The sequence below is a fragment of the Talpa europaea genome (genome assembly GCF_964194135.1).
Source record: "Talpa europaea genome assembly, chromosome: 1".
Classification (NCBI taxonomy): domain Eukaryota; kingdom Metazoa; phylum Chordata; class Mammalia; order Eulipotyphla; family Talpidae; genus Talpa; species Talpa europaea.
Genome location: NC_140073.1, coordinates 66,892,209 through 67,036,387, shown reverse-complemented (window position 1 = coordinate 67,036,387; position 144,179 = coordinate 66,892,209).

Below are 144,179 nucleotides of genomic sequence, written 5' to 3'. Positions count from 1 at the left end.
AAACACAGATCTGACATTGATTTCTGGCCCAGAATATACAGTAAAATGTGGGGATCTGTAGTTGACCCCACTTCAGATTACTGATACCATGTCTAGTAAGAAAATGGGAAATGATGATGTCAAAGGGTAGTCAAATGTTGTTCCTAATGTTCCACCTGTGATACAACTATAAACCCTGTGACAAGAGAGAGGATATTAATTCAGGTAATGGGTTACTTTGGCCTTTAAAGATTTATTAATTTATTTATACAAGGACTGGGTATAGACAGAAGCGCAGGAGGGGGAGAGAATTCACCAGAGCCAGAGTGGGGAACAGAACAGGCAGACCGATGAAGTACACTGCTGAGGGGAGCAGCGGGTAGCGGGAGAGGTCTGCACACCATGTGGGATCCTTGCCCAGAGCCTGAACTGGCGCTGCAAAGGCTGTGGGCAACTTCACAACCCAGCGCTCAAGCGCTGTGCCACCGGGGAGGCCCTACTTTGGCCTTTACAATTGCTTAGCTATATGTATCAGAAGTAAAAGTAGGTAAGTCACAATGGACATCTCAGAAAGTCAGAGGATCATAAGAGCTTATTATGAATGTTTATATGTCATTAAGTTGAATAATCAAGAAAGATGGACATGTTCTTAGAATATACAACCATCAAAGACTGAGTCAGAAAGAAAGGGAAAACTTGAATAGACCAATTACAAGCAAGAACATTCAAGTAGAAATCAAGTGTTCCAAAAAATGAATGGCCAGGAACAAATGGTTTCATAAGTAAATTCTACCAAGCCTTCAAAGACAAGCTAGTATCTGTATCTATCCTTCATAAACTCTTTCAAAATATTAATAAAAAGGGAATAACTTCAAGCATGTTATATGAGGCCAATGACCTTGATACCAAAACCAGACAAAAATACTATAAAACAATAAAAGAAAGAAAGAAAGAAAGGAGAAAAAACAAACAAACAAACAAAAAAAAAAACTACAGCCCAATTTCCCTCATGGGCATAGGTTAAATGCCCTTAACAAAACTTTGACAAATCAAATTCAAAAGTGAATTAAAAGGATGATAAACCATGACAAGTGGGATTTATTCCAGGGATGCAAGGATGTCTCAACTTCTGAAAGATCAATCAACATAATTCACCACAAAAGCAAAATAAAAAATATAATATGATCATATCAAATAGATGCTAAGAAAGAATTTGTTAAGATTCAACATCCAATTGTTAAAAAAACAAACAAACTCAAAAACTGGAAATAAATGGAATATACCTCAATATAAATAAAAGTGACATATGACAAAATGATTGTATATTCTAAGAACATATCCATCTTTCTTGATTACTCAACTTAAAATCATTCACAATGGTGAAAAACTGAACATTTTCCGCTAAAATCTGGTATAAGACAAGAATTCCACTTTCATCATCACTATTCAACATATTAGTGGGAGACCTAGTTAGGGCAATTACTCAAGAAAAAGCTACAGAAGAATCCAAATCGGGAAAGAAAGAATGCCATCACTCTTTGCAGATGACGTGATAGCAGTTCTAGAAAACCATAAAAACTCTACCCAAAAATAACTTAAAACAATAAATCAGTACAAAAAAGTGACAGGTCACAAAAGCAATTTACAGATTTTATTTTGTTCCTATATGTAAACAATAAACTAGAAGAGTATAAATCCACAAAACAATCCCATTTAAAATTGCATTAAAGCGCCTCCCTGGTGGCTCAAGGGGTTAAGCACCACACCATGAAACAATCTGCAGCCTCTGCTGCACGAGTTTATTCCCCGCAGGCTGGGGAGCTACCCAAATGGCGCAGCAGACCTCTCCTGACTCACCTGCTGCTCCCCTCAGCAGTGTATTTCAATTTCAGCCCATCTGCCTATTCTGCTCCCCACTCTGTCTCTGGTAAATCCTTTCATCCCCCGCATCTCTGGCCTGTACCCCAGTTCTTGTAAGCATAAATAAATAAATCTTTAAAAAAAATAAAATTGCATTAAAATAGTTAAATATCTAGGAAACTTAACAAAGGATGTACAGGACCTATACGATGAAATATAAAACATTGTTAAAAATAAAAGAAACACAAATAAATAGAGAGATATTATTCCCTGCATGTGGAATGGAATAATTAATATTGCTAAAATGACCATCTTTCCAAAAGAAATATACAAATTCAATGCAATCCCTATTCAAGTACTGATAGTTTACTTCAAAGAAAAGGAGCAAACATAACTATTCATATGGCCGATGAAAGACCATGAATAGGCTGAAGAATTCCTGATAAAAAGAGGAATAATTGAGGTATCTCATTCTCAGACTTCAAACTACATGATGAAGCTATGATACACATAATAATACGGTACTAAAACAATAACAGAGACATAGACCAATGGAATGGGATTGAGAGCTCAAAAGTAAATTACACTTATATGGACAGTTGTTAATCTATGAAATGAGTCAAGAGTTACATCGGAGAAAAAAAAAAGTCTACTTAATAAACGGTGTTGGGAAAATTGGACAGCCTCATGTTAAAGAATGAAACTGGACTATTATATCACATCATATACAAATGCAAGATGTAAAGATTTGTAAGCAAAACCTAAAGCCATAAAATGCATAGAAGAAAACAGGCAAAACAGTGCATTGTATGGGCCTCTTTGTGGATTTGTCTCCAAAAGCAAGAGAAATAAATAGGGATATAAATGTCTGGGACCATTTCAAATTAAGAAGTTTCTGCACACTAAAACACAAAGACATCTCGATGAATGGGAGAAAGTACTTGCACATCATACATCTGACAAGAGGAAAATATCCAACATGTATAAAGAGTCATAAAATCCCACAAAAGGGGGGGAAATCCAATAAAAAATTGGCAGAACAGTGAAATAGGCATTTCTCTAAAGAATACAAACATAGTGGGGCCTTCCTGGTGGCCTAGCAGTTAATTCTCAGCATTATTACCATTACAGCCTGAGTTCAATCCCCAACAAGGGAGGTGACCCATATGGTGCAGCAGACCTCTCCTGTCTCACCCATTGATCTCCTTAGTGGTGTATTTCAGTAATCCACCTGTTCTGTTTTCCCGCTCTGTCTCTGGTGAATCCTCTCACCCCCAACCCCCAGCACCTCTGGCCTATACCCTACCTCCTCTATGCAAAAATAAATAAACAAAATATTTTAAGAAAAAGAATACAAACAGATAGCCAACAATTTTGTGCTCATTACAAGCTATGCCCATTATCACTTACTGTCAGGGAAATGCAAATCAAAACCGCAGTGCGATGCCACCTCTACCTGTGAGAATGGCCTGTATCAAAAAAACAGAAACATCAAATATTGGTGAGAATGTGAGGAAAAATGAATTATCTTACACTGTTGGTAGGAAGGTAGACTGTCTTGTCTCCACAGAAAACATATGGAGATTTCTCAAAATATTAAAATTAGATTAAAATATGATTCAACATTTTCACACAAAGACATCTACCTGAAGAATACAAAAAGACTAATTTGACAGTAGATGGGAACTCCTACGTTATGTGGCACTGTTTATAATAGCCAAGTTATGAAGACAACCTAAATGCCCAAAGACAGATGAGGAATTAGGAAGCTATGGCATACACACAACTCAACCATAGAAAAAATAAGCTTTTGCCATTTGCAACAAGATGGTTTGAAATGGAGAGGATTATACTAAGTGAAATAATGACAATGATGTAAAATAGATAAATAAAAATAAAAAATAAATAAATCAAAAGGAGAAATACAAATATAAGATGGTTTAATCTATTTGTGGATTATAGAGAAACAATACAAATGATCAAATAAAGTCAAATTAATAGCAAAACCTACACATTTGACAATAGATTTGTTGTTCAGAGGTGAAAAAAGAGGAGAGAGAGCAAATTGTGGATGAAGCACAGTGAACCATGGCAGAGTACTATAGGTGCCTTGGTGGTGGGTGTGGTTTGGTAACATTTTACCTGCAAAGTTTGACACTACAGCTCTAAATTCAGCGTAAAACAATGTTACCTCAATTTCTGTTTTAATTTGCCTGTTTATAAATGATTCTATGGAGACAACTTCTGGTATGTGTTATGCTGACTTTTATATATAGGATCTAGGAAGAGCTCCATGGAACCACATGCACAACTTGACAGTTAGAACTAGGATGTATCTGTCGTGGCAAAGGAACACTGGGAAAATATAACCAAGTGAGTGATGCAAACAATCCGTTAAAGTTTTTAAATCACTAGCCATCAAAAACCCTTATGACTGCTCCCTGTTCTCTTTATGGAGATACTAGTCAGATAAATTTAATAGAATTTTACTGATCATGTCTGGATTTTCTGCTTCAAACAGAAAAGTCAGGAAGTCTTGTGGGGTTTACCATATTAGCACACAAGTTCAATAGGAATGAGATCAAGGGCTCCAGACACCAATCCTTGCTATTTATGAACAGGTGCTCAGTTCTCTCCTTATACTCCAACATGTCCTAAAGTATCAACTTTCTATATCTAATGTCCATAGATCCAGCCAATGTCCCAAAAAATTAAGATAAATACTGCATTCTAGAGAAGAATTCTTGTGTCTTTGGAGAAAAACATCTTACTTCCACTTCTAAAAGAAACATTTTCCTCCTGTTCCATGGCAGAGAAAACTAGATGGGAAAAAAATAACTAAATTCAATGTCTGGAAGACTACACCAAGGTGACTAAGGGGTGAGATAAGACAGAGAATGACAAATTAGAAAGGAAAAATCCCCATTGTTGCTCCAAAGTATAAAATGATGAGCAATCTTCTGAGCAGTTCAGTACCGTCTTCTTATATTTGTATGGTATAGTCTTCAAATAATAAAGATTTTTCATTATAAGTTCCGATATCTTCACAAAATTCCCAGTATTGTGTGAGGTGCTCAGGGATTAAATAATTGACTGAAGAATAAAATTAATTTTTTGATCTGTTGATTTGAATGAAATACATCCTTACCAATCCCCTAAAATGTTTCAAAGGTGTTCTTTTATTTCTTCACTGTACACCAAAGATTTGTAAATAACTAGTGACTACTAGACAAATGGTAAACTGTGAGCGTTTTACCCCACTTGGATTCAGGCAGAATGTATATTTTAAGGACCATGATTTGAGTGTGTCCTTGCTCATTCATTCACTAAAACAATAATGAAATAACCAGTAGCATGACGGCTTAATAAAGGTGTGCGAGTGGGTACTCTCTTACTATCTGCAATAAAACAGAAACTATTAATAAAGTAGTTGGATGATTTCTCTATGTTTCATTACACTCATCTAAGCTTGAAAGATCCATTCATTCAATTTTCTATTACTGTTTTATTATAGAGTCTAAAGAAGATGAAAAACCAAAATAGTGATAGCTTGGCCCCAACTAATGACAAGATCTCTTTGTTCAGAAGCTTCTAATGCAAAAGTCACTTCTATACAAACTTTCTTTTCAGAAAAAGAAAATCTTTCTTCTTTTGATGATGAGTCATGTAATTTTTTTTATTTTTAATTTTTTTAAGTTTATTTTCTTTTCCTTAGAAGTCATGCTATTAAGAAGATTTTCAGGCTTCCTTGTGGTCCAAGGGATTAAAATCTAAGAAGCTATCGCCAGCCTCTGCAGCATGAGTTTGATCTCCAGCTGACCAGGGAGCTACCTGCATGGCACAGCAGACCCCTCCTGCCTTGCCCACTGCCCCCCTCAGCAGTGTATTTCGGTAGATCCATCTGTTCTGCTCTTCACTCTGTCCCTGATGAATACACACACACACACACACACACACACACACACACACACACGCACCTCTGACCTTCACCCCAGTTCTTGTATGTATAAATATGCATACAATACAAATTGTATGCATAAATACAAATAAATCTTTAAAAAAGAAGTTTTCCCCTTTGATTATTAAGCTTTCTAGGTTTGAGTATCTAATTTGGGAAGAAGATGACCCACACTCTCAGTCTGACGAATGTTGATTGTTGCTCACACATTAGGAGACAGATGGTGACAGTTGTTCTGAGCTCTGGTTTTATGGGGAAGCAGGTATTGGCTGGTCAGGGTTTTGTGCTTTTGATAAAAAACAAGGACTAAGTTTAATTCAATATAATAGGAAGATAAGGTAACAAACAAGAACCAGGTTCCAGGGGTATATAATATTAACATTTAATGGGCGGTTTAACCTGTAGTAGGAATGAGAGGAAGCTCTGAATTTCAACTAAGTCACACGGAAAGCAGGTATCTCTGAGGAAAGTTAAAAGAGAATTGAAACTGGAGAGGACTGTGCTAAGTAAAATAAGCCAGAAGGAGAAAGATAATACTGGATGGTTACACTTATATTTGGACTCTAGAGAACCAAAACAAAGGGCCAGATAAAGCTAATGTGCAAAGGTAAATTGTTTTTCTATATGCCAGCTGTGAATAATTAGAATTTTGATAAATGATTTTATCTTAAAAAACACAAAAATAAAGTCAAAGAAAAAATAAGGAACCAAAATTTGACTGGATCTTCCAAGACAGTGCAAATATCAGTTGACATACAAGAAGATACAGAGTGTGAAGAAAAGGGAAGTCATGTTTTCATGAAAGCACTTTATTTATTTATTTTTAAGATTTATTTATTTATGCAGACAGAGCTGGGGTACAGGCCAGAGGTGTGGGGGGTGAGCAGATTCACCAGAGACAGAATGGGGAACAGAACTGGCAGACTGACTGAAATCCACTGCTGAGGGGAGCAGCGGGGGAGACAGGAGAGGTTGCTGAGCCATGTGGGTTGCTCCCTGGCCGGGGATAGAACTCGTGCTGCAGTGGCTGCGGATTTCTTCATATGTTGTGTCTTAATCCCTTGTGCCACCAGGGAGGCCTCTAAAGGACTTTATTTAAAGCATCACAATGAAAACTTTTGATCAGTAATATTAAGCATTTTGATAAGTCATACTAATTTGACAACCATTAAAATATATTGCAACTGAAATAAATTTATTCAATGTTTCATCTCATTTTCACTTAATGCAAATAAAAGGGAAAATAAAATGTGGGTATTTCAGAAAAATGAAAAAAATTACATATCACAAAACTTAGTAGCTCATTTTACTAATGAGAAAAATAAAGTGTAGATGTAAGTGATTTACCATGGCCAACTGGCAGCAAAGTTTTAACAGGATGTTACATCTCCTGACAGATGGAATTGAAACAGAGTAATCCCCAGATTCCCTTCCCCAACCTAAGGAAGGATGGTGGTGGGCAGGGAGGCGTAGGACTAGATAAAGAAGAGTAGAGAGGGAGAAAGACGACCAGAGGAAGCACATGGAACAGAGAGACATGTGAGGAATTCGACTTTCTTCTCAGAGTTGGACTTATACCAGGGAATTGGCAGACATAGAAAGATATACTTGGGGGCCTCCCTGATGGCGCAAAGGGTTAAGATGCAAACTATGAAGCTGTTCGCAGCCTTTGCAGCACGACTTCCATCCCAGGCTAGCCAGGGAGCTACCCACATGGCACAGCAGACCTCACCTGTCTCGCCCGCTGCTCCCCTCAGCAGTGTATTTCAGTCAATCTGCCTGTTCTGCTCCCCACTCTGTCTCTGGTGAATCCTCTCACCCCCCGCATAGCTGGCTTATACCTCAGTTCTTATGTGCATAAATATTTTTTTTTTTTTAAAGAATGACATACTTGGAAGAGACATGGGTGAGAGATTCATGAGATGGCTGACAACGGCAGCTGTTACCTTTATTTGCATTTTGATTTTGCTCCTTCCTTCCAAACTTGCCTGGTCCCACCTTCCCCTTTCCTGTGGGTCCCCGCCAGAAAGTCCAAAGATTTGTGGCAAACTTTTGCAACTCAGTTGCCCTGCTTTGGTCCAGCCCTCTTTAGCTGGGCATTTGCCCATGAAGGGATGAGTAACTTTGGGTGTTTTATGGGGAAATTATTCTTCCCCTTCACTTCTCTCTACTACAGACTAATTGTATTAAAGTTATTTTCCATAAGAAGTCTTGAATGTTATGAGTATGTTTATCTTTTTATGGCAGATGACATAAGCTATTTAGAGCATGCAGGTTTGGGGGTCCTGGGGTGCAACTTACCCTGCCCATTAATAGAACCAATGACTTAATTACAAAAGTAAGTCTCTGAAATCTTTAGATTCAAAGCTCTGTATTTCTGGGACCCCCTTCTATTCTCTATTTAAAAATCTATATTCCAGGGCCTCCCCGGTGGCACAGCGGTTGAGCGCTGGCTTGCAAAACTGCCCGCAGCCTCTGCAGCGCCAGTTCGATCCCTGGCCACTGGGCGAGGGTCCCACATGGTGCTCAGACCTCTCCTGCCGCCCGCTGCTCCCCTCAGCAGTGTATTTCGTCAGTCTGCCTGTTCTGTTCCCAGCTCTGGCTCTGGTGAAGTCTCTCACCCTCCCACGCTTCTGACTGTACCCAGTGCGTGTATAAATAAAAAAATAATAATAATAATTGTTTCTAGAATTAAAAAAAAATCTATATTCCATACTCTTTCTGTTTTGTGTGCCTACTTGTATTTCAGGAAACCAGACCCTTAAATTGGAAAGTTAGTAGCAGGTTTGAGGGTAAGAATTAACAGAAAAAAATATTTTGAAAAGGAAAAATCTAGGAGGAAAATGTATTGGGTTGTCTCAGAAGTCATGACATATTGTTTCTATGTTAGAATAACCCAATGTATGCATAGTTGTACAAATGTACGCATATGTGCATAAATGCATGTATGTATTATTCTTTGGGTTATTGAAACATTATTTTAAAATCAAAACACCTATTTCTTTGCTGATAAGAATGGGGTAGTGTAGGGTAAATGGTTTTTCAGGCTTTTCTGCCCTCCCACCATCAGGATGGCCCTGTGTGATGTGGTACCTGTAGTTGTTACATTGTTGCAAACTCTTATTTGCTTCTGTGGGCCATGGGAGGGATATTAAGATAGTCACTGAGAGAAGAGAAGCAGAAGAGAAGCAGAAGAGAAGCAGAAGAGAAGCAGAAGAGAAGCAGAAGAGAAGCAGAGGCAGGAGAAGGAAGCCCAGAGAAGCCCAGAGTGAAGACTTGCCCCCCCCACCACAACCCCTCCCTACCATGTACCTGGTTGCTGCACTATATGTAAAGCTCAATAAAAGCCTGAGAAATCCACCCAGGGCTCCAGGACTCTCCTTTACCCATCTGCCAGATCATAAAACCTGCTCAGTGCCCATCCTGCCATGACACGTAGGAATTCACATCAGCATTTATTCTTGTATGATATGAGTGTTTATTGCCTAGGCTCAATTCCCATTCCCTCCACTTAGTAGATATGACCTGAATGAAGTCACTTTTTTGGTCTCATTTCCATCTTGTATGCAATATGCATAACAATAAATCCTCCCTCACTGTGTTTCTGGGAGGCCTGCACATGTTCATATACACGGACTTAGAACAGTAACTGCAGATAGTATTGCTCAATCTTGTCTAGGTACAAGGCCGTATTTGCACTGTCACATACTTTCTCTGGGGAACTACCTGCTGAAAAGGCCTCTGTCCTCTGTTTCCATCACCAAATGTCTTCTGTTCCATTCATTTTTGGAAGGAATCTATCAAGTAGTTTATGTTACAAAAAAATAAATAAATAAATAACCTAAAGGCAAGTAACCTGACATTTAGTGGTGAACTTCTAGTGCTACTGATAGATTAATGAAAATTTAAGGGTGTGTGTGTGTTCTCTTTTAGGATAAAGCATTTCTTTTTCATTTACAAACTGAATCAAATTTTGACAATTCTATGCACTTGCAACTTTTGTTTCATCTTTACCATTGTTTGTACTGCTATGTGCACAAGCAAAAGGAAGCAATATTTTCCTAGTCTCACTTCTTTAAAATACACAGAAAGGAAAAGAAAAAGCTGAAGGAAATGTTTCTACTAGGAATCATGAGGATAGCAGTTAGGTTTAACTTCCAAAATATCTACTTGTGTGCATCAATTCAGAGGTCGATACATTCACTCATTCAACAAAAAAGTACTTAATGTATCTGGTTCTATTCTAGGCTGAGAGAATGAAGACCAAAGCAAGACAGAGGCCTTTCTCTCCAGAACCTACCAATAAATTGTCTGTGGCTGTCCATAGGCCTGAAAGGATTGAGTATCAAGCCAAGTGAACATTCCTGTTATTCGATCTCTGCAAAAATCAACTGTCAGAGCAGATTCCTACACAGGTCTGACTGAGCAATCCCTGCATTTTCAGTCAAGATGGAAATGAGGACCTCTCTGGTGGAGCAAGGGGTTAAGTACCGCACTGTGAAGCAATCCACAGCCTCTGCAGCACAAGTTCTATCCCCAGCCAGCCAGGGAACAACCGACATGGCACAGCAGACCTCTCCTGTCTCACCTGCTGCTCCCCTTAGCAGTGTATTTCAGTCAGTCTGCCTGTTCTGTTCCCCACTCTGTCTCTGGTGAATCCTCTCAGCCCCCACATCTCTGACCTGTACCCCAGCTCCTGTATGCATAAATAAATAAATCTTTTTTAAAAAAGATGGAAATGACATTGACTGCTTTAAAGTTTTGTCTTTTGGGGTTTAGGCAGGAACACTGTCAATCCACAAGGAAGGATTTAAGTCAAAACTTTCTTCCTATTATAGTGTTTTTGCCCTCCTAGCATCATCATTGTTCAGTTTCATACCTTAATTTGTTCATTGATTCAGTCAATAAATTTGGGGAAGCCAGTCATATAGGCAAATTAATACAATGCAATAAGCACAGTAAGAACATTGCTGAGACTTGAAGAGAAAAAATACAATAGCCAGGGGAGTCAAGAAAAGCATCAGTGAAAAGAGTCATAAGAAAATTGTAAACACTAGAGCCTCCCTCATGGCACAGGGGTAAAAGTCTCAGCACTATCAAGTTATCGCCAGCCACTGAGGCCTGAGTTCTATCCCTGGCCAGGGAACTAACCCACATGATGCAGCAGACCTCTCCTATCTCACCACTGCTCCCCTCAGCAGTGTATTTCAGTAGATCCTCCTGTTGTGCTCCCCACTCTGTCTCTGGTGAATCCTTTCACCTCCCGCACTTCTGACCTGCACCCCAGTTCTTACATGCATAAATAAATAAACTTTTTTTTTTTTAAGAAAATTAGAAACATTGAGTCTGGGTACTTTTGATGTACAAAATGGCAGCATTCAGGCCCCTTCAGGAGAGACAGAAATGGCCTCATAGGGCCCGGGTTTGCGCCACAGCACGAGACACATGCTGCATAAGTAAAGATGGAAACAGCACTCATTATCATAGACTAGAGACTCAGCTGACCTGTGACAGACCTAGAATCTCCCAGAATGACTTGGACAGAGCATGAGCAGCTCTAGATTATTGTAAGATGAGAAACTGGCTGTTTGGGAATCATTGCTATGACTTGGTCAGTCAGCATACAGCCCTCTCTGGTAAGATGTCTCTCCCTGAGAGATGAGAAAACAGAGGCCAAGGGACACTGAATGACCTGCCCATGGTCTGAGATTAAATGGCAGCGCTGTGAATAGAACTCAGCATTTTTCAGCTTCCAAGTCCAAGAGGGCTTGTGTTAAGTACCACAATATTTTCTTTTGTTCTCTGAACTGCTGACAGAATTGCAATTTTCCCACTGTTCTCTAACGGATGCTTCTAGACCCAACCCGTTATTTAATATTTTTCTTCTTTTGTAAATAAGAGTGATTTTCCAAATAAATCCAAAGCATGTACTTTTACAGATATTTTCCCCTGAGACTGAATGAAATAATAATTCTAGGGTGCTAATATTTTAGAATTGCTCTTATCTGTTTTTTGATATTCTTCAATATATGAGACCTTAAACGTATGACGGAAAGGAATTAAGACCAGATTAATAGGAGTACCACAGTCTATTTCCACAGACCTATGTTCTAGAACAATCTTGACTGGCAATGTTCATTCAAGTAAAAAATAATTTATGAAAGGTTTTTAGCCCTCATTCATCTGGAAGTGACATTGGTGGTTACAGAGAGCTAGTGGCGATGAGGGACAGTGCAGGTCAACACAAGGAGAATGCAGCAGAAATCTCAAGGACCAAAGGCCATGCCCTCATGGGTCAGGTCTCAGTAAATCTCCACACCCCTTGTTATGAACCGAACTATTGTGTCCCCTCCAAATTCACATGCCGAAACCCTGGCCACTACTTTGATGCTATTTAAGCAGAAAAGTTAGATGAGGTTGTGATGCGTGGTAATGGGACTCTCCAGATGGGCTTGGTGGCCTATGAATGAAAGGACAGAGCTCTTTCCCCGTCTACTCCCATGTGCCTTGCATTGAAGGAAGTCCAAAAGGCCTGAGCTAGGCAGCTTTCAGAAAGAGCATCTCACCAGACATTGACCATGCTGGTCCCTCAAACCCAACATCCAGCCTCTAGAATGGTGAGAAAAAAAAACTTCTCTTGTTTCGGTCTCTCAATCAATGGTATTTTGTTATTCAGCCTGTGCAGAAAAGTACACCTGTCAAACTTGCATGGGATATCAGAATCAAAACAGGGAATGCAAACTTCTAGAGAGGAAGTCAAGACCAGCACAGTGGTGAAGCTGACTTCGTGAAATCGTATTCAATTGTTGAGAAATGCAGCTGACATTGTTTCATTTCCTTTTTATGGTGTGAGAGTTTTTGTTTGATTCAGCTAATCAGAACCCACATAGATGGGGCTAGTCCTCTTTACTTCCAAACAAGTTCCACAGGTTATTCTTAGAAGCAAGTCACTAAGAAAGAACCTTCGTAATTATTTACATTTAAAAAGTATATAGGATAGAATGATATGTCCATTCCCTGTTGTTTATGCCAGTAAGGCTTTGGCTATTTGCCTGGGGGAGGTGGGGAAGCAAACACTGTTTATTTATTTTTATTATTTATTTTTTTTTTATAGAGGCATGGTTTTTATTTATTTATTTATTTGTTTGTTTGTTTGCTTGTTTTGTCTATACATGCACTGGGTACAGTCAGAAGCGCGGGAGGGTGAGAGAATTCACCAGAGCCAGAGAGGGGAGCAGAGCAGGCAGAAGGACCGAAGTACACTGCTGAGGGGAGCAGCGGGCGGCAGGAGAGGTCTGCGCGCCATGTGGGACCCTCCTCCAGTGGCCGGGGAGCAGCTGGGGATCGAACCGCACCGCAGAGGCCGCGGGCAGCTTTGCAACCCAGTGCTCAACTGCTGCGCCACCGGGGAGGCCCGCAAACACTGTTTAAAAATGAACAATGATGTAAAATAAATAAATTTAAAAAAATAAAAAAATAAAAAGTATATTGGAAAGAAGCATGAGAACTAATAGCAAAGAAATTTGAAAGTTCAGAAAGACCAGGGAACCTCAGTAGAAAGCAGGATTCTCAAAGGAGGGACAAGTGTTGTGCAGAATTGCAGCAGAGCAGCAGAAGCTGCGCAGTCATGAAGATGCAGGAGAGGGGAGAGGGCTGATGCAAGGGGCCTAGACCTTCACAGAAGTTAACTGGGAAATGGAAAATGATGCATTAAGAGAAAGGTCAAAATCAACAAACAACTCTGAACCAGAGACACTCTTTGTGGGGGGGCAGGGGGAAGGAGGGATTGGGGTCAAAATCGAGGTTGCAATTGTATGGGGAATATAAAAATTAAAAAAATAATAAAAAAAAAAGAGAAAGGTTGAAGAAATGTTCTCCCCCTCCCTCCTTCCCTCCCTCCCTCCATATATCCCTCCCTCCTTGCCTTCCTTTCTCTTGCTTTCAGTGCTGTTTTAAAATGTTTGTTCTTTCCGGGCCTCCCTGGTGGCCTAGAGGTTAAGTCTCAGCAGCGCTGTCACCACAGAGACCTGAGTTACATCCCCAGCCAGGGAGCTAACCACATATGGCACAGCAGATCTCTCCTGTCTTGCCCACTGCTCCCCACACTCTGTCTATGTGAATCTAGTCAACCCCAAGTCTCTGGCCTACACCCCAGTTCTTCTATCCAAAAATAAATAAATAAAATCTTTAAAAAAATAATATAAACTTTTTGTTCTTAGGATGGCAGGGGTCTGTATGGAAAAGTTCTAATGGGTGATTTTGGAAAGTGAGGGCATTGTGACCATATAAATGATTGCTAATGCTTATTTATGCAACGTGTCCCCTATGCCTGGAATGGTTTTTAACACCTTACTTATAAAATCTTACTAAATTTTATAGCAAAACCTACAAGTTAAATACTACCACTGTAAATTTTTAAATGAAACATAAACATATGTACCCACACATGGGTTAAATGATTTCTAATATGCACACCTAGAATATGGCAGATTTGGAATTGGAGCTCAGACTTGTAATTGATACCCACACCCCCCAATCTGAGTGTCCAAGTATCCCAGAGCAAGCTTAGGACTGTGGTGAGGTGTTTTGAGTTTTGAGAGAAACATAGTGTTACTTGATGTCTATGAAGCACCCTGTGAAATTCCTGGGTATGTTTGTGGACATTTCTAACTTTAGACTACACTGTGCCCTTCTTGATGTGAAGCTGTGTTATTTGCTGCTATAAAAAGTACACACTATGTAAAAAATCACTGTGAAACAGGTTACCAGGGTGGTGGGATCCAGGCTAATTCCCATAAGGTTGAGAAGTTGTCCGGCACCCAACTGGTATACCTGTACCATTAATAAATAATAGTGGACAGAAGAATTAAAAATGATTTTATTTCAATTTACATATTATACATACACATATATACATACACATATATGTCTCTATAATAGTTTTTTAACAGATAAAAGTTATTAGAATGTAGCTATATGTTTTTAGATGCAGCTGCTTAAATGACACCATTGGGTAATTCCTAAGATTGCAATGAAAAAGTTACTGAGACTCACTAGCACTGAGAACCCAGAAAGTTTAGGTCTGGCATATGTTGAAAATTGAAGGTCAAGATGTAGAAACTAATCTTGCAATAGAAAAGACTATATCTTACTCTTTGACAGAAGTAAATATGATCAGAACATATAAAATTCAAGTGACATTTTCAATTAAAGAGATGTTAAATCAATTTTGCTCCTTTGTTCATGATCTACTCAGTGAGTAGACAGTGAAGTTGTCTGCTTTAATCAGGAGCTAAGACTGAATTAAAGGGTTGATAAAACTAAAACAGTTTCTGAGGTTGAAAGGCAAAAAGAATCTCTATCTTCCTGTATATCTAACTGCATAGTAAGGGTTCAATAAATGCATAGTTATTTATTCTATTATCTATTTTAGTTAAAAAAATATATTTCATCAGAACTTTTGGAAAAATATGTAAAAGTGAGGGGAATAAAAATCTATGATTTTGCAGTTTACCATGGCATATCTGAAATAGATGTTTCTAGTGATTTGATGAGATGTTTTGTATACAACGCACACACCTATGCTTTCTGTGCAAATCAATAAGCACAAGGAGCTGGATTCTCTGAGATGAATTCATGCTGACTTTTTCAAGAGGCACCTACAACTGCTGAACTAAGATGTGCTGGATAAACAAATATTTTAAAAAATGTTTTAATTTGAGGCTTCTATTGACATACCCCTTAACTCTCTCCTCACCCACCCTGTGCCTGAGACTGTGGATAACCTGAGCAGGTGCAGCTTTCTGCTCCAACTTGATCTATTTTGAGATCTGAGATAGGTCAGTGAGAACTAGAAGCAGAAACCAAAAAAAGATATTCAACCCAAAGAAAAATCAGTGTTTAGAAGGAAGGTGTTTAGATTACATATGGAAGCTGCAGTAAAAAATGTCTTAGACTTAGAATTAAATCCCATTTTAAATAAAATTTTAGCCAATTTGTTTGATCCCATGCCCTTCCCAGCTTTGGGAATTTTTTTTCAATGTTTCTGTATAGCTTTTAGAATAAAGTCTATTTTTTCTGTTTGGAATTTTAAATTTGTCCCAAATTTTTGAAATTAAAATCACAAAAATCCTGCTCTCCTTTAAACAAAAACCACCTATTTGTAGGGAAAATGATTTTGTGTGTAGGAAGAAATAATAAAAATTCAAACTTTATAGATAAATAAGTTATCTGTAAAACATTTATATGAATAGCCCATCAAAATCTACAAGGGTATGCCCCCTTGAAATGTTACTTATGCAGATTTCCAGACACACCACAAGATGAGTTTGGAATGTCTTTGGAAGACTCTGTCATTGATCAGGTAACGGATTCCTCTTTTAAATGGAAGCGGAAAGGCAGAGGTAGAGGAAAACCTATTCTACCTCCACAAGAACAACCCTGGTCTAGAAATCTTCCCTGATCTCTGCCACCAAATCCATCTCAGCCTCTTCTGAGACGCTCCTTGGTCCCAGTGAGGCCTCTGCCTCCGTGACTTTCTTTTTTTTTTTTTTAAGATTTATTTTATTTATACAAGAGCTGGGGTACAGGCCAGAGGTGTGGGGGGTGAGAAGATTCACCAGAGACAGAGCCGGGAACAGAACAGGCAGACTGACTGAAATACACTGCTGAGGGGAGCAGCAGGCGAGACAGGAGAGGTCTGCTGTGTCTTGTGAGTTGCTCCAAGGCCAGCAGGGATTGAACCTGCACTGCAGAGGCTGCAGAGAGCTTCACAGCGTGTCGCTCAACCGCCTGCACCACCAGGGAGGTCCCAACCACTGTGACTTTCAAAGCCACTTTCATCCTTGTATTTGGCCCAGTCCAAAGTGATTTTGTTTCCATAAATTTTATGTCCTTCTATGGCCTCCTTCACAACAAATGGCATCTTCTTCATTGTTGAAATCTACAAAACCAAACCCTCTGGAGGTTCTGGCAGTCCGTTTATTGACTATCTTCCCCTGAATAAAGAAGTTGAAGTTCTAATTTAATATCTCTTCTGGTCTCCCCAACACGTTTGATAGGTAGAGTTTTGTATGTCTAGCTGTTGGTATAGCATGACCTCTGGGTACTTGCAACAGCAGCCTGAATGCGGTGCCTTCAATTTTACTTTTATTACAGAATGTAGAGCTTCCTTAGCATCTTCAAGTGAAGCATCTATAAATGCTTAGCTTTATATTTGCCATTTTGTTTCTGGGGCAATTTGATAAATCACCTTCTCAAATGCTTCCTGAAGAGTTTCTTCTGTTGCACCTTAAAAAAGGATGTTTAAAATTAAAGGTTTTTTTTTTATGGTTTTATTTATTTATTTATGCATCAAAAAATGGGAGTATAGGATAGAGGTTTGTGGGGTGAGAGGATTCACCAGAGACACAGTAGGGAGCAGAGGAGGAAGATCTGCTGAAATGCATCGCTAAGGGAGTAGAAGGTGAGACAGGAGAGGTCTGCTGCACCATATGGGTAGCTCCCTGGCCAGGGATCCAACTCAGGACCCAGCAGTAGTAGCCTGATAGAGCTGAGACTTAACCCCTACACCACCAGGGAGGCCCTAAAACTAGAGTTCTGGATTCACCATTCTAAAATGGTATTCGTTCCACCTCTGTCGTTTTGGCCTTGACATTTCTGTCTGGTGTGGGACAGGTAAATGGTTTGTCGATATATTTCTCCCTTCTTTTCTCCCATAGTTTTCTCTGCATCAACTTCTATTTTAAAATTCAGTATAAGTTACTTACCTTTCTTGCTGCCTAATTTGATCTCTAGAGCCTCTTAAAACACTTCTTTCGATTTGTCCTGTCTTTGTAAGGCAGATTCTTAACCAAAAGTGTCTTTGCATCTCAATCTTTCGCACTGAATTTCCATCTCATTGCGTGGGAGTTACAAGGATTTTTAACAGATATGCAGATCCACAATTCACACAATCAAATATCTTAGACAAACAAATTCTGACGTTCACAAAATAAGGTCATTTTTAAAAAAGATTTCACTGATACTAAATTTTAATTTTGGAGCAGATTTGTGTAGATTCCCAACAGAGGTGAGCATGCAGCTGGCCCTGTACGGTTGGCTTCTGCTTTCTGTTTCTTTGTTTGGCCATTTTTGTTCTGTCTCATCAGCATCCTCTTCACCATCCTCGGTCATGGCCTTGGTCTTCGCAAGAACAGCTTTTGCAGGCACTTTTTTTCATGGAAACTTTCCTTCCTTCCTGCCTTCTTTCTTTTGCAGACCCCATAGCTGCTACATCACAGTCATCTTCATTCTCATCCTCATCATCATCTGAAGCCAGAGAAGCTGCTGCTTTCATCATGTTGGCTCAAATTTATCTTCATTTTCATCTTCTGCATCACCTTCTCCGCTTCCATCTTCCTCGTGGCTGCCTTCCTTCTTGGCATTCTTGTTGTTCTTTGCTCCTGTTCTCCCCGACTGTGATGGGTGATCCCTTCTTTCCAGGAGTTGCTACCTCTGCTTTTCCTGGTAGGGCTCCCTTCATGCCAAGTATTGTTACTCTCTTCTTGGATGGTGTGGCTGCTGTTTTTTTGCCAATGGGGACAACTATTTTCTTGACTAATATGGCAACCACACACTTTTTTTTATTGTTGTTGAAGACACTATTGCCTTCTTTGTTGGAGTTGCTGTGGTACCAATGACAGGCACAGATTCTAATGGAATAGAATTTAAAATGCAATAAAAAAATAATACACTTTGACAGTTAATTTACAACAAAAGTGTCAAGAGTCTATAATAGGGAGAGGAAATTCTAGTCAACAAATCCTGTCTAGAAAATTGAACAGTCACATGCAAAATAATTTAATTAGACCACTAATTCACACAATAATTAACTCAAAGTAGTTTAAAGACTTGGACATAGGACCTAAAACCATAAAATATGTAAAAGAAAATATAGGCAAAATAGTCTGTGACATTAACTTCAGGGATATCTTCAGATACTTGATTGAAATGGTGAGGGAAACATAAAGAGGGATAAACAAATGGGACTACATCAAACTAAAAAAAAAAAAAAAAATCTGTCCAGCAAATTAAACTCTCATTAAAAAGATACCCCAATGTGTGGTAGAATATATTTGCACATATATATACATCTGACAAGGAGCTAATATCTACAATCCAAAAAGAGCCCTACAACTCAGCAACAAACATAATTTAAGAAAAATATGAGCTAAATAGGAAAAGAGAGCTAAATAGGCATTTCATGAACAAAGACATTATCAAACCTCAGCATATGGGGAAAAAAAGTCATGTTAACTTATTACCAGAGAAACACAAATAAAAAAATGACATATCATCTCACGCCTGTGAGAATGGCCGGTATATTGAAGTGTTGAAGAGGGTATGAATAAAAAGGAACCCTCATATATTACTGGTGGGAATGCAGAGTGGTACAGATCCCATACTGACAAAACAGGATGGAGTTTTCTCAAAATATTTTAAATAAAACTACCAATTCCACTCTTAGATATCTGCCACAAGCATGAAAATCAGTAAATGGAAGAGATATATTTTTCATTGCACTCCCTTAGTGTCCAATGACAGGTGACTGATAAAGACAATGTGGTAGGCATACCCAATGGAATAGATTCAACTCTAAAAAAATCAAAAGCTTGTCATTTGCAACACGGTACATGGAACTGGAGGGGATTATGCTAAGTCAAATAAGTCAGAAGGAAAATGAAAAATACCAATGATTTCATTTATGTGTGATATATAAAGAAGCAAAGGGACAACCTAAATAACCCCAATAAAAGATGATGTAATTAAAAAAATTGAATATGTCAAATGATTGTGATGATATTTACAACTGAGTACCCTAAAACTATGTATTGCACATTTTAAATAAGATAGTATTTAAATTGTATTTCAATAATTCTGCCACTTTTAAAAAGAAACAAACAAAAGATCCCTTCTGCCATGTAACCAAATATGTTCATGCTTTATAAGGATTAAGGCATAAACACCATGGAATTCTGTGCTTACCACAGAAGCATTATAAAATCCAGGAAATATTTTTATATTTTCAAACTTATTTTCTTAGTTCCCAATTCCCTTATTCATAAACTTGTGCTCTGCTCTCCATGATAAACAATCCACAGTTACAGTTTTCTTGTTTCATATTAAACATGCATATTTGTACGGACTTCTATAGGAAGGGGGTGCAAGACCTCCTTCAAATGATCCAGTTTGGGAATTTCCTGTAGTTTCCTGACTAAAATAAAGCATATGCTTAAATACCAAACTATGTTGAAACATAAGCTTTCTAACCAAAGTAAGTGTTTACTTTCTTTTAATATTTTCCCAATCAAAAAAGATCTCACATTTCAAACATGTAAAGGGTAAAGATACATAAATGAAGGTAAGGTATCCATATGTCACTAACTAGTATTATTAATGTATTAAAGTATAATCACTGATCTGTCTATACATACACACCATAGTAATATATGTAAAAGTTGTACAACAAAATCCACTAGGGAAAAATGTATACATAAATAAAATGTGTTTCTAAAACATGTACAAATAACCTGCACATAAGGGTGAAAGAAAGGAAAATACAGAGTTAAAAAAGACATAAAATAAAAAATGTCAGATTTAAAAATTAGATTAACAGCAATTATACTTAACCTTATCCAAAAAAAAAAGTAGAGGATGCAAGAACCCCAGTTTATTTTATGAAGCTATTGTTTTTCTGATACCAAAAATAAAATCTTAATAAAAAATAAATAAGGAAGGAAGAAAGGAAGGAAGGAAGGAAGGAAGGAAGGAAGGAAGGAAGGAAGGAAGGAAGGAAGGAAGGAAGAAGGGAAGGAAGCTACAATAATGGCTGAAATATTTTCTTCAAACTACAATGCAAAGCTGTAGTAAACAAAACAATATGACATTAGGCCAAATGCACAAACACAAACCAATGGGTTGTGTAATAGACAACCCAGATATAACTCACACAAATATGAACTGTTAATATATGAAAAAGGAGCCAACACCATATGATGGATAAAGAAAGGCCTTTTCCAATAAATGGTGTTAGGCAACATGGATAACAATTATGCCAAAAATAAAGAAAAGAGAGAGAGAGAGATTAGATTAGATAATTCCACATACAAAAGTTAATACAAAATGTATTAAAGATCAAATATAAGACCTGAAACCATAAAATACATGAAAAAATATATAGTTGATAAAATATATATTTTATAATAGTGACACAACTAAATGTTGGTAAAGATACGGAGAAAATTGATAGCAAGTGTGGTGTGGTGATATACATCTGAGGAGGTGTGCCCCTATTCCTCTGCAGTTTGTGTTGCCTTGATAATGTAAAAATAAACACAAGCTATGCATGTCCATTAATAAAAAGAATTCATTCACACATTTTATTTTATTTTAATTGAAGTGACATTGATTTATAACATTATATAAGTTTTAGGTATATGCCACTGAGAATCAATGTGTATTTTAAAATACATTAAGTTCACCCAAAAGCTTCATTTTTCTCTTTCTCCGTATCATTGTCCCATAAATGTATAATTATACTATAGAATACAGCATGACATTTACTTAAAAATCTAAACATATAACTACCATATGACATAAAAATATTATCCCTGGGCATTTATCCCCAAAATGAAAACTTTGGTCAGGAAAATAAATCTTATACCTGAATGTTTATAGCAACATTTTTTTTGTAGAAGTCTTAAATGAAAGCAATCTTTATGTCATTAAACAAATGAATGGTTAAACCATGACACAGTCATATCATGGAATATTACTCAGTAATGAAAAGGAGTGAACTATTTATGCACTCTACACCTAAGATGATTATCCAGAGAGTTATGCAGAGGTAGAAATACCAAAAGATTAGAAAAGGTGTGACTTGATTGATATTTCATTCTTAAATGGCAAAATTTTGAAAATGGAAAACAGACTGTGGCTTGCCAAAATGTACAGAGTATATATGAAAGGAAAATGGATGTGGTTCTTTAGGAGAAATCCTTTCTTGTGGCTTTGGATAGTCCAGTCCATATCCTGATTGCATAATGCAGACCAGGTTTGCAAAGTGGTGTTATTGGGGAAAACTGGGTAATGGATAGAAGTGATTTTTTGTATTATCACTAACAAAATGATTGACAAATTAAAAAAGAAAACTAAAATAAAAGAAGATGTAGTATGTATACACTATGGAATGCTACTTGGCTATAAAGAAGAAACCGTGGCATTGCAAAACCATGAATGCAGCTGGAGGGGATTATGTTAAGTGAAATAATTGAGAAGGAGAAAGGCCAATACCACATGATTTTACTCCTACGTTGCATATAAAGAAACAAAACAAAGGAAAGGACAAAGCCACACTAACCCTTGACATCGGACTGGAGAATTAAGGCTACCAGAAGGGTTAAGTGGAGGGTGGGGTACAAAGAGGGGAGATGGAGTCCAATGGACTCTGTTAGAGGATTGTGGGTGCCTTGGTGATGGGAGTGTTGTGGCAAAATACATCATAAATGGTGTGAACCTGCTCCCCTAAATCATACACCGTGTTGCAAACCAATGAAACTCAATAAAAATGAAACTCAAGCAAAAATTATGCAAATACAAAACTGAATCAAAATTTAAAACTTTTTAAAAGAATTTATTCTCTTAATTTCATAAGCACATTTTCAAAAGGAAATATATTGGAAAATACCTGTTTTAAGCCTGGTCCTTAGTAAATATTCAATTGATCTGAAGTGTCCTTCTCTCTTCTAACTTCCCGCTCCTTTATAAACACCTCTGACTTGTTGAAAACTAAATTTTTCCTCCCAGTGGATATATTACACTGTCTCCAAGCTCTCAACTTTGATGAAGTTGTCTGAACTCTTCCAGGAAGAGGGCCTGCTCTACTATATCTTGGGTGTGGGGGTATATAGGTAACCTCAGATATAGAACTGGTAAAATATGTAAGTATATACATATATATATATATATTTACAATAGGCAAAAGCTCTGAAAACAATAGAGGTTAGATTTTGATAGGAGATATATATATATATATATATATATATATATATCTCATTGTGGCTATAGACTGTGTTTTTTTTAAATTTATTTTTGTGTAGAAGAACTGGGGTGCAAGCCAGAGGTATGGAGGGGAGGTGAGAAGATTCACCACATAAAGAGTAGAGAGCGGAACAGGCAGATGTACTGAAATACACTGCTAAGGGGAGCAGCGGGGGAGACAGGAGAGGTCTGCTGCGCCACCTATGGGTTAGCACACTGGCCAGATATTGAACTCAAACTGTACAGCAGTGATAGTTCTGAGACATAATGCCTAGCCATCAGGGAAGCCCCCTTATAGAATGTTTTGAATCAATAGCGGGGAGACAAGAAGGCTGGTTCCCACCCTACTAAGCATCATACTCTCCTGTGAAGTTCTTCAGGACAAAGAGAAGACTAAGGCGCTAAGTACCATCTTGCTGATAGTTGTCGTATTCCAGAAGACAAGTGAACTGGAGCACAGATCTCAGGTTCCAATCATCACAGGCAGAACTTGTCCATTCAAGTTTCCCGAGTGATGATCAAACATTTATACCAGCAGATAGTAGTTGGCAGTTACAAGGAGAATAATGTCTAGCCCGCAAATGTCTAGATGCATTTACCCACTGTGCTATGTGACCTCGTAGCTCCAAGAGTTAAACTAAAATTAGATCTTTTATTCTAAAGTGATTCATTTCACTGTGAACCACTCCAAGCAATCAACAAACATCCATGTTTCTATACAGGATAACCTCAGCTACCTTCATCCCCAGAGTTAAATGAGGGCAAAGGATTCTCCGCAATAGGTGATGTAGAGGTGCTGAAAGACATTTCATCTGCACTTCAAATACGGTTTCTGTTTTGGTAAAAACTTTCCTACTGGCCAAGGGCAGATGCTACTTTCTACCTTATTTCTCCTGAGCTATGGACAGGCGTGAAATAAGAGGAAGGACCACATAACCACATAACCACATCTGTGACCTGTTCGTCAACTACAAGCACCTAAATAGCCTTTCCCAGAAAATGACACCAGTGTTCCTTTATATTCCATAAGAGCCGAGGTCGTCAAACTTCCATTTATTAATAGTGGATGGCTTCATGTGTTGCCCGGGGCTTTAGTGTCGATGTTTGCTTACATTTCAAAGTAATAGAGTCATTTATTTTCTTTATAGTTGCCCAGCAATTTTAGGTAACACTTTTATATCTTTTCTCTTGTGAAGGCATCAGTGTTTTTATTCAGAATATACCAAAACTTGGGAAGGCAGGCAGTCCTTTTTACAGCAACCATCAGGGAAATCACTGATTTTGATAGATTCAGGTTCTTTCCTCCAACCTCGGTGTATATTTTCTGTTTAAAAAAGCCTCAGTGGGCTTAGAACTTTTGCTTGGAATTTAGAAACCCCATAGGAAAATACTAGAAGGACAAGAGAAGCAGTCCTTCTGATTTAATTAAAAGACACTTGAGAAGAAATTAAAAATTCAGAAATAGAAGAACTGGTCACTGGCCCCATGTCAGTGTCTTTCTCCCCAGGCATCTTCCCTCTAGTCCATTTTCTATAAGAATTTCTCCAGAGACTTCTTAAGACAAATTTCACAACCCAATTTTTTTTTTTTTTTAGAGGCATGTTTTATTTATTTATTTATTTGTTTGTTTGTTTGTTTGTTTTGTTTATACATGCACTGGGTACAGTCAGAAGCGCGGGAGGGTGAGAGAATTCACCAGAGCCAGAGCGGGGAGCAGAGCAGGCAGAAAGACCGAAGCACACTGCTGAGGGGAGCAGCGGGCGGCAGGAGAGGTCTGCGCGCCATTGGGACCCTCCTCAGGTGGCCGGGGAGCAGCCGGGGATCGAACCGGCGCCGCAGAGGTCGCCAGCAACTTTGCAACCCAGCGCTCAACCGCTGCGCCACCGGGGAGGCCCCACAACCCAATTTTTTTAATTAAAATCTACCAGTGATCAATTTTGAGACACACTACAACAAGCTGCATACCCCTTTTCATACATTCGAGGTTCCCTACTTTGTGGACCTAGCCATCATTTTCAGTCATTCATTATGACTTCACTCTTCACCCCACCAACTCAATGATTAATCAGTGCTAACAAAGTTGACCACTTTTTAAAGACTTATTTATTTATGCATAAAGGAACTGGGGTACAAGCCAGAGGTGCGGGGTTTGAGACGATGCACCAGGGACAGAGTGGGGAGCAGAACAGGCAGATCTACAGAAATACACTGCTGAGGGTAGCAGTGGGCAAGACAGGAGAGGTCAGCTGTGCCATGTGGGTAGCTCCCTTGTTGGGGATTGAACTCAGGCTGTAGTGAATGAGGAGAGCTTCCTAGAGCTGTGACTTAACCCCCTGCACCACCAGGGAGGCCCAAAGTAGACAATTTTGCTGCAGGAGGCCTTGTTGCTCCAGCCAGATAGGATACTGACAAGCAGCAAAGAGAAAGGGCCTCACACCGTGGGGCTGAAGATCTGGCATCCCTTTGCTTTTTGTTCTTGGTCATAGAGAGAGAAAAATTTATCAAAAAGTATATTAGGCAATAAATTATATGTATCAGCATACTGTAAGTAAATAGCACGAAAAATTGTTTGTTTAGAAATTAGTTGTTGGGCAGTTTGGCCCACTTGACAATGGGAGATGGTTTATTGAACACACCTGACAAGCATTACAATACAATAATTATAATAGGTCCTTCTTTTGCCTTTTCTTGAAGTTTCTTGGGAAAGTTTTTAAATGAAGCTATTTGAGTTAAGGAGTTTCTAGGTAAAGGAAGTTCTGATAGCTGAGTAGCAGCCAGCCCCTGCTGTGAAGGCCATTGAGAATAAGAAAAGTCTTTTTTTGCTTAGGCTTTGGCTGATAGGGATGTACTGGTGGCTATCAATTGTCTTAGGTTATTGTTTAGCTGAAACAATGAATTTTAGTGTAAGACTTAGTTTTTTATTAACCTTGAAGGTTGCCTTCTTACTGAAAGCACGTAGTGGCCAAAAGCCCATAGAAAAAGAGATGCACTAATTGTTTCTGCTTTGTTTCTATGCACTTGATAATGTAATCTCAATGCTTGCAAAAAATGTATAAATAAAGAACCTGCTGAGCCTTTCGGCAGAAGATACTAACACCTCACCAAGTGTCGGTGTCTTCTCATTCCCTTCCCCTCAGTCCCTAAGTCTCAGATCATTCGTATTCGCCAAGGCCGTCTCATCCTTTCAGGAACCCTGACACGACATTTTGCTGGAGGCTGGTCCCCGGCACCATTTTGTATTTCTGTCTGTGTCTTTGCACTCATTGGTGCTACTTCCTTTAATGCCTCATCTTTATCTCTGGACTATTGTACATGGAAGTTTAATCTGATCATCTTTTTTGCTTTTCCTTCCAGGTACAGACTTACCTTTAGTGGCCTTCATTTGTGGGTTTGTTTGTAAGAACTAGTAGGGTAGAGATTAAAGGGCTGAGTTTCTCCATCTTCTTAGGAGTTTAGGATGACAGCATTTTTTATCCTTCTCTGAGATAGTGAGGTTTTAATCCAGGCTTGGCATGAATTGTAACAACTGACCAATATCTGAAGGTTCTGATTCCATGAGAAGTTTCAAACACCGTACTCACCCCCCAAAAAACATTTGTAAGAGCAGAAAGAGTGTGTGCATGCTCGCTCGCTCTCTCTCTCTCTCAAGTCTGACATGTTCACTTATTTTTTTATCAATATTTACTAGGCACATAATTTGTGTTGAATCTTGTTTGGGTTTTGTGGCTATAATAGTCACTCTAATACAACAGAGCAATTTCTATACTTGAAAAGGTTCCACTTGACTAGAAGGATAAATAAGCAAAGAAAATGTATTTTCATAACATGACTTAGAGCAAATACCACCACAGGGAAGGGCAAGACTGACCTGGGTTCCAGCAGACAGCATTGACTGGACAGTGTCTCCCACAAATGAGAGCACAGCTGTCCTCCAGAGTGACCTCTAGAGGGTCCTACTCACTTCCTCAGTCTGTTGCAATGTTTCCTATCTTTAACCTACATTCCTTCTGCTCCAATTTAAATCATTCCCTTGAGTTCTTCCTTTTAGAACCTGAGTTCTGAAAGACTCAAAGGGCATCAGGACTCCTAAAAAGTTCAGGAAAAAGGTTGGAGAATGGAACTTCTCTAATTTAAACTACAGCAGAATTTGGGAGTTAGCAGAAAGCAATTATATTGTTGGCCAGGGACCAGGGCCGTGGGGCCAATGCCTCCGCATCACCTCTCTAGCAGCTGCTCCAAACATTTAATAATGATTGATGGTAATATTGTTATTTACACATCTAATTTTAACCTGTGTAGTATTCTATTTAATAAAAAATACATTAAGAACACCTGCTAATCATCTGTTTCAGCTAATTTAAGAGGAAAAATTCTAAGAGTACTTTTACATTTTCTAATTAGGTAAGAGGTAGGAGTGTTAATTAATGTCTTAATTAGAATATATTATCTACTCCTGACACTGTGAATTATTTGAATCCAGGCCTGATTACTATATTGATATGTGTTGTTTTTCTACTTTTTTTTTTCCCCCCAGAAAATAAGTAGAGGATATATTTTCCTATTTAGGCAAATTTCTTTGCAGCAAAACAGTGCCGCTGCTCAGCCATATTCTCAGGAGCTTGGTTTCCTAGTCTCACTCCTACCTGCCTTTCTCTGCTCTGCCTGGTCACTGGCTTGAGGCCGTCCATGTCCCTGGAAGCCCAGAGCTGCATATTTGCTGTGTAACCAGGCGGCTCCTGATGCAAATCTGAGGATTCTAGGTTGGCAATGAGGAGACAGACTTGTTTTTGTTTTGTTTTCAGAATCCGATTGAGAAAAGAATAACCATCCTCCTAGAGTAAACAAGTGAAGCATGATGTGGCACCCCTACAGAAACACAAATGTAAAAATTCCTACAGTAAAATGTAGAACTACTTCGCAAGGTCACTCTTAAAACGACTTCGACTATGAAAGGTTGGTGCGTCTGAAGAGCAAGCGAGGTGGGAGCTGGCCAAGACCTTCCAGAAAGAGTCGGGTATGCCCATCACGTGGAGCGCATCATGCCTGGGAAATCACGTCTTGTTGATTTGGGTGTTTACAATGTGACTGTTCAGTATAATAGAAAAGAAAAACCACTTTCTTTCTGTGTATTTTGTAGACGTAGTTGGAGTGAGATAAAAAGTTTATTGTATACGATTACAATGCTTTGCTGTCAGAGAGGAAGCAGCTTTCGGTGTGACAGGAGTAGGAGTGACGAGCAGAAGGCTGCAGAGAGTGAAGATTTATGAAAAATGTGTATGAAATGCATGGCCCTTGTGCTGCATGTGGCTGATTCATGTTTTCAATCCTATCCTCCATCTTGTATGACTGCTAGGGCAAAAATGGCAGGGAAATTAAAACTATATTTTGCAGACATTTTATTAGCTCGACTTCCTAATTTTATTTAGATTGGGTCAGTCAGATGTCCTTGATCCTTTTTTTTCTGATGCAGATTGTGGAGGGGTGTGGATCTCAGGCCCAAAGCTGGCATCCAGGGCACAGTACCCTCTGTGGCCATGCCCTAATGCATGTGTTTTCTGCTGTTGGAGCAGAAGCAGCCAGGACCCATAGGCTTTGGGAGTAATACTCTGAAGCTCAACCTAAAATGTATTTTTTATCTCACCTAAACCTCAATAAGCATGTGATACCCTATAATAAATTCCTTCCAACTAAAACCAGCCAGAGTAAAATCGGTCCTCTGCAACTGAACTGTTGCAAGGACAGTGTGAATCCATTTCCATATCAAACTCTTCTACATTAATCCATTATTTCTTAGTTAATAGAACTAGCAAATTCTGGTAGTATAGTTCTCAGAAATTGGATTTATTTGATCTTTTGTTTCTCTTGGGATGGCAGTTTTACTTTGATCCCATACCTCTGAATCACATACGAAGCTGTAAATCAATGTTATTTCAATTAAAAAAAAAAGTGCTATTTTAACAATAAATACCTGGAGAATACGTTGTAGATAGTACATGCAAATACTTTCAGTAAGGGAATCATTACTTGGGTTTTCTTCATGCCATTTCATATATTAATTATTTCATCCATATTCAAGATAGCTCAAGGCAATAAACAGGGATATAATTAATTTGTTCCCAACACCATTCCTTATACCTTTGAACCTTTTCTCTCCCCCCCACTTCTTAATCTCAAAAGACTAATGTATTAATAATCATTATATATTCTATAATTAATTATATATTAACACATTACATATTAATAAATGTATATTAATTGTATGGCAATAAAATATTCATTTAGTGTCCATTTGCTATTTTTCTGTATTTTGCTTTGTTGAATCATCTGTGTAATGCTCAATATAGGTCTTTGTCATCCTGACTGACTTTACTACACATAATTCCCTCCAGCTGTCCCCATTTTGCCATAAATAGCAACTTTTTCTCTCTCCTTATGGGTGGGTAGATAATATTCCATTTTGTGAATAACCCAATGACCCAATGCTGTCAGGGGGCACTTGTGTTGCTTGATTCCATGACCTAGCTATTATCAATAATGCTGTAATAAATATCATAGAGTATATAACTTTTTGAGTTGATGGTTTCATGTTTTTTGGAATGATGCTTAAAAGTGGGGTTGCTGGGTCATATGGTATTTCTATCTTCCTGTTTTTTAAAGATAAATCTACAACATATTCTCCACATATTCTTTCTCCACATATTCTCAAGAACCTTGGGGGTCTTTTTAATATTGCCAGTCTCATGGTATGATATGATAACTCACTGTGTCTTTTTAATATTGCCAGTCTCATGGTATGATATGATAACTCACTGTGATTTATATCTATATCTACTTTATTGAAGGTGATGATGAACTTTTTCCCATTAATCTATTGGCCTTCAGGGTATCTTCTTTGGTGAGTTGTCTTGTCTCTTCAATGTGCAACTCATTTATGAATTCATTTGTTTGTTATTGTTAAAGTGAATAAGTTCTTTACATTTCTTGGATATGTGTAATGAGTGTTTTTTTTTTCCATTGAAAGGATGAATTTTTAATCTACTTATATATTTTTTTCTCTGTATAAAAGATTTTCATGAGATAATCCCAATTGTTTATTTTTGTTTTCATTTCCCTTTTTGTTGGGTTCATTTTCTATTCTCCAAAAACCTCTTCATCACAATGACAATTTTTGTACTTTATATTATGGAATTCTTCAAATATAAAAATAACATAAATAATATAATAAACATCCAGATACCCACAAATGACTCAAAAATGATCAAGTCATTATGTAATCTATCCCATTTACCCACACTTCCCAACTTTGTTTTCAAAAAAATTATCAGATCTTATATATCATTTCATCTGTAAACATATCAGCTTGTATTTCTAAAAAGTAAGTGTTTTACTTTTAAAATAACTGCTTTACTATCTCAATCTATAATAAATTATAAACCTACAATAAATTATAATTTATAAATCAGTGATTTAGGTAGTGCTCAAATTTCTCTGACAGTCTTTTTTAAAGTTTGCTTGTTTGAATTTGATTTTCAAATACATGCTAAAGACTGATATGTCTCCTAAGTGCCATTTGAAATATTGATTTATGTTCTCTTTTTTCACTTTCCCTTGCAATTATTTATTGAGGAAACAAGGTATTTGTCATGTGGAATTTCCATCATCATCTCCCTGATCTCATATAATTGTTTTCTGTTCCCAGTGTTTCCTGTGATTTGTTTTTACACCTTATAAGTCTCATAGAGATTTTGGAAAAATAATGTGTATGTGGGGTGTATATCTCCAACAGAAATCACACGCTATTGAGTAGATTGTGTTTGTGATGATGTTGACAACTCTTGACCATCACCTTCTAGATCCATTACTGTATTAGTGATTGCAATGAGGTATTCCAACTTTGTCACTTTTTCTTTATTATTCATTAGTTAAAACCCATAAAAAATTCATGTTGGTATTTCCAGTTCAAATTCCAGAAAGCATGAGTGTGTAGGAGGGCAAAGGGAGAGATGAGAACAAAGAAGAAAGGCGCATATGGATCTATGGTGGAGAACTTGGGTTCTTCAGTGGTGGGCACACTATGGCATCAGTACCTGTAAAGGTTGGGGGCAATCCTACATTTCTATAGTGGAAACAACAATGTAAACCAATATTGGCTCAATATCTTTTTTAAAAGGATGTGTGAACTTAACCTGGGTGACTTCTTATTTCTTTTGTCTTGATTTTTAATGAAATCAAGAAAATTACTCTTTGCTTTATCTCATAATACATATTTAACCATCTCACAATAATAATGCCAATGTCTACTTTAAAAATATGACTACTAAACTGCTAATATGCATTTTTCCTGCAATATAATCCACTGGATTAATAGTAACATTATTGTGCTTTACATATTTGGAAATAATTCTTCTTGAATCAATTAAATTACCACTTGAGTCTGTTTATTTGATAGTCTTTGGGGGGTATTATCTTATTTTATAACTATGCAAAATAGTTACATGTTTACAAAGTCAAATGTGGAATACATTTTTTCTTATTAATCATTTTCTTAAATTTTCTTACATTGTTGTTCACTTTTGTTACAATATTTGATTTTTCCCCTGGTGTAGTCCTCACAAATCTCCCACCACCACATCACCTGTGAACCATTACCATTGTCTCTAGTGCTCTTCCCTCCCTTTTTTTTTACTTCTCTCTCTCCCTCTCCCTTGCTGTATGCTTCAGGCATAAAGTTTGCCTACAAGATGTCTCTTTTTTTTTTGTTTTTTATCCTTGTTCAGTGCCACTATATTCCTCTTACCATCTAAGTGAAACCATCTAATATTTTTCTTTTTACTTTTGACTTTTTTCACTGAGCATGATTCCTTCCAGCTCCATCCATGTAGCTGCAAATGGCATGAGTTTATCTTTTTTTGATTGCTAAATAACATTTCATTGTGTATCTATAGCACATCTTCTTGATCCAGTATCTGTTTTTGGGCATTTGGGTTGTTTCCATATCTTAGCTATTGTAAATAGTACTGCAATAAATGTCGGAGTGCAGATTTCCTTTCAAATTAATGTTTTTGTGTCTGTTTTGTGTGGATTCCTAGGAGTGGAATCACTGTATCATATGGTAGATCCATCTTTAGTAATTTGAGGAACCACCACACAGCTTTTCATAGTGGTTGGACCAGTTTGCACTCCCACCAGAATAAAAAAGATTGATTTCCTTTTTCTCCACATCCTTGCCAGCATTTCTTGTTTGTTTATTTGTTTGTTTTTTAATATGAGACATTCTCACCAGTGTGAAATGGTATCTCATTTTGGTTTTGATTTGCATTTCCCTGATTGTAAGTGATACTGAGCATTTTTTTCACAACCTGTTGGCCATTTGCATTTCCTCTTCGGGAGAAGAGTCTTTTTTGCTCGTCTGTCTATTTTTTGCCTGGGTTGTTTGCTTTCTTTTTTGGTTGAGTTGTATAAGCTTTTTGTAAGCACTTTTCTACCTCCACTATAATCACCCATAGTTATATCTTTCATAGGAAAGAGGAAAAATGCACATTTTTCCTTATTTAAGAACCCCATAAAAATATAAACTGCAGGTTTTTGGTACTTACTCTTCGAAATTTCTGCTTTTCTACCTGATGGACTGCACATGTTTTCATTTTTTAAAAAAAAAATTATTTATTTATACATGAACCGGATACAGGCCAGATGCGTGGGAGGGTAAGAGGATTCACCAGAGACAGAGCGGGAAACAGAACAGGCAGAGTGAGGAAATACACTGCTGAGGGGAACAGCGGGTGAGTCAGGAGAGGTCTGCAGCGCCATGTGGGCATCTCCCTGGCGGGCCAGGAATCGAACTGGCGCTGCAGAGGCTGAGTACAGCTCCACAGCGCTGTGCTCAACTACCTGCGCCACCAGGGGAGGCCTTCCTGTTTTATTTTATGTACAATGCTTTAATAATTTTTCTTGCAAGTATAAAGATGTTGGTATGTGTGATATATACATGAACTCAGCACATAATTTTTCTAGAAAAATGAAAGAGGATTATTATATTTATTTATAATAAATTACGTGTTTTTCTTCACTTTGTCCCCCACCATGCACTTACAGTGGGGACACTACTCATAATATCATGAAGCGGTATTTCTCATTCCATTTTTCTATATAAGTAGTATTTATTTATGTGTAGAAGAACTGGGATATAGGACAGAAGTGCATGGGGTGAGAGGATTCAGCAGAGTAGAGCTGGGAGCAGAACAGGTGGATTTACTGAAATACACTGCTGACCGGAGCAGCAGGTGAGACAGGTGAGGTCTATTGCTCCACGTGGGCCAGCTCCCCTAGCCTCGATCGAACTAAGGCTGTCCCAGTGGGCAGTCACACTGGTAGCACTGAGACTTAACCCCTAGGCCACCAGCTAGGATAACAGCTACCTATTATCTTTTTTGTAGATCTATCAGAGTTTATTCAGCTTCCCCTTTGTAATGGACATTTGAGTTATCTCCATCTTTTGCTATAACAAATACAATTTCTGTGCATGTATCCTTTGTGTATATGTTTCGTAATTTTGTAATCTAGTCTTGAAGTTAGAATTGAATCAAAAATAATGCACAGGTCAATTTGATATACTACTACTAAAGGTATTGTATAATTTTCTATTAACATTATTTTCCTGTAATTTTTAGAGAAAAGCATGTTGTAAACTTTTAGATTTTGCTATTATAGTGGCATATAATAAGAAATTATATATCACTGTATTTTAAACTTTCTGTATCACATCATTACTCATTTTGAGAATGTTTTTATATAATTAATAGCAATGACTTTCCTTTTTCTGTAAAATACATGTTCACACTATATCAATTTTCTATAGAAGTGTTGTATTTTTTACTTACTCTCTTCTTTCTTTTAAGAAGATTATGCCTGTATATTAAGCACATCAATCTTTTGTGAGTCATATGTCATAAAACACAAAGAAGTTTCATTGCCATATTTAAGTATCCATTGTTAATGCCAATGAGAAGCAAACAAATATGAGTAACAGCCATTTTTTTTCCAGAACAGAAGCTAACCTAAAGTTCAATGGTGAAGATGTATAAATATGAAGTCTTAAAGCTTATGGATACTTTATTTATAAAATAAAACATGTGCAGGGCCTCCCTGGTGGTGCAGGCAGTTGAGCGCTGCACTGTGAAGCTGTCTGCAGCCTCGGTAGTGCAGGTTCGAACCCGGCCGACCAGCAAGAATCCCACATGGTGCGGCAGACCTTTCCTGTCTCACCCGCTGCTCCCCTCAGCACTGTATTTCCTCACTTTGCCTATTCTGTTCCCCACTCTGTCTCTGGTGAATCCTGTCACCCTTCCACGCATCTGGCCTGTATCCGGTTCATGTATATATAAATAAATCTTAAAAAAAAAAAAAAAAAGAAAGAAAACATGTGCAGTCCACCAGGTAGAAAAGCAGAAATTTCAAAGAGTAAGTACCAAAAACCTGCAGTTTATATTTTTATGGGGTTTTTAAATAAGGAAAAATGTGCATTTTTCCTCTTTCCTATGAAAGATATAACTATGGGTGATTATAGTGGAGGTAGTAAAGTGCTTGTAAGATGGGAGAATAATTGAAAAGTATAAATGTATCTATAGGTCTGTCAAATGACCTGTATAACAGCAATGCTGAAACACAGAGTTCCCAGGTAAAATGCTATTTATACTCAAGCAAATAGACATGAATGCACCTGAAGTTTGCAACCTCATTAATACAGACAGGCTTTTTAAAAGTTAGATAGAAAATTATGGTGAAAACTGGATAGACAAAATCCCATTAGGTTTTTAACCTTGGTTCGGAAAAAAGCTTGCTCTTCTTTCATTGACCTTAATGTTTAATAAAAAATATTTTTGCTTTATCAACATTAAAAGGGAAAAACAATTTGGGCAATCTGAGGAAAGTATTGCTAACCTTTATTGTTAGCCTGAATATTATTATAGATTGAATCAAATGCTATTTGGGATTGGAAATCATGCTCTTTCCCAAATATAATGTGTTTCTTAATGGAAATTTATTCCACTGTGTGATGGATGGAATGTTAGACTTTCTCAAGAGCCTGAGGTTGTATTTTTCTACATATGTTGCATGACAAGATATTACAAATATATGGAGTGAGAGAACCATGGGACTTTTTTTCAATCCGAAAGGGAACTTGGAATCTTCTGTTCTAATCTCTTAATTACCAAAGAAAATTAAATAAGCCCAGTAGTTTGCATTATGTGGCCCTAAGTACACTGCTATGTATTAGAATAGCAAAGACATCATGCATTTAGCTATTTTAGTTCCATTACTTTGTGATTTTTCTCCTATAATGAGCTGCTTCTCCTGAATTAAGAAAATACTCAGAAAATATACACATATTTGTCACAGATCCAATGTGTTATAGAATTAATATATTTAAAAATGGAACATTAATAGTTTTATATTCACCCTCAAATCTAAATATACAACCTTCTAAATTTTATAGGTGGAGCTCGCAGGGATAAGCATTGATAGTTAGTCCATCCTGGAACTAGATTTGAAAATCCAAACCTGACCTATACCAATTCTCCCTTCTACCTGCAACCTCATCTTTACAATTCACTGTGTTTTTTTGAAACATGTGACTCCATTATCACAAAGGAAAAGACATGTACAAAAGCTGTCACTGAGATATCTCTGAGCAAAATAACTTGACAATTGAGCTATTTGCTTAAACTGTCATAGTTTGTGCCTGCTAAAGGCCCAACACTCATCCATCTTCATTAGTTGTTCTAGACACAACAGAACAATTTTAAGAAAAAATGCAGTTAACTTAAAGGACAAAGAACTAAGCATAAGCTTTTCACCAGTCAAGGCTCCAAACATATTATTTCGATGGTCTAATAATTCCTCTGTGTGTGAAGGTAACATATGAGTTTACAAAGTTTTCACAGCATTGTAGACATTCTTAGGTCCAACAGCACACACACTTTTGCCCCTGCTTCCTTCATGATGAACGACAAGGGTCTGACCACATCTCTGAAGCAGTAAGGCAGTCAGTGGTCCTCTGAGCTCAATACCCACAACTTTGCTCTGTCATCAATGGTACCCTAAACCCACTGTGAACAGACCCTAAAAAATAATTTTTTAGCTGAAATGGCCAAACATCAAAAGCTGAATTCTATCCTTAACACTGTGTTCACCTGCTGCTTCTCTTGTGAAATATGGTTAGCACAGCTAGCGGGAATGTATCGATCACAACTGAATGGTTCAATCTGAGGCAGGTTGTGGTGAACATTTTGTAATGGTTTTATATCCCAAACATACACACACAAAAAAAAATCGAGCACAGTACTGGGGTCTCAAGGACCTGGCTAAAAAAAATCAAAACTCACTATGACCTCAGGAAATTTGCTTCACCTCTTTGAACTTGATTTTGATTTCTTTTCTCTAAAACTAATGAGGTTTCCTCTGCTTGGAACCATTTCCACCTTCTTTCCACTTCTTTTTTCTCTCTTATCTCCTTTATTTAGGTCTTGGATCACATGCCCTAGTATCGAGGGATATTGTTTGAACTGAGTGAAATCACCTATTCAGCAAATATTATTCAGAACTTAGTTTATATGTGTAGGAATCTCCATAGCTACTAGTGACATAGCAGTTAAGATTAGGAAGATTTGGGCCTTGCCTTTATTTATTATCACAACATAATAAAATATTAAAATACAAATACAATTGTAAATTATTTAATCGTTTTATACGTACTATGAAAAGGGATGAGAGTGACAACAGGGAAACTTTTTAATAATGTGCAGTCAGGGATAGCTTCACAGAGAAGCAATGTTTAACTTGAGACAAGTGCGGGTATGTGAGTTTTTGGAGTTCAAGTGCAGGAACCATCCCACAGAATGAATAGCATGTGTAAAATCACTCAGGTGAAAGAAATGTGTGAATTTAGTTACCTGAGAGGAAGTCAGAATGACTGTAACACAGAGGGTGGGGACACCTGTCACTTGGGAGGCAGCAAGACAGCTAGGTCCTGGGACAATGTCTGTTGTATAGAGGCTGCTCACTTGACAGTCTCAACATAAGTAACAAACCCCCACCCCATACCACGGTTTCACAAATTCAGAAAAAAAGTAATGATGGCTGGTTATTTGTGCAATGTGACACAAATAACCACTACATGTGTCAACATCTAGTCAGGAAAATAGAAAACAATCTAGGTTTCTCAAGTAAAAGAAATTCAATGCATAAATTTGGTGATGAGAAATTTATTTGGCCTGAGAAAGCAGAGAGAAATATAGTTATTAACAAAACAGGAAACCACTAATGCCAAAAATGGATGTAGCAGGAGAGAAGACAGAGGTACTGAAACCTGGGAGAAGACTACAAGGACACTTTCCAGACTGTGCCCCGTCTCTAGAGTATAAAACAAATGGTGCAATGCATAGAGAAAATATGTATAATATACAAATACTGCAAGAGTTTCTTAATATCTCCTTAATAAATGTAAAATCTTTAAAAATATTTTAAAATGGTTCAACTTATATAAAATGACAATTGAGGAAAGTTCAAAAAATCTCAGAACAGTAACAGAAAGAAAAATATATTATAAATGCATTCTTACTATTCAAGGGTAGTTATATTAATCTATTGTTATAGAGAAGATCCTTGAAATGCATTAATTTACATAATTTTAACAATTGGCTTTAATGACAAAAGTATCCTGACTTAATTGTGATTTTCCTGGGATTTGAATTTGAAGTAGGCCTGCATAAATAAACAAATTTTTTTTGGTTTTGTTTTGTTTATAGACAGTGGGTCAATCCACCAAGATGCTTGTTGAAGTTTTGTGATGTACATTTTGTGTATTCAATATCAGAAACAGATGAATTATAGTTACTTAAATTTGAGTAAAGATGAAACTGATTACTTTGAATAACATAGAGCAGTTTAGTAAGTGATGTAGTATGAATGAAAGTTAAAGAGTTGTTAACAGTGGTATGAAGAAAAACAAAAGAAATAAGATCTCTTAATGGAAGGTCATTTTAGGACCAAGTGAAGAGTTGGTTAAATGTTTCATTTTGAGTTGGGAACTAATCATACAATAATCCAGATGAATATGAGGGTTAATAAATTTTCTACCAATCTCTTCGCATTTACTTTTTATTCACTAATTTTATATAGCTGGGAAAATGAGATTTTTTTTCCTTAAATTTATATTAATATGGTAGGAAAATAGTATATTATTTTCTTATTTAACATTATTAGTTTTTAATAAGTTCTTTCCCTCATGTCTTCAAATTACACACAACTAAAACTAATGGTTTCAGTTCAGTTTTAAGTCACCATGATCAATGGAATTTTCTACTTGAAATCCTACTGAAAGCCGAGTTTTATTTTTAGCTAAATGAGAAAACATTTCAGAGTATTTACTGAAAACAATCAATAAGTCCCTCATAAGTGTAAGTCAATATATATGAAGTCAAAAGTACACTATTACTTTGAAGTCAATATGTTTTACCAAACATACAGAGAATTTACATTAAAACAGACCACTGGCATTTCCAATCCATTATTTTTTTTTTTTTTGGTGGTATAATACATGATATCTCTAGCAAAACTAAGCCCCACTGAGTCACTCAGTTAAAAATTACATGTAACAACTTTCATGAAAGTGATATATTATTTGCTCTAAAACAACTACACAGGGGCCTCCCTGTTGCCTCTGGTGTTAAGTCACAGTGCTATCAAGCTATTGCCAGCCACTACAGCATGATTTTGATCCCCAGCCAAGGAGCTACCCACATGGTTCAGCAGACCTCTCCTGTCTCGCCCACTGCTCCCCTCAGCAGTGTATTTCATCAGTCTGCCTCGTCTGTTCCCCACTCTGTCTCTGGTGAATCCTCTCGCCACCATCACCCCCTGTACATCTGGCTACACCCCAGTTCTTGCATGCATAAATAAATAAAAATAAAATCTTTTAAATAAATAAATAAAAGAATAAAATAAGATAAAATATTTCCCCAGATAATGTTAATCCATCAGGATACTTTGGAGCTCCCCGTCCTTCTCCCCTGAACTTTGCAACAATCACATAGAGGGCAATGGTTATGAGGACGGGTTCCAGAATCACCCAGCTGGATCCCAAGTTCACTTTTGTCCTGACTAGCTCTGGGATCTTGGGAAAATCACTTAATCTCTTTAAACTAATCACTTTAAACTTTTGACCCCAACATTGACATGATTTCACACAGTAACTTTTAGCTTATACTTTTCTATTAACTAAATATTTTCTCATGCATCCTACTTTATAAGAAGGAAAATTCTGATAATTGAATGACAGAAGTCTCTCTTTCCTCTCAAAGGTGGTCTTTCCTTTATTCTTGAACTTGCCTCTGTGTACAACTATTTTTAACCTCCTATCATTTTTTGAAGTCTGGCGGTAGATGTACTTTTTGGCTGCTGTGTGTGAAAGACAAAGGTCAGATTGGAGGGTTAATGCACAGCAACAAGAGAAAAATTTCCTGGGAGATAACCAAGCTCACTAACCCATCAGAAACTTGACTAAAGCTAATATCTATTGCATCCATCTGTTACTAATCTTGTTTCTTAATCAAATATATATCATTTTTATTTTTTAACTTAGTGGGTTGATTTTTTTTTAAACTGAAAAGGAGACTCACATATTCTTCTATAGAGTGGGTGATGGTCTGCATTACCCCAAAGGTAAGTGTCATTCCCAACAAGCATCAGTAGGCAAAGGATAGAGAGTCTTACCAACAAGACAGGCTGTGAAGACAGGGCACCATGTTGCTTGTCCTAATCACTTTGTCCCCTTTAAAAGGTCAAAAGAGCAACAGTTTAAGGACATGAATGTCCTGAATTCGAGAAGAAGACCTATCCAGAGGGTGCGATGGAGATACACAAAAGGGAATGTTTACTTTTCCCCTTTATGGAAGGGAAAAGAAGAATGATTTTGTGGAATTGGGGGCCTGGATCCCAGTAGATTGTGGAGTTTTAGGGGCAAAGTAGAGGGAAGGGGCATTCCCTCTACTTTTTTTTTTAACATGTGTTGCATGGGAGAAAGTAAAGATTTCTTCAGAGATAGGTTTTTGTGAAAACAGAACCAAATGAAGTAAAACAGAATTTACTAGTACAGGATATATTAAGGAAGAGATAAACACACTTAGAACTTCCTGAACTAGTTTGAGAGTGGCAGTTCCCTTTAAAGAGACATCTTGCAGAATTTTTGTCTACAGATCTCATTTTGCAACCTCATGGTTTCTGCAAAAAGGTATACACTGTGCCATTCGCTCCTGCACAAAGAACACTCTGTGTTGCTAACCTTTGCATCCTTCATTTCTACAAGTTTACCAGAGGTGAGTCCTCTGGAAGTGTGTTGAATGAATTGACCTAAACTAGAATAAGGGAATGTAAACAGAAAACAATATTGAAAACTTGCGCTTGCCTAGTTCTGAATACTACTTTGTTCTCTAATCACTGTTCTCAGATTCAGCAATTCAGATTTGGAAGATATGTTTATAGGAAAGAAACTAGAAATGATAAATATTGGGCTGCGATAATCTCTCCAGGTACTGCCTTGTTTTATCCAGAACCTAAATCACTTTGTTTTCAAAGGTCATCTACAAAATGGAATATTACTCAGTGATCAAAAAAGATAAACTCATGCCATTTGCAGCAACATGGATGGAGCTGGAAGGGATCATGCTCAGTGAAGAAAAGAAAGATATAAATATAAAATATAAAATTATAAAAATAAGCCAGAAAGAAAAAGAAAAATATCGGAACGAAGGAAGAGGAATGTAGAGGATCCAAATAAGGGATCAGGAAAAAAAAATAGTAATTATAATAAAGTAAATATCAAAATCAACAGGCAACTATAAACCAGAGACATTCTACAAGTAGGATCAAAACAAGGGTGGGAAGAGCACAAGGGACTATGGTGATGGTGCACGGGTGAATGGGTGGTGGTTATTTCATGGGGACTATAACCGAGATGATAAAGCATACATTGTACAAAACTGAAGAATGATGTAAAAAATATGTAAAATTAATTTTAAAAGTCATCACTGAATATCTCTTTGTCAAAACAGCTTTCTTGTCCAATATAGGTGAGCTAGAATTTACTAGTTGTATAAACAATGAATGACATATAGCGAGGCAAAGAAAGACAGCTTAATTTAGTGAAAAAGCAGTTTCAGAATTAGAAAGACTTTATTTGTATGCTAACTTTCCTAGTTACTAATTGTGTGGCAATGGGGAAGATGCTTGTTCATTTGAATTTTACTTTTCTCATGTATAGAAATGTATATAGAAATGTAGAATTATATGAGAGAAAGAGAGATAAAGAGAATGATATTTGAACATATAAAATGAGGTGATATCTGAAGTTCTTAGCGTTGTGTTTGGGTCATAGTAACTTTCCATAAATGGATTATAAATACTTTCATGGAACTGAGAGAAATTGCAGAATTAGTCTAGTTGGGAAAAAAATAAAAAAACAGGGCCTCCCCGGTGGCGCAGCGGTTGAGCGCTGGGTTGCGAAGCTGCCCGCAGCCTCTGCAGTGCCAGTTCGATCCCCGGCTGCTCCCTGGCCACTGGAGGAGGGTCCCACATGGCGCGCAGACCTCTCCTGCCGCCCGCTGCTCCCCTCAGCAGTGTACTTCAGTCCTTCTGCCTGTTCTGCTCCCCACTCTGGCTCTGGTGAATTCTCTCACCCTCCTGTGCTTCTGACTGTACCCAGTGCTTGTATAAATAAAAAAAATAAATCTTAAAAAAAAAAAAAACAAATTACAATTGTGCTCCAAGGAGAGTGATAACCCCTTGAATGCCATCAATGCAAAAAAAAAATAATAATAAGATAAACAGAAGCACTTTTGGTTCAGGAAAAAGACAGTAATCTGATTTCTCAAGGTATTTTCAATATATAGGATTTGTATACAAAATTGCTTAAGTTGTGTGAACAACAAGCACCCCTTGTTGACTAGACAGGGTGAAAATACCTTTTGAGACAATTCTTAGACTGATCCTAGAAATTAGATGGTATTTGTGTCCACCACGGTTCCAGTCCAATTCACTATATTTTGGGGAAACAAAAATACATATTTCTTCTTTGTGAGAACACTCCCAATTTATGGCAGTGAATCAAAAGCCTCCATACAAAGTGCATTAACATTTGAGGTAATTGTAATTTGCTGTGGCAAAAGATTTTGAACAAAGTATAGGAAGCGATAAAAATGTAAGCTATCACGGATGATTGAATCTGGATAGATCGTAACGAGATTGTGGAAGGGATATGAACCAGGTTCAGGTATTTGTACTTACTCCTGTGGGGAAGGCATAGCTATTAAGGCTTTCTGAACTGATTCTGAACAATATGGGAGTGATTTTCTTTAGAAGACTCAATCTGATAATGGTTGGTTGTCTGCAGTGATTTGATCAGATTAACTGGATAGGCTTCTCAGCTTCACATGGAAATTATAAGATCAAGCTCAGGAGCTTGTTTTCCTTCTGCTTTGGTCACATTTTGTGATTGATTTTAGAAACTAACCATAATCTGAGTTAGGTGTTGAGAGCAATTGCCCTGGAGCTAGCCTACACCTTTGCAACCAATCAGCTGTGTGACCTCATTTAAATTGCTTCACAAATTCTCATCTGTTAATTGGGAATGCTAGTGTCATCTTCCTTATGAAAGAATGTTCTATTAACTAACAGGCTCGGTATCCCTGCTAAGCACACTGTAAATGCTCAGAAGTTGCTAGATCATATTTGTACTACTATTATTGCAATCCTGGAATTTTTCTAATCAACCACCCACTCATTTTCATAAGTTATCCTCTAAGGGACATTGATCTTCCAAATGCATAGTGTCTTGGATTTGCAATTTATCTGTACTCCCTTGCTCTCATAATTAGTGTTTTCTAATAAGAGATGTATTCCCAGAAATAGCAGAATTCCTTAGCTTTAGAAATTTCCTAAATATCTTTTAACATTTTTGTCCTGTTTTGATTTCCTTTTACCCAATATATCTCCTTTCTCTGCATGCATGCATTTTACCAAATCACCTTCACTTCTCTCTCAAAGCTTCACAAACATGCTAATTTAGGAAATTAATTCAGCAGTCATACCTTTGAGTATTGTGAAAAGCATAAAAACTGGGAAACTAGTAGCTATTTTCTGACCCTAAAGCCAAAAAACCCTGCAAATTGTCTATTTTCTTTGATCTGAGGCATAATATTTGCAACAGTCCTGTTTGCTATGTGCACACGTCCATTCATGGTAACTGGAATCAAAAAAATCACATCAGATCACTTGGGATTTGCAGAGTGCCTTAACCTCCACATACCTGGCTCTCCCCTTGGCTCAGAGTAAAACAGTAGGCAGCAAACCCTGGGCGATTGGCCCTCACGTTGTGTGGGACTTTTTCAGAGCTGGGGCTCTAGGGAAATGAAGTGGACCAGGACTCTTTGGGCTGGAGCTGTATGACCTCCCATGTGTGACTGGAAGTGCCACGATCAGCTTTGGTTGGAATTCTTTTGGATGACAACATACTGACAGTGAGTAACATATAAGCCCTGCCCCCGCCTTCATGAACATATTTCATATTTCATTCTTTTCCTGAAGAGGTTTGTGTTCCTCGGCATCTCATCATTCTTGTCTGTGCTGCCATGTTGATGGACCAAGATGTCCAGGGAGGTTTGACACAGACAAAATGCACACTATTGATGTGCTTTTGGAGACTCCTGGCTGCTTTTTTGGTTTTGTGTTTATTTATTTATTTTTATTTATTTTTAAATTTTCTCTCCTTATTAGATTTCCTCTTAGCTTTCTGCTTTTTTTTTTTTTTTTTTTTTTTAGCTACACAGCCAATTAGTCCTGTTTACCTCATGTTTATCCTCACTACATTTCAACTTACACTTCTAATAAATTATTCCATGAGCTGGGAAATTCAGCAAATTCACCCTGCCAATCCCCCACCCCAGAGAATTATATCAGACAGGGGAAAAATGGTGTCTAAATAAAGGTTTCAAGAATTCTGTTTTGAGTATGTTTCCTTCCATTTGTCTCCATGACACCACCTCACCTCCCACATGCTCGCTCCATTGGACTTGCTCCTTTGTAATTCTTTCTATTCAAGGCTGGCCATTCAAATAGGATCAGGACACTTTTCTACTTAAAGTTGTAAGAAGGTTTTCCACTGTCAAACAATAAAATGTAAGCTGCCTTCCTGAGTTCTGGCTCCTTCTTACCCTGCTGTTCATTCTTACCTCTCACACCCTGCATGGGAAAACACTGGGGAGTGCTTCCATTTCCATAAACAAAAGCCTTGCCACATCCCTAAGCCTTGCCAGGTGCTGCTCTCGCTATCCAGAAATCTAGGTGCTGATGAGAATACAGTCAAGGGGCTCCAGGCTAGGTACTGTCTCTACCAGAATCTGACGGGCATCTGTCATTCTGCAGTTGAATTGTCCATCCTCTCAGCAGACTCGGCTGTTGGGCTTCAGAAGCTCTAAATGGCAGCATCACAGCTCTGCCTTGCCTCATGCAGCCCCAAAGAGGTTCCGTCTCTAAGAGAATGCCTCCCAACAGGCCTACCAAAGGATTGACATTCCCAATCATGTCAGGCTGTTCTGGAACTCCACACCTTTGCCTGGTATATAAACACCTCCCCAAGAGTAAAAATTTGTCACCAGTTTGGTTTTCTTAAGTGTTTCCATAAAACTTCAAGTAGAAATTATTTATTTTGCTTTTCAATCCAGCATTTTTACTGATGCAATGTCCATTCTGCCTCAGGGGATGGGGTTGAATTTTCTGTTTACTTTAATGGATTTGGACAAATTTCCCTTAGGGGCCTGATGAACTTTTTTATTTTAATCTTAGGATTTCATTTTTACTTCATATATGCATATGTTCCACTCACCCTCTACCAAGTTACCTGTGGCAATGCTCCATCCACCATCCCTTCTATATCCCTTCCTGCCTCCTCCTTGTTCCCTCTGATAACTATTAAATTCTTTCAAGTCCAAGATTTATTCCTGAGTATTTTGCATGTGTATTTTTTTCTTATTTATATTCCTCAGATAAGTAAAAAACATTCAAGTTTCACAAGTCTTTCATTTTCTGACTTATTTCACTTAGCATAATTATCTTGATGTCCATTTTGTCAGAAAAGACATAGTTTCATCTTTTTTTTTTTTAAAGATTTTTTTATTTTATTTGTATGAGAGCCAGGGTACAGTCCAGATGCGCGGGAGGGTGAGAGGATTCACCAGCGACAGAGCGGGGAACAGAACAGGCAGACTGACGAAATACACTGCTGAGGGGAGCAGCGGGTGAGGCAGGAGAGGTCTGCTCGCCATGTGAGTTTGCTCCAAGGCCGGCAGGGATCGAACCGTCACTGCAGAGGCTGCAGACAGCTTCACAGCGCTGCGCTCAATGGCCTGGGCTACCAGGGAGGCCCAGTTTCACCTTTTTTTATAAGCATCTAGTAGCCTACCTATGTTCATAACAATACCGTCCAGAATTGCCAAATCATGGAACCAACTTAACTGCCCATCAACACATGAGTTAATAAAGAAATTGTATAACATAAACCAAATAGGGTTAAATTTTGAAAATTTTTTTAGAAGTAGCATTCTTTTATCACATTATACAGGTTTCAGATGTGAATCTTTGTAAATCAACATCATATGTAACACATTATGTTTACCATTAAAAATCCAATTCCTTCATCATAAAATTGACCTCATTTTACTTGATTTACTCATCCCCTTGCTCCCTTACCTTCTGGCAGCCATTAATTTGCTCTGCAGTCGAAATGTTTGTTTTGTTTCATATTCTGATTGATGTTTCTCAAACAGAGGTGAACATTGGAAAAACATGGAGATTATTTAGTTAATATATTTACTTCTTTTTGTTATTGCTGTAATATTGCATTAAAGTAGCATATAAGGGCCTCACCGGTGGCGCGGCGGTTGAGCGCTGGGTTGCAAAGCCGCCCGCAGCCTCTGCGACGCCGGTTTGATCCCAGCTGCTCCCGGCCACTGCAGGAGGGTCCCACACGGCGCGCAGACCTCTCCTGCCACCCGCTGCTCCCCTCAGCAGTGTGCTTCGGTCCTTCTGCCTGCTCTGCTCCCCGCTCTGGCTCTGGTGAATTCTCTCATCCCCCCGCGCTTCTGACTGTACCCAGTGCATGTATAAACAAAACAAACAAACAAACAAACAAATAAATAAAACATGCCTCTATTAAAAAAAAGGGGGTATTCTTAAAAATAAATAAATAAAATAAAGTAGCATATAAGATTCAGGTATATATTATCAAAAATCAATATCATTAGGGCCTCCCTTGTGGCGCAAGCAGTTGAGCCAGGTACTGTGAAGCTGTCTGCAGCCTCTGCAGCGTGGGTTCAATCCCAGCCAGCTGGGTAGATACCCACATGGCACAGCAGAGTCTCGCCTGCTGCTCCCTTCAGCAGTGTATTTCAGTCAATCTGCCTCTCTGTCTCTGGTGAACCCTCCCACCTTCCCACACATCTGGCCTGTATCCCAGTTCTTGTATAAATAAATAAATCTTAAAAAAATATTTTAAAAAATCAATATCATTAAAATAAGCATGCATTATTAAAAGATCAGCATGTATACTACATGAAATTCACCACTAAAAGTCCAGTTCTATCTACCATACAATTGACACCTGTGCAATGTCCTTCATTGTATTGTTAGCATCTTGTTTCTGTCAGCTGTTTGTGAGTTTATCTTCACTTATAAAATTATATCTTCTCAAAAAGAAAAAAAAACTATGTCATTCTGCAATTGTCCTACTTACCCATCCCCTGCCCCCCTTCTCTTCTGGTAACCATTAATTCTTATAGTGCAAATGTTGATTTTGTCTTATTTAGTTTATTTATTTGTTTTCTTTACATGTCACATATGAGTAAAATTATTAAGTATTTGTTTTTCTGTCTGACTTATTTCATTAAGCAAAATAACCTCTTGGACCATGCATATCATTGTACATGGCAGGATTTTGTATTATTTAATAGCTGAATTATGGTCCATTTGTATATTTAACACTTTTTTTTTAAATCTAGTCATCTGTCGGTAAACATCTTTGACTAGTGTTTCTCAAATGTTAACATATATCAGAACTCATAAACATTGTGTAATAACACAAATTCTGATTCTGTAGATCTAAGGTAGGACCTGTGATTTTATTTTTTGCTGTAAGCTTCCAGGAGATTGGCATGCTCCTGACCTGAGATTACACTGCATGGTGAGCCAAGACATCCTGAATCAGAATTGCATGGAAGTTGGCCCAGTAAAAACATAGTTCTAAGAATTTCCCAAGTGACTCAACTAATAGGATGTTTTGACAGTTTATGTTTTTCTATTACTTGCCCCATTCATATACTCTGTGATATTATTGAGCAACTGGTGAGATACTGTGCCAGAGACTGTGGCTATATCAGTAAAGAAACAGGAATGAGCCTGACCTCATAAAACACACAATCTTATGGGGAAAACAGATTTAAAATTTTTGTTAAACAAACGTACACACTGAGATAAAAATATTCAAGGTTTTCACATGGTAATAAGAAGAAGTATCTCATATGTAAGCTAGTATTTGAATGATAATTGCATCAGCCAGGGCAGGGTTACTAAGACAGGGCTGTTTTTTAATAAAGTTAGGAGCATATCAAGTTGCTGAGTCAGGAAAGTGACTGGCAAATCGTAGGGTCTCGCCAAAGACCTGTGGTTGGAAAAGAAAGCACAAATGAGAGAATCTCGTGGGGTGAGGTAGACATGGATCATAAAGACACATATAAGGTGTCCCTCTAACCCAGCAGAGAATGTGGGCAGAGTGAAAGACACTTTCTCTAATCAACACCTGGGACAGGAATGGTAAGGAGGTGGACACAGTCTGGTTTGATCCTTTTGAGATACTCCCCAGTTCAGAATAGCATAAATAATCTCCTGAGCCATCTACAAATATTTTTATTTCTGAGTTGCTAAAAATATTATTTATTCATTGAAAGAATTTTATGGATATTAAATGTTTTTAACCCATTAATATTTAATTTATTTATTTTTCATTTAAATTTTATTTTTATATTCCCCATACAATTACAACCCCTTTATTTTTACCCCAATCCCTCCTTTCCCTCCCCCCACCCCCCATAGAGTGTCTCTTGTTCATAGTTGTTTGTTGATTTTGATATTTTATTTCTTATAGTTATTCTTTTTCCTGGTCCCTTATTTAAGTTTTCTAGATTCCTGCTATGAGTGAGACCATCTGGTATTTTTCTTTTTCTTTCTGGCTTATTTCACTGAGCATAATCCCTTCCAGCTCCATCCATGTTGCTGCAAATGGCATGAGTTTATCTTTTTTAAATACTGCGTAATATTCCATGGTGTATATGTACCACATCTTCTTGATCCAGTCATATATTTTTGGGCATTTGGGTTGTTTCCAAAGCTTAGCTATTGTAAATAGTGCTGCTATAAACATAGGGGTGCAGGTGCTCTTTGGAATTGCTGTTTCTGTGTCCTTTGGGTAAATACCTAGGAGTGGAATTGCTGGATCATATGGAAGCTCTATGTTTAGTAGGTCAAGAAATCTCCACACAGTGGTTGGACCAGCTTGCACTCCCACCACTAATATTTTTTTTAGTTGAGGTAGCAAGTGTCCAAAACGTTACATAGGATTTAGAGGTATAGGATCACACCCTTCAGGTGAATGTTATCACATCACACCCATCACCATGGGACTGAACTTCCATGTCTTCAATACTTTTTATCTTTTGTTTTCTGTTCATCTGCATTAGTAATCAAGAAAGATTCTTGTGAACTTACAGTTGAAACTAAAGTGCTCTAGAGCTAATGGCTTCTTAAATTTCCTACTTTTCAATCCACAACAGGAGTAAAGCATGGAATGGCATGTTCATGATCTGATCAGACATTCCTAATATATTGGAGCCTCCATCATATGCCAAATTCTAGGTCCCATCATATAACATAAAAACTATGAAATGGACCAGGATAAATGCATCTTTTATTAGTTCTGTGCCCTGCATTCTATATATTGGAGATGGGATGGAATTTCTGATTCATTCAATTATGGATTTTCCCCCTAGCATTCTCAGTGCCTTTAAAAAAAAAAAATACTCAGGCCACCCTAGTCTTGATTCAAGAATAAAATCAAAATTAGCATTTCAGTGATTATTTTATCAACCAACAGGATTTGCAACTTGCCTCTTATAAAGCTCTCTAGAGCCCTCAAAATGGTTTATTCTGAAAACTTATTTTCTAAACAGCTCATATTTTCCTAGTGCAGATAATTTTTAACCAATGCTATAACAAAAACATGTTAATGTGCATTGAAATAGCTAGTCAAATTGGTTTCACAACAAGTAGCAATAAAATAATCAAAGATAATAGTTTTATTTATTCATTCTGTTCTGTTCTGTGCATATTTTATTTCTGAGTAAGCACTGTACATTTCACATTGTTACACATCATATCAAATTAGCATTGCAAATTTTTCTCTAAACACTTTAAATTCCAATCTTTGAAAATATTCAAGTTAAATAACATAATTAGATAAAGGAGTTTAATGGTTGGCACACAATAAGCACTTAATAAATAGTCGTTATTTTTATTAATACTATTATTCCCTCTTTAATACCATTATTTGAGAAGGTTTTCCATAACAGTCTTGAGAGTCTTAACATCTGTTGGAGGGGAAGTGACAGGAGATCTAGATGGCAAACCCAACACTGAGATGATTCAAATTAGGAAGAAAATAGTTTTAAATACAATAAAGAAAATACCATTTTTAAAACAACAGTTCCTCTTTACCACTGAAGATCTAAAGAGAAGGAAGCAGAAATGAATGTAAGCAGAAAATCTATTACATGTGGATGTAATGGGTGTTTCATCCATTATTTCATGTAATCATTAAATGCTAACAATATGTCCAGTTTTTGCAGCTGCTAAAAGCTGAGATTCAGGATATTAGGGAAGTCACATAGCCAGTAAGAAATTGACCTAAAACTCAAGCAGACTTGCTTAATAAACAAATCTACAACCATAACTTGACCCAATACAAGAGCCCTCCTAGGAAGACAGAATGAGAAATCTGGGCAAACATCTAGTTAGATCAACTCTGGAGGACCTCTCTATCAGTTTTCCCTGCCCACAGTCCACCCACCCATTGTATACCTTAAGCTGGGTGTGATAAATAAGTTGTTTTGTCTGTCAAACCATCAAATGGGCAATGATTCCATTTGGTACAAATCACCAATAAAGGTAATCCCTCTCATAGATTTCTAGTTGGAATCAATGGCAATCACAGTCTCAACTAAAATATATATATACATATGTATATTATTTACATTACATTGAATAGCAAAACACCATTCAAAACTTTTAGTAGTATACACTATTAAGCTGAATGATTAAAATATTAACATAATCTTACATCTCTCAATTCTATTATCTATTCATCTGCATCACCCTACAACATATTATGTTCTATGGGACATTAATTTTGTCCCATAGCATATTTTGTCAAATAGCATATGCTCAGTCAGACAGTCTTAAAAAACTTTTCTTTATAATGAGACTCTTTGGCACTTCAATAAGTGAACATGTATGATTTTCAAACTTTCTCTGGGAGGAATACCACTAAACATGAATAAGGAATTTATATTTTATTCTGGGAAAGGAAACCTGCCTCTATATTTGACCCAAGTGATTTGATATTTAAATTCTTCAGTTTTGGGGTTGCTACATGCAAAAGAATGAAGCTTGACCACTACCTCACACCATACACAAAAATCAACTCAAAATGGATTAAAGAACTAGACATAAGACCTGAAACCATAAAATACATAGAAGGAAATATAGGCAAAACACTATGTGATTTGCATATCAAAGACATCTTTACAGACACATCACCCAAAGCAGTAATAGTGAAGGCAAAGATAAACAGCTGGGACTACATCAAATTAAAGAGCTTCTGCACAGCAAAAGAGACAATAACAAAAACAAAGAGAAACCCCACCAACTGGAAGAACATTTTTGCACACAACACTAATGATAAAGGACTGATCACAAAAATCTGCAAAGAGCTGATGAGACTCAGCAACAACAAAGAAAATAATCCAGTCAAAAAATGGGCAGAAGCGCTAAAAAGAAACTTCTCTGAAGAGGAAATGCAAATGGCCAACAGGCATATGAAAAAATGTTCAACATCACTTGTAATCAGGGAAATGCAAATCAAAACTACCATGAGACCATCTTACACCAGTGAGAATGGCACATATTAAAAAAACTAGCAACAGCAAATGTTGGCGAGGTTGTGGAGAAAAAGGAACTCTTCTACACTGTTGGTGGGAGTGCAAACTGGTCCAACCACTATGGAGAGCTGTGTGGAGATTTCTGGACCTACTAAACATAGAGCTTCCATATGATCCAGCAATTCCACTCCTAGGTATTTACCCAAAGGACACAGAAACATCAATTCCAAAGAACACCTGCACCCCTATGTTTATAGCAGCACTGTTTACAATAGCTAAGCTTTGGAAACAGCCCAGATGCCCAAAAATAGATGACTGGATCAAGAAGATGTGGTACATATATACCATGGAATATTACTCAGCATTCAAAAAAGATAAACACATGGCAATTTGCAGCAACATGGATGGCGCTGGATGGGATCATGCTCAGCGAAATAAGCCAAAAAGAAAAAGAAAAATACCAGATGGTCTCACTCATAGCAGGAATCTAGAAAACTTAAATAAGGGACCAGGAAAATGAATAACTATAAGATAGTGAAAATCAAAATCAACAAAAAACTATGAACCAGAGACACTTTTTGGGGGGTGGGGGGTGGGAGGGGAGGGATTGGGGTCAGAATGGGGGGTTTGCAAATGTATGGGCGAATATAAAAATAAAATTTATTATTAAAAAAAAAAAAAGACGCAACCTATGAAGCTGTCCAAAGCTTCCGCAGCACGAGTTCAATCCCCGGGCAGTCAGGGAGCTACCCACAAGGCACAGCAAACCTTTCCTGTCTCACCTGCTGCTCCCCTCAGCAATGTATTTCAGTCAGTCTGTTGTTCTGTTGCCCCCCCCCCGTCTCTGGTGAATCTTCTCACCTCCCCCACCTCTGACTTATACCCCCAGTTCTTGTATGCATAAATAAATAAATCTTTAAAAAAAAATCAACATATTTAAAATAAATAAATAAATAGATAAATAAATAAATAAATAAATAAATAAATAAATAAATAAATAAATAAATAAATAAATTCTTCAGTTTTATTGAAATTACATTTCTACTGTGTTTGGTTACTTACGATGAATTTATTCTAGTAACAGTTTAGAACATCTCCTGAAGGAGTTAATGTTGGTCACTTCCACTATTTCAAGTCAAAAGATAAATGTAGCCAAGATAACTGAAGTTATCAAAATTGCAAGATTGAGCTGGAGCTAGAGTTGTGAACACAGAAGTAGAATAATTCATCACTTCTTTAAAAAAAAAAGATTTATTTTTATTTATTTATGCATATAAGGATGGGGGTGAAGGCCAGAGGTGTGGGAGGTGAGAGGATTCACCAGAGACAGAGTGGGGAGCAGAACAGGTGAATCTACTAAAATACACTGCTGAGGGGAGCAGCAGGGAATAACAGAAGAAGTCTGCTGTGCTATGTGGGTTTGCTCCCTGGCTGGGGATTGAACTCATTCTGTAGAGGCTGGTGATAGCGTGATAGTGCTGAGACTTAATCCCTTGTGCCACCAGTCAGGCCCCAATTCATCACTTCTGGAGTTGCAAAAGGTTGACCAATGATCACTGAATCCTTTTGATTGCACATGCTATCAGAAAATAAAATGCAAACATCTCTAACCTATAAGTATAGGCACTATCCAGGAGAATTTGGAGCCAGAAGAATCAATGAAATTAACAAAGTTAAATTACTTAAGCTGTTATTAAATATACCTGAAGTCATTGAATCACAATCTCTATAGATTCACACCACCACAAAGGTAGGTTAACACACCACAGCCACCACAAAATCCTTCCAAATCTTTTTTCATAGTCAACTGTGTCTTCACCTCCTTTTACTCCCACCCAAGCTTCTGGTAATCTCAGTTCTGCTGTCAGATTTCAAGGATTTGTTTAATGTCCGTCCCAATGTTTTTTGTCTTTATATTCTATATATAAGTGAAATCATCCAGTTTTTGTCTTTCTACTTCTGACTTATTTCACTTGGTATAATTCTCTCAGTTCCATTCATGTTGGTATGGCATGATATGGCAATATTATATGTTTTACTTTTAAATAAGAGTAGTATTCCATTGTGTATATATGCTACATTTCATAAATTCACTCACTTGTCATTGGGCATTTAAGATGCTTCCATATTTTAGTTACTGTAATAAGTGATGGAATGGACAAAGGAGTGCATATAACTAGTGTTTCTGTATTCAGATAATTACCCAGGAGTGAAATTGTTAGAAATATTATAACATTTTTAGAAACTTCCATATTTTTACCACAGAGGCTGGACTAGCCTGCATTCCCACAACAGTTTACCAGCCAGGCTCCAGTTTCTCCACACCTTTGTCAACACTTGTCATTTCTGGCCTTTGACATAAGTTGTTCATACAGATGTGAGTGTATTCCATATTGGTTTTGAGTTCATGTCCCTCATAGTAAATATTGATGAACAGTTTTATTTATGTACCTATTGGTCATCTGCATTTATTCTTTGCGATCTATTTAGGTCTTTCTTTTGTCAATTTTTGATATGTTATTTGTTTGGGTTTTGTTTTATTTGTTTGTTGAGTTGTATGAGTCCTTTGCAGATTTTGGAAATTAGCCTTTGTCATACAAATGATGCACAGATATTTTCTTTCACTCAGGAGGACATCTTTTAAAGATTCTTTTGCTATGCATACATTTTTTTTAATATATAGTCCCATTTGTTTATTTTTGTTTTTGTTTCCCTTGTTTTTGTTGATAATTTCCAAAGACATCACTGATGACAATGTCACTGAGTTTTTTTGATTACTTTCTTTTCTATTTGTTAATGAGGTAATCAAAGAAGAAATTAAAAATGCCAGGCCATACAGAAAAGCTTTTGATCCATTCTGAATTAACTTCTTTGTGTGATGTGAGATAATAATACATTTCTTTCTTTTGTATGTGACTGTACAATTTTCCCAACAACATTTGCTAAATAAACTTTGCTTTCTCATTTTATTTTCTTGACTCCTACATTATATATTAGTTGTCCATCTGAGTGTGGGTTTATGCGCGCAAAGAAATTGAATCAGTAATCACAACTCTCCCCAAAAACAAAAGCCCAGGACCAGATGGTTTCACAAGTGAATTCTACCAAATATTCAGAGATGAACTAAAACCTATCCTGCTCAAACTTTTTCAAAAAGTTGAGAAAAAAGGAATACTTCCAAATACATATCATGAGCCCATCATTACTTTAATACCAAAACCAAATACCACATTAAGAAAAAGAAAACTACAGACCAATTTCCCTAATGGACACATATGCAAAAGTCCTCAACAAAATCTTAGCAAATTGAACCCAGCAATGCACTAAAAAGATTATACATTAATCACATACTTATACATTAATCAAATGCATAATTAATCATGACCAAATGGGATTTGTACCACAACAAGAGTACGGTTCAACATCTGAAAATCAATCAACATAATTCACCACGTCAACGAAAAGGAAAATATAAACCAAATGATCATATAAACAGATGGCAAGAAAGCATTTGATAAGACTGATTATCCATTTATGATGAAAACCCTTTAAAAATTGGGGGGAGGGCCTCCCCGGTGGTGCAGCAGGTTGAGTGCAGTGCTGTGAAGCTGTCCACAGCCTCTGCAGCGCGGGTTCGATTCCCAGCTGGCCAGGGAGATACCCACATGGTGCGGCAGACCTTTCCTGTCTCACCTGCTGTTCCCCTCATAGCACCTTCAGTCCATCTGCCTGTTCTGCTCCCCACTCTGTCTCTGGTGAGTTGTCTCACCCTCCTACACTTCTGGCCTGTATTCCAGCTCTTATATAAATAAAATAAATCTTAAAATAAATAAATAAAAATTAGGGGGAAATGGAACATATCCTAATATAATAAACGGCATAAATTACAAAGTACAGCTAACATCATTATCAATGGTGAAATACTGAAAGCAAATCTTTCTACTAAGATATAAGACAAGGATTTCCACTCCCACCACTACCATTCAACATAGTATTAAAAGTCCTAGCTAGAGCAATTAGGAAAGAGAAAAACATAAAAAGAATCCAAAGGGGGAAAGAAGTAAAGCTATCACAATTTGCAGGTGATGTGATAATATACATGGGGAAAGTCCTAAAGACTCCATGTAAAAACTAATTAAAGCAATAAACCAGTTCAGCAAAGTGGCAGGTTATAAAATCAACAGACAAAAATCAGTTTTCTTCCTATATGCAAGCAATAAGCTAGAAGGAGAAACTAAGAATGCTGCCCCATTTACATTTGCACCAAGAAAAAAACAAATACCTCAGGGTAAACCTAACAAAAGAAGTGAATGACCTATAAATGGAAAACTATAAAACATTTTTAAAATAAATAGAAGACACAAAGAAATGGAAAGATATTTCCTATTTATGGGTTGGAAGAATTAGCATTGTCAAAATGGCCATCCTACCCAAAGTAATTTACAGATTCAATACAATCCTTATTAAAATTTCAATAGCACTCTTCAGGGAAATGGAAAAATATTACTAAATTCATATGGACCCAAAATAAACCCTGAGTAGCCAAAGGTCTCTCGACAAAAGAAAGGGGGGTTAGGGATTGTGGTGGTAATTTATTTCCATATTCCAAACTATACACAAAACCATAGTAAATAAAACTGCATGGTCATGTAACAAAAACAAGTACACAGATCAATGGAAGAGGTGAGAGCCCAGAAATAAAAGCACACATATATAGGTAGATAACACATGGCAAAGGAGTGGAGAATATATACTGGAATAAGGAAAACCTCTTCAATAAATTGTGTTAGGAAAACTGGATTGCCACATGCAAAAGAATGAAACTAGAAGACTATCTCACACCACACATGAAAATCAACTTGAAATGGATAAAATACTTGATGGTAAGACTGAATAAAAGCAAATATAGGCAAAACTCCATAAAAGCAAATATAGGCAAAACACTTCACAACATAAACTTCAGAAGTATCTTTGCAGATTCATTGCTAGGAGCAAGGAAAAGAAAAGAGAATATACATGCAATTGGAAGTTCATCAAACTTAAAAGCTGTTAGACAGTGAAAGAGACTGTAACCAAAATGAAGAAAACACCCTACTGAATGGGAGAAAATATGTACATGACGCACATGGTGCTGAGAAGGAACTGATAGCAAAGATTTACAAAAAGCTCATAAAAGTTAACAAAAGGAAAAGAAAACAACCTAAGCAAAAAATGGTCAAAACTGCTCAGAAGGTATTTCTCTAAAGAAGACATACACATGGTCAAAGCACATGCAAAAATGTTCATCATTATTTATCATCAGGGAAAAGTGAGTTAAAACCATGAGATACGACCTCACACCAGTGACCTGGTCTATCCCCAAAAGACCAGTAACAACTGCTATGATTAAAGCAGATTATTGTCATAGCAGCAATTGACTCACAATACCCTGCATTCCTTTTCATCTTAGAGGACTAAAATCAGACAAGGGGATTCTCTCAAACTCAAATGCCTCCAGGTACCTGGTGACAGGAGTAAATGACAGAGCAGAGAGAATCAGTCACTTTATTTTTTTTTAAAGATTTATTTATTCATGCATACAAGAACTGGGGTACTGGCCAGAGGTGTGGTGGGTGAGAGGATTCACCAGAGACAGAGTGGAACAGAACAGGCAGACTGACTGAAATACACTGCTGAGGGGAGCAGTGGGCAAGACAGGAGAGGTCTGCTGCACCATTGGGTTGCTCTCTGGCCAGCCGGGGATAGAACTCATGCTGCAGAGGATGCGAACAGCTTCACAGGCTGTGTTCCAACCCCCTGTGCCACCAGGGAGGCCCAAATCAGTCACTTTAAAGGAAGCAAATACCTCCCAGGTCCAGCTGTAGCCCTGGTAATCTTGAAGCATCATAGAAACCCTGAGACCAGGCCCAGTGTGAGCAGAGGTAAAGTCCAACAGGACGCAGCAAGAAGAGGCTATTACTTCAGTGAAGAGGGAGGTTGTTCAGGAACACAGGGTGTGGGCGCCATCTACCAGTCAGTCATCTATCGCTTCTCCCCGGACATGCACGAACCCCCGCGTGAGGACGCCCGCCACACAGAACCTGATGCAGGGGAGGAAGGTCGGAGGGCTGCTCTCTGTGCCTCCTTTCATTAGCACAGCCAAGCGGGCTGTCCAGCCTCACTGGGGTGTGCTCAGGGGGTGGAGAGGACAGTGAAACCACTTGAAGGGTGTGGAAATCTCCAGTTTTCAATATGGAAAGCATGCAGGTGAAAATTAAGGGGCTACAGAGGATAACTGCTGTGGCCTTGGGCTAGGGAATGCTTTCTTAAAGAAGACAAAAATAAAAAAAATCATTGAAAAAAGTGTATTTTTTAAATTATCTATCTTAAAGCTAAGAAGTTCTGATCTTCAAAAGAGATGACAGAGAAAAAAAAAAGAAGCAACAAACTAGAAATAGAAAAATATATTTGCTAAACATACTTGAATAATAATTTGCACCCAGAATATTATTTTAGACAACAAACCCAAAGGAGTCTAAGAACCAGGAAGCAACAGACACAAGGCAATGGATTGAAAACTAAAACCTCCTACTTCCTGGGAAAGGAACCAGGAAGGCCAGTACTTTTGTAAGAAGCCCAACCATATTTGTTTTCAAGGAAACAAGAAAAAAATGCTAGCAGTTTCACATTCACTATTAGCAAAAAAAAAATTTTTATTAATACTATGTTAGGCGCCTCTCTGGTGGCGCAAGGGGTTAAGCACAGCACTGTGAAGCAATCCGAAGCCTCTGCAGCACGAGTTCAATCCCTTGCTGGCCAGGGAGCTACCCATATGGCACATCAGACCTCTCCTGACTTGCCCACTGCTCCCCTCAGCAGTGTATTTCAGACAGCTGAAATGTTCTGCTACCCTCTCTGTCTCTGGTGAATCATCTCACCCCCCTCATCTCTGGCCTGTACCCCAGCTCTTACATGCATAAATAAATAAATCTTAAAAAAAAATAATGCTATGTTAGGAAAAACTAAGAAAAAAAGGACTTTCATTTCCAGCCTTGAAAATGTAAAATGGTATGATCCACCAGAACCTGGTGTGCGCGACCTAAGTGACAAAGGTGGACAGCTCCCAGGGGGCCTCACAGCGGCCCAGGAGTCCTCTCCCTCAGGTATATGCCCAGGAGACCCCAAGGATGTGTACACCAGGACCTGTGTAAAAGAATTTGTAGAAGCGTTGTTTGTAATAAAAAAAAAAAAATCCAAATGGTCCCTTATTGGAGAGAGAATGGGGGAACAAAACTGCATGTTCCCCAGTGGGTTAGTAGAAAACAGAACAGGAACAGACTGTGCACACACCCAAGAACCCCAAATCTAATATTCTTACACATGCATAGGACTTTGTTTATATATAGTTCAAAAAACAGGTAAAACTAGATGATGTCACAGGCCTCCCCGGTGGCGCAGTGGTTGAGCGCTGGGTTGCGAAGCTGCCTGCAGCCTCTGCTGCGCCGGTTCGATCCCCGGCTGCTCCCTGGCCACCAGAGGAGGGTCCCACATGGTGCGCAGACCTCGCCTGCCGCCCGCTGCTCCCCTCAGCAGTGTACTTCAGTCCTCCTGCCTGCTCTGCTCCCCGCTCTGGCTCTGGTGAATTCTCTCACCCTCCTGTGCTTCTGATTGTACCCAGTGCTTGTATGTATGTATGTATCAATCAATCAATCAATCTATAAAAAAAAAAAAACTAGTTGATGTCAGGCCAGACTAAGCTAGTGTTTCTCAATCTTTTTTTTTTCTTTGTCACTTCCCAAAGGAGCCTTTTTAGATATGTTTTGCCCTAAAATGCCGACTTCTAGTGAAATTTTAATTCCACAGATATACTGTTAATATATAGTTGTTCATGTACTGTGTTTCCTTAGGACACCGCAGCCCATTATATAAAAATCTCAATTTTCCCTCGATTGGTCCTCACCAAGAACCAATTTTCACCCCCTTTGCAAAGAACATGGCTTCCACTGAACAGGCGCAGGTTAAGTATCTGAAATCCCTGTGTAAACTTACATATGGTTCAACCCGTTCCACTGCTTGCAACTGCATATGCAAAAGGGGAAACTGTAAAGAGAAGTAAGAAATGATTAGTTCAAGTTTGAGAAATAGGAGAACTCCTAATAGAGTTGGAGGGCTGTGAGCACAGAGGGGAAGAGCTGGTACTAAATACCTGTGAGCTCTGCACCACTACGTGTGGTAGATTGTTTTATTGCAAATCTTTAAACAGTGCATGTTTAAAGACTCTTGTTTGTATAAGCCATTTTAATTTTTTTAACTTAATAAGGTAATATAAAACAGCACTCATTTGTTCCATGTTTTTATTTATGTCCAGATGTATGAAATACCTGTCAAATACCCATTGCCTACCAGCTGTGTAATTGTGAGCAAATTCCTTATCTCTCTGTCTCAGTTTCCCAATGTGTGAAACGTAGAGATTTAAAAAAGCTTCTACCTCAGAGGTTGCCATGAAGAAGAAATTAATTAACATCTGTAAAGTGCCTGGCACAGTTGCTGGCATGCTGATCCGGGCTGGGGCGTGATCTGCGCAAGCTCAGCAATTGAGGCCCCCAGGGGCCTAACTAGCAAGGGCTGTGGAGCTGTATGGACCCCGTGTGCAGGGAGTGTTCTCTCAATCCAAACTAAAGGAATCATCAGGAACAATTTTGTGAACTCTGGTCCCAGAAATACACTCATTTATTCCTTCTCTGATTCGTCTAACTCCCTGGCATCTCCTACACGCCCTTTATATGCCTGGACTGGCACAGACAAGGGAAGAAATTTGCAGCCCAAATCTCTTTAATCAGGAGATACCCTCAGGCCCTGGAATTGGCTCTTCAGTGACTGCAGTCTCCACTGGATGTGATAAAAAAAAAAAAAAGCTGTGCATACTATATACCTTCAAAAGTTTACTGACATATATTAAAGAAGACCTATACAAATGGAGAAATAAGCTGTATGAATTGATTGGAAGACTCAACACTGTTGTCAGTTCTCAAGTTGATCAAAGATTAATGACATCTTAATCAAAATGTCAGCGAGCTTTTTGCAGAAATTGACAAGTATTGTGATGTATATAAAAATGAAAAATACTTAAAACAGTAAAATAACTAGGCAAAGGGACTTACATGAACTGATTTTAAGACCTGTTTTAAAGTTGTGTATTTTTTTTAAGATTTATTTTTTATTTGGTTTTTTAATATATAAGAACTGGGGTGTAGGCCAAAGATGCGGGGAGGGGGGCGGTGAGAAGGTTCACCAGAGACAGAGTGGTGGACAGATTTTGTGACTCACCTCTAGAGTGTGGCAGAAGTGAGGGGATGTTACTTCCAAGACATATTACATGTGTGCATATTTGAATATTACTCAGTCATGTGAAAGTAGGAAATCCTGTCATTTGTGATGACCGAAAGAGGCCTGTACATAATATTCTTGTTGAAATAAGATAGAGACAGATACATAATGCACAATATCCCTGATAGGGAAAATCTGAAAATAAAGTCAACAAAGATAAACTTGTCAGGCTAATCTGGGGTTACCAAAAAGAAAGCCTAAAGGGGTAGATAAAGTGGAACCATGGGGTAGTGGTATGTTGAAGGATAAAATTTGATTTGTAGCAGTGAACTTAATGCAATATATACACACATTGATTCTCAAAGATGCACATGCAATACTTATATATGTTACAATACAATATTACTTCAATAAAATTTTAAGAAAGAATTAAACAAACATATAAAAGCATTTCTAAGAGTTATTTCAGGACAAGAAGATAAAAATTAAAAAAAAAAAAAGTCAAACTCATAGCAACCGAAAGTAGAAAGGTTGAGGGTTGAGGAAAATGAAGACAAGTTGGTCAAAGGGTGCAAAATTTCAGCTATATAATTAGCAAGATCTGAGGATCCTATGTAAAGCATGGTGATAGCAGTTGAGAATACTACTGTAAAACTGCACCTTGCTAAAAGAGTACAACATAAAAAAAGTTACAAATATGAGATGGTGGATTTTTTAATTAATGAGAAGGGGGTTCCTTTCAAAAGATGCTGGCATGTTTATATAGATGACAGCACAATAGGTCGAATGGGATAAAACAAGACTGGAGAAGAAAGCTAAATGTGATGAATAGAAGTAGAGTATACCCAGCGACCAGCCAAGTCCAACACAGAGTCAAAATATATCCACTAAAAAACATTAAAGTGCCAGAACTTTAAACAGAAAGGGGATCTCCCAGAAATCAGATAATCAAAGTGCATCAAGCAAATTGGAAAGCCAGGTAGGGGAAGCAGGTGGGTTTCAGAAATGGTTGAAGCAGACTTTTGAGAGTGGAAGTCCAAGAAAGCTGTGATTCATTGTAATAGGACACAATACCATTTTTACTGGCTGCCTATGTAAAGTATGATGCCAAGCCATGTTGGCCTCAGATAACAGTTAAAGTTCTAATAAAGGTTAAGCCAGATTCTGAAAACAATGACTGCCCAACCTCGAGGTTCACAGTTCAGCATTAGAACTTTAAGCCTGGGAGGAAAAAAAAAAAATCTAAGCACAACAGAGACTCTGTTATAGATGATCTAGAGCCTGGGGCAGGAAGAGGAGTTATAGAACATCCTTGTGAACTTGGTTAAGTGGAAAAGGACAAAGGTGAGCCATAGTTGAAGTTAAAAGACAGAACAGGTAGGTGGTAATGAAATTCTGAGCTCTGAACTGAGATTATTAATGTGCCTTTGTCTTGAAGAGGCTGAGCAGAATTCCTCATACTGGAAGGAAAATGAGAACTCCTGGTTGTGGGAATTAATGGGACCCTAAGGTAGAGAGAAAGGATAGGTGTTGCTCAAGGTGTGAACTATAGTTTTGCTGACTTTTATTTTCAGAAGAATCTGGAATGGTTGCCTCACAGAGTGCATGTCTCCGCTGTGGAGTTGGGGTTAGATAGAGAATGATCTCCTGTCTCTCCCTACTTTCTTCTTCATTCTCAGCCCATTAACAGGACGGGGAGGGGAGTAGTCTGAATGCTTCCTTTAACCAATGACTCAAGAACATGTCTTTGTGCCATCACCCCCTCCTGTTTTTAATAAGGTCAGTGGTTGCCATTGATTCCTTTCAACTAAAACTTTGTATTTTTCAGAAAAGCTTAATTATGATCTTTTGAAGTGCCCAATTAAAGATTTAAAGACATAGTGAGTATCCTGAGATGTCGGTATGCCCCAGGATTCTTTACAAATGAAAGAAACTATTCTTTTCAACGATGGGAATTAATTGTAGAGCTGACTGCTTTATTCCTTCAGCTTCATCTCCAGTTGCTTCAGTCATTTTCTTCCATCTGAAGCCTGCTTTGAACAGCACCTACCTGATCCCTTGTTTATTTATTCTTTTATTTTCCCTTTTTTGAGGAAGCAAATTAAATCCAAAATTCCCCATTCTGTGGGAGCCCCAAGGTCTCCAGAGAGAAGATGCATGTGGTTTCCAGTCAGCTGATTCAGAAGCCTTACACGAAAGAAGTTTGAAACATCTATTCTCTTTAACATGGTTCACTTTGTCACCTTTCCAAAGTGAAGTTTTAGCCTTAAAGGACTTCAGGCACAAAGTACATGTCTACATGAAAGCTTTTGTCTAGTCCCACAGAGAGTGGGTTTAATTTACCAATACTAATGCCTTTACCTCTGAACACGACCTCCTATGTCCATAGGTCATTTCTATGATTCCTACTATAACTATTCTTTATTTCAAGCCATACAGTAAATCCCTGAGAGCAAAGATTGTGTCATTCATGCATCTGTTTATTTCTATAGACAGCAAAATAATTGCCCCTGTGTGCCTTCTTCTATCAGGTGTTGCTGATATAGCTCTTACCAAAACCACATGTGGCTTTTGTTCATATTGTGCTTTTTGAGTTGCAATCTCCTAGGAATTTCTCCAGTACAACCTGGAACCAGACTCCACACGTGTAGAGAGACAAAAGAAAGAGACAGACAGATCACTACAGATTAGTAGGTGGCAATTTTAATGAAAAGGGGAATTTTACAAAGCTTGTTTTGATGACCACAAGATCGGGTGGTTCCATGAACCCCCCAAATCTTTAGAGAAGTCTTAACTGGGTTAATGCAGATATTCTCATTATCATGTTACTCAGGATTATGTTCTTAGGTAGATTTTGAGATAAAGGAAGCCAAGAAGAATGTACTTTCCATGGGGAAAGGGTCCAGCACCTCTGATTGCCGAGGTCCAGCGCATAGATCAATCAGAGGTCATGCCTTCTAGATAATCTCCTCCAACAAAATAGTATAGACTTCTAGGGAAAAGGACATTTATTAAATTGTTACTGGAAAAAAAAAATGTCTATGCAACTGAATACATAGTTCAATGAGTGTATAGTCGCTAGTGTTTAGAGAGTTCAAAACTGTCTTGAAGCAAAAACTTAGCTGAGATCTGAAGATTAAGTGTGAATTATCTTTGTAAAAAGAGAGGGAAGGGGAATAACATTTGAAGGAGAAAAAACAAATGAGCAGACTTAAGATTGCTAAATCTGTTTATCAACAGAGTTGCTATTGAATGGAAATGTTGCTTACTGCCCTGGAAAACATTTGATAGCTTTGTCTTCATCCACTAAAGGCAAGAATCTTAGGGCTGAAACCCCACCCAGCCTCTTGGAACAACCAAATTTTCCCCCATACATTGAAACATATTTTAATGTCTCCAGTTCCAAACCAATACAGAAAGCTTTAAAAGGTCTATGTAAAAGTTGTGTTGTGTGGGCCTCCCTGGTGGCACAGCGGATTGAGCACAGTGCTATGAAGCTGTCTGCAGCCTCTACAGCGCGGGTTCAATACCCGCCAGCCAGGGAGATTCCCACATGGGATAGCAGACCTCTCCTGTCGTGCCCACTGCTCCCCTCAGCAGTGTGTTTCAGTAGATCTGCCTGTTCTGCTCCCCACTCTGTCTCTGGTGAATCCTCTCACCCTCCCACGCCTCTGGCCTGTACCCCAGCTCTTGTATAAAAATAAATAAATCTAAAAAAATAAGATGTTGTGGTGTGACTTATTGGGTGGTGGGGAGGCATTAGTATGACATGAACAGAGTAGCAATGTACATATCAGTCTTGGGAGACAGAGGGAATAAGACAATTCTCCAGAAATTAATTCCAGAGGCAAATGTCCTAAATCTATGTGCTGAATGACCATTCACATAACAACTGGATGACCTGGTCACTGGGTCTTATTGAATGTTTAGTTTTGCCTCATCTCTGTGTTTATGTTTTGTATTTGTTTACTCTGCCTCTTTATGTTTCCTGGATTTTATGGACATAAATAAGAGCTTACAAAAATACAGGGACAACAAAAAGAAAAAGAAAACTTTCAAAGAAACTTTAATAATTCAGCAAATGTTTTTTTGGTGAGCTGATTTTCCAGCTAATTGATTACAGCTTCCTAATTCACCACCTCAAAGTGTTATATAAAAACAATGGAAATGTTGTTTGAGGATGTTAATGGGGTGGGGTGGATTAATTGCAAGAAATAGAATAGATTAGAAAAAGAACAGATTCATAAACATCATTTAGGAGGTTACTGTAATAGTTACAGATTAAGAACAATGTTAGCTTAGAATAAATTGGTTGTCTTAAAGAGAAATGGATGTATTCAATTAATATTTAGGAGGCAAAACAGCAGGATGTGATGACATACTAGGCATAAAAGTACTAAAGATGTAATGTGTAAACCTTGATTATAGCTAGATATTGCTAGGTGAGTGGGAATACTGGAAATATGACCATATTTAATTGAGAGAGATAATTAGTTTGATTTTGCAGATCGGTTTTTGAAATATCCTAAAGGAGACATCTTGCAGTTGCATAAACAGATTTTGAGCACAAGAAAAGAGACATGATTTAGAAATATATTTTGAGCATCACCTGCATGTAAGTGGTGTATTATTCTGATAGTATTACCAAGTAACACAAATAGTTTGGTTTAAACAAAAAAAATTATTTCCTCAAAGTTCTAGAGGATACAATTCCAAGGTTGATTCTTCTAAAGATGCTTTATTTGTATTGTAGATATTTATGTCATTTGTTGTCTTTACAAAGTCTTTTCTTGCATACATACTGCGTCCTAATCCAATTTTCTTGTGAGGACACCAGTCATATGGAATTAGGGCCTAACCTGATGACATCATTTTACCTCATTTAGCTTTTTATTTATTTTTATTTATTTATTTTTTAAGATTTATTTATTTATATATTTATTTATTTATACAAGCACTGGGTACAGTCAGAAGCACAGGAGGGTGAGAGAATTCACCAGAGCCAGAACCAGGAACAGAATAGGCAGAAGGATCGAAGTACACCGCTGAGGGGAGCAGCGGGCGGCAGGAGAAGTCTGCGCGCCATGCGGGACCCTCCCCCGGTGGCCGGGGAGCAGCTGGGAATCGAACCGGCAGTACAGAGGTTGCGGGCAGCTTCGCAACCAAGCGCTCAACCGCTGCGCCACCGGGGAGGCCCTCATTTAGCTTTTTAAAAACTCTATATCCAACTACAGTTTCTGAGCTACTAAGTCAGGACTTCAGTATACACATTTGAGGGGGACACAATTCAGTTCACAACAGATGGTAATTGAAGCTGAGGGTTTGTAATATTTCCAATGGGAAGAATGTGTAATAGGAGAGGCCCTATGATTGCCATATGAGAAAAGCAACATTTATTACCCAGAGAGAGGAGAATGAAAGAGAGATCAATTCTTAGAGAGGTATCAGAGGAGATCTAGGTCGTACGTTATAGAAAGCAAGGAAATTGAATGTCTTGACAAGGAGACAGCTAAGAAGGTGTAGAAAATTAAGGAACTATATAGAAATAAGACTGAAGATGTAATCTTATTTTCTGTATTATTAACTAAAAAGCTAAACAAATGACTATGTAATTAATTATGTATTGCCATATGGGGTTTTTTTTAAATAATTTTTATTGTGGTAGCATTGGTTTATAACATTTTATAAGTTTTCAGAATACAGCATTTAAATTTAAAATCGGTATGTAGCACACAGTGATCAGTCATATTTGAGTCTTGAGGGAGATGGATGAAAACAAGGCTGACTGAATATTATTGAATTGGCTAAACATATCTGCAAACATGAAGACTTTGCAATTCCAAAAATTGTCAAATAAATTTGATAATTCCTCATAGTGTTGAGATTATACATCTGGCAACATATCAAAGAAACATGGTGCATATTGCTCTAGATGGCCATTGGAATTCTTTAAGCATTGTATTCAAATAGGTTAGAAGTAGAAAGAAATAGAAAGCGAATCTATGTCAAGTAAACCTCTTATTTTTGTTTTTTGTTTTTTAAGATTTATTTATTTAGTAGAAGCACTGGGTGGGTAGGCCAGAGGAGTAGGGGGTGAGAGGATTCACTAGAGACATAGTGGGGAGCAGAACAGGCAGATCTACTGAAATACACTGCTGAGGGGAGCAGCAGGGCAGACAGGAGAGGTCTGCTATGCCATGTGTGTTAGCTCCCTGGCCAAGGATTGAACTCAGGCCATAGAGGTGATGGTGTTGTTCACTCTTAGGTCACCAGGAGTCCCTGAACCTCTTATTAAAGAACAATATGGATTCTCTCTAGGGAGTCTATTTTCACTTGGGGGAGAAATGGGATACTCTGCCACACTGTTAAAGAAAGAACACAATGGCAATGGAGCAGTTCAAACCAAGTGTCTCAGCATGATCAGATGGTGACGTGGGCATCCCTGAATGGGACAGGATAATTTAAAAATTAAGTGCAAAATAAGCAAAGTCAGAGGTGGAATTTTTTTTTTCAGCTGTGATATTTTAAAAATCAATCCATCATTCAAAGGCATAGTTTATGGACAGACATGAAACCTTGAAAGAAAGAATTGGAGATGACAGATATAGCTAGCTACATATAGATACGTAGGTATAGAAAATGTTGTCAGTGTTGTGATATGTTTATTATGTGCATCTATATCATCTATCTCTATCATCATCATTACCATCCATCTAGTCTAGCTGCTGTATCAATACTGCAACAACTTTATAAAAGTATTCATATGCAAATACATGTAAAGGCACAGGGAACCAAAGGGCCTCTGCATGGACACTTTATGTTTGGGTACAAATAGTTAATGAGACAAAGACACAGAATATTTAGAAGCCTGTGACCCTTTTCTGGCATGGATCTGCATGAGTATCAGTATTTCTTACTCTGGGTATCGAGAGACTCATGGAATCTAAATTTTAACAAAAAGGAGAAAAGGGAGATTCTAGTATTTTGAATTTTTTATGCAAAATGCAGTGCTGGGGACTTTCATTTATTATCTCATCTGGTTTTTCCATCAGTACATCAGGGAGGTTTCAGAGTCTCCAATTTCCAGGTAAGGAAACTAAGAATTAGAAGCATCGATTTAGAAAACTCAGAGGAAGAGCTGATGGGACATGTACACAATGATGTGATGGATTTGACTCCAGTTTGCTTTCCATTAGGTGTTTATCTTCCCAAGTCCACATTGAATGGATGTCATGTTGGTATCTCAAAATTGACCTTGGTGAACTTATTTATATTGCTAATATCAGGAAACTATAAATCAGTATTTTTATGTTTCTTTTGTTCAGAGATATGGTTGAATATAATTACTGAGATTACACTCCAATTTCTTTTTGAATAAAAATATTCCTTGATGTGTCACTACAGCACAGGATATGTCCTATGGTGATCTCTCTCTCTCTATCTCTCTCTCTCTTATCCTCCCTCCCTCCCTCCCTCTCTTTCTCTCTCTGCTTTCTCCCAATAACAATTACCTCATTTCTGTCACCATGCCCATATTTGCATTAACTGCCATCTTCTATTTAACAGTTTGCAAATCCACGCCATATTCCGACTCTACCGCAGTCCATCCCTACAGGGAATCAATCTCAAAACTCCTTTGGAGACATTATTTGTTAATACACTTAGGCCTTTTCCCTGATGCAGGACCTGGGCTGTCCAGGCGACAGAGTTGACGAGAACATGACCATCGGCACATTGACTGAAAGCTAGAGGACAGCAGAGTCCAAAGATGCCTTTTAGAGAAGTGGGTTAGTATATGACTGACTGACGTTTATTTAATACTCAGTGTGTGGCAGTTATTAGTCCATGGAATTTACACACATTAGCACATTTAATCCTTATAATTCCGTCAGAGAGATATGAAGAACTCTATTTCACAGAGCCAGTTTTGAAGCCCAAAGAACTGACACAGCTGGTAATGAACAGAACCAGGACTTGTGCTCTGAGCTTCTAACTGTGTTCCTGGCGTAGTTAGGCCCTCATTCATATTTATTGAACACAAGGCCAGATGCATGGCACAGATCCCCTGGACTGTTCTCCTTTGCAGCAATTTTGGGAGTATATTTTCTAAAGGATAATTTTCATAAAATCAATTCCAAATCTGTTTGTCACTCGAATCTGATCCATTAAAAGATGACATTTGATGGAAGAAAGAGGAGATAAATTGCATGAGGCTGTGATAAAAGAGAAAATAAAGTATAAACAGATACACAGAGGAAGACAGAGAGCTACTTCTCAAATATTCATTTATTTACCCTATGTTGCTTCTTACTACTATGCCTTCATTTTCAAAACACATCTCCATAAAGACTAAAATTCAGTTTGCTGGCCATGAAAATATTATGATATTGAGCCAGTTCTCAAGGCATAGGGGATGACTGCCCATCGGGAGCCACAAGGTGCAGCATGAAGGTCTGAACTACTGATATGCTTCATCATTTTGAAATATAAAAAGAAAATAATCATCTTTTAGTCACTCTGCTGGGCTTCCTCCAAGAAAGATGGTGTCAGTGCCGGAAAGCTTCTCCTTCCGTGCCAAATTATGTTTCCCCTTTCAAGTCATTCTAAGAGCCTGTGAATTACAGGCTGGGTGATACCAAAAGTCCCAACCCTATCTCCAACTTCCTGGGACCTAGGATAACTCCCTGGCTCCCAGGTCTCATGTTCCCATCTCTAATGGACTATAAGGACAGATGATGAGATAATGAGTAGATTCCCTCCCAATTTAAGATTTTATAATACAAAGAGTGTACAGGCTGCCCAAGCTGAAACATTTACTTGCTCTGTATGAGCAATTTTATTGCTGTGACCTAAAAAGACTTGAAAATAACCGAGGAATATCTTCACCATGACAACCATTGATTTCAATGAAGTTGATGGGCTGATTTTTTTAATGTCAAGTGTATTAGGGAGCTTTAGAAATTAGGTGATGGTCAGAGCAGACATAAACATCAACTGCTTGCCTTTGTTCTGGTTCTCTGGTGCTTGCAGTGCTACTTGTTAAAGTTTCCTTAGTAGCTTTTAAGAAAAAATATCTATCCCGGCTTCCCTTCTTGCTTCTAGCCCTCTCTTGCTTTTCCCAAACTATGAGAAACAATCCCACTATCCGAAGCTATCTCAGGTTTAATGCCATCTTTGCTGGTAACACAACTTTTCTTTCCTAATTAGGGCAGGCTAACATCTACATTAAAAATAAAATACAAAATAACCAAGATTCTCAAGCAATAGAGAGCTAACTAAATAGCCAATCACTGTGTCCTCCTCACTGTGACCTGATTACAGGCCAGGTTAAAATGCTCAGAGGGCCATGGAAATATATCTCCATTTTTTTTACCTCTAACCATTTTCTCTCAATTCAGTTATGAATGTGTTCATTTTCCAAATTAGCAAAAGATGATGTGCTTGCACCTCTTTCAAACCTGTTTCCCAGTCTCTTTTATACAAGTTGGGTTTGAAGATACCCCAGGGCTTAGGAAAACTCACACACACACACACACACACACACACACACACACACACACTAAAAGGATGGAAGTTAGAGGTGATTCCTCAATGCCCACACAAATATATTTATCCATTTCCTGTGTATTTACATGATGTGACTTTTATTCAATTGTTTCTAAATTCTATTCTGACATTGATGAGAGAGATTACTATCCATGTGTTTCATAGAATCCAGGGAATCTTGATATTTGGAGTACTTCCTCCTCATCATCATTAGAGCCTACTAATTTAACTCCAAGTCTCTCATTTCCCCCTGCTTTTCCAACCCACACTTCTGGTCTTACTCTTTACCTGCCACTTCCTCTGATCTCTTTCTACTCTCTCTTTTTATCCTACTGTTTCTTTTTTCTATCATTCATCTCTTTTCTTGAGATCAACTCACTTAAGAAAAATAATCCATGTAAGAGTCACAATATTTGGAAAATAATTTTGAAATTGTTTTTTAAAAAATATAACAACTTCCATGATTGTGATCTTCCAACTGATTTCTTTTGTGACTGAGGGCTGGAGTCCTAAAATGCCTTGGCATCACCTACGACTTAGGGTGACATGTATTGCTTTATATTTTCCAGGTATAAACTAAATATTTATTCAAAATGTTCAGATTCATTCTCCATAATAATGGTCTCTCTACCATCATGGAGATATTTCTCATTCTAATTCATTTTAAACCAAAAATGAGAAAAATTACATTTATTTGCAAAAGTCCAACATCTTTTGCCATTTAACTGTTGCCAGTCAAAAAAGAACTTACAGGTAGCTTTCCTTTGGTATAAAAATGAACTCACATATTTGCAAGTAAACTTCTTATTCTACTTCTGTCTTTAGAGTGGCTTCTTTGCCTGGGCTGTCTTCTCTGATGATAAATTTGTTTTGTTAAATCACCAAACAGTAAACAAACTGGGTGGGTTAAATTTCAACCTAGGTCAGCTATATTGCTTTATACACATATGTTTTATAAATGCTTTAAACACCTGTCTAGCAGATACATGTCTATGTTCAACTCAGCATCCTACTGACATATATGACAGACAGCTTTGGGCCATTATCAGTCATCCAAATACCAGTTGCAGACTTAGTGCAATTGTGCCAACCCTATACTCATATCCCCTTCATTATGTACCAACAAAAATACCCCACCACACTAAAAATGACAAATAAATGGAATTTAACTCTAACCACCTTTTGTTCACTCTTGCCTTTGTCTCCTCCCTCATGATTAACAAGAAAATAGTGCCACCCGCATTCCTGGGAGTTTGGAAAATTGATTGTGTTACATCCCTAATAAAATTTTCTGTGCCCCTCATTGACAGTGGCATCAGAAACAAACATTTACTGATTTCTGACAAACACCCTGCTGGGGAAGTCAAGCACCTTAACTCATGTCACCTAGAATGCCCAGTACCTCCATGGACCAGGAAAAGCAAATCCCTATACTCTGTTTCCTCCCTCTGCAATTTATATTGAATAATTCTAGCACTTCCACCATTTAAAGAGCTAACCAACTCTCTTGATAAATAACTCAAACTCTTGTGTAAAGTCATTCCTCATGGTTCAGAATTTAGCTTTTTGGGTGTGAGTGAAAATTTTGGGTTATTCTTTTGCAACCTGACCATACAGCATGTTTCATGTGATGCTTCAAAAATTGCAGACACTTGCATAATTGGGTCCCATCCAATGTATACCAATCTGATTATCCAGTGGTAGGGTGCAGGCATCTGTGTATGTAAGAGTTTATGTTCTTTAATTAAAAAATAGATGCATATTGATAATTAGAACTGTATATCTACTAGATTCCAAACAAGTAGATTAAGATATATAAATGAGGGCCTCCCCAGTGGTGCAGCGGTTGAGCTCTGGGTTGCGAAGCAGCCCGCAGCCTCTGCAGCACCAGTTCTATTCCTGGCCACTGGGCAAGGGTCCCACATGGCGCGCAGACCTCTCCTGCCACCTGCTGCTCCCCTCAGCAGTGTACTTCGTCACTCTGCCTGTTCTATTCTCCTCTCTGGCTCTGGTGAATTCTCTCACCCTCCTGTACCTCTGACTGTACCCAGTGCTTGTATAAATAAATAAATCTTTAAAAAAAGAAATTATTTAAATAAAAAAAAGATATATAAATGAACTGGACATGACCTCTGCTAAAACAGCCAGACAAATATTATGGTAGAGCTAAAAGCAGAACTATGCAAGAGGCACAAAAAGACCCATAAATAAAAACCAGTGCTCAAAGGTAATTCATACCCCAATTATACATGGGAAGAAGGAATTATCCAAGCCAAAATGAGATAAAAATATATTTCAAAGAACTGAAACAAAGGTGAAAAGGGAGATAGGGACAGATGCTAATGGTTGAATTTGACAGAAATAGATCCTGAAGTAACGACTCAAAGTCAAACTGTTATCCTCTGTAGTTATTATGGATAGAAAATAAGGTTGAAATATATCGCCTTAATTGGGAAGGAGAATAGTCATCAATCATGTGTCATTATCCAGTGGCTGACAAAGATCAGAGAATAATAAAGCCAATACTTGCGGAGTTTCTTCTGTGAAAACAGCCACCCATCTCATATGTCTGAGATAGCACTGTTTCACTAAGTTTCCGCAAGTCCTAATGTGAGCTGCTACCAAGGACATCATGAAAGAGAAAACTTTTATTTTTTGACGGACTCCATTGGGATGTTAACTTCATCAAATTTAGACTTCATTATGTAGCTTTTTTGGAAACAAAGATTCCTTGAACAGCCTCACACAAATAATTTAATGAACCAATTATGTGTCCTTCAAGTACCTATTGTTAAAAGTAGCATTTTGCCCCTTGCTTTTGATAAGATTGCCTTCCTCCTGTCAGGATGAATTAATTTCAGGAAGGAATTCCTTGCTTGCACAGAATAATAGTATGCAATGTCTATCATCACTCAAATTTTGTCTTTTACAAATCAATAAATAATTGCATCAGGAAAGGGAATAGTAAGGCAGCTGATTTTGTGGAAAAGTGAATGAAAAACTGTGAGATGACCATAAACTTTTGTTTTCTTTTCTCCTTTGCTGCTAACTTGACATGTGGCAGTGAAGGAAGATGCTACATTCCATTTTCTCTAGTTCTCTCATGAATAGTCAGAGAAAATGAAGCACATTCTTTACATTGTTAGATCACTAGACTTGTTAAACAAATGTATTCTAAGAATAAGATATTTTTTTATTTGCTGTAAAAGGTTGAAGTCCATATAAGAGAATAACGAGAGGAGGAGTTGACTAGCTCTACCTGTGGTCTGATCTCAGTGACTACAGACATTTCAACATAAGAGTGCAATGGAATGAAATTTACTTAACCTCAAGACAATGGGTGCAATGGCAGAACTGGAAAACAAAAATGTACTGATAATAAATTGATTGGCTTTTATGGAAAGCAATGTCATAAAGTGCATCCAAAATCTTCAAATAGTGTCAAGGCTGCATTCAGTAATCCTCAAGAAATAACCACATATGAAAATAAAAGATTAAGGGCCTCCCCTAGTGGCGCAGGCAGTTGAGCGCCGTGCTGTGAAGCTGTTCTCAGCCTCTGCAGCACTGGCTCGATCCTGGCCTGCTGGCAAGGGTCCCTGGCCTGCCGGCGCGGGTCCCACATGGTGCGGCAGACCTCTCCTGTCTCACCCGCTGCTCCCTCAGCAGTGTGTTTCGTCAGTCTGCCTCTTCTGTTCCCCGCTCTGGCTCTGATGAATCCTTTCACCCTCCCACACATCTGACCTGTACCCTGGTTCTTGTATAAATAAGTGAATAAATAAATCTTAAAAAAAAAAGAAAAATTAAAGCACAGAACTTAAACAAGTTATTTGAAGAGGAAAGCTGGAAATGGCCTAGATATTCAGTAATTTCAAAAGCATTAGTTAAGAGTCATATCACTATAATTGATTATTTTGCTTTTATTTAAAATTATGTTTACAAATTGTTTGATGACCTGTGGAAGTCTTACACATATAATCATGTATACAGAGAGTTAAGTGTATACAAGTTGACTTCTTGTAGTGTGAACATTGTGTGTGAGTTAATAAGTGTCTGTGGAGGTCCAGAATAAAAAGAAATGAATGAACGTATTGTTAGCTACAATGTTCCATGGATGCTTAAGAGGTTGTGGTTTTCTACCTTAACGTTTTTCCTGCGATTTACTAATCATGTACCTTAACCACTTTACACGTTTACGCTCAGAAAAAGTGAACATCCTGGCAACACATGTCCCAATTATTTCCTGCAGGGATCCCACGTCTGTGCATGCAACTGACTGACTAATGGAAGAGAGCAAAAGTGGCAAGTGCCATTGCTGACAAGGATCCTGGAGAGCCTCCATGTATTTCTGCTTGTCCATTCCCATAGACCTCAAACAGGTGGTTCTCCTTCAGCTTGGATTTCAGGATAAACAGATGTAAGAAGCAGGGCTACAGGGAACCCACATGGCATAAAGGAGCATCTAACTTTTTTTGGTAGAAAGTCATAGAGAATTAGGTATAGTTGTTACCATAGAAAACAAAAGAGAACTTCAATACATGACATATGTTTTATTGCAGTTATTTTTTATTGAAGCACCATTGTTTTTACATCCTTATTAGTATTTTTGACATGGGGGATTTCTACTTTATGAAATTTTCCATTTCAGAGATTACTTAAGCATCTTACTAAGTGGTTATCTTAAGAAAACCATTTATTAATAATCTCAGAGATTCAAATAGAGACAGGTTCAAGTGCCCCACAAGTAACATTTTTTCTTTAAAACAAAATTCATCTTGTCGAGATTATCCTGTTATTTTTTTCAATGTTGCTTATGAGATGCATGAATGAATAATTTCTTTGTATCTTCACTTTTCACTTCAACTCCTTGATATTTTGAAATATGATTTCTACCTTTGTCAATGTTAAATGCATTTTTTCATATTTATGACATTTTTAAATACACTAATTATTTTCTAGCCTATCCTTGTATTTCTTTAATATCTGATATTGTCCCAGAACTAAGCTTGTTCATAAACTTTCAGTAGGAATGCCAAAGAAATGATGCTATTTTCTTTGCCATAGTTATATCAGGAGGCACAGAATGTCAGTTTATCTAATCACTGGCAATGGTAACCTTAATCTCTTGAGTAAGATAGTGTTAACTACTATTTTCTGTTGTAAATTTACTTTTCTTCCTCTTGCAATTTATGAGCAACATGTAGGAAGATAATTTAAGGAAGATAATTTAAGACTATTTAAATATCCCATTTCTCACAAAACATCTATTAGTTTTAGCATATGTTGTGATTTTGTGGAAAACTATTCCCTATTTATATCAGAATAAATGCATGCATTTTCTTTACAGTGAATGGGTTATACCTTGTAACTATGGTTATCTGTTTGGATGTTCAAATTATCTAAGTTTGGGCAAGGAGAGATCTTTCAGTCTGGCTCCTGTATTTCCATGTGTTTCCTACCACTCTTAAGATGATAAGTATTTCTTGTCCAACCAGCGATAATGTACTTTTCCAGCCCTATATTTGAAAGCAACCATTTTTTCCCCAGGAAATATGATCAGATACCCCTTTTTTAAAGATTTTATTTATTTTTGCATGGAAGAACTGGGGTATAGGCCAGATGTGCTTGGGGGGGAGGGAGGAGGTGAGAAAATTCACTAGAGAAAGAGTGGGGAGAACAACAGGTGAATCTACTGAAATACACTGCTGAGACAGTGGGCGAGAGAAGGGAGTTCTGCTGCACCATGAGTGTTTTTAGCTTCCTGGATGGGGATCATCTCAGGTCATGGTTGTGATAGCACTGAGACATAACTCCTAGGCCACCAGAGAGGCACAAAATATGATTCCTTTTGATGGAGAAGAGTATTGAGATACCAAGCTGTGGACTTTTGGTGTGCTTCCAGGCTCAGTGAGCTAGGAAATATAGATAGATTGAAGATTTAAATATATAGACATTCAGACAACTATTATCATCTCTGAAAACAGACATCAGAGAAAACACATATGTAGTAGGAGACTTCAACACGCCACTGTCAACAATGGATAGATCAATGAGACAAAAAATAAATAAGGACATTAAAGCTCTAATGCGGATCTAGACCTCATAGGCTTAACAGACATCTATAGATCACTACACCCAAAAATTCTGAGTATACATTTTTCTCAAGAGCACATGGATCATTCTCCAGGATTTATTACATACTGGGACACAAGACAAACATCAACAGATACACCAAGATTGAAATCATATCATCTTCTCTGACCATGAAGGCATAAAACTAGAAATAAATCATAAAAAGAAGACAAGGAACCTTCCCACCTTATGGAGATTGAAACCGACACTATTGGAAGACCACTGGACTAATGAGGAGATCAAATGAGAAATTAAAAAATACTTCGAGTTTAATGACAAGGAGGACACCAATTTCCTAAATATATGGGACTCAGCAAAAGCAGTAATAAAGAGAAAATATATAGCAATACAGGCTCACATCAAGAAATAAGAAAGAACTCAAAGAAACAACCTAATCTCACATCTTAAAGAACTAGAAAAAGAACAACAAAAAACCCTAAAACCAGTAGAAGAAAGGAAATAACAAAAATCAAAGCAGAAATAAATGATATAGAAACTAAAAAAAAAAATCCAAAAGATCAACGAAACCAAAAGTTGGTTCTTTGAAAGAATAAATAAAATAGACAACCCCCTAGCCATACTCACAAAGGAAAAATGAGAAAAAGCACAAATAAATAGGATCACAAATGAAAGATGAGAAATCACAACAGACACAGCAGAAATCAAAAGAATAATTAGAAACTACTATAAACAGTTATATGCAAACAAGCTCAACAATCTAGAAGAGATGGACAAATTCCTACAACTTTACAATCACCCAAAGCTAGATAGAGAAGAAATAGAACACCTAAACAGCCCAATTATAAGCAGCAAAATCAAAATGATAATCAAATCTCTCCCCAAAAACAAAAGCCCAGGACCAGATGGATTTACAAATGAATTCTACCAAACGTTCAGAAACGAATTATTGCCTATCCTTCACAAACTCTTTCAAAAAATTGAGAAGGAAGGGATAATACCAAACATGTATTATGAAGCCAACATTACACTAATACCAAAACTGAATAAGGATACACAAGAAAAGAAAACTACAGGCCAATCTCTCTAATGAACACTGATGCAAAAATACTCCCAGGTATTTACCCAAAGGACACTGAATCATTAATTCAAAATGGCACCTGCACCCCTATGTTTATAGCAGCACTATTTACAATAGCTAAGCTAGGGGAACAACCCAAATGCCCCAAAATAGATGACTGGATCAAGAAGATGTGGTATATATACACAATGGAATACTACTCGGCAATCAAAAAAAATAAACTCATGCCATTTGTAGCAACATGGATGGAGCTGGAAGGGATCATACTCAGCGAAATAATCCAGAAACTAAAAGAAAAGTACCAGATGGTCTCACTCATAGCAGGAATTTAGAAAACCTAAATAAGGGACCAGGAGAAAGAGTAATTATAATAAAGTAAAAATTGAAATCAACAAGCAACTATAAGTCAGAGACACACTATGGGAGTAGTGTGGGAGGGGGAGGGTTGATTAGAGTCAAAATAAGGGGGGTGGGAATTGTATGGGGAATATAACCAAAAAGAAAAAGCATACATTGTGCAAAAATGAAAAATGATGTATAAAATATATAAAATAAAATATAAAAAATAAATAAATATATTGATTTTTTGTATCCTTATCACTCTCTATCAAAAACCTTGACTTAATACTGTTAATTAAATTCTAATCTAACTTCACATAGTTCAGTTTTCTCTTCCCTTTTCCCATGTTGAAAGTTTTCTTAATAGTGAGAAATCCAGTTCACATTACACCCTTGTTTCATTTTTTGCTCAACTATATAATCAAAGGTCATTTTTAAACTGATAACTCAAGCATCACTTAAAAAGTAGTCAGTCCACTAACCAGAGTTGACCTTTTGTTCAATTATTTTTGTCTGTAGTGTGAGAGGTTATAGTCAAAAGCTGCATTCCAAAGCTACTTAAGTTACACCTCCTTTTCTTCAGAGTGGTCACAATATTTGTTTGAAACACATCTATGTCATTCTGATTTGTTTAAATTCAATTCTAGGTATGTTTTCTTTCCTACCTTATTGATCTAATTTTATATTTTATTTTATTATTTTTAAATTTTTTTAAAGATCTATTTATTTATATAAGAACTGGGGTACAGTCAGAGGTGCAGGAGATTGAGAGAATTCACCAGAGACAGAGCAGGGAGCAGAACAAGCAGACTGACTGAAGACACTGCTGAGGGGAGCAGCGGGCGAGGCAAAAGAGGTCTGCTGCGCCATGTGGGTTTCTCCCTGGCCAGCTGGGAATCGAATCAGCGCTGCAGAGGCTGCAGACAGCTTCACAGCCCAGTGCTCAACCTGCTGCATGGCCGGGGAGGCCCTAATTTTATATTTTAATATATGTAAAACATCAACTTGATTTGCTAAGTCAAAATTATACAAAGGCGTATAATCAATGTTCTTTTCTCTACCCCAAATATTTCCACTCCTTTGATCTGTAAACTTCAAAAGTAATAAAGCAGATTAATTTTATATATAGGTATAATTTTATATACAGCATAGTTTATTTTTACTGTTTCTGTCACTGAAAATAAGTTTAACACACACATATATATTTATTTACCATATTCTCTCACATGAAATAGCATACTTTTTAATTTGTCATTTTTACTTAGCAATATAACCTAGAAGTCATTCCATTACAGACAGGTGAGACAGCTTATTCATTCTCTCACAAGTGACTATTGAAGTTGTTACCAATATTTTATTGTGACAGAGAGATACCATTTGTGTGCCAATTTCTATACCTACCATAAGATTTGTATGAGAGCATGCATTTCCCCAAAATCACCCTACAGAAAACATTCTAGGTTTTAAGCTTGACTGTTTAAACTATTTTCTATCATTTGAATTGGAAGAAGGGAGATTCTCTTTAAGCTCAGACTACTTAATTAACCCCCCAATTTTATGTTGAATAGAGATTGACACATTACAATTTTGTCTTCATTCAAATTATATCTACCTATTCTCTTTAGTAGCTCTTAAACTCAGCAAGGAGGAAATGCAAGGATCATATGAATTTTACTCTGTCTATCACATCTCTATATTTATTTATTTTTTTAAAGATTTATTTTTATTTTGTTTATACAAGAACCGGGGTATAGGCCAGATGTGCGGGAGGGTGAGAGGATTCATCAGGGACAGAACGGGGAGCAGCACAGGCAGACGGACCGAAGACACTGCTGAGGGGAGCAGCGGGAGAGACAGGAGAGGTCTGCTGTGCCACATATCTCTGTATTTATTTCTCAAAAAGTATTTGCTTAATTAGATTATTTTAAAGAGATTTAATAAACAATGAATTCCTAAGATAAAATAGAAAGAAAATTATATATATATATATATATATATAATAAATACATTCCCCAACCCCCTCCTTCATTATTGTAGTTACATACTTTCTAGATGGCACATGACTCTTCTTTTTTTTTTTTTTTTTTTTTTTCGAAAAGCAAATTGAAACTGAAACCTTCACTTGGTGAAGGACAGTACAAGACCCATTAGAATTTACTAGGCCACCTGATGAGGAATTGGAAAATGATTCCTTGATGGGTCTGAAATACAGTATGCCTCCTTTTCTGGGCTCTCCATTTCCTGCTGCCATTTCTTACATCAAACTACTAACACAGGAGAGTTTCTTGGGGAATTTAAACTGACAGCTCCTTGCTGATTAGAAGCCTTAGGACAGGGCATCTCTGAAATAAGATCAATGTCATAGTGCTTTTGCCCACGGCAGCCAGAGGAAGAAGAAAAAAATAAAATCAACAGTTTGCAACATTCTTTATTAGAAAATATAAGAGTCAGAAGCATGGGGGAGAAAACAGAGATAGTTTCATATTGTACCCTTATAAAAACTTTCAGTAATGCAAATGGGATTTAAATTTTCTCCTTCTAAATAGCACAATATCCAAATAAGATGTGTCACAACCAGACACCCCAGATATTCTGAAGCATCTAGGGTAAAAGCTAAATATGTTAAAAGACTTTGCTCTTGAGCAGTTTTTGGTTTTCTATTAGGGAGAGGGAGGTACAGAGATTTCCTACACATCTCCAGCCCCCACACAAATACACAGCCTTCGCTATTATTAACATTCCCCTCTGAGTGGCACATTTTTAAAATTGATTAACCAATATTGACATAATTCCTCAAAGTTTACATTAGGGTTCCTTCTTGGCATTGTACATTTTATAGGTTAGGACGGATGTACAATGACACATATCCATCATTATAACATCACGTAGAGTATTTTCACCACTCTGAAAATCCTCCGTGCCCGGCCTATTCATCTCCCCCCTTCTCCCTGGAAACCATTTATCTTCATCCTGCGCCATTGTGTTGCCTTCTCCGAAATGACATGTCGTTGGAATCACACACTATGTAGCCTTTTCGGACTGGCTTCTTTCCGTCACTAATACACATTTAAGATCCACCCCCCATCTTTTTTTCATGGTTTGACAGCTCATTTGTTGAGCACTGAATAAAATTCCATTGTTTGGCTGTACTATACTCTATTTATCCATTTACCTACCCAAGGACATCTTGGTTACTTCCAAGTTTGGGCAATTTTGAATAAAGCTGTAAATAACCATGTGCAGGTTTGTGTCAACACATTTTCAAGTCCTTAGAGTAAGTAGCAAGGAACAAAATTGTTGGATTATAGGATAAGAGGTTGCTTGGTTTGGCAAAAAATTGTCCGACTGACTTCCAAAGCACCAACTCCCACTCCTAGCCACAGAGTATGAGAGCTTTGCAGCTCCACATCGTCAGCATCAGCACTGTCATCCTTCCAGAACTGAGCTATTTGAATAGGTGTGTGGTGGTATCTCAATTGCTCAATTTGCACTTATACAAGACATAGATATAGACCTGCTAAAATGTTTTTTTCTTCTTGTGTGAGTTTTGGCAGATTGAGTCTGTCAAGATATTATTCCACTGAATTTTCAAATTCGCAAGCATAGAGTTCATAGTATTCCTCTAATTACTTTTTAATTTTCATGGTTTCTGTAGTGATGGCCCTTTTAGGTATCTGATATTAGTAATTTGTGTCCCTTTTTTTTTTCTTTTTCAGTCTTGTTAGTGGATGATTGACTGTATTGGTCTTTTCTATCAACCATTTTATGGCTTTGTTTATTTCCTGCTCTTAATTTCATCGATTTATGCTCTAATTCTTTTATTTTTTTGTTCTTTAACATTAGATTTAGTTTGCATTCATTTTTTTCTGGTTTCCTAAGGTGGAAATTAGATTATTGATTTTAGGTCTTTCTTCTTTGCTAATGTGTTACAATTTTAATGCTATAAATGTAATTAGATTATTTAGATTGTTTTTCTATAGTAGATTTCACACCTGGTTTAGCAAAGTCACAGGAGAAGTGCTTTGTAATTTTTGTCTACATGATAAAAGGGCCAGGCCGATTGTCATGTATCTATGCAAAGTCCCTAAGTAAAAGAAGTTAGCCCACTTCTGATCATCATTTCTTGATGTTTTGCAGGCCTTTCTCTGTCCAGACTTAAAGTCCTCACACAGGGAGACAAAATATATGCAGGTTGACCAAGAATCTCTTGAATTTGTTTTGTTTCTTATTTCTATTCCTAAATTGTTTGTTTCTATTCCTAAATTTGTTTCTTGTTTCTATTCCTGGTAACCTTAAAGGTTTGTGAGTAAGGAAATATGAAACAAAGCAAAATGATTTAGTGTGATGAGCTCTTTTATGTGGCATCAATACTGATATAAAGATCTTTATTTATAACTTTTACCTTTCTGAAGAAAGAAGAAAATAAATGCTAATACCACCCAAATACAGCTTAATGTTACAACACTGAATATTCGTGATTCTAGACTGAGATACAATATTATCTCCCCCACAAAGTCTATCTGACTTCTCTAAAGAATGAAGTATTTGACTCCTTATTTCACGAATCTATATTTTCTTGTTCTATGAATCTTAAAAATATAGAACATGCTGTTTAGAAGTTCTTGCCTATCAAGTGTATAAAGATGTGCTTGGGGATGAAAAACCAAAAGGGATTTAAGGGATGAGGATATGACTATACTTAGAACTTTTAAAAATACCTCCCATTATATTGTCAATATTTATATATTGTTACCCCCTCTGTTCTATGAGAGCAGGATGGGAGGTTATTTTCTTCTCTGGGTTCTCGGGACTGAGCTCCAAGCTTCGCCCATTATAAGTCTTCCAAATAAATGTTTTATGAGTGAATAAATGAATAAATGTATGACAAGTAAACAGTGCTGATTCTGAGAATAACATTTCACCCTTATGAGTGAGAGCACCCCCAAATCTGTTTTCCATCCATCGTGACACCTGCCAGTCCAGAACAAAGTAGAGTATGTGTTGGTGTGTGCAACTGTCTGTGCATTTTGGGCTCTGAGTATTTATTGTGTTTAATATGATGTTGGTATTTTCTTTATAGCAGGTTTGACTAGAAAGATCCTAAAGGCAAAGGAGTTCAAAAAGGGAAAAGGTAGATTTGCATCCCACAGGCCACAGCTTTGTTTGGGCACAGAGGATGAGCTGGACAGGACCACAACATCCTGCCAGAACCACAGGGGAGGGACACCCCAATAATCTCGTGTAGTTTCAATGAACATATTTTCAGAATATTATTTTAACAAGTTCATTAGAGTAGAACAGAATACAGCATATTTGTGCACACTTTTATATGGCTTTGATAAACGTGTACATCTGTGAAACCATCACCACCTTCTGGAATATTTTTTAGATTCCTTTGCTATTCTTCACCCCAGCTCCCATCCCTAGGGTGCCACTATCTGATTTCTTTCAGCAAAGGTTGTGTTGTGGTCTCCTGAATCTTACATAAATGGAAGCATATTGTATGTGCACTGTTTCTGTCAAATACCTTTCACTCTATACTTTCTTAAAAATGTAAATAGTAATTTTAGGAGTAATAATGATGATGAACAGTGGCTTAACTGGACACTTTCTGTGCATTCTTAGTTATTTAATTCCATTAATAATGCTGAGTCAAACCAAGTTGCTAAAGTGTCTTTAAAAGTGTCCTTATGAAAATTTACTTGTTTCTGACAAAGGCAATCTCTCCATTTAAAGAGGTTAACTTTTTTACTCATATCAGAGACAGAGTACTTTGCTCTTGTACAACTAAAAATGGAGATGATTGCAATAAAATAATTGATAATACATTCATTTATTTAGAGGAAAAACATCTTCCCCTTATTTTTAAGAAAGTCTTACTTTCACAAATGGAAACTGTCCATTTCAACCTTAAATTTCTGTATGAAGCATCAATTTTAGAAGTTTTTCTTTGATGAATTTGCTGCCTTAAGTGGCTTTATACTTTGAAAACTCTTACAACCCCCTTTTGTTCTACATGCTGATTTCACATCCAACTTAAACAATAGTATTAAGGGAAAGAGAGGAAGCTTTTCATATAATCCCCTAATTGAAAGGAAGATTTAAAAAAAAAGAAAAAGAAAAAGTTCTTTCCGGGAGCTGATAGAGTTTTTAGAAAGTGATATTTTTAATAAAAGGAAGTCATATCTATTTCACAGGCTCTTGTAAAGAACACTCAGAGTGGTGCTGATATAATCCTATTTCAGTGAAAGAGAAGTGATTTTGACAAATTTTATTCTATAATTAATTTATTTTTAGAATAGTAGTCAAAAAAGAAAGTCTCATCTACAAATGAGAATTATCAAAAATGGATATAAACTGCACAACAATTTATTTTTCTGATACTTTTAGTATCAGCTAGCATGCTGTCAGCCCACAATATCTGTGTCCTCTACATGTATTAGCAAAATACCATGCTAGGTGCTGTGGGGTGATAAAATGACCTTTAAGACAGTTTAACCTTCAAGGAGATTAATATTAATTAATCAGTAAAACAAGCATGTGATACACAAACTGAGACACAGTTTGCAAACACACAAGGCAGCAAAGTGACCTGCCCTGCGCTCCTGCAGTGGAGACCTGGAGATGAGCTATAAAGAAGATTAGACCGGATGGTGGGAGAGGGAGTGCAGGAGAAGTTTCCTGACTAGAGGAACATAAATCACTAAAACGAACCAGACAAAGTATAATCTTAGGCAACACAGCCACATGAGGAAATGAGGTTGATGGACCACGAGGCAGAAATGTCAAAGTGGAGGCAGTTTGGAGAACTCAGAAGGCAACTGTATAAGCAAGCTGGGTTTTCAGCCCAGGGCTCATGCCAGATATGGTCATTGTAGACTACAGGTAATTCTAGAATTGCCCTATGCTCTCATTCTCCTCAAAAGCATTGTAAAAGTTCTATGATATCTGGGAAGAGAAGGAAACCACTGATAGAAGCGCGGCGAACGAGTGCCCCTGAACTAAGCCCAGCCCATTTGTGTGTGGTGGACTGGGTTATTAGCTTATCGATATTATATAGAAAGAAGAGAAATACCATCTTATATGTTCTAGATGCCAGTGCTCTGGAGGCAGGTGGAGCAGGTATTTCTGTTCACAAAACTGAAAACACAAGTTCACATGACTAACAGGTCTGCCAACTAGAATATTTTTTAAATTGCCATTTTGGGGTTCTTTACAGTAAACCAAACAGCTACAGCACAATGGTCTAGTTAATTAATTAATTAATTTAGACATTTTAATTTGTTTAAAACCGCTGCAATTATTTATTAGTATTATCCAGCACTCAGATGTTCAATATTCCTCTTGAAATTACATAAAACAAATGCAAATGGTAAGAATTCAAGTCAAAATTTTATAGTAAAACAGCACTCTGTCACAAAAATGTAGACTTACAAGAATGCTGTTTAAAAACACTGACACATAAGAGAAAAATAATCTGAAAACCACAAAATTGCCATGTGTTCCGCAAAATGTGAAGCAGATAAACAAATGAACTTAATGGATGAAATTGGATTTTTAAAAAAATCAAATGCAACTAAACTAGATAATTCATATCAAGTTTAAGTATCTTCTCCCTTATGTCTTTTATAAAGGGGCAAACCATAATATGGAAAATAGACCTCATTTTAAATGTGTTATTCACAGTTATAAAAATTGTTCCAATTAATTAAAAATACCTTAAATGGAGACTCAACTTTCCTAAGCCATCCATACTTAGATAAACACAAGACATTTACAGTCAGTAGATTTCTGAAACTTTGCTGGGACTAAACTCAACAACAAAAAAAAATAATATGGGGCCTCCCTGGTGGCCTAGGGGTTAAGGCTCAGTGTTATCACCCCTAAGGCCTGAGTTCCATTCCCAGTCAGGGAAATAACCCACATGTGGCCCTGCAGACCCCGCTCCTGTCTCATGAGCTGCTCCCCTCTGCAGTGTATTTCAGTTGATCAGCCTTCTCTGCTCCCCATTCTGTCTCTGGTGATTCTTCTTACACACACACCCCTCCTACCCTGGTCTACACCCCAGTTCTACACAAAAATAAATAAAATCTTTTTAAAATAATAATATGGCTGTCATGGATTTTAAGTTCACGTTCTTGAGGATTTTGAGTTCACACTTAGGTCTTCAACAGGGGAACTGCACATATAACTATCCTTACATGGTGATCTTAAAGCTGGATTCATGACACTCAGGCTGTGGGGCAAAACCAGCTCTTCCCCACTGCCTGAGCGCAGAATGTGCTGGCTTTCTTGGAGCCCCCAGCCGGCTCCAGCAGCGAGTGCAGCTAGAGGGCAGGCTTGCACAGGTGGCAGAAGGCAGCTGGCACTAGCAGTGGCATTTTTCCACCCTGATGCTCCAGCAGCCTGTGCACCCTTCTTTAAAAGAGGCAGCATGTCATGAGTGACCCCAGCATGCTGCCTGTTGGCAGCCCCTCCCCTGGGGCATGTGGGGTTTGAACATCTGATCCCTTAAGCCTCAATTGGCCACAGCAGGAATTTCTTGCCTGCGCTCAAGAGGCGCTGCCTCTGGGCAGCCCACGGCTGCTCTGCAGCAGGAAGCTGCAGGACAGCTACATGGAAGCCCGCATCAATGAGCCATCAAGCCCTGACCTAGCACTAACTGGGTTTGAATTCCAAAACTCCCTACCTTGGGGGTCCAGTGCCTGGTCCCAGAAGTCACTGCTTGCAGGCAGCTCAATCAGTAGCAGAGGGCAGCAGGTTGTAGGCATTTTACCACCCATCACCCATGGTCGCACTCGGGCACAGGCTGCCTGCAGTGATGTCAGGAGGCAGTGGTTCCTCTGCCGAACCACCCAGTGGTTCCTCTGCCATGCAGCACCACTGGGCTGCAGCTGCAAAATTGCCCTGGGCCAGAGCACAGGAGGCTGCAATAGCAGGCCCCATGGCCTCTGTTTCAGGGCTATGGGGAAGAGCATGGGACCCCACTGGGCCAGTCCCAGCACTGTGACTCCTTGAATCATAGGCAGAGAGGCCCATGGAATCCCAACCAACATGGTGGGTTCCCAGTGCCTAGACCCACCCTGTAGAAACTAGGACCCATGTTCTAGTGCTGATGCAATCCCTGCATTTCTTTTTATATTGTGACACCCAGCCCTGATAAAAGGGTAGCTGTTGCAGAATCCCTCTGTCCCTCCACTGAGGCTGGCTGTAGCTGTGGCTCCTTGGAGTTCATCAGGCTATGAGCCTGCCCTGAGGTCAGGGCAAGTTGGGTCTATGCAAGTACTAAGTTTTCTCTTTTATATTTGGAACATGGATTGCAGAATGAACCAATCAGGTGTGAACTAAATGAACCAATCAGGTTCAAGCCCAGTTCACTAGTTATTTGGATCAAAATATACATTTTTTGGATCAAAAAAATAAGATTGAGCTGACGGGTGCTCAGTCACAGGACTGAAAATGTTGAAAGAGAATCAAGTAAGGGCAGCTTAGGCATTCTGTCCCTGGCCTCTGAAGAAAAAAGAAAGAAGAAGGATCAGCAGGAGACCTCGAAAGAAAGAAGCATCTAGCACCTGATATCCAAAGAAAGAAGAGAAGCCAAAGAGCTTCGAAGAGAACTGGCCACTGAACCTGCCTCCAGCCCTGCCTCTGACATCATCTGAAAGGAGCACCAGAGGCCCTGGACCTGGTTTCTGAAAGAACTATTTATGTTTGGTATGGGCAACAATGCATAAAGAGATGTTAATGCTGGTGTCTCTAATACTGCTTCCTGGTGGCTGGTGGTGACCAACAGTGCTGTCCAGTGCTGTTAGCAGGTGACTGATTGGCACTCTCTCTACCCGAGAGAGCTGTCTACCACCTCTGATCATCCAGCACCACCTCCAGGTGTGTTGTCTCCATTGCTCTGGTTCTGCCCAGCCCAGCCTCCAAACTTTCGCTTTGGGCTTCTGTGGTGTCATCTCAGAGTCTCTACCTGTGAGCACCTCCAGCTGCCACTTTTGAGTTGGATCCAGGCCCACTGCGTGCCAGTGTGCTGCCCGCTCCAGGCCCTCATTGACAGGATAGGCCTATCTTGCATAAGCCGCTTTTTGTTTGGGGCATCTGGACACAATCTGGAGTGAAATAGCTGGCCACAGTGCAGCCTTAGAAACTTTGTTTCCTTCATTTGCTAAATAAACCCCATCGCTTTTCCATGAAACTGAGTTATCTTGCAATTGAGTGCACGGGTAAGAATCCAGAGACAGTGACCTGACCTCCACCTTGCCACTGTCTTTTGAAGTTACAGTGCTGCTGTAGCTCTGTTTCAGTGGGAGTTAAACAATGTGGAGGCCTTCAAGGAGAGACTCTCAAAATGTTTGATTCTAACAATCTCATGCTGTGAGGAGACTGGTTTAAATTCTTCACTTTGTCAAGGGAACTGAGCTATGAAATTTGACACCAACTCATCAATATTTTGATGGGTGACGTTATGGGTGAAATTGTATAAATACAACTTTTATTACCCTCATCATGAATAGACAGGGTGTGTAGAAAAAAGTTTCTTCTATCAGCCAACTATAAGAAAAGATAAAGAGCAGTAATAATTCATGTGATCCAAAATGGCCAAAAGCAAAAAACTAGCCTTGCCTTAAGAAAAAAAAACAAAAACAAATTTCAGGCCTATGAAAAGGACAATGCTAATAAAAAATATGCATTTACTCAGAAGCCAAAATGTCAACAAAACACCTGCAGCTTTTTTTGCTTTCTGCAATTGCAAAGTTGCATTCAGTTAACAGAACAATCATTACTCATGAGCTGCATCAAAGACAACAGCAGATGAAAAACTCCCATCTTCGAATATAACCAATGTGCTGCATACCATCAGAAACCTGCTTTAAATCCCCATGCCAATGTACAACCCCCATCCCGTACTAAGTAAGGTTAGTGACCACTGAAGGCACCACCAGGACTGGACAATCTAAAGTCACGTTCAGTCAGTAGACTGTTAACTATACCAAAAAAGACACACTATAGCTTAGAAACAAATCTTAAACAGCCTTCTATTTCATTTGTTTCTTTAAAGGGATTGTGTTTTGTACAGGGAGGCTAAATGCTTTATAGACAAGAGAAAAAAGTGCAAGAACCAGCTTATTCATCATCATCATCTTCATGTTCATGTTCATCTTCCTCATTTTCCTTCTTTTTCTTGCCTAGAAGACCCATTTTTTGGCCTCATCAGGCTTTCTCGTAGCTCAGGATTCAGCAATATCCTTTCTGTATTTTTCCTTCAGCTTCGCAGCCTTCTTTTCATAAGGCTGTTGTCATCTGCAGCTGGTTAGTCCACATCTGTTCAGTTTCTTTGCAACATCCCCAATGCACAGACCAGGATGTTTTCCTTTGATTTGAGGGTAATGCTCAGAACACAATAAGAAACAGCCTTGGATCCATTGGGATCCTTGAACTTCTTTCTTTCCCCTTTAGTGGGGTTCTAAGACTTTATTTCTGTTTCATGGGCCTTATCCACCTGTGCCATGTCTCCACTTGCCCAGCTCTTTAGCAGTCATGGTTTTCTACCTCTCTTCACACTTTTTAAAAAACTCTGAGTGAAGTGATGCATCTTGTGCTCCTCCTGACAAGTTTGCACACACACACACAAATGTATATGATGACATTTTGCCTCTAGGCTTCTTAGACTCTCTTTTGCCCATGTTTAATTATTTTTCCTCAGTATGGCAGAGTTGCCCAGCTTCCTTCTGGCTCTCAATAATCAGGCACTGTCTCTGTGGAACTCAATGCAATGCCTGCTGACCTTATTTGATCTTTTTTTAAATATTTATTTATTTATGCATACAAGAACTGGGGTGTAAGCCAGAAGTACGGGTGGGAGTCAGAGGATTCACCAGAGAGTGGGGATCAGAACAGGCAGTTCTACCGAAATGTACTGCTGAGGGGAACAGCGGGAGAGGCAGGAGAGGTCTGCTGCGCCATGTGGGTAGCTCCCAGGCCAGGGATCAAACTAGTGCTGCTGTCAGTGGCTGGCAATAGCTTGACAGCACTGTATCTTTAATTCCCGCACCACCAGGGAGGTCCCTGTTGACCTTATTTCAAATACCACAAAAACGAAGATACAATCTGCAATTTAATGATTATTGAATGATCCTGGTGACCTTTAGGAAACAATACTCTACAATGTATTTTGAAATGATGGTGTTTGAGCACATCATGTACTCATATTTGCCAATTATAGACTAAAATATTTTATACTGAATTTATTACATATTTTCTAAATCATTAGAGACAGACTTTAATCCTTCCTCTCCTAAGGGGGATGGGAGAGCAGGTCAAAGGGCTAAAGGTGTCAGCTGTATGATGGTGAGTGGAAACTAGACTTTCATTGGTGATTATAATGGAATCCAAGAGATAATGAAATAATAAAGCTGTGCACCTGAAACTTATACTATGTTATAAACCAATGTTATCTCATTGAAAAATACAAATTCTTCCCCTTGCGTTTTTCATTTGCCACTGTCATCTGGAACGCTATATTTTCTGATCAGTTACTGTGGGGCACAAAATATATGTAGTTGGGATAGTCGATATGTGGTGATAAAGATTTTCATGACTTGCCTCCCGGACAAAGGACTGTCCTACCATAGTAAGGATGTGGTCAATGACAACAAGAGAATACATGAATGAATATTTGAATACTGTGATGAAAAAATCAATTTCTTCCCAAAGCTGTCAACTTAGAGTGCTTGATAGTTGTAATTACTTGTGTAATTGTGTTCTAATCCTGTTCTCTTTCAGCCAAAATCAAAAAATTGCCAAAAAGCAATGAATTAAAAACCTAAAATGTACCTTTTATGCTAATTATTTCTTGACAACAGTGTTAGAAACTCATTAGCAGCACATTTTCTCAAAGAATAACAGTCTCACACTTCCTTTCCTCTCTATGTTTCCTAGGATATTTTTATTTCCTTTTCTTGATATCTCAGTGAATAATTTATTCCTGGACATTATTTTATCTCACTTGTATGAGAACCATCTGATGGGCACATAATTATGAATTATTTGGGTTAACAGGACTAAGGTATCTGTTTTTTTCTGATACTGACACATGCACTTTTTGATTATGAGAGGTTTGTTGGACCATTTTCCCCAAAGCTTCTGATTTACTTTTTTTTTTTCACATAATGATCATGATGATGAATAACAAATATCCTTCACAAAGAGGAAAATTTACATTCTTTCTTTTATAAAGTTCCCCGAGATTACTATTATGTGTCAATGGAATGAACTTATATTGTAGGACCTTTAATTCGAAGAGTAAGGAATTACTATAGTTTGATTTTAGAACAAAATCTGTCAGATGGGATACACATATGGGGATCTGTGGACAACGGCCAGTTGTCATTATTTCAATCACACACAGAAAGAGGAAGTTATTTTGTTTTATTATTGTATTTTGTTTGTTTTATTGTGTTTTGTTTTGACTCCACTCAGGTCCTGGATTGTATTTGACTCTTGAAGTAGTTTCTGTGTCCTCTTACATTTATTATTAATGCTGAGCTCCTGCCTTCATCTTAGCTCCATCCCCTTAAACAGTTCACCTTATCGTGCTTTTAAAACTTCCCAGAAACACTATTCTTTCCATGGATTTTTTTCTATTTATTTCCAATGACTCGTTGCAAGCCACATACACATCATCAATAGACAGGTCTTTTGCTCGTGCGCCAGGTCCCAGGCTCGATGCTGGAGCCGCAGGAGGGACAAGACATGGAGCCTGCCCTGGAGGTAGGAGACACACAAGTGAGCAGCCAGCAGCCCAGCAGAGGAAATCACCGTGGAGAACTGTGCAGAGCCCCACAGATAAGTTTGGGTGCAGAAAGGAGGCTTCACTGCTTGGGGTTGCAGAGGGAAAGCAGGGAAGATGTGCTTGGCAGAAGATAGAGGCAATCACAAGATTCTTAGAAAAGGATAAAATGCAATAAATCAGAAAGTGAAAGGCAGTTGCTAGACGGCATCACTCATTTGAGAAATGGAAATAACCAAAGAAAACAAACTGGCAAAACACAACAAAAATAATTCTTGAACTCTGATAACGATAGTGTTTCCCAGAGGGCACGGGGGAGGGGAGGGGCGGGATGAGGAGGGAAGCTGACAGGGGCAGGCGCTGGAGAGCTGGTGGACGGTGAATGAAGTATGTACACATCTGGAAGGCCAAAGTTGTTCTCCCAAAATTATGTAAATGTGTGACTGGCACAGCAATAAAATTTGCGAAGAAAACCAATACTATGTTTTCAAACATAAAAAGCAAATGTTAGTATTGTCCAAAAAATTTCCTCAAAGGAAACATCCAGAAAAAAATAAATAAATAAAAGGATAGAATGCTTTTGTGGAGTCTCAAATCCTAATAAATTTAGCCAGGTAGACATTTGAAGCAGAGAATATGAAATGGGAAAAGGCTTCAAAAAGACAAGACATTAACCTATTTGGAGGAGCTTTTTGTCTTCAATGGTTGGCTCACCAGGAGTGCCCCAGTGAGAGGCGGGAGGTGCAGCAGGAAGCCAGTGATGGCAGGAGCTGGGGTAGTGAAATGCTGATTCCATTTCCAGGATAAGTGTCACTCCTCTTAGGTGGGCACCTGCACCCCCACATTAGGAAGATTCTAAGACAGAGAATATTCCTGTGAGAAAGGTACAGAGGGTGCACAGGTACAGATGAGCAAGTTGTGGTGAAAAGATATGGGAGCAAAGAGACAGGGAAACTGACTTTGTGGCGCAGACACATCAGAAGCAGATTCAGTGAAATCATGTTTTCTTTTCATTTTTATTCAGACGCCTACATGAGATTCGGGTTGGGTCCAATTTTTACTTCTAGTTGCACATGAATCTTAAAAGGGAAGCAATGGCAAATTGGAGAGTGTGAACAAGTGCTCCCGGGAGATTTTCTTCAAGACCCTGTCTTCCTTGCTCCTCTGATCTTCTGTGAAGCCCCCTCTGCCCACCCTGGGTCCAGATGCCATTTCTCTCCAGCTCCAATTTGAGGTTTTTGAGGTGTGTTCATTTTAGAATCACCAATATCTAGCACAATCCTGGCATATAGAAGTTCTTAGAAGCTGCACAAAAGAATTAAAAGGACAATAGGGGTTCAGAAAATGACTGAGAAGTCAATCTTGCCTCCAAGGGGTTTCCCGCGCAATGTAGCTGACATAACGGGAATGGACAAGAGGGCAGCCAGGAGGCAAACGTGGGGATGAGCTACAACAGGCTGAAGAAGCAAATGGAATTTTGTAAACTGGAGACAGAGTGGATAACCACTTAGCAGCTGGAATAAAACATGCAAAGAGCAGGGATGAAGCGACAATTTCCGTGGAGAGAGAATGAGAAGACTCTGTTAGAGAGTCAACACAGACAAGGGGAGGGGAGGGTCATTGCATGGGTAGAGAGAAGCAGCAAGTGGAGATGCAGAGGTAGAGCCCACACCCTGAAAAGACTCCAGCTGAAGGTTCTGTCCTAACTTCCATATAAATTACTCTCTTCATATTTTATTAACAGGAGCCATTCCCTGAGCTTCTTTAAAAAAAATATATATATATATATATTTATTTATGCATACAAGAGCTGGGGTACAAGCCAGAGGTGTGGGGGTTGAGAGGACTCACCAGAGACAGAGTGGGGAACAGAACAGGCAGGCTGACTGAAGTATACTGCCAAGGGGAGTCAGGTGAGGTCTGCTGCTCCATGTGGGTAGCTCCCTGGCCAGGGATCAAACTCGTGCTGCAGAGGCTGCAAATAGTTTCATAGGTTGCATCATAACTCCTTGCGCCACCAGGGAGGCCTCCCTGGGCTTCTTAGTGAGTGTCCTGAGACATCACTGTTGTAGTGGCAGGAAGAGCACAGAGCTGGTTTCTTCATGAATCGAGCAGAGTAGATAAAGGAGAGTCCTGGAGCCCGTAGTGGCTTTCTCAGGCTTTCATTGAGCTTTCACAAGTAGTGCAGCAACCAGGTACCGGGCAGGCTGGGGTGCGGGGGTGGGGGGGGTTAGGAGGGGCCAGGAGACTGGCAGGCCTCCAAGCCCCAGGCAAGTCTTCACTCTGGGCTTCTTTTCTCCCCTTCTCTCTCCTGCCTCTTTTCTCTTCCCCAGTATCTCAATACTGAGCCATCACCCACAGAAGTAAACAACACAACTATAACAATGTAATAAATGCAGGTGCCCCATCAGACAGGGCAATCCCAATGGCAGAGGGCAGAAAAGCCTGAAAATCATTTACCCTACAACTGGGCTTTTGTCATGTGCTCGAAGTAATAATTGTGTAGAGACAGAATATTTGCATGCTTTCTCTACCAACTGTAGGTATAAAGTGGGCTTTATAAAATGAATTCATAAATCCTACAATCAAATTAAAAAATATTTGTCCTGCATTGGCATTAAATTTGTTGACAAAATATGAAAAGCTTTTTAAAAAGTCATGTCATAAACTCCATGCTTTTTTTTTTTTTTAAGATTTATTTATTTATACAAGCACTGGGTACAGTCAGAAGCGCAGGAGGGTGAGAGAATTCACAAGAGCCAGAGCGGGGAGCAGAGCAGGCAGAAGGACCGAAGTACACTGCTGAGGGGAGCAGCGGGCAGCAGGAGAGGTCTGCGCGCCATGTGGGACCCTCCTCTGGTGGCTGGGGAGCAGCCGGGGATCGAACCGGCGCTGCAGAGGCCGCGGGCAGCTTTGCAACCCAGCGCTCAACCGCTGCGCCACTGGGAAGGCCCTACATGCTTTTTAAAATGGTTAAACTTGGGGCCTCCCCAGTGGCGCAGCGGTTGAGCGCTGGGCTGCGAAGCTGCCTGCAGCCTCTGCAGCGCCGGTTTGATCCCCTGCCGGCAGGCGAGAGTCCCATATGGCATGCAGACCTCTCCTGCCGCCCGCTGCTCCCCTCAGCAGTGTACTTCATCAATCTGCCTGTTCTGTTCCCTGCTCTGGTGAATTCTCTCACCCTCCTGCACTTCTGACTGTACCCAGTGCTTGTATGGATAAATAAATCTTTATTTATTATATATATATTATATATTTATTATATATATATACTGCAAAGAAATGACAAGGTCCATTCGTCATCACCACCATGGAAAACAGGAGAAGTAAAAAATGATTTCTGCCTGTTTGACTATTGAGAGTTTATACTTCAAACTAGAGAAAAGAAATAAGACAGGCATGACAAGGACAAGATAAATAAAAATCTTATTTGGGGGATATAACTAACTAATCCATAGACAACAATCTATGTTTCATATTTCTTATTTTATGATTATTCAATGGGCTGTATCAGAATTAGAAAATACTGTATATCTTATGAACATTTGATACACTTTGCTCTCTCCTTGCTTGGAAGGAACATAAAGCAAAATAAAGAGTAATCCACCAAAAACAACTATACATATGTTGTTTGTAGATAAAAGGTCAAAGTTTTAAACACTGTCGCAAAGAACCAGAATGATGAGGTGAAGATTCCTAGCAGACAAATAACCTGGGTGAAAAAGATGTGACCACACTTTCTAAATCCCAATTAGATATTTGTTACATCATTGTAGGGTAAGGAAAAATGTCAGGCTTTTCTGCCCTCCCGCCATCAGGATGGATGATGGATCCTTGCGGTCCTAGATGCATGCCTGATGGCGGGCACCTGGAGTAGGGTGTGGGCAGAGGCAGATGGGATTCACCTGGCTAAGACTGGGCTTTAAGGGCGTCATCACAGGGACGCCCCCAGCAGCAGAAGCCGAAAAAGAAGCTGAGAGAGAAGCAGAGAAGAAGCAGCAGCAGAAGAAAACGCCGGAGAGCCCAGATAGAGTGAGGATTTGCTGGGGGCTGGGAGGACTGCCAGGCTCCTGGCCCCCCAGCACCCCAACCTGCCATATGCCTGGTGAACCCCAAAAGAAGACCTGCAAAAACCCACTGAGGACTCTGACGACTCCTTCACCCGGTCTTCATGGGATCAGAAAACCTGCACTGGTCTATTCCTGCCCTTACAATCATCTTCACCGTCATCATCACCATCATCATAGCAGAAGAATAGCTATTTTTATTTCACTTCTGACTTTTATATTCCAGACTCTCTCCTGATTTATAGATGGATAATTTTGTTTAATCTTCCCAATCATAATCTCTGGAGAGGGACAAAGAAATATGCATTGTACATTTGCATTCCAGGTGATTGTTATAATATTAACTTAGAGATCTGTTACTTCCCTATAGTGTATCTTCACCTCTGCCAGGATAATCTTATTTTCCCTCCTGTGTGGGCTTAAAAAAATGTAAGTCTGGGGCCTCCCTGGTGGTGCAGCAGGTTGAGAGCAGTGCTTTGAAGCTGTCCGCAGCCTCCGCAGCACAGGTTTGATTCCTGGCTAGCCAGGGAGAATGCCACATGGCGCAGCAGACCTCTCTTGTCTGGCCTGCTGCTCCCCTCAGCACTGCTTTTGGTCCATCTGCCTGTTCTGTTGCCCGCTTTGTCTCTGGTGAATCCTCTCACCCTCCCACAACTCTGAACTGTACCCCAGCTCTTGTATAAATAAAAATAAATCTTTAAAAAAATTAAAAAGAAATAAAAAAAAATAAAATGCTTAGAGTAGGGTCTCCCTGGTGGCGTAGGCAGTTGAGTGCAGCACTGTAAAGCTGTAAAATAAATAAATAAATAAATAAATAAATAAATAAATAGATAAATAAATAAATAAATAAAAATGTAAGTGTGAGGATGATTGTCTCACTGGAAGCTCTCAAAAGTTACACATACCCCTGGGGTAACTTATTGAGTCCTATCCTCAGCTATTAGGGTTGTGAGGATTAAAGGAGGGACACTTATATGTAAAGTACCATGATTGTTTAGAATCCTGAGTCTACAATTTGACTTCCAAAGTCTAGTGTAGGGTAAGGAAAAAGTATCGGGCTTTCCTGCCCTCCCGCCATTAGGCTAGATGAGGGAACCCCGTGGTCCTGAATGCATGCCTGATGGCAGCACCTGGAGTGGGTACACCTGGGCTGAGAGACTGAGTTTATAAGGGCGGCATTAGGGGGACGCCAGCAGAAGCCAAGAACGAGCGGAAGCCGAGAGAGAAGCAGAAGCAGAATGAATGGAGAAAGGAGAACCACAAGAGAGCCCAGCTAGAGTGAGGATTTGCACCCCTGCCTGCCATATGCCTGGTAAATCTAAATAAAAGACCTGCAAAAGCCACTGAGGGCTCTGACTCCTCCTTTACCCGGCTGCTGGATCAGAAAACCTGCTCAGTTCCTGCACCTACAGCCAGGTTACCTCTCCAGCGTTCCCCATCCTCCTCCCACCACAGGCCCATGCCCACACACAACTACACTGTTTGTAGTCCAACCTATGTTCTAAGGCTTCATAAGCTACCCATTACTTCTCCTTTTGCCTCAAATATATTCTCATCCCATCCCCCACTTGCCCTGTAACCGACAGTTGGTTGTCAAGCTTTCAAACTCCTCTGGAAGCTCTGCTTTTATCATCGCACTGAGAAGCCTGGTCAGTTTGGGTGCCTGGAAAGATATGGACTAGATGGTTGTAGGGTAAATGATTGTCAGGCGTTTCTGCCCTCCCACCATTAGGATTAATGATGGATCCCTGAGGTCCTGCATGCATGCCTGATGGCGGGCACCTGGAGTGGGTGTGCATTGGTGGGTTCACCTGGCCTGAGACTGGGCCTAGAAGGGCAGCGTCATGGGGATGCCAGGAGGACAAGCGAGAGAGGGGAACGGAGCAGGAAGTGTAAGAGCAGCAGAAGAGAACAAGAACTAGCAGAAAATAGAGTCACAGAACCAGAGCGAGAACCAGCTGAAGAGAGAGCAAGACCATGAGAGACCACTGGAGAACCCAGGGACAGTGAAGATTCGCGGGGTTCCAGGAACCCCCCACCCCTGCACCCCTGCCTGCTGTGTACCTGGTAAACTCAATAAAAGCCTGAAAAAGCCACTGAGGGCTCCAGGACTCTCCTTTATCCATCTGCATAGGATCATAGAGATCCTGCTCTGTGCCTTCCTGCCCCTACAATGGTCTAATTGGAAAGGAGAATAGAAGGGCATAAACAGGTGGTCAGGGGTGAAACTATGTAATTGTGAGTGTGTGTGTGTGTGTGTGTGTGTGTGTGTGTGAGAGAGAGAGAGAGAGAGAGAGAGAGAGAGAGAGAGAGAGACTGGTATAGGCACTGATAAATGAAGATATGAAATTTTGTGGGAAGCATGTCCTGGCAGAAGATTGGTCTCTATCAATCCATTTAACAATCATCATGTTTCACTGGTAATCAATAGTCGCTCTTTTCAGACTGTTCTTTGCAATGTCAATATCCATTTGCGGGCCCAAGTAATGCAGGTTCTCAGTAGCATGGTGGTATCTTTGTTTTCCAGGGAAATTTTTCAGTCCTCCTTCTAAAATGGAATGCAACGGTCTGACTATGAATGTTGCTCCATTCCAGAATAATCACTGGGTAATGATTGACCAACATAGATAATATAAAGTCACATGTTTGTAGACATTAATTTCTTTGTAACCATAAATCAACCCCCTTCTTTTATAGATTAATAACCAGGTCCATGATGCTAATGGTTTCTGGGGACAAGATCAACAGCCTGTTTTTGAATAACAATTTATGTCCAGAAAGAGGTCCTTAATGCAGAAGGAAAATGAAAAGGCTGCATTTGATCAGAGGCTAACAATGTCAGAATAGAAACAAGTGTTACTAAGTTCAAAGACTAGTGGTCTAGAATGGTCAAGAGAGGTACGACAGGGCCTCCCTGGTGGCACAGTGGGTTGAGCACAGTGCTGTGAAGCTGTCTACAGCCTCCGCAGCGCAGGTTTGATTCCCGCCCAGCTAGGGAGATGCCTACATGGCAGGGCAGACCTCTCCTGTCTCACCTGCTGATCCCCTCAGCAGTGTATTTCAGTAGATCTGCCTGTTCTGTTCCCCACTCTTTCTCTGGTGAATCTTCTCACCCTCCCACATCTCTGGCCTATACCCCAGTGAGAGAGAGAGATAGAGCGGTAAGACAATGTTTTACAACCATCCCAAGCTGGGTAGGTTCATGGTCAGTTCAGGCAACTTCAAAGAGAAACTTGGAGCCCTTGGCATCATCCCCACAGGTCAGAGGAAACAAGCCAGTGGGGAGACAGCACCTTAGGTCCCCCTGCGAATTCCTATACGCTCTTTCCTCTGGCTTTTTTCTTACAGCCGTAGCTCATCTTCTCATAGCCTTTCTCTACTGCCATCACCCCCTTGTGTGATGCTGCCCTGAGAGCTTCAGCCTCTAGGCCCAGGTGTGCCCATGTACGCATGCCCACACCACACTCCAGGTGTCCACCATCAGGCATGTGTGCCCAGAGCCCACACTCCCAAGTGCTTCCTGAATAAGAACAATCAAGGCCGCAGGTGAGAATCACATAGGCCAGCAGTGCAAAAGCCTGATGATTCCATTTACCCCGTGGACAATAAAGGTGGATTTTGACATTTAGTTCTACTTAGTCAACGTGGTCGCCTCAACCTCTCATTCTAATTCCCCTCACACTATTGATGTATGTTAGTAATACTGACATGATTGGCCAATAATAGGAGAGGGTTTGATTCCTTTCCTCCTAAATGTTTATTTTTTTACATGTTTTACTTCCTAGCTACCCAAGCTAGGCTACTGCTATGTAGTAAGGGTGGTTTCATTCCTTAGAATCCTCTGAAACAAATAAGGATGCTGTAGGGTAAATGATTGTCAGGCTTTTCTGCCCTCCTGCCGTTAGCATTGATGAGGAATCTCTGTGGTCCTGAATGCATGCCTGACGGCGGGCACCTGGGGTGGGGTGTGGGCATGCGCAGGTGGGTTCACCTGGCCTGAGATGGGGCTTTTAAGGGCAGAGTCATGAGGACACCAGCAGAACACAAGAAGAGAACAAGATCAGAAGAAGCGAGAGAGCGGAACAGAACCAGCAGGAAGAGCACCAGCAGAGAAGCAGAGGCACGAGAGAAAGCCGAGAGCCCAGGAAGAGTGAAGATTCGCTGGGGGCTGGGAGGCTGGCAGGCACCCCTGCCTGCATGTATCTAGTAAAAGCTCAATAAAAGCCTGAAAAAGTCACCGAGGGCTCCAGGACTCTCTTTTACTCGTCTGCTTGGATCATAAAGATTCTGCTTTGTGCCCTTCCTGCCCCTACAGATGCAGGTCAGAGGGTAAATCAAAAATATAAACTAAATGGTGGGGCACATATTGTCAAACTGTCTACCAACCAGATCTATGAGCTTCTGTTGTATGAAGTAAATAATTAGTTGAATATCATAAATCACTAGAGTTTCCAAAACAAAAAAAAGAAGGTATCTAGTGCTGGTAATGGTGGGAGTGAGGAAAAATAGGACTGACCGCTAGTGGGTAAGGGATTCACTTTAGGGTGGTTGTAAGGGCAGGACTGGGCACAGTGCAGGTTTTCTGATCCCATGCAGACCGGGTAAAGGAGGAGTCAGAGTCCTCAGTAGTTTTGCAGGTTTTTTATTTGGGGTTCACCAGGCATATGGCAGGCAGGGGTGCTGGCTGGGGGGCTGGCAGGCCTCCCAGCCCCCAGCAAGTCTTCACTCTATCTGGGCTCTCTGGCGTTCTCTGCTTCTGCTTCGGCTTCTCCTTCAGGTTCTGCTGCTGCTGCTGCTGCTGCTGCTGCTGCTGCTGCTGCTGCTGCTGCTGCTGCTGCTGCTGCTGCTGCTGCTGGCGTCCCCCTGTGACACCGCCCTTAAAAGCACAGTCTTAGCTCAGCTGAATCCCATCTACCTATGCCCACACCCTATTCCAGGTGCCCGCCATCAGGCATGCATTCAGGACAAGGATCCATCATCTATCCTGATGGCGGAAGGGCAGAAAAGCCCGACATTTTCTTTACCCTACAGTGGTGAAATGTTGTAAACTTACACTGATTCAGAACTCCATGAGAATACTCATGGGGCTAATGAATTGTTTACCTTCCATGGGTGAATTGTATGGTACGTGAATTATATTTGAATGAAGGTACTACTTTTTAAAGGTACTTTTCAATTTCATGTGCACAGAAGTCAAAAGGCTAGATAGAAACTGCAACCATCCACATTTCTGATAATTCCCTGCCATGATTTTCAACATAGTCATTTTCAGTAACTATTAATTAATACACCATGTCTCATTTGAGAAGCTGCCTCCAACTGCTAATTGACTTCATTTAGCTGTTGCTCCTTTGCTGTGGAAAATAATTACACATAACAGAAATCCCCCTCACCTCCGTATCACCCAGGATCACAACCAATGGAAAGAAGTGATTGTTTTTAACAGAAGCAGCTGTTTCTAAAATCCAACTTGCAGTTACTCATTTGTTAGGGGCAGAGAGTCCCACCTACTTCTATGTGTGAACGTTCTCTTTTTAACTAAATTTATCCTGTGGAAACAATAATACCATATACCACTGTTTCAAAATAATGGATTGATTATACAAACCAGCAGCTTTTAATGATGTCACATAAATAATGGCCTCAACATGAATTAAACGTTGTGAAATTCTTTCCTTTTTTGTAAATGCTTGCCTTATGCCAAGAGATGGTAATCTGTTGTTTATTAAATGACAGTAAATGCATAGAAGTGATGGTGATAAATAGCTTTATAGAAATTCTCAGTATTATGTAGTCATTCATATGTGACTCGTGATTATATATGAAAAATGAATATTGTAAAATGGGATTTGTTACTCCACATTTTAATTAAGCATAAAATGAAGGAGCACAGAAAAAGGAATCTGATTATCTGAATTATGGTCCTTTTATACTATATGATTTGAGAGGCTGAGTGGTCTGCTTATTTTTGTTTTGTTGTCTGACATGTGTCCATATGAAGCTCAGTATTAGTCAAGATCTTTGATCAAGGGCAAGTTAATTAACTTCTATGAGACATTTTCCAAATATGCAATGAATAGGATAAGGCACAAATCTGTTGGCACTTTTGTGAAGAGTCCATAAAATAATACTAGAAGATACAGTAAAATTTTTAAATGAGTTTCATTTGAAGGACACAGACAGGAGCCTTCTCTGTATGAGATTTCTTCTGCAACCCATCACGTTCTCAGAAGTCCACCATTAAATCTTATCTCCTTTCAGTAGATGAATAATTGTCATTAAAAATAGCTAAGATGTAAGGAAGTGCACAAATTAATACACTTCTGGTGATTGTATAAATTGAAATAATAAAGTGTATTTTGTGAAAGGGGTTTGGATATTAAATGAGGTCAGAGAATTTCACTTAGAAACTCACTTTTAAATATCTATACTAAGTTATAGTAATATATGTGGACATAGACTTAGGTACAAATCTATTAACCACAGCATGATTTATAATATAGATTAATAAGATAAATGAAATGTATAACTATAGGGGAATTAAATAAGTTTTGGTAGATCATTTAACAGCCATGCCCTTTCCAGTCACCTACCAGCTTGCTCATCCTGAGCCAAAAAAGAGAGGGTGTGTGCAGGAAGCCACCCACGCATTGATTGGACCAAAGAGCTAACCACACACCAGCAAGCTGTTAGCACTAGGAGAAAAATTCTTGTACTAGTAATTTCCAGGAAACTACTTACTACCTTTACTGAAGAGCTCTGGAAACAGTGAGATATATAGTCCATACTACACTAATATGATACATATTATATATACATATTATATATACACATATGTATGTTTGTATAGGATATTTGTTTATATAATCTCTTCAGAAAGAAAACATCTAGATAGATTTTTGAAACAGTTTAGATCACATATTATCAAATGTTTTTATTTATAAAAACATTATTAAAAAATAAAAAAAAAAACTTCTTCTCAGGGACTCTAGGGGAAAATTGCTTGGATCTTTGAAACAGATCATCAAAATGAGATATCTTATATTTTTGCAGATAGCAGAGAAGTCCTATAAGGTGGGCTTCTCTTAAGATGTCAGTCTACCTGTGTTCAGTACAGATGTGTGATGCTGCCACTAATGAAACAGGAAACTTGCACAATCTCTACTATTATTAGAACCCTATCATAGAAAATTCAATAAAAATATACTTCCTCCTGTTGATTTGTTCTGAAAAATTGATATATCCTCCATTAGGTCTAATTGCACCTAACTAAAAGGTTATAAATGGAAAGAAGGAAGAGTAGAATCAGTAACTTGGATCTTGATATTCTCCCCTGGCATTTTCATTTGCATATAAATTTTAAATAATATGTGGGCAACATTAAACATTAAAACCATCAGAAACTTTCCAGGAATAGATTTCAGAAACTTAGCTTTATGACAGCAATAAATAAACTTCAAATGTCCTGAGTAAATAAATGTCTTTAACAGCAACTACATAGTGCTTCAATATTAATTTATGTTATAGAATCAATTCCATCATTCACACACTTTTATTTTGAATTGTATTGAAGGAAGGGTATTTTTTAATGACTGTTTTGCATTATTCTTATATATTTCCTATGAAAATATATTTATAAATGTAGAAATAATCATATGATGGAATATTATGCAGATACTAAAGTACAAGCAATAAGGGGAAAGGATAGTCTTATGTATAACATAAATTACATTATACAAGATTTTATATTTATGTTGAAAAATATGACAAGTAAATGCACCAAAATAACTAAAAGCTATTATGTTTTTGTGAAGAAATCATGTTTTTATTTTTATATAATGCTTTTTCTTGACTTCCCATAAGTTTTATCATGAATATGCAGCAATAAAACATATAAATATATTTAAAATACTAATAACTTCCCTTAATCATGTGAGAATCAAGCAAAATTTCACATGTGAAAACCTCCGTTTGGTGCAATGTTCAGTGATGTTGGGACTCAATAACATTTCTTTCCTGAGATCATACTTAAAGCTATAGGATAGCTTCTTCTCCCAACATCTCTCTTTCAGAGTCATGCGTTCTCATTCTGTTATAGGGCAGGAAGAGGGGCAGCCCAAACCCCGCAAACCTGCCTATTCTAAATGGGTTCTGCCATCCGCCACATCAACACAAAACATAGGAGACTTTAATGAAAAGGAACTTTAATAAAACTAGGAAACAATACAGGTAAGGCAAAGAATCTAGTTTCTAAATCAAGCACCCAAATTTACCCATCCCCTCGTGGGTAAAAGTCCATCCAAATGGGATTGGCCCAGAGCAAGGCCCCAAGGCCTGCCACAAGTCTAAAGCATCTTCCAGTGGGAACCCACAGAAAAGGATCACAAACAACCAAACAAGCCCCGAAGGAAAAGAGCAAAATCAACATCAAGATAAAAGCTGCCATGGTCACCTCTCCACCGGTCTCACCCACATCTGTGTCACCCAGTCCACGATCAAAAGACAAGCGCAGTTTCTTCACGTGTCTCTAGGCTCCAAGCGCCTCCTCCTGGTCTCCTGGCTCCATCCTGCTTCTTCCTTCCTCAATCTCTTGTGCAGCTTCTCCTCTTCCTGCTCAGCTCCACCCTCCCTTGGGTGGGGCAGGGAACCTCCCCCTTTCCTGGGGACCACCCTGTTACAATTCCACCATAGGAAACATTTCCATCTGGGTTTTGAAGCCTTTTAGTTATGAGGAATCCTGTGTATCTTTAAATTTTCATTAACCCTGGGAGGAACCCAGGAGAGGCAAGAATTACTAGCAATTTCACATTAATCCCTTGGCATCGAGAGAGAATTCACAGTCCACTGAATAAACAGCTCTGGTCAGATCTCCTTCCCTACCCTTGACTGCCCAAAGTCAGGGTGGACTTTCTTGGACTGAGTTTGAGCTGTTTAAAGATTACTTTCTCAGAAGAGTATGTCTCAAACTGGACTAAAGTTTCCAAATTGTCACCAAGAGACATCTTTCTTTGGCTTTAGTCGTTGCCTCCTGCTAAAATGTAATTACTCCTGTAAAGTTCATCTACTGAACTGATTATAGGTCAGATACATTTGAGGCAAATGAACTGTAGCAGATAAAACTGGTCTGAATTGTTGTTGGGTTCTGGCCAGGAGGAGCAGTAGGACCGACTGAAGGCATGTTTCAGCCCCCTTGGAGTTTCTGCATATGGCAGAATTAGAAAAGGGACTTATTAACTTCAGAATAATTACTATAATTATTCAGAATTAGAGGTCCATTTAAACTGCCCCTAATCATCTCAACAAGCCTACAGGGCAACTATTATTATTATTGCTATTGTAAGTTTTAGTATTCTTATGTTATCATTGCAGAGACTGAGACATCAAGAGATCAGGACACATTTCCAAGTGACATGTTCATATCTCCTGTTATTAGACCTTCAGATTCTGCCAGAGGAAGAAGAGAAAATAGATGAATTCTAAGAATAGTAATCGCCTCCAGGATTTCTCTCTTGGGTTGTCTACGTTATCACACCCTTAATGTATGGCTGAAATTTGTGGAGGTCTCTCCTCACTCCTGGCTCTTTTATCCTGTGCTGGTAAGAATGTGTTTGACATTGATTGAGAGCACTTGCCAGGTAAAGGGGATTCTGTAACAAACAAACAAACAAACAAACAAACAAACAAACAAACAAATAAATACTAGTAAATTCTGACAACAGTTTGAACTCATCCCTTCTTCTCTGAAAGGATATGGATGAAGATGGGAAGTAAGTTTTTATTTTCCAGGCTAAAATTAAGGTGTTTGAGTCAGTGGATTCCTACATAAACACTATATTCCTATCATAAATATCGACATATGTCCATGTGACTGGGTGGGCATGTGTTGGGTGATGCCTTCATAATTGCCTGTATCTTTGTTTATTGCCACATGTCTATCTACTTTGCTCTCTATTGTACCTCTTTATGCACATATCCTGGGAGAGGTGTTGTTGTCAAGGGCAGGCTCTAAAGCCAAGTTATCTGAGTTTGAATCCAGATCCACAAGCTAGATGCTTAAAATAGTGCCTATAATTTAGCAATTAGGTGCTAGGTATAATTTTTGTTAATAACATTTATGTCTATCATGCCGATAGGTGTCACTTAGCAGAATTCTCAATCATTTTCAAATAAAAACACATCCATATCTTCATGTCTATCTTGGAGAAGGAGCCATTGAAATAATGTTTAAAAGTGATTTTAAAGAGTATACTTTTCTGTATAAAATAAAAGAAGCAGTTAGAAAGAATCTACTTTTTGTTTCCTTTTATCATTATGTCTTTTTAGTATGAGACATATATATCATTCAATTTCAAATGCCCTGAGAGTCATCTGCCTGGCCCAGAGCAAATTTTCAGGACCACCATATGCGGTTAATCATATGTGCTGTGTATCACTCGCTTAAGTCGTATGACATGAATGCACTCCTCCATCTGTTGCAACTTGCACTTTGACTAATGACTCCCTACCACACAGAGGGGTGTGCTGCATGATGCCATGCAGGTGAGCCTTGCATCTGGCAGACAGAGGACACACAAAGCCTGCCCACTCTTGTGTCTGTAGATATCCTTCATTACAAGATTGCTTTCATGTATACAAATTATGATCTAACAGTGAAAAGAATAAATTATAAGTGCATATACAATCACTTAAATAAAACCAAATAAAATGATACCTAATCAGTCAAAGCCAGATGTTCTTTCATTCCTCTCTTCCTGCCCTCACTTCAGCTCTCCCTGAATGCTATTACTCGCTCTCCATTTAGTTGATTATTTCCTTCTTTTATATTGTATGCACTCTACACAAAATTATAAATTGTCCCTTTTTTCTTTATAAATGTTATAAATAATATTTTTATTAGGTACATCATGCATACAAAAGAATATAGCATGTGATAACATTAATAATGATGACGCCCTGTGACTGAGCAGCTGCTGGCTGTCCAATTATCCCAAGCCTTAACAGATGGAAAAGATCACTTTATACCGTCTGTGATTTGGTGAGCAGGAAATTTATGTAATTTTATTTTTACCTACATACTATATTATATTATCTTCATGTATATGGTCATTTAGAAGACAGCATTGTATCCTACTTTACTGTCTTATCATTGGTCAGTAGTACATACTTTCTGGTAGTATGACTGCTTAGTAGCCAGATAATTGAATTATTTTTAGCCTTTATATCTATAGAGTTTCTTTATCATCATATCATTGATTTTTATATATGTTACTTATGTTCTTGAAAGGCTTTGTATTCTTTATACTTAGGATTCAGATTTTGCATGCATTTAAACAATTTATATTTCCCCTCCTTTTTTTTTTTTTTACCTTTACTGTTGTGTGTTTTTGTTTTTTTTTGTTTTTTTTTTTTTTTTTTTTTTTTTATCCATTGGGGCTATCTTTTATTCTAGTGAAATACATTAATAATTATTAATATGCTTCTGGGTATATTTTTGTGTCTAATTCTTTGGTTTGAATTTTCTTTGTTATACATGATTGAGATGCTGCTTTCTTTAATTTATTTGTCCAGGATATATCTTTGTTCTTAATCATTAAAATCCTCATTGCTTTGTATGTATTGCTTGCATAGTGTTTGATTCTAATTTCTAAACAAACCTGAAATTCTTTTTATTTTCACTTAATAAGTCTGAGTCATTTACATGTACTAGTTTGACTCATGTATTTTCTTCTAGTTATTTCTTTATCTTCTGTCATATTGTCCATCTAAAAACAGGTGATATTTGGGCCTCCCCGGTGGCACAGTGGTTGAACGCTGGGTTGCGAAGCTGCCCACGGCCTCTGCAGTGCCGGTTCGATCCCCGGCTGCTCCCCGGCCACCAGAGGAGGGTCCCACATGGCTCGCAGACCTCTCCTGCCGCCCGCTGCTCCCCTCAGCAGTGTACTTCGGTCCTTCTGCCTGCTCTGCTCCCCGCTCTGGCTCTGGTGAATTCTCTCACCCTCCTGCACTTCTGACTGTACCCAGTGCATGTATAAACAAGCAAACAAATAAATAAATAAAACATGCCTCTATAAAAAATAAAAAAATAAACATAAGCACACATGATACACACACACATATTATTTCAATCTCTTATCTACATTGTTGAAATTTGTCCTTTTCTGGCATTTATTTTTATATCTAGTGAGTTATTATTATATCTAAATAATATCTAATTTTACTGCTGATTACCTTATATTCATACTTTCAAATCCTCTTTCTTTAAATGGGCTCTAATGGTTGCCTATTATGACTAATATTTAAATTAATGACATTGAAATCTACATTATTATCCTCTCCTAGCATCCATTTGAAACACTACATTTCTGTTCTAGGTGTTACCTATATGTGAGATATCATATTCATAGCTATATGAATGAATATATAGTCACTTCTATCTATATATCATATAATAGCTATATGATATTTTCCCATTTTTGTTGATTTTGCAATGAATCTCCCCCTTCCACCTGCCAAGTGTTTAAGTCAGTCTTAGTGAAAGGTATATGACAGAATTTGCAAAGAATTTTTTGCAGGACTAGCACAGGACTAGCAAATGACACTAATGAAAGAATTTTCTGTTCTTTGGTAATTTCTTTACAGAGTCTCTCCATCTTTTCCATCCACTATGAATCAAGAATACCAATATTCTCCACAAGTATTATCCAAACTGCTTTTAGAAGGGTGCTTTTACATTTTCTTAATTAGGACAAAATGTTCTCTAAGTCAAACCCAAAAACAACAGCATAAAAGATAAATGGATGTTTTTAAGACCACACAATATTACATAGTTGAAGTGCAATAGTAAATTTCAAAAAGGAGGTTTAACCTACAGTGTGACATTAACTTCTGTGACTATGAATCCCCATTCCTCAATATACTCACTAAATTTTATTGAAACTATTATTTTTTGAACTAAGTTTTAGTGATGCTGGTTTCCATGAGAAGGTATGAGCAGGCCACTACCCTCTGTCTATTGCTAGGAGTTAAACAATGTTCTTATGGAAACATTAATTTGTATCTGTTGATTTACATTGAGGTTGAATAGCTGCCTGGAAAGTAAGTTGTTCAAACTTTAAAATTTCTTTGCCTTTAAAGTTTAAATATTGGGCCTCCCTGGTGGCACAAGGGGTTAAGCGTTAGCACTATGAAGCTGTCTGCAACTACTGGAGTTTGATCCCCGTCAGGGAGCTAACCACATGGCACAGCAGACCTCTCCTGTCTTGCCTGTTGCTCCCCTCAGCAGTATATTTCAGTCAGTCTGCCTGTTCTGCTCCCCACTCTGTCTCTGGTGAATCCTCTTACCTCCCAGACCTCTGGCCAGTACCTCAGTTCTTGTATGGATAAACAAATAAATCTTTAAATAATAAATAAAGTTTAAATATTGCATCAATCAACATTTGGTGTTACATACAAGATAAACTGAACCTGATTACATTAAACTAAACACAAGACGTATTGAAGAGACACCATAGCTCACGTGTTAATATTAGTCTGGAAAGTAAACTTGGGTAGCAGGCAGACACCATATAGTAGATGGTTAAGAAGAGGTAACACAACATCTAGCTTTTATGATAAATCCTTCAATTATGCTGCCACACTGGCACAATGCCCCGAATACTGTTGCAAGGATATGTTATTTAATGGGTTTTAACCAACCCTCTTCTTACTACTCCTGATTCAACATTTCATGGAAGATTGTACAATTGGTCATGTCTAAGTTATATGCCCTTTTCCTTTTCTTGCAGCAGTAAAAAGAAAGAGGGTCCGCCTCCTAGAGTTTTGTAGGGGTAGTGAGTAGCTGACTCTCTGAAGTCTAGAGAGTTTGGATTTTTTCAAAACATCCTGTTTGAAGAGTTTAATACCAAACAGCTTATCAAACAGAAAAATAAATAAGAGTCAGTTTCCCTGTGGATTGTAACTGTATCTGAAGGACTTGGGTGGGCTTGAAGTAGGGTATAGTACAAGAAGGGCAATGAAGTCCACAGATAACCTTCACCATGAGGTAAGTAAAGACATATCATGAACCAAATGTGCTGAAAATTTGCATGAACTTGTAGAGTTCTCTGGAGGATATTTGAGTTGGAGACTGAAAAATTACATCACTCAATCAAGCAGGATGTAATACAAAGCCATTTAGATTTGACCATGTGTGTCAACAGCGCCATTCTAGTATCCCAGAATGAGAAAAATAAAGCACAGTTCTCAGCTTATCTATCCAGTCATTAATTCCCACATTCATTTATTGACTTGTTAATCCAATTATTCAATCTAGGGATATTGTCAGGAAAATAAAAGACTATCTTAGAAGCTCTTGAGGAAGTTGGCATAAAAGCACATCATTACTACACATGATAATACATGAAAGGATGTATTCAACAAATATTTATTGAGCAGTGATTATGTGCCCTGCTCCTGGGGTACACAGATACTCAATACTTTGTGATGATTCTCAAAGAACTCTAGTTAATGATGAAAATAAATGCATAAATAAGTGCAGTAATTATATTCATGTGTTATAAGTGCAATTATAGGGATACAGACAACGGTAGCACAAGAGATGATTTAATAGACAATAATAAACATTAGAGCAAGTACTTGGCAATTATTAAGTACACTGGGTGAAAAATAGTAATAATATTTTCTAATTTGTCAGGTCAAAAAAATTGCTGATTCTAATTTTCCTATCACAGCAAATTGTCCCTTTATTGAAAAGTCTCCCTGGCTTCATTTCTCATATTATAAAACATTTTAACATAAAATAGCCTTTAGTCAGCAACTTGGGATAGCTCCAAGTTACTCTAAAAGAAGGAATTACATTTGAGAATTGCATTTGAGATTTGGCACTTATATGTGTGCTTCGTGGAAGGTCGATGAAAGTATGTAGGTGAATATGTTTTATTATATTATTCTCATTATTCATATAATCAACTAAAGAGATAAAAGCTTAATTACTTCTCTGTCTCAACTGGCTAAGCTTGTTCATACATCCAATGGATTCATTTGTTTATTCAATAAATAGTTCATGAACAATATCTCTGTGTCAGATTTGTGTTGGACATTCACGTAACACAGAAGAATTTATCAAAGACATGGCTTTGAATTTCTAAGAAAATTATTGTGCTATTATTAGGTGATTAAGTACTATAATACTTGCTTTTTTCAAAAAGTGTGCAAAGAAGAGAGTGTAACCTTGCCTGGAAGACAGAGGTGTCCAAATTTTGTCAGTTTACAACAGGAAATCAGTCCCATATGACTTTTTATGGGCGAAGTTAAGAAAGGGAGTACAACCCAGTTCTTGTATGCATAAGTAAAATAAATCTTAAAAAAAAAAAGAAACTGCAAATAGGGGTGGTGTGTAAGGAGCTCAGCCGCTTCTCCTCCCAGTGAAGTAATCACTTGCTATTTTTTTTTTTAATAACAATCAAAACAAAGCAAAATCAACCATTTAGACTCTGGAAAGTTTCCAAAGTATATATAGAGACTAGACATATATTGAAAAAAATCTGTTAAATCTCAGTAAGAACAGTGAGACTATGGTATGACTAATTCTATTTTCTCCCAGTTTTATGTAAGAAGTACTGCAAATTGGGTTTGTAGCCAAGAGCATGAAGCTCCCATTCATACTAGCTGCCAGTGTAGGGTTATAGTTTCCCTCCAGGAAAGACTGGTCACTGACAGTTCAACTTTCCAAGATCTATCCTGCAAATGCTTTATTATTCCAAATAGAGTTGGCCAAGAGGACTGGTATTCCCTTAACATAATTTTATTCCAAATTATGTTTATTGAAGTAAAGTAGATTTACATCTTTGCATCTACCATGGGGATTATATGTTCAAACACCTACAAATATAGATTTTCACACCCGGCCCACCACTAGTATCCCACTAATTCTCATATGAAACAATGTGAAGGAAGTAGAATGAAATCTGAAAAACGCAGAGGAAATAAAGTAATGATTAAAATGTCTTATTATTAAAGAGACAATGATGAATTAATGCTGTATTAAATCAGTATTGAAATAATACTGATTTATAATCTATAAGATTATAGTTGGGGCCATGGAAGGAGGAGCTTTTCTGGCCTGGAAAGAATATAAGAAATGTGGAGAATGAGTCACTGTCAGATATTCTGGATGCACTGGAAAATGGAGTGTAGGTGCCATAGTTTCTTTGACATAGTTTCCTCCTACTTATGCCATCTATTATTAAAGCTAGCTCAAAATTATTTGGCTACGGTGCTTGAGAAATAGTTTATAGGATAAGTGCATCAAATAGAACAAGAGCCAATAAGCAAAAGATAAGAATGCATTAAAAGTATTAGTACAATAATCAAGTGGGATCCATTCCAGAGGCACAGGGTAGTTCAACATTTGAAACTCATTCAACAAAATTCGTCACATAAAAGCAAAGATAAAAACTATATGATTATATCAATAGATATCAAGAAAGGATTTTACAAAGTTCAACAGCCATTTATGATGAAAACTCAAAAAACTGGGGATAATGGGAACATATTTTAATATTAAAAAAAACTAATTTATAATAAACCGACATCCCACATAATTCTCAATGATGAAAAACTGAAAGCCTTTCCACTTAGATCTGGTATAGACAAAGATGTCCACACTCACCACTACTACTCAACATGGCATTAAAAGTCTTAGCTAGGGCCTCCCCTGGTGAAGCAACGGTTGAGCGCTGGGCTGCGGAGCTACCCACAGCCTCTGTAGCGCCAGTTCAATCCCTGGCCACAGGCGAGTGTCCCACATGGCACGCAGACCTCTCCTGCCTCGCCGGCTGCTCCCCACAGCAGTGTATTTCGTCAGTCTGCCTGCTCTGCTCCACGCTCTGGATCTGGTGAGTTCTCTCACTCTCCCGCGCTTCTGACTGTACCCAGTGCTTGTATAAATAAATAAATAAATAAATAAATAAATAAATAAATAAATAAATCTTAAAAAAAAGTCTTAGCCACAGGAATTAGGCAAGAAAAGACTATGAAAGAAGTATAAATTGGAAAAGAAACAAAGCTATCATTATTTGTAGACACCATGATAATATATAGAAAGAGAATCCTAAAGACTTCAGTAAAAAACTAACTGCAATAAATCAGTTTAGTAATGTGGTAGGTTATAAAATCAATACACAAAACTATCATTTGTCTTCACCCACGCAAGCAATGAAGTGGAAGAGAAAAAAAAAAAAAAAAGAAAATGATAACAATTACAATCATACTGAAAGCTGGTAAATACCTAGGAGTAAATCTAACAAAGGAGGCAAACGTACTATGAAAGAAAACTATAAAAAACATTGTAAAAGAAATAGAAGACACAAAGAAATGAAAGATATTCTTTGTTCATTGGTTGAATCACCACGTCAAAATGGCCATCCTACCAAAAGCTATATACAGAACCAATGCAACCCAATAAAGATTTCAATGGCATTCTTCAAATAAATGGAATAAAAATTACTGAAATTCATATGAAATCCCTTAATCTTCCCAAATCACAATATTGATATAAAGATTCAATATCTTCTCTATTGAAATCCCAACTCCTTAATGTACAGCTTATCAAAAAATCACATGGATAGCCAAAAGACACATAATAGTCAAAACAATCTTGAAAGGGAAAATGGAGTTGGTGGACTCAAATTTCCTGATTTTTTGCAGTTTTATTGAGGTATAATTGACAAGTAAAATTATAATACATTTAAATGGTACAGTGTTATTTGATACACATACACATTAAAAATCACTTCAGCAATTTAAGTAAGACATCAAACCTCACATCGTTACTATTTTCTTTTGCTTTTCTTTTTTATGAGAATATTTAAGACCTACTCTGAGCAAATTACTTTTATATGATGCAATATTATCAACTAACTGCCATGATATACATTAGATTCTCAGGATTTTTCATTTTACAACTGAATGTTTGTATTCTTTCATCAACCTCTCTTCATTTGGCCAACACCCAGACCACTATTCTGCTCCTTGTTTTTATGCATTTGATTTTCTGTTTGGTGTAATCCACTTGTAAACAATTTTATACAAAATGTGTCTTTCTGTGGCTTATTTGGCTTATTTTAATGACCTCTAATTTCATCCATGTTGTCATAAATGTAGAATTTTGTCTTATTTGAGGTTGAATAATATCACATTTTATATATATATATATGTATATCACATTGAAATATATATAACATATATGCCATATTTTCTTATTTAAAACTAACTACAGGGTCTCCCCGGTGGTGCAGCAGTTGAGCGCTGGGTTACAAAGCTGCCCACAGCCTCTGCAGCGCCGGTTCGATCCCTGGCTGCTCCCCAGCAACTGGAGGAGGGTCCCGCATGGCGCACAGACCTCTCCTGCCGCCCGTTGCTCCCCTCAGCAGTGTACTTTGTCAGTCTGCCTGTTCTGTTCTGTTCCCCGCTCTGGCTCTGGTGAATTCTCTCACCCTCCTGCGCTTCTGACTGTACCCAGTGCATGTATAAACAAACAAACAAACAAACAAATAAATAAATAAAACATGCCTCCATTAAAAAAAAAAAGGAATATATAAAACGAACTACAATGTAACAATAATCAAATCAGCATGGTGCAAGCATGAGAATAGACATACAGATCAAAGGAATACAATTGATGCCAAGAAATAAAGCCATCCATTTATGTTCAATTGATTTTTGACAAACATGTCAAATTAGGGCCTCCCCTGGTGGCGCAGTGGTTGAGTGCTTGTCTGCGAAGATGCCCACAGCCTCTGCAAAACCAGTTGGATCCCTGGCCACCGGTGAGGGTCCCACATGGTGTGACAGACCTCTCCTGCCACCCACTGCTCCCCTCAGCAGTGTATTTCGGTTCATCTGGGCTGTTCTGTTCCCTGCTCTGTCTCTGGTGAATTCTCTCACACTCCCGTGCTTCTGACTGCACCCAGTGCTTGTATAAATAAATAAATCTTTAAAAAAAAGAGAAAAAGTTTAAAAAAAAAGTCAAATATTCAATGGATGTTTGAACACTATGCTCAACAAATGCTACTAGGACACTTGGATATCCATATGCAAGACAATTAAGTTGTTCCCCTTCTTTACTTTATGTAGAAAAAAGTCTCAAAATGGATTGTGAAACAAAACGTAAAAGCTAAAACCATAAAACATTTAAAGGAAACATACAAGTACATCCTCATGATAACGGTTTGGATTTCTTTTCTAGACATGACTCAAACAAAAAAAAAGGAAAGAATAACGTTGATTGATTTTCGGATGTTAAACCATCCTTGTGTCCCTGGAATGAATCCTACTTGGTCGTGGTGAATTATCTTATGGATACATTGTTGGATTCTGATAGCTAAAATTTTATTGAGGATTTTTGCATCAGTGTTCATTAGGGAGATTGGCCTGTAGTTTTCCTTTTTTGTGTTGTCCTTGTTCGGTTTTGGTATTAGTGTAATGTTGGCTTCATAGAACGTGTTTGGTATTGTCCCTTCCTTCTCAATTTTTTGGAAGAGTTTGTGAAGGATAGGCACTAATTCGTCTCTGAATGTTTGGTAGAATTCATTTGTAAATCCATCAGGTCCTGGGCTTTTGTTTTTGGGGAGGTTTTTGATTACCATTTCAATTTCGCTAATTGTAATTGGTCTGTTTAGGTGTTCTATTTCTTCTTTATCTAGCTTTGGGTGATTGTAGAGTTGTAGGAATTTGTCCATCTTCTCTAGATTGTTAAACTTGTTTCCATATAACTGTTCATAGTAGTTACTGATTATTCTTTTGATTTCTGCTGTGTCCGTTGTGATTTCTCCTCTTTCATTTATGATCCTGTTTATTTGTGCTTTCTCCCTTTTTTCCTTTGAGCCTGGCAGGATACAAAATCAACACGCAAAAGTCAGTAGCCTTCCTATACACAAACAATAAAGCTGAAGAAGAAGAAATCAAAAAAACCATCCCTTTTGTTATTGAAACAAAAAAAAATCAAATATTTGGGAATAAATCTAACAAAAGAGGTAAAGGACCTATACAAAGAAAACTATAAAACACTGTTAAAAGAAATAGAAGAAGACACAAAGAAATGGAGAGACATCCCCTGCTCATGGATTGGAAGAATAAACATTATTAAAATGGCCATCCTTCCAAAAGCAATATACAGATTCAATGCTATTCCAATCAAAATTTCAATGTCATTCTTCAAAGAAATAGAACAATTATTGATGAAATTCATATGGAATCACAAAAAACCCCGAATAGCCAAAGCTCTCCTGAAAAAAAAAGAAGGGAATGGAGCCATCACACTCCCAGACTTCAAACTATACTACAAAGCCATAATCATCAAAACTGCATGGTATTGGAACAAGAACAGACATACAGACCAATGGAATCGAATAGAAAATCCAGAAATAAACCCACAGATTTATGGTCAACTAATCTTTGACAAAGGAGCAAAGAATATGCATTGGAGCAAAGAAAGTTTGTTCAATAAATGGTGCTGGGAAAACTGGGTCGCTACATGCAAAAGAATGAAGCTTGACCACCACCTCACACCATACACAAAAATCAACTCAAAATGGATTAAAGAACTAGACATAAGACCTGAAACCATAAAATATATAGAAGGAAATATAGGCGAAACACTACGTGATTTGCACATCAAAGACATCTTTACAGACACATCACCCAAAGCAGTGATAGTGAAGGCAAAGATAAACAGCTGGGACTACATCAAATTAAAGAGCTTTTGCACAGCAAAAGAGACAATAACAAAAACAAAGAGAAACCCCACCAACTGGGAGAACATTTTTGCACCCAACACTAATGATAAAGGACTGATCACAAAAATCTGCAAAGAGCTGATGAGACTCAACAACAACAAAGAAAATAATCCAGTCAAAAAATGGGCAGAAGAGCTAAAAAGAAACTTCTCTGAAGAGGAAATGCAAATGGCCAACAGGCATATGAAAAAATGTTCAACATCACTTGTCATCAGGGAAATGCAAATCAAAACTACCATGAGATACCATCTTACACCAGTGAGAATGGCACATATTAAAAAAACTAGCAACAACAAATGTTGGCGAGGGTGTGGAGAAAAAGGAACTCTTCTGCACTGTTGGTGGGAGTGCAAACTTGTCCAACCACTGTAGAAAGCTGTGTGGAGATTTCTGGACCTACTAAACATAGAGCTTCCATATGATCCAGCAATTCCACTCCTAGGTATTTACCCAAAGGACATAGAAACATCAATTCCAAAGAGCACCTGCACCCCTATGTTTATAGCAGCACTGTTTACAATAGCTAAGTTTTGGAAACAACCCAAATGCCCAAAAATAGATGACTGGATCAAGAAGATGTGGTACATATATACCATGGAATATTACTCAGCATTCAAAAAAGATAAACACATGCAATTTGCAGCAACATGGATGGCGCTGGAAGGGATCATGCTCAGCAAAATAAGCCAAAAAGAAAAAGAAAAATACCGGATGGTCTCACTCATAGCAGGAATCTAGAAAACTTAAATAAGGGACCAGGAAAATGAATAACTATAAGATAGTGAAAATCAAAATCAACAAAAAACTATGAACCAGAGACACTTTTAGGGGGGCGGGGGCGGGAGGGGAGGGATTGGGGTCAGAATGGGGGGGCTGCAATTGTATGGGGAATATAACAATAAAATTTATAAAAAAAAAAGAAAAGAAAAGAAAACTCAATCATAAAAATAAAAGGAAAGAAAACATATAGATGCATTGAACTACATTAAAAAGAAAGAAGAACTTTAGTGCTGCAAACAAACCATTTTGTTTGAATGTGAAAAGCAAGTTACAGAATAGCAGAGAATATTTGAAATTCACCTATCTCATAAGGGAATTATGAGATTACCTACAACTTAATGATAAAAAATAGATAATCAAATTGAAAATAGGTAAAGATTCTGAGAAGTCATTTCTCTAAGGAAGATATACAAATGTCCAAATAGCACATAAAATTGTTTAGTATCATTTATCACTAGAGAATGCAGATTAAACCCCAATGACATACCACTTCTCTCTCACTAAAATGACTATAATAAATGAAAGACATTAGCAGCTGTTGGTGAAGAGGTGAAATTCTCATACAGTTTCTGGGAATATAAAATGGTATATTCACTTTGGAAAACAGCTCAGTAATTCTTCAAAAATGTTAAAGACTGACCAGTAATTTGACTCTTAGGTATTATATATAAGATAAATGAAACCATGTATCCACACAAAACTTGCATATGAAAGTTCATAGCCGCATTATTCATAGTAGCCAAAAAATTGAAACACGTTAAGTTCCTAAATCAGCACTACAACAGGACTCAAGGCAGAGCCAAGGGACAGTGCCCAAGTTGGGGGACGTTTCACTGCCGGTCAGTTCTCACCTTCAAACACAATTGCAAGACCGTTCAGGCTCAGAGTCCAACAGAAACAACTGTATTTATTTATTTTTTTTTTCTTAACAAACAGGAGATTTGGGAAAAGTAAAGAGTTTCTAAGGCCGCAAGTGACTAACTACCTCACCCTCAATGGTGTCTTCAGTATCCAGAAGTTCCAAAACAAAGACCACTTGCAGAAAATAAGGTGACACTGTAGTGACCCATAGCTGCGGGCTAAAGCCTGGACCAGATGCCAGACTGGACAACATAGACTTAATAGGAGGTGGCGCTGGAGAACCAGAGGCCACGGGCAGCTTTTTGTGAGCTGTTGTCATACACAAAGAGGGAATAACAATTTGAGACACTTCCTCAGCCTGATAGTGCTACTTGCAGGCAATGTTGGATGCAGGTGCAGCAACTGGGTCTCCAGGAGGGTCTATGCAAATGTCGATGGAGATTGGAGGGCTAGAGGGCTAGAAGTCTACAGAGGTCTGGTGAACCCAACCCAGGTCATATGCTCGATGCTTCTCTCTCTTTGGAAGCTGTCTGCTTAATCCGTTTTCAAAGATGGTCCAATGAATGCTACCACTTAGAAGGTGGTCGGATGAATCCTTCATCTCTCTTTGGAAGACGGCTGCTGACTGACTCACCCTGACTCCTGCTCTGCTTATAGCCTCTTCAGATCCCCCCACCCTACAAGCCTGATTTTAAGATTTAACATCACTCAGTTCACTTTCCATTTTCAATCAGATAAGAATTCAAAGTTGAAGGACAGCTGGAGAGCTCAAGGTTGAAGGGCAGCTGGACAGGTTTGGAGAGATCCAAACCTGACTGGTTCACTTAGTCAAACCTGATTGGTCCATTTAGCTTGAACCTGTTGGTTTCCTGATAAACCAAGGGGAAAGTCCACCCACAGCCCCTGCTGACCTGCTCTGGAATCAGGGCAGAATCATGGGCCAAAGGACTGTGTTTTCAGTTCCAACAACTAATAAATAGACTAGTAAACACATGCAATAGAAAATTATAGAGCAACAAAAAGGAACATGCTACAACATAAATGGGCACTAACCGATAATCTTAAGCCAATAAATCATTGACAAAAGAATACATATTTTATAATTCCATTTATATAAAATGTCAAGAACAAAAAAATCTACATGTACAGAAAGTAGACTAGAGATTGCCAGGAGATTGAGAGAAAAGGGTGTGAATGGGGTGTGAGCATGACTGAAAATGGTCAAAGAAATTCTTTATGGTATTATGAAATTATTCTCAGATTGTGAAAACAGTTGTCTTGTGTGCTCATATTAAAAATCGTTCAGTTATGCGATTTAAATGGGTGAATTGTGTGTGTGTGTGTGTGTGTGTGTAATACACCTGATTAAAGCAGTTTTAGAAATTTAGAAAACCTAAATAAAGGACCAGGAAAAAGACTAATTATAATAAAGAAAAAATCAAAATCAACAACCAACTGTAAACCAGAGATATACTATGGGGGGCGAAGGGAGGACAGGGGGGATTAGGGTAAAAATAAGGGGGGTGGAATTGGATGGGGAATATAACCAAGATGAAAACGCATGCATTGTGCAAAAATGAAAATGATGTAAGAATTATATAAAATAAAACATATTAAATATAAAAAGAATAAAAGAAACTGAGAAAAGGACACATACTTTATGCCAGGTGCTTCACTTTCTCTGCTGCCTCATATTTTTCTATTCTGTCACTAAACTCCTGCACACATACTAAAATGCATTGTGCCACCAAGTGAGGACTGGACTTAAGAAAAGGCTAGAGAACAACCCTCTCATTCAAACTTAATTCCATTAGGATAGTCACCAGTGATTTCTTTTGGTATTTTGCATTGTACTACATGAGCTCTCTCAATTTTTACAGCTCCCTCTTCCTGTATCCATATCTGTAGTATTGGGCAAGAGTGAGGAATAACCACCACATTATGGCCCTCACAAGCTGTGCCACCACAAAGCAATACATGTGCATAGTCCAAAGATGAGAGCATTGTTTCTGATTCGTCTTTAGTTGGTGCCTCCTTCTTTAATTAGAACTTTTTCTTCTTAAAGCTAGCATACAAACTCCATCTATGCATCTCATTAATTCGTATACCATCCATACCTAAATTGCAACAGTAAAGTTTGAGTTTTCCAAGAGGGAGGAGAGTTTGCCTGCAAATAGAATGTCACCTCTCTGCTCCTACATCATTTGTTATGCACTTTTACCTCAGCATGCCCCACAGTGCACTGTGATTATTTACTTTCATGTCCTAGCCTTAGCTCTAGGTAGATGCGTATGAACAAGGACAATATATTATCCAACTTTTGTTTTTAACCTTATCATCTATCCTAGTTTAGAAACTAAGCAAACACTCAGCAAATGTGCCCAGAATGATTCATAAATTTTCAATTGGTAATTGATTATATCCCAAATGATCTAACTATTGTCGTGGTAACAATACCATTTCTGCCAAACCTTTACTTTTTTAAAAATAAATATTAAAGGAAAATAAGAGTATTTGATTACTCTGAGAGTATACCTCCAACCACAGGCATTTAGACACAATCTAGAGTGAAATAGACAGATGCATTTCATTTAGAATATAAGATAAAGTTGCTATTTGATATTCTGTTCTCTGTGTAGGGAAACCCTCTTTGCTTTTCTGAATTCTAGTAATTGTCTTGTTTGTAGTCCCTTGCTGCAGACCTTTGCCTCCTGCCAACTGTTTGCCAGACGTGGTCTCAATGCTAAGAAGGGAGAGGTTCCCAGAGTGTATAAGATATATATTGAAATCAAACACTCTTCTAAAACTATTGTTTTCCAATTTCCACTAAATCATCCTTCCGATGACCCTTCCACTCAGTGGATTTCAAAACACTTAGTGAAAGAATAACTAAAATAAAAAGTCATTATTCACAGATGCTTTGAACACCTGAAGGGTAAAGTTAGTTTTCCTTTTGCATGTTATTTATATCAATAATGCACCATTTTCTTTTTTTTTTTTAGCTCTACTTTGATTTAGTCTCCTTAACGATGGCATAGCAGTTGAATTTAAGTATCAGTATATCAATTCCTTTGTGATTTCTAAACTTTAGGATCAGAATGAAAGATTAGAAAACAAAATAGGAAGATCAAGTCTACTTCTCTACCTGTAGTAAAAACAAGTCAAACATATTCTTGAAATTATATAACATGTTTTAAATTTCCTCTTTGCTGCTTTACTCTCTGTGTAAACTTGGCAAATTGCTTAGCCACTCTATAGCATAGTTTTCTTATCAAAAAAATATTAGCTCATTAGACAGAATAACAATTATATCTAAATTGTATCTAACAAAAATATCTAAATTATAACTAAGTTAAACTTCATTTTAAGAATTTAATTGAGAATAATGCCAGCAAGATGGCAGAACCCACACTTTATCACCCAATGGAAACCTTATATAAACAACTAGATTCTGGCTGAAAGTACTTTATAGGAGCTATGGAAATCAGTTAAAGGTTGACAGCAAACAAATAAAAGAAATAATCAAGAAAAAATGTCAAAATAGGAAGAAATCTCATGTGTTCTTACTCGCTCCTACCTCACACCCTCTCTGGTATGGCATCTTGGTTTAAAAAGAGTGACTTATAACCAAGTCCCCATCCATGAATTAGAGAAAGTAAGGCAGACCTAATTTGAAGCATTCTTACTTGTCTGGAACTGTTTGAACAATTGGTCTCTGTGTTGTCTAACTTGAAATTCAAAAGATGAAAATAGGGCCTCCTGGTGGCACAAGGGGTTAAGCACAGTACTATGAAGCTATGTGCAGATCCCCAGCCAGCCAGGGAGCTACCCATATAATACAGCACACCTCTCCTGTCTTGCCCACTGCTCCCCTCAGCAGTGTATTTCAGTCAGTCTGCCTGTTCTGTTCCCCACTCTGTCTCTGGTGAATCCTTTCACCCACTGCACCTCTGGTCTGTACCCCAGTTCTTATATGCATAAATAAATAATTTTTTTTTAAAATGATGAAAATAGAACAGCTACAGCTTGGCTCTCAGACTACTAAAAGCCAGGGGAAGCAACAGGCACAGTTCATTGCATATGTGATTAGGTTAAACTTACATATGTACAGGACAAGTAATGACTGATTGAGGAACACAATGGCACACCTAAAGTCCCCAGAGGAGGAGCTCTCAGTGAAAATGACATTTAAAAACATCAGTGTAGAGGGAGAGTCAGAAAATATCATGCACATACAGACAAAGGAAAACCATGTGCCTCAAAATGTCTCAATAAGGCCTTGCACACAGGGATGATTTCAGGCTTAGAACATGCCCTGCTAGAAGGTTTTCCCCATGCATGGAGCCTGTCTGCAAAAAAAGTGATAGATGTGGATGTTTTGTCAAATATCTAATTTCCAAATAAAGATCAAAAAGCATGCAGATGATAGGAAAACATGACACATTCAAAAGAGCAAAGCTAATCTTCAGAAACTGTGCATGATGAAACACATGCATGGACTAACTTACTAAACAAAGTCTTTTTTTTTTAAAGATTTATTTTTATTTATTTTATTTATTTATACAAGCACTGGGTACAGTCAGAAGCGTGGGAGGGTGAGAGAATTCACCAGAGCCAGAGTGGGGAGCAGAGCAGACAGAGGGACCGAAGTACACTGCTGAGGGGAGCAGCGGGTGGCAGGAGAGGTCTGCGCGCCATGTGGGACCCTCCCCCAGTGGTCGGGGAGCAGCCGGGGATCCAACCGATGCTGCAGAGGCTGTGGGCAGCTTCGCAACCCAGTGCTCAACTGCTGCGCCACCGGGGAAGCCCCTAAACAAAGTCTTAAAATAATCATCTTACAGATACGCAAGATATGGGAAAACTAATATTAAATTAAACCAATATTAGACAAAATAGATTTTAATATATAAACTGTTACATGAAACATAACATTATATACTGATATTAAGTTCAATATTCCAAAACATAAACATGGACAAAGAATTTAAGTCAATCAGAAACATTAAGAAAATCAATAGACTTAAAATTATGAAAAAGAATTAATGGGAGGGCCTCCCTGGTGGCACACTGTGCCACCGCACTGTGTTGCGCGCCACCCTGTGAAGCTGTCCGCAGCGGGTTTGATCCCTGCAGGCCAGTGAGAATCCCACATGGCGCGGCAGACCTCTCCTGTCTCACCTGCTGCTCCCCTCAGCAGTGTATTTCAGTCAGTCTGCCTGTTCTGCTCCCTGCTCTGTCTCTGGTGAATCCTCTCACCCTCCCGCACCTCTGGCCTGTACCCCAGCACTTGTATAAAAATAAATAAATCTTAAAAAAAAACAACTTTAAAAAAAAGAATTAATGGGAAAGTCTATAGATGAAATATAAAATCATTGAATTTAAAAATCACTTAAGGAGTTCAAAGGTTGATTCAAAAATGTTAGGGTAAGAAACTGCAAATGCAAATATACCTCATTTGAAATCATTGAGATCAAGGAGGGAAAAAAAATAATGAAATAAAGTGAAAAGAGTCTAAGGGACACTGAGGGCACTAAAATATATGTTGTAGGAAAGAAAGGAACCAACTAACCACAGAGATAAAACAGTAATGAAAGAAACAAGGGACAAAGAAAATGGTATAAGACTTATAATGGTATAATGAACTAGAGAAAAAGGTCATTCTCTCTAAGTAATAACTTAAAATGTAAGTGAATTAAATTCTCATACAAAACATATTAGCAAGTGCATCAACAAATCAGATTCAATTATAATCTGCACCTAAGAGACTCAATTTATATATAAGATTACCGACCATTTGAAAATGGAAGGATAAAAAGATACTTTGTGTGAGTGAAAAGAAAGCTGATGTGCTTAAACTATATTAGACAAAATAGACTTTAATATACAAACTGTTATGTGAGACATAACATTACATACTGATATTAAGTTCAATATTTCAAGAACATATATATTTACCAAACATTAGGAATCCTAAGTATATGAATCAACCAGTCACAAAATTAAAATGTGAAATAAATGGTTTTATAATAACAGTAAGTGACTTCAACACTCCATTTTCATTAATATATATAACAACCAGACAGAATATAAATAACTATAGGACTTGAACATGGCAAAATGGAATAAACAAACATACATAGAATACTTAACAACTGTAAAATACACATTTTTCTCAAATGTACAGTAAACATTTTCTAAGAAAGACCATATGTTATACCTTAAGACAATTGTTAATAAATATTAAAAGATTGATCACAATGAAATGAAAGCAGGAATGAGCAGTAGAAGAAAAATCGAAAAAATTCACAAATTTGTTAAACTATGTACTTAAATAAATAAATGTGTCAAAAAAGAAACACAAGATACATTAGAACTTGAGGTAAATAAAAATAAGTACACACTGCACACAAACATGGGGTTATAAACTTAATACTTATATTAAAAAGTAAGAACACCAGCAAATCAAGAAAATGAATTCATATATCAAGGACGTAGAAAATGAAGGCTAAACCAAGCACAAAAGTAGCAAAAGGAAGAAAAACATTGACATTTCATTAGAAAGAAATAAAACAGAGAATAAAAATGAAAAATGAATGAAACCAAGAGTTAGTTCTTCAAAATAATCAATACAATTAACAAACACATAACTGGATTGAGTTGGGAAAAAAGAGAAATTTCAAAGAAATCAAATAACAAATGAAAGAAATGGGGGCCTCCCTGGTGGCACAGGGGTTAGTCTCAACGCTATCAAGCTATCACCAGCCACAAGGCACTGGAAAACATGCATTCCATCCCTGGCCAGGAAGCCAACCCTCATGCTCAGCAGACCTCTCCTGTCTCACCTGCTGCTCCCCTCAGCAGAATGTTTCAGTTCTGCTCCCCACTCTGTCTCTGGTGAATCCTCCCACTCCATACCTTTGGCCTACACCCAAGTTCTCGTATGCATAAATAAATACAAATAAATCTTTTTTTAAAAAGTAGTGAAAGAAGGAACATTACTACTGATTTTGAGAAATAAACAATGCTATGGACCAGGTTACTTTGCTGGTCACTTTGCTGGTCACTTTGCTTTAAAACTTACATTTAAAGAAGACTTGGTAAAAGTCCTTTTCAACATTTTCTGAAATGTTGAAGAGGAGAAAACACTTCCACACTCATTCTGAGTCTAGTGTTACCCTGATCCAAAAGGTGGAGAAAGACACTAATCCCCCAAAATAAAATAAAACAAATTTAGATCAATATCCCTTAAGATTGATGAAAAAATCCTCAACAAAATGCTGGTAGCCAAATTCAATAGTTTACCAACAGAGGACATGATTATAAAACATGACTAAGAATTTATTCCTGAAATGCAAGGATAGTTCAACATATGAAAATCAGCTATTTTAATGTGTTAACATTAACGGAATTAACAGGAAAAACACATGTACAAACATACACACACATCAGCTCAATTGATGAAGAAAATGAGTTTGAAACAATTCAACGTCCTTTCATTATAAAAACTCGCAATAACTAGGAGTAGAAGAATGTACAACAAAATAAATTCTACTTATGAAAAACTCACAGTTGACATCATATGTAATGGCAAAAGACTGAAAGTTTTCCTTTAAGCTCAGGATAAAGGATACTGCTTTTTACCCCTGCTTATCAACAAAGTTCTATCCAAGAAATTAGGTAAAGGGCAAAGACATCCCACATTACCAAATTCATAGCAACAGAAAGTAGAATGGTCTTTCCTTGGGGCTGAGGATAGTGAACGTACAACTGTATTTTATAATGGGTAAGGGAGCTCAGCTGGGGAGATGAAAGAGTTCTGGAATGGATATTGGTGATGATTGTAAAATAATAGAGTGATGGTACTTGATGTCACCGAACTGCACAGTTAAAATTATTAGACTTAAAATTTTATTGAAGAATCAAATTAAATATCACAAAAGAACCTAAAATATTAACATGCTTTATTAATCATTTATAATTCTATCATGATTACTTATGATTCAAAGTAAATATAAAAATTTTAGTATTTCCCCTGAAACCAAAAATTATTAAAGTCATAATCATACAACTGTGGGAAAAAAAGCCAAAAACTGGAGTCAAGTAAAGCAAGAGGGGACAGAAGGAGGGAAAGAAGGAAGAAAGCAAAGGAGGAGGGCAGACACTGGGGTGAGGGGAAACAGGCAGAACAAAACAAAATAGAATAAAAAGCATCAGCACTATGAAACTGTCCTCAGACTCTGCAGCATGAGTTTGATCCCCTGCCAGGGAGCTACCCACATGGCACAGCAGACCTCTACTATCCTGCCCGCTGCTCACGTCTCCTGACTCGCCTGCTGCTCCCCTCAGCAGTGTATTTCAGTCAATCTGCCTGTTCTGCTCCCCACTCTGTCTCTGGTGAACCCATTCACCCTCCGCACCTCTGGCCTGTACCCCAGTTCTTGTATGCGTAAATAAATAAATCTTAAAAAAAAAATTACATTCAGTAACAGAAATTTTAAAGGAAGCAGTTTTAAGCAAGTTGATTTATTTCAGTAAATGTTCTGTGGGTTTTATGGGCAAGGAATTGGGAATATGTTACTTCTCTGTGATAATCTTTGCATTAGAGCTTCCTCAGAAGAGCTAGAGATAGTTTGGGAGTTAGAGATATGTAGAGGAAATATAAATTTATTTCCTTTAGGTGTTTGGAAATAAACTTTATTTCCTTTAGGTGTTTGGAAAAATGAGTGAATAACTGGGATAGATATAAAAGTTGTCCACTGATGCCCAGTTCTCTCTTATTTCTGGGTATATAGCCAGGTGGCCAGTTTTAGATAAGGAATCAGGAAGGAAACACATGTTACTTGCAGACTAAATCATTTAATTATTTGTGCTTGACTCTAGTCCACTCTGTGAATGTTATAATGCATTCTGACCTTTGTATTGAGAAAATTACATGTTAAGATTGTGGTTACTCTGTCCACCTGTTTCCTGGAGGGCTTTTGGGGAGCGAGTTTCTCTTACCTTCCTTGGACACCTAGCATGAATAGGAATCGTCCTTTGATTTAGTTAAACTACTGAAATGGGGACGTTTTATTTTACTGCAGCATAACTCACCCTAACCTGAATTATGCATTATTCTCTATCACCTTTTCATCATCAGAGGAGAAATTCACAGCAGTGTCCAGTCTCAGTGAAGATTCTTTTCAGATAGACGATTCATACTGTGCAATAAATTTCCTTTTCAAGTTTAGAGAAAGAGATGAAGGAGAAGACCCACCAGTGGATCTGTGCAGATACAGCTAATGACCACTGTGGAGCCCTTGAGTTTGTAAAATTCTTCTAGTGAAAAGCTCACAGTTTTTTTCTCTGTACATTCACAAAGATAAATTAATTTGCTAGTTTGATTTGTTATGTCACCATTATTGTACTTCTACCATGGAAATGAAACTTTTCTTATTTCAAATAGAAGTAAGGGGGAAAGTGTCAAATATGTATTGGGGAAAACAATACTTGTTCTATTTCTAATCTTATATGAAGCATGAAGTAAGGATCAAAGTGATTGTCATGTTAAACCATAGTCCACCCATACTGAGTATTTTTTCTTCTCTCAAAGTTTAATTTACTAAGTTTGTCTAGTAAACTTCCTAAGTTTACTAAGTTTGTCTAGTTAAAATTGTACCTCAGGGCCTCCCTGGTGGCACAGCGGGTTGACCGCAGTGCTGTGAAGCTGTCCACAGCCTCTGCAGTGCCGGTTCGATCCCTGCTGGCCACGGAGCAACCCACATGGTGCAGCAGACCCCTCCTGTCTCGCCCGCTGCTCCCCTTAGCAGTGTATTTTGTCAGTCTGCCTGTTCTGCTCCCCACTCTGTCTCTGGTGAACCTTCTCACCCTCCCGTGCCTCTGGCCTGTACCCGGTTCTTGTATAAATAAATAAATCTTTAAAAAAAATTGTGCCTCAATGTTGACATATCAAATGACGACAAAAACATAATATCCTTAATTAACAAACACCATCTTCCCATCCCAAAGAAACTTGTTAAAACTTCAGGAAAAGGAAACACACTTTAGGAAAAGGTGACAAACTCAAGTTATCAGACTCTGTTACAGCTGATGAGAAGGAAACGGAAGGGAATGGTTGGAACTTGAGGGGGGTTTTGATAAAGGGACGGACGAAGGGACAGATTGATCTTTGCCCATCAACCTCATGCCTTCCTTTCTCCTTTGTGAAACCCAGATGGACTGGATTAGAGGAGGTGGGAACACACTGTGAGCAGTGGTGAAGTACCACTGGTCAGCACTGAAGACCTCAGAAGTAGCAGTAGCTGAGCCTTTGAACTCACCACTGATCCGCCCATTTCAGCCCTCTCTTGTCTACACCCGGGTTTCTAATTCAATGTGAACAAGTCAACCCTATTCCTGTCTAAGGCACTTTTGGTCATTTTTTCTTTTGTTACCAGAAGACAAATACTATCCTAACTAGAATAGTCAACAGTTACCTTTGAACAGACACTGTTAAACTCTTTTACATATTTTTCAGTTTGAAATTTTAAAGACACCTAAGGTGGGACTGTTATTCCCTATTATGCAAATGAAGAAACTGAGGTGCAGGATACAGCCCCTCTACTACCAGATTTATATATCAGCTTTATGACTTATTCTTCCCTCCCCAAAGACTATTTCACAGTCTTCCAATATCATCTTTCAGTAATGGGCATCATACTCTTCAAACCAGGTATCTTCCACTGGGACAAAGTAGATTACTTTTGCTAAATTCCTACTTCTGTGACTTGGTGCAAATGTGTGACAGTCTCCAAACCTTGTTTCCTTACAGAGTTGTAAAGACTAAGTCCAATAATGCACTTGTAGGCACTTCATAACAACCAATATTTACATAGAGCACAGACATATGTGTCAGGCACACACCATAGAGGGACTCATTTTACACACTCACAGAGTGACTCACTTAATTTTCTAACAACCCTATGGAGTAAGCAGTATTGTTATCCCAAGATTACATCTTAAAAAACAGAGATGGAGAGAATGTAAATGATTTACTTACGGTTGTGCTGATAGTAAGAGAACAGGGATTCTAGTCTAACCATTCTGGTTCCAAAGTCAGGACTCAACCTTCTATGACACACAGGTTAAGTCTACTCACATAGTTTTAGTTTCTCCTTTCTAAAGAATGGCCACACACTGAAGAAACCACATTACCTTCACATCCCAATGGATTCATATCCCTTGCAGTGTACACATCGTCACTCTCTGCCCACATTTCCCTGAGCACATACTTACCTGAGCATCTTCGCAGTCCAGCAAAAGAATCATTTTCTCTCCTCACCCAAACTCATTGTGTTCCCAGTCACACCCCACACTGCATACACCAAGTCAAATGTCTAATTACACACTCCCAGCAAGGCATTTATTAGAGCCCCTGCCAAGTATCTCATTACCACTGACCAGGCACACATCTCATTACAAGGCCTGGACACAAGGTTTCCCACAGAGTCACCCGCCTCATTACACATTTTTAAGAAACACACATATGAACTGAGGGTTTGAACATTCATGTCATTAAAACTCTTCTGCTACATCCCATTTCACACCAGTTCTTGACAATCTATTCATGTAAGTTTCTGAGAGGCAGGGCTTACCCAGTAAGGGTGTCTGGGAGAATTGAATTCGAAAGGGGAATTGAATTAGAAAGGGAGTCAGAAACTATGTGCTTATTGTAGATCCAGACTACAAAGTCAGCAAACCTATCTCTCCAAAATTTTCAAGGTTAGAGAATCTTCATTTGCTAAGCAGAGATAACCCCTTCAACTTAAAAACACACACAACTTATTCATATAAATGAAAAACAAAATTAATAAACACACATACAACAAATGCCAATGAAATTGCCATTCTAATAAAATCACAAACTTCAGATTACATATTGCTCTTACTATTCATGATAACATGTAAGTGATAGGCAGAATTGTGGCTCCCAAGGAAATTCTGCACCCTAATCCCTTTGATTTTTTTTTTATCCCATGGTAAAAGAAACTTTGCAGATGTAATTAAGAATACTAATCACTTCATCTTCAGATAGGAAGATTAACAATAACTGTTAATATAAAGACAAATCTACATAATGTATTTTCTGAAAGAATGACCATTGGCACCTGTGAGATAGGCTTCTCAATGATGCAATAAATCATTAAAGAAATATATATGATAATTACTTGCATATTTAAGTAAATATGTATGAAAAATAAGCATGGCAGAGAAATGTATCAAATGGCACCATGAATATGCACGCATCAAATCCTGACTTTTGAAATTCTATAGAAAAAATTACCTGGTTTCTCTAATAAGTTTGCATTAGAAAAAAATATAAGCCTCGGGGCATCCCCTGGTGGGGCACGCAGTAGAGCGCAGCACTGTGAAGCTGTCTGCAGCCTCTGCAACTCTGGTTCAACCCCCGCTGGCCAGCGAGAATCCCACATGGCGCAGCAGACCTCTCCTGTCTCTCCCACTGCTCCCCTCAGCAGTATACTTCAGTACTTCTGCCTGTTCTATTCCCCACTCTGTCTCTGGTGAATCCCCTCACACACTGCACCTCTGGCCAGTATCCTGGTTCTTGTATAAATAAATAAAATCTTTAAAAAATATATATATATATATAAGCCTTAATGTTATTTAGGAATTACTGTTAATTTTGTTTTGATGTCATCCTACTATGATGATTTCATTTACAAAAGCAGCACTTTTTCTGAGAAATGTATAGTTAAGTATGGATGAAATGATGCAATATCTGGGATTTACTTCATAGTAATTCTGAAGGAAGAATAATGAGAGACAATCTAGGAAAAATACAATTGTCCAGGAGTAAGCTGGACTTTGTTGAGATTTGGCATGTGGAAATTCAGTGTATCCTTTTCCTCTTCTTTTGTGTATGGCTGAAAATTTATAAACTAATCTTTAAAAATTCTTTTAACAAGTTTAAATAGTCAATATTTCAAAATTTATAGTGAAATAAATCATTGTATATGCTGTTTTTAGGATATAAGCTTTTCTACACTTTTAGGAAAGAATTTGTTATTATGATTTGAAAGCTTTTTAAAATATGTGCCACTGATTTAATAATTTCAAATCATGGATCTAGTTGAAGGATGTAATCAGAAAAACAAATAAGAATAGATGCTCCAAATTATTTATTAACATAAAATATGAAGACAAGTAAGACATTCAATAATATAATAAGCAAATTATACCTATGTGATTGAATATCACATCTAATGTTTGCTGTTTCTTAAGAGCTTTAATGACAAGGGAATTTCAGCTTATGACAATGCAAAGTGAAATCATCTGCATTCAATGTGATACTGTCTGATTGAATCCAACTAGGAAATATATTTATACTCCCATCATTCAGTCATGATTAATTCAACTTAAATTTATTGTCTTCTATTAGCTGAACACTGTAGAAACTGCTGGGGATACAAGAGAAGTGAGACAGAGAAAGAGAGAAACTCAACTATCAACGAGGTTACAGAGTTTGGTTAGGCTTTTGGTTTGTTTTCATGGCAAAAGTTTAGGTATGATGACAATCAAAGCACAGGTCTTTCTGTGGAGGTATTGCAAATATTCCCAAGAAATGGACAGGAAATTATAAATGGTAAATTTTGTGAAATTTTTTAAAGCTTTTTTTTTTTTTAAAGCTTTATTTATTTATGCATACAAGAACCGGGATACAGGCCAGATGTGCAGGAGGGTGAAAGGATTCAGCAGAGACAGAGTGGGAACAGAGCAGGCAGAATGAGGAAATATACTGCTGAGGGGAGCAGCGGTAGAGACAGGAGAGTCTGTCGTGCCATGTGGGATTCACCCTGGGCAGCAGGGATCGAGCCACACCCTACAGAGGCTGAGGACAGCCTCACAGCACTGCGCTCAATGCCTGCACCACTAGGGAGGCCTGGAATGGTTTTGTTTTTGTTTTTTAAAGATTTATTTTTTTATTTATACAAGTACTGGGTATAGTCAGAAGCGCGGGAGGGTGAGAGAATTCACCAGAGCCAGAGCGGGGAGCAGAGCAGGCAGAAGGACCGAAGTACACTGCTGGGGGGAGCAGCGGGCGGCAGGAGAGGTCTGCGCGCCATGTGGGACCCTCCTCTGGTGGCCGGGGAGCAGCCGGGGATCGAACTGGCACTGCAAGGGCTGCGGGCATCTTCGCAACCCAGCGCTCAACCTCTGCGCCACCGGGGAAGCCCCACAGAAATGTTTTTTTTAATTGTGGAAATCTTCACAAGAAAACAATTAATGTATCCCTAATCCCTATAGAACGGCAGTAGTGGAGATCTAATGCTGAAGCAATTAGAGTAAGTAGAGTATAGAATGAGGAAGCAAGCAAAAAAATCTAGGGAGAAAAAACAGAAAAAGTGGTGCCTCCCTAGTGGCCTCAGCACTATCACAGCTACAGCCTGAGCTCTGTCCCTGGCCCACATATGGTGCAGCACACCTCTTCTGTCTCATCTGCTGTTCCCCTTAGCTGTCATTAAGTACACCTGTTCTGCTCCCCACTCTGTCTCTGTGAATCCTCTCACTGCCCCCTGACTCCCACTGGCCTACACCCACTGCCCCGTGGAGGGGGGTGCTGGTGAGAAAAGATAGCACCAGGGAAAATGTGAACAGTGTTACATTTGGGATGGAGACTCTGGCAGGAAATATAAGGGACCACAGAAGAAGCCCCCACCATTCGGTGTTTGGGATTCAGCATTTGAGCATTCAGAGTTTGAAATTTCAGTGTTTTCATACCTTCAGCCATTTTGGTGTCAGCAATTTCTGCCCCCACCGTGCTGATCTTCCAGAAGGCTGTTGTGTGCTTCTAAAGGATGTGGAGCAGCTTTCAGCAGCCAACCTCAGAGAAGAAAATTTGCCACTGTTAGGCCTGGCAGGGAAGGCTAGGACCGGGAGCTGGGAGCCTGGGAACCTCGCTGTGCTGTGTGAGTGTGGCGGTTTGTCTGGTGGGGTCCTTTGGCTGCTTGCAGCTGCTGTTTTGAGCATTGCTTGTCTGGTTCTGTGCTGGGGCATCTCAGCAGCTCAGTGAGCACCTCCTGTTGTGTCTTCTGTTGTCTTTCTGATGGGAAGACGCCATCTTGAGAGTGTGGCCTGTTGCCTAGACAGGAACTCCACGTCCTCAGTCGCAGGAAATTGCCAACTTTGGGAGCGTTTGTATTTACGACTATAAAACACAGGACACTGCTTCAAATGAGGCAAAAGCCATTTTTGTACCCTGTAACTCTTTTTTCCCCATGGTTTGTTAAATAAAACCCATTATTGTTGTTCTCTGAACCTGAGTAGTCATGCAATTGTGCGAGCTGATGAAGAGCTCAGACAGTGACCTGTCAAGTATTTGGGCAGTGTCTTTGCCCAGTTTTCATGCCCACTTGCTGCCCAGTATCAACAGGTTTTTCAACATATTTTTGAAGGGTGTCAATGTGAATTTTGGCTGAAAAACCCCACACCCCCACAATGCAATATTTAGAATATATTTGTTCTTTCGCTTGTTCTATAAACATCACTTTCTGTAAGTCAAGCACTCTAACCTGATAAAGGTCTTCAAGAAAAACTATAACTACTAGAGCATATTTTTGATGATTGAAGTGTTTGGTTTTAAAAGTATGTGGCAAATAATTGTTAGAAGTACTAAGTGGCCTCAAAGATGTTCATATGTAGCTCAAAAATGCAACATAAAGAAACAATTCTGCCATTTATTTATGTATCATTTTTGTATATTTTATCTATGGAGCAGCAATTATTTAATATTGCAGTGAAGTCCTTTATTATAGACCAAACTCCTTTTGTATGAATCCTTTTGGTTATAAAGGTAAGGAAATATATTATTTTAGAGCAAAAATAGGTGAGTCAGAATATCAGTGCTTTTGAACTCTCATATTTCTCTTCTCATACATTTCAGAAGGATATGTATCAAATTTCTAGGATCTGCTGAGCTCAAAATCACGTGCCTAGATTGATGAATCAACATTTCAGTTCATTCCAAGAGGGCACTGTGCTATCCTGAGGTTAGTTTGACAGTTGTTTTCTTAACTATTACAATGGTCTGGTTCATCAATATGTTATTTTATCCCACCACATGATTTATTAAAAAAGGGAGGAAATGGACCAATAAAAGTATTGACACTTGAAAATTCTGAGTCTCGTAAACTAATGCAATTAGGACTAAAATCATCACCTTTAATGCTGATAAGAGCCATTTGCTACTTTCTATCAGATCAATATCAGTAAATTTAAGTCATGAAAGGAATAAAAAGTTAAAGAAAATGTAATGATGGAAATAAATATGCAAAATTGAAGTATCATTATGTGTCCTGGGCTAATTTTAATTTCTTTTAACTAAAAGCCATGGTCATAATGAATGGTAAGAGTTTGCTTTCCTCCGTTTGGTAATTGTTCATCTAGACAGAAAGACATTGTTATATAGTGAGGATGGAAGTGCATGTTGGCAATTTCAGGTTCTGAGAGGCACTTTTCATCCATTATTGCATTCAAGACCCCAACAACAGTCTTGTGAAGGTATTGTTAAACCCAATTTCATTGCTGAGGAACTGAAGTTAATCGACATTATTAAATTGGTCATATTATAACCATATGATCCAGGAACCCCAAACTGTTAAGGAGCATATTCTGAAAGGGTCCGGCCATCTGTGTGTGCACAATGGCAATGAAAGCAGACTCTTAGTATGAGAGATCTTTAATTAATATGCAGAGAGAGAGAGAGAAAGAGAGAGAGAGAGAGAAGGATTTCAAATAACAGACTCCTAATCATACTCCAAAAATTACCCATTCCCTCATGGAAAACACCCAGTCAAACTGTCCCATCCCAAACCAGGACTGCTGAGGCCTGAAATTTGTTTGAAGTATAAGTCACCTTTTGGTAAGAAACCACAAGAAAGTGGTTAGGCAGGTCCCCAAAAGCTGGAACAAGAAGAGAGAGCTGAAATTCAAATTGTACCATATAAACCACCACAAAGTCAATGTAATGGCGGCCATGGCTTCTATGAAACACTGAAGTCTCAGAAGCAGCCTTTCCACGTGTCTCTCATACATGTCTCTCTTCCAAGTGTCTCTCTCTAATGTCTCCCCTTCCATTTCATTCCATCTCAATATATATCAACCACACTCCTTCCCAGCTGCCCCCCATTCAGCATGGCATGCTGGGATTTGCCATGTTATAGTCGAAGGTGGCTACATGTAAGTGGAGACCAAGAAAATGGCATCTATTCCAGGGGCCACTTTGCTGTGACACTCCATTCACCCTTATTAGGATGCATTCTGTAACAATGATAAATAACATGAATGTCAAAGCTGAGATAGATACATCCCATATAAATTTACTGCATGAAGCTAAGAAACAAATTGAAAACATTCTTTTTGTAAAATCAGGAAATTACGTTTCTGGAGCATTACAGTCTAAAAGGGATGGTGGTTGTACAATCTGCAGTTGTATTTTTTTGCATTGAAGCAGTGACTAAGGAGGAGGTGGAGTTTATTTTTTTTTTAAAGATTTATTTATTTATACAAGCACTGGGTACAGTCAGAAGCATGGGAGGGTGAGAGAATTCATCAGAGCCAGAGTGGGAAACAGAACAGGCAGACTGACGAAGAAATACACTGCTGAGGGGAGCAGAGGGTGCGGCAGGAGAGGTCTGTCATGCTATGTGGGACCCTCGCTGGCAGCCAGGGATCGAACTGGCCTGCAGAGGCTGCGGGCAGCTTCGCAGCCCAGCACTCAACCACTGCGCCACCAGGGGAGGCCCAGGAGGTGGGGTTTAAGAGGAATAAATTCAAGCTATACTTCGGTGGGAGAGTGAACAGGGGATGAGGCCTAATGAGTAGCAGGAGGAAGGGGGAAGTCATGGACACTTCTCAGGAACTTAGGTAACTGAATATAGTGATGTCATTCAACAAAGTTTGGATGTAAGAGCTGGGGGAATTTACAAGTTTAGGTTTATGGGGATGGTATTTGAGGTGCTCTGTGTATGTAGATGTGGTGTGTATGTGTATGTGAGAATGTATGTGTGTGTGTGTGTGTGTGTGGCATTTGGATGGGGTGCATGTTTATGTGTATATGTGAGGGTAGTTGTGTAGCATGTGTGTATGGGGTGAGTATGGTGGGTTGGTGTGTATGTGGGTTGGTGGGTTGGTGTGTATGTGTAGCATGTGTGTATATAGGGTGTGTGTATGTGTGAGTGAATGAGTGTGCAGGAATTGTGGATATGTGTATGGGGGTGAGTGTGCAGGGGATGCATGTTTATGTGTGTGGGATCGAGAGTGCATGTGTACGTGTTTGGGGACGAGTGTTTATGTGCATGGGGGTGAGATTGTAGAATGTGTGTGCGTATGCATGGGGAGTAAAACAGCCTAGTTACAAAAAGCTACAGGCCCCTATCAAGTTGCTCCAATCCTGTTTAACAGGTGGACTACATCCTGGGCTGGTGAGCCCTGTCCAAGCCAATTCAGCCCTGAACAGGAGGCACCTTGAGAAGACAAAGGGTTAGATCCTGACTTATGATTATCTCACAGCCTCCTGGAGAGAGAAATTGGAGAGCCCATACGTGCAATTGGCACGTAAGCGACCTGAGCATGCCTGGGCATCCCAGTCCAAAATAAGCCAAGACGCTGCTCTCCTACTCACTGGACTTACCCTTTAAATATCTCCTTCTGATTCCCTTCGGAGACCCAAGCTGTCTTCTCCTTGCCCAAGTTGGCTCCCTGGTGCATGAGACTCTCTAACAAAGCCTTGCCTGGTTTAAATACAACTAGAGCTCTCTGGTAAATTCTTTCTCTAGAGGGCAAAGAATCCAATGTTTGGGGTTGAGGCCATAAAAGGGTGAGTGTGGGGGAGTACGTGCATGTGTGAGAGGGGGGTGAGAAGGGTCTGTGTAGGAGCATGTTCAAACGTAGATGGCATAGAGTCATCGCATAGAGCCATCGCATAGAGTCATCCAGATTTTAGGGTCAATCTTGGATTATTGAGTCTAGGACAGGACAACATACAAGAGCAAGAATACAACAGGTGGGAGGACAGACTCACTAGAATGTCTGAACCTAGCACATAAAGCCAGGAAAGGAGGATTCCCAAGTCTGCAGAGAGAGATTTTCCTAGAGAAGACATAAAGAAGTATGCTTGCGGAAAACCAAGAAGGAGAATATTTTAAAATGACTGTCATCAGCATTCTCAATGCCATGCAGAAATATGGAAAGAACTGACAAATATGTTCCTGAAATTTTGCAGTTAAAGAAAACTCACGAGGGCCTCCCTGGTGGCGCAAGGGGTTAAGTGTCAGCACTATGAAGCTATGGGCAGCTACTGTAGCATAAGTTTGATCCCCAGTCAGGGAGCTACCCACATGGCGCGCAGACCTCTCCTGTCTCCCTGCTGCCCCCTCAGCAGTGTATTTCAGTCAATCCTCTTGTTCTGCTCCCTACTGTCTATGGTGAATCCTCTTGTAACAGGGGGAGCCCAGGAAAAGGGGAAGTTCCAGGTTCCCTGCCCCACCCAAAGGAGAGCTAGAAGGAGACCTGGAGGAGGCATGTGGAACAGAGAGATATATGAAGAAACTACACTGGCATTTTGGTCCTGGACTGGGTGACACAGATGTGGGTGAGAGACCCGTAGAGAGGTTAACAATGGCAGCTTTTATCTTGGTTTTGATTTTACTCTTTTCCTCCCAAACTTGTCTGGCTGTTTCTGACCTTATTCTATGGGTCTCCACCAGAAGGTGCTTTAGATTTGTGGCAGGCTTTCGGGATCCCAGAGCAAGGTGGACTTTTACCTATGAAGGGATGGGTAACTTTGGGTGCTTGATTTAGAAACTGTATTTGTTACAGGGCAAGGAGAGGGGGACCCCAGACTCTGCAAACCTGCCTGCTCTAAATAGGTTCTGCCATCTGCCGCATCAACACAAAACATATGAGACTTTAATGGGAAGGAGCTTTAATACAACTAGGAAACAATACAGGAAAGGCAAAGAATCTAGTTTCTAAATCAAGCACCCAAAGTTACCCGTCCCCTCATGGGTAAAAGTCCACCCAAGGAGGATTGGCCCAGAGCAAGGCTTCCCCAGGTCTAAAGCACCTTTGGTGGGGACCCACAGAAAAGGGTCAGAAACACCCAGACAAGTCTGGAAGGAAAAGAGCAAAATCAACATCAAGATAAAATTTTCCATTGTCACCTCCCCACGGGTCTCACCCACATCTGTGTCACCCCATCCACGACCAGAAGGCAAGTGCAGTTTCTGCAAGTGTCTCTCAGCTCCATGTGCCTCCCCCAGGTCTCCTTCTGGCTCCATCCTGCTTCTTTCTTTCCTCAGTCTCCTCTGCAGCTTCTTTTCTCCCTGCTCAGCTCCACCCTCCTGTGGGTGGGCCAGGAAACCGGGAACCTCCCCCTTTCCTGGGGACCACCATTTTACAATACCCCTTTTAATTTTTATTCCACCATATCTATGGTGGCACAGATCTCAGGGTGTAGTCTTAGGAGAGACTTTTTTTCAGGGTTACAATGTATGTAAGAGAAGCAACAATTAGTCAGAAGCATTGTCCATGAAGGTCCAGTATGACACTTTCCCATTACTGGAAAATAGTCCATTATCTGAGCCAAAAGGGAAAAAAAACAAAAACAAAAACAAAAACCATCTGGAGGCATTAGCCAAAATAAGACAGCAAATACACCAAAATTACAGGAAAAAAAATCTTAAAATTGGTTCAACTTTTGTAAAAAAACAAGTTCTCTCAAACTTGATTCCCAATTTTTTTTACCAGCATAGCAAAAGTTTGCAAACTAAATCTACTTTTAAACCATATTACCTATTTTTGCATAAAATCACAGGGCAGAATAACTAAACAGCAATTTTAGCTGGCTTTGTTGGAATACTCCATATAGGATCAGAGCGAACTGCTAACATCTGGTCCACGTAGGCTTCAAGAACAAAGTTGGTCTCACCAGACTCCACCTGGGCTTCCTCTTCTCGAGGGTACCAGGATACCAGGACTTTTTCGTTTGCCAGGTTGTCCAGTCCTGCCCATTGAGGCAGCTTCCTTGCCTTCTTTGGAGATCTCTGGAACCCTACGAACAAAGCAACAGGTTCTCCTCTTTGGTTCAGCTCTGTTTCAACTTCCTGGAAGAACTCCACTCAAAGCCACACAATGAAACTCATGTCCAATTTTTTAGTTTAAGCAGGCAAAATCCCTATGGAAGTTATGCAAAAACAGACTCTGAGATAAGTAGTTAAAAAAATTACTACCACTATTTTTATGCTGTGTTGGTATCAAGGGGAGAGAAAATGTGAACACGAGTTAGCTCTGCTGAAAAAAGAAAAAAAAAAAAAGAATTCAGGGCCTCCCTGGTGGTGCGGGTGGTTGAGTGCAGCACTGTGAAGCTGTCTGTAGCCTCTGCAGAGCGGGTTCAATCCCGACCAGCCAGTGAGAATCCCACATGGCGCAGCAGACCTCTCCTGTCTCGCCCGCTGCTCCCCTCAGCAGTGTATTTCGTCAGTCTGCCTGTTCTGTTCCCCGCTCTGTCTCTGGTGAATCCTCTCACCTTCCCACGCATCTGGCCTGTACCCTGGTTTTTGTATAAACATAAATAAATCTTAAAAAAAAAAAAAAGAATTCAATATCGTTGCAGGTACTGGTCAGTCAAACAAGAACATTTTGTGGATTCAGAACAAAATGCAAAAAAAAAAAAATTTACCAGTATTATGTCAAAGAAAACTTAGTAAAAATCAGGTGCATTTCCAGATCTATTCAGTCCTTTGTAGTAAGTTTTTACCTTCAATAGTTCCATCAATAGGAATCTGTTGAGGCCTTTTCCTCCTATTTTCTCCAGAAACAATTTCTGTCAATATCAAACCATTGAAGTATACAATATTACGAGGCGACAATCACCACTGACAATTTACATACATAGCAGGTCAAGGTGTTACCCGTTTTCCCAAGTAACAAAACTTTCCTTCTGGGTGGTAATAGTTAACGGAAAAAGGCTACTGAAAATCAAGGCCAGAAAAAAACTGAATGAACTCAAGCTAGGGATAAAACTGCTTAAGCTCATGTTGAAACACACCCACAAGAGATAGCTGTACGTAAGGACAAAGCAAACTTCAAAAACCTAGAGAAAGGTTTTTTGTTTTTTTACCCATCAAAAGTTCCATCAATAGGAATCTGTTGAGGCCCTCCTCCCTATTTTTTAGAAACAATTGCAATAAGTATACAATATGACAAGGCGCCAATCACCACTGACTCTTGTGCCCAAGATCGCTGATCGTGCTCCCCAAGATCGCTGATCGTGCTCCCCAAGGAACCACAGCAGCCGATGCAAAAGCAAAAGGGAGTTCAGTGCAGACTCGAGTCCGGGCCCACGACAAGCACTGACGCAGCAGCCAACGTCAAGAGCCCTAAACTGGGGAAACGGGAAGATATTTATAGGGTTACAGCAGGCTTAAATTTTAAAACAAGCTGGCAATTACTCATTGGCTACTAAAAGGCATAATTGGCATGCAGGGCAACTCAAAATTCAAAGGGATGGGTTGGGGATGCCACAGTTTCCCTAATTGGTTGCTTCCTTATCTGCGGACACCAGAAATGTCTGAGACCTTTGATATTGGGTGCCCGGCTAGCTCAGCATGACACACATTTTAGGAGTTCTGCATCATTTTCCTGGAAAGTGAAATTGAGCCCAAAATGACAGCCTTTCACAAAATGGCGAGACAATAGCTAAGCTTGGCTCCACACTGACAATTTACAGACATATCAGGTACTCAGAGGTTTTATACACGTTTTAGAAAACCAATGTTAACACTTCTGTATATGTCAAAGTTTTACCATTTTCCCAAGTGACAACGTTTCCCTTCTAGTTTACTCTGCTAGGTAAGTCAAATAGGACAAATTCATCGAATGTCTTTCCCAGGAGAAAAGGGATTAAATTTGTGGAGTGTCTCAGGAGCTCTGAGGTTCCACAAAATGTCCTTAGAGCAACCAAATGACAGACTACCGAAAGTTTACTTGAATTTAGATTTCCGGGAAGCTTTGCCATAAACATCAGAAAACAACAGCAACAACAATATTCAATCTCTATGAAGGCACCAGCTTAGTTCGGTAGTACAATGTTGACAATCAAACCATAACCTTTAATTTATCATTTTTTCAATGTCTATAGGCACCACGTATACCATTTTGTCAACCTCTAGAGGGCAAGACAGACAGACACAAGGACATACAGACATTCAACATACAAAGACAGTTTTTTTAGTTATGCCAAGTGGAATATCTTAGGTAACTGCAGTTTTACTCAATAGGCTCAGAAAAAAAAAAATCTCTATTGGAAGCCAATCCTGGGGTATCCTGTACAGCAGCTGAAAGAGCAAAATCAACAGTTAACTTTTAAGCAAAAGGAGTCATCTCTTGTTAGCTACCAAGCAGGTAATCCTTGGGTTTCCTGGAACAGAACCTGAAAAAGAAAAATCAAAATACCAGCAATTAACTTTCAATTAAAAGGAGTCATCTCCTTACTTCTGTTAGCCACTCTGAGACAGAAGCTGAAAGAGCAGATTCAACATCAAAGCACAGATTACACCTCCCCCACACTAGGGAGGGACAGCAACACAGGTCTGAAAACCTGGTAGTTACATGATGTTTTTCACAACAGACCTTCCTCAGCAGGAAGTAGAAACTTAGAATCTTGTCTTACACCAGCAATTAAATCCAGAATTCAAATGGCAAACATGCCCAAAACAAATTGTGTAGACAAAGTTCACAGCAGCAAATCCTTTCAGACTCAGACAAAATCTTTTTAATTTTTCTGATCCAGACTTTGTAAAAATTCAAGTTATCTCCAAGAATCCATGAAGGCTTCTAGCAATTACCAGTTACTGCTTAACCAGTTACTGCTTAACCAGTTACTGTTTGTTAACACCTAGACAAACATTTGCTAATTTAAACACCACTGCTCCACAGCTGGCTTGCAAACCCCTCAGGCAGAGGTCAGGAAGTAGTCCAAGACAAAGCTGAAGAATCATTACTGCCTTTAGAAATGTTAATGAGACAGCAGAGATCAGGAAAAGAAAAAAGGTCCAAAGTCCTAGCAACAAGAACCTCTGAGTTTTACAAAAGCCTGTCAAGTGGCCTCAGATGCCATCTTTGATCTGGCCACATAGTCCAACGTACTGCCTAATCTTTTGAGTAAAACTGCTGCACGGAACAATTACCTTACAGAATGCACAGAATCTTCACAAAGCCCAACGCAGTTTTTCAACAGCATATCTACATATGAAACTGTAACAGGGTGGTCCCCAGGAAAGGGGGAGGTTCCCTGCCCCACCCAAGGGAGGGTGGAGCTGAGCAGGAAGAGGAGAAGCTGCAGAAGAGACTGAGGAAGGAGGCAGGATGGAGCCTAGAGACACGTGAAGAAGCTGCGCTTGTCTTTTGGTCGTGGACAGGGTGCCACAGATGTGGGTGAGACCCATGGGGAGGTGACAATGGCAGCTTTTATTTTGATGTTGATTTTGCTCTTTTCCTTCCGGGCTTGTCTGCTTGTTTCTGACCCTTTTCTGTGGGTCCCCACTGGAAGATGCTTTAGACTTGTGGCAGGCTTTGGGGCCTTGCTCTGGGCCAATCCCATATGGATGGACTTTTACCCACGAGGGGATGGGTAACTTTGGGTGCTTCATTTAGAAACTAGACTCTTTGCCTTACCTGTATTGTTTCCTAGTTTTATTAAAGTTCCTTCCCATTAAAGTCTCATATGTTTTGTGTTGATGCGGCGGATGGCAGAACCCATTTAGAATAGGCAGGTTTGTGGGGCTTGGGCTGCCCCTCTCCCTGTCCTATAACAGATTTGGACAAACACAGTAGAGAAACCAAAAATCACATTTGCGCTTATGGTAGCCAGTGCCATAGTGAAGCCCATTTTCCCCATGGGGCTGACTAACCACGGATTGCTCTGTCCCAAATCATGTTGGGTGCCAAATCTGTTACAGGACAGGGAGAGGGGTACCCGACACCCCGCAAACCTGCCTGCTCTAAATGGGTTCTGCCATCCACCACATCAACACAAAACATATGAGACTTTAATGGGAAGGAAATTTAATGCAATTAAGAAACAATACAGGAAAGGCAAAGAATGTAGTTTCTAAATCAAGCACCCAAAGTTACCCGTCCCCTCATGGGTAAAAGTCCACCCAAATGGGATTGGCCCAGAGCAAGGCCCAAAAGCCTGCCACAAGTCAAAAGCACCTTCCAGTGGGGACCCACAGAAAAGGATCAGAAACCACCAGACAAGTCAGAAAGGAAAAGAGCAAAATCAAAATCAAGACAAAAACCCCCATGGTCACCTCCCCAGGGGTCTCTCACCCACATCTGTGTCACCCAGTCCAGGACCAAAAGGCAAGCGCAGTTTCTTCACATGTCTCTCGGCTCCATGCGCCTCCTCCAGGTCTCCTCCTGGCTCTCCATCCTGCTTCCTTCCTTCTCAGTCTCCTCTGCAGTTTCTTCTCTCCCTGCTCAGCCCCACCCCCCCTTGGGTGGGGCAGGCAACCTGGAACCTCCCCCTTTCCTGGGGACCACCCTGTTACATATTATTTGTCTTTTTTGCATGACACACTGATTGTATTGTATTCCTTTCCATTAAAGTCTCATATGATTTGTGTTGATGTGGCGGCAGGCAGAACCTATTTAGCGCAGGCAGATTTGGGGGTTCTGAGGTACCCCTCTCTCTGCCCTGTAACACTCTCACCACCCCCACCCCCGCCCCTCTGGCCTACACCCCAGCTCTTGTATGCATAAATAAATTAAATAAATCTTTACAAATGAAATCACTGATCATCACTAGGTCATAGTCAAGAAATGTGACAGAAGACAGAGCCCAGTTCATTAAGGAGTTGAGAGTGACCATGTCTGGGGCTGGGGTGGGGGAGAAGATGAGGCAGCAGAGCAGAAGTAGCAAGCATTGGCCAAGGGAAAACAGAGATGAAACTAGAGCTGGCAGAGAAGATTCAAGGTCAAGGTTGATTTTCTTTAAAACTTTTTTCAGTATATTAAATGATGAGTCGCCTCAGGTAGGGAGGGAATGACTCAAAATAATAGAACAAAGACTCAAAATAATGGAAAAACAGTAGATGATTAACACAGCAAGAGTCCGAAAAAAGTGAGAAGTGCCACTGGTGAATGGTCTAGCAGGGTTTTTTTTTTTTTTGGTTCAGCTCTGTTAGTGATCAGCCTTGTGAACTTTGCCCTACCCATCTAATTTGTGTCTCTTTTCCACATTTGTAAAACAAAGGGTCGACTCTCCTGTTCTAGGA